General features: G+C 32.1%; 6 protein-coding genes and 3 non-coding genes across 16 annotated transcripts; 6 read left to right on the top strand and 3 right to left on the bottom strand.

Annotated features, from left to right (window-relative positions):
• Nucleotides 1-1,166: 1,166 nt before the first annotated feature.
• Trnal-uag lies at nucleotides 1,167-1,246 on the top strand. The gene has a single exon. It is a non-coding gene; the product is annotated as a tRNA-Leu (tRNA).
• Nucleotides 1,247-1,997: 751 nt separating this feature from the next.
• Trnal-uag lies at nucleotides 1,998-2,077 on the top strand. The gene has a single exon. It is a non-coding gene; the product is annotated as a tRNA-Leu (tRNA).
• A 45,167-nt stretch (nucleotides 2,078-47,244) lies between these two features.
• Nucleotides 47,245-47,328, top strand: Trnal-cag. Its single transcript has one exon. It is a non-coding gene; the product is annotated as a tRNA-Leu (tRNA).
• On the top strand, nucleotides 47,251-61,144 carry LOC124363547. Its single transcript, XM_046818797.1, has 5 exons — nucleotides 47,251-47,303; nucleotides 48,295-48,367; nucleotides 52,051-52,175; nucleotides 56,092-56,378; nucleotides 60,581-61,144. The coding sequence occupies exons 1-5, from the start codon at nucleotides 47,251-47,253 to the stop codon at nucleotides 60,583-60,585; spliced, it is 543 nt and encodes a 180-aa protein (XP_046674753.1). The 3' UTR covers nucleotides 60,586-61,144.
• A 3,895-nt stretch (nucleotides 61,145-65,039) lies between these two features.
• LOC124362492 (E3 ubiquitin-protein ligase RAD18-like) lies at nucleotides 65,040-82,340 on the bottom strand. 3 transcript variants are annotated; one of them, XM_046817047.1, is made up of 9 exons: nucleotides 82,295-82,340; nucleotides 79,448-79,543; nucleotides 77,970-78,048; nucleotides 77,030-77,654; nucleotides 76,298-76,441; nucleotides 73,752-73,869; nucleotides 73,132-73,192; nucleotides 71,118-71,657; nucleotides 65,040-66,313 (listed from the first exon to the last, which is right to left on the bottom strand). In XM_046817047.1, the coding sequence occupies exons 2-9, from the start codon at nucleotides 79,532-79,534 to the stop codon at nucleotides 66,081-66,083; spliced, it is 1,887 nt and encodes a 628-aa protein (XP_046673003.1). In that variant the 5' UTR covers nucleotides 79,535-79,543; nucleotides 82,295-82,340; the 3' UTR covers nucleotides 65,040-66,080. The 3 variants fall into 3 exon arrangements, with proteins under 3 accessions (XP_046673003.1, XP_046673001.1, XP_046673002.1); XM_046817045.1 differs by having other exon boundaries at nucleotides 82,166-82,301; XM_046817046.1 differs by lacking the exon at nucleotides 82,295-82,340 and adding an exon at nucleotides 82,204-82,291.
• A 3,916-nt stretch (nucleotides 82,341-86,256) lies between these two features.
• LOC124362490 lies at nucleotides 86,257-105,126 on the top strand. Of its 2 annotated transcripts, none has more exons than XM_046817041.1 (6): nucleotides 86,257-86,484; nucleotides 90,160-91,279; nucleotides 93,685-94,057; nucleotides 98,193-98,390; nucleotides 99,683-100,043; nucleotides 102,846-105,126. In XM_046817041.1, exons 2-6 carry the CDS (start codon nucleotides 90,291-90,293, stop codon nucleotides 103,136-103,138), a joined length of 2,214 nt encoding a protein of 737 aa, XP_046672997.1. In that variant the 5' UTR covers nucleotides 86,257-86,484; nucleotides 90,160-90,290; the 3' UTR covers nucleotides 103,139-105,126. The 2 variants fall into 2 exon arrangements, with proteins under 2 accessions (XP_046672997.1, XP_046672998.1); XM_046817042.1 differs by lacking the exon at nucleotides 86,257-86,484 and adding an exon at nucleotides 86,555-86,617.
• Nucleotides 105,127-105,294: 168 nt separating this feature from the next.
• LOC124362491 lies at nucleotides 105,295-108,107 on the bottom strand. Its single transcript, XM_046817043.1, has 2 exons — nucleotides 108,017-108,107; nucleotides 105,295-105,667 (listed from the first exon to the last, which is right to left on the bottom strand). Exons 1-2 carry the CDS (start codon nucleotides 108,035-108,037, stop codon nucleotides 105,380-105,382), a joined length of 309 nt encoding a protein of 102 aa, XP_046672999.1. The 5' UTR covers nucleotides 108,038-108,107; the 3' UTR covers nucleotides 105,295-105,379.
• Nucleotides 108,108-112,917: 4,810 nt separating this feature from the next.
• Nucleotides 112,918-119,504, bottom strand: LOC124362489. The gene is made up of 2 exons (XM_046817040.1): nucleotides 119,243-119,504; nucleotides 112,918-116,508 (listed from the first exon to the last, which is right to left on the bottom strand). Exons 1-2 carry the CDS (start codon nucleotides 119,261-119,263, stop codon nucleotides 113,086-113,088), a joined length of 3,444 nt encoding a protein of 1,147 aa, XP_046672996.1. The 5' UTR covers nucleotides 119,264-119,504; the 3' UTR covers nucleotides 112,918-113,085.
• A 10,642-nt stretch (nucleotides 119,505-130,146) lies between these two features.
• On the top strand, nucleotides 130,147-134,715 carry LOC124362488 (glycine-rich cell wall structural protein 1.8-like). Of its 5 annotated transcripts, none has more exons than XM_046817038.1 (3): nucleotides 130,147-130,297; nucleotides 133,923-134,196; nucleotides 134,251-134,715. In XM_046817038.1, exons 1-3 carry the CDS (start codon nucleotides 130,283-130,285, stop codon nucleotides 134,625-134,627), a joined length of 666 nt encoding a protein of 221 aa, XP_046672994.1. In that variant the 5' UTR covers nucleotides 130,147-130,282; the 3' UTR covers nucleotides 134,628-134,715. The 5 variants fall into 5 exon arrangements, with proteins under 5 accessions (XP_046672994.1, XP_046672992.1, XP_046672993.1 ...); XM_046817037.1 differs by lacking the exon at nucleotides 130,147-130,297 and adding an exon at nucleotides 131,015-131,056; XM_046817039.1 differs by lacking the exon at nucleotides 130,147-130,297 and adding an exon at nucleotides 131,015-131,056 and having other exon boundaries at nucleotides 133,923-134,214; nucleotides 134,281-134,715.
• The last annotated feature ends 9,464 nt before the right edge of the window (nucleotides 134,716-144,179 follow it).

The raw sequence follows: 144,179 nt of genomic DNA, 5'->3' as shown, positions 1-144,179 counted from the left end.
GCGCTAATGTCTTTTTAGGACCAAGTATAATGAGAGATTTCACAGCTTCTTATCCTAAACTAAACAAAAAGAACTATAAAATGACTAGAGGTAACTACGGTTATGTCTGATACCCCATATCAGATGAGACAGCTATAACACATTTAAAGGATTATTGGAATCTTATTAGAATCAATATATAAATGCAATATTCATGACTCCTAATAACGTTCCTTGAAATTCTGAACGTGAGTAGGTAGTGTGACATTTTGAAGCGGAGACATAATTGTAAGTAAATCTCCCATTCAGTCCTGCAAAATATTCCTTTTTTTCCTAATTGGAGTTCTGTGTTTTTTGGAAACAGTCCCAATCTATATTTTCCTATTAATAAATTTTCTCGGGTTTGATATAAACTTGAAAATTCTTCCACATATCCACTTTTGTATAAAGTTGCTCCAGTTTTAATAAAAATACGGATTGCAAGTTTTCTTGCCACAACCACAGTGTTGTTAGTAGATACGCAAGAATTTCCAATTCCAAAAACTTTGTGAATAAAATTATTACTATAACTTTAAGTCGTCTAACAGAAAATTTGTATATTTTATTTTATTTATATGTTATAGATTTCCATTAAAATCGGCATTACTAAAAGGTATTATCCCATATCTCAACGTCTACGTTCTCTACGTAACATAATTAAGGTATTTATAAAACGAGGCGGGGTCTCTTTCAGTATTTATGTAGTAAGCTGAAAACAATAAACATACGAGATTAAGTTATATTTAAAAACATATTAAAATCAAATAGGAAATATATATATATATGTGTGTGTGTGTGTGTGTGTGTGTGTGTGTGTGTGTGTGTGTGTGTGTGTGTGTGTGTGTGTGTGTGTGTTAAAAAATATATATATTATGAATTTTAAATATGTATTATCATATAATGTTTTAATAAGCTTCAATATATATGTATAATATATAATATATCATATTCATAAAATATGTACATACAAAAACACAAAAAATGTCAACGTAACAATTACACTCACCTGTTTACTTTGTCATACATCATCAATCCAATTAATATCACGTTAAAATCATTCATAATATTTAAAGTGCCTAAAATTAGGAGTAAGTATACTTAACTACCTCTTGTACCGTGTGGCAAGATATACTTTTCTCTAAGTATGAGGTAGCGTGGCCGAGCGGTCTAAGGCGCTGGTTTTAGGCACCAGTCCGAAAGGGCGTGGGTTCGAATCCCACCGCTGCCAGTATTTTTTGTAAAGTCAATATAATTTTGTTTAGATTAGTGAATCAAAATGTATTATTTCGGCATTCTATGACCATGTTATAACCTTCAACTGTAAATATTATTTGTTTTTGAGTTTGTTTTGCTACATGTTTCATTTGCGTCATTGAAAAACTTTTTTTGTTCTCCTACATTATCTAACCATCCAAATTGAATCCTTAAATTGATATAATAAACATGTTTAATCAAACTAATATTATGCTATTTTCTTGTATGATATTATAATTTTCTAAAATTACTAGTGATTTAAATAATTACTAGACGTAATGTTTCAGTAGTTGTATAGTTTATAAATTAACATTGGAAGAAGAGCGTATATTATTCATCAAACAAATTTTGGTGTTAAAATGCCTACAATTACGAGTAAGATTACAGTAATTACTATTAATTTTTAGTACATTTACAATTTATACATTTAAAAGAAGAGAGTATTAGTATTCATCAGTAAATTAATATCGTGATAAAATCATGTATGACATTAAAAATGCCTCAATTTATTATTAAGTTAGGTATTTACTAATAATTTTTCAGCAACATTCATAAACTAACTAACATTAGAAGAAGAAGAATGTATCAATATGCATAAATCAAATTAATATCATCCTAAAATCGTTTATGATAATGAAAAATGCCTAAAAATAAAATAATGAATAGTAAGTATACTTGACTACCTCTTGTACCGTGTGGCAAGATATACTTTTCTCTAAGTATGAGGTAGCGTGGCCGAGCGGTCTAAGGCGCTGGTTTTAGGCACCAGTCCGAAAGGGCGTGGGTTCGAATCCCACCGCTGCCAATTATTTTTGTACAGTTTAGAATATACTTTTCCTAGATTAACGAATCAAAATCTGTTATTTTGGCATTTTGCGATAGTTTTTAAATCTCCAAATATATGCTTTGCTTCAATTTTTTTATCACGTTTTTCATTTGGGTAGTTCAAAAAATTGTTTGTCTTTCTAAATTATCTAACTATACCAGTTACACCACAAAACAATATACTGGACTAGTCAACCCGTCTTTAAAATAAAAATAAAATATTCTTTTTTAAATTAACAAGTTATATAACCTGGTGTACATTATTTTAATTTATATAATTTTGGTATAAACGCAAAATGAACCCTCCATTATTATACTACCAATTTTATAGCTGGTCCAAAACAGTTTTATTACAAAAAAATACATATTGGATATAATACTGTATATGTTTAAAATTTTATCCCAGTAATACTTCTTCTTTTTAAATGTTCTGTTATTAACATCGAATCAAAATTCATGACTCACAACTGACGATATATTTGAGTTTTGCATCTTCTATATCAACTACATAAAAATGCTCCTTACGAAATAACTATTTTATATTTTAAGAAGATAGTAAATCCATAGCTTTTTATTATAACAATCATGGTAAATATCCGAAAAACCGTTATCTTCAATTTTACAACGAGTATTCAAAGTATGGGTTTGTTGAAAAAATGAAGTCTCTCAATAACGTATGGAAAAATTAAGATTTATTATAAAATCTCAAATCAGGCCTTTTTTAAACTACATTGCATTAATTCTACTTAAGCTGTGCTTTTTCAGACAAACTATTTAAAATATAAGGGATCTAAGGTTTGCAGTTGCTGTATCTATTCTGTGAAGAGTATCTAAGAGAATTTTTTTTAATAAGTGTCACATAAATTGGATAATGTTTAATTTAGCTGACAATATACAGATTTGGCTTCGAAATTTGGCTCTATCTTCCAACTGTTTGAAAAGTGGACGACATCTAGAACCTTTTTTGCTTGAAAGTACTGTTTTTAAAACCACCGAAGATACATCCGCTGTACCCCTCCCATGTAAGAAGATATAGAGGGCAGTTGGGTAAAATCTCCAATTATGAATTTTATCAAATAGCTTAACCCTAATATGCAAAGTTTCAATCTTTTGATACTCCATCAAAAGGATACATTTTTGGGGAAAATCATACACCAAAAAAGTCTTGGTCTCACCGCCAAAAACATATTAAGGAAGTTTGAATTCAGACACACCCTGAATAACTTATTTAAATGTCTCTTCAATAAACCAATATATAACGGTACAGGTATAACGATACAGTTACCGAACAGACTGCTCTTTTGACCATTTGTCCCAAATCAAACAGCTTGTCCTTAGACTCCTCCTTACACCAAAATAAAAGTCTATAAGTATATTTTCAAGTCTCTATGACCTTTCTATCAAGTGGTATCGCACATACGTGCATACGTACAGACGGGTGGATAACTATTCGATTTTAAGAAAGCCATGTCGTGTCCTTATTATTTGGACCTGTGTTTGTGTTAGATAAATGTGCAAGGATTATTAGTGTGTAAAAGTACTTGTAGAGCCAAAATGAATGAATTTTTAGGAATTATGGGTATTCGAAGTGTTAGAAACTCACTAAAAATAAATAACAATATCATCTCATTATTAAGAAGTGATAGCAATCATTAGTCAAACAACAAATATATTTGTGATTGTTCCAATCCGGTTGAAGATTTAATGTAAATTAGACAAAGTTAAAAGAAACAATAGAAAGAAAGCAAGTGTGTAGAGATGTCAGTTTATTTGATTTAAGTAACATATGATACGATCCACTTCAATTCCCCAACACTTGCACCTGGGTTTGTTACGTGCACGGACATCTCGAGATAAACGAATTACTTGGACATTTTCCTTTGAGTGGATAAGACACCACTACATATTACTCTAAATCAATATGTTTGATAGCTACACTATAATTTGTATCAGTTTAACACTTTGCCTCTTTGATTGTTTAAATTTACACATCCCTTCTTGGAGGATCATTCTTGGAAACACATATCCATTCATCAAGTGTTTTCCGTCGAACATCCTCCATTTCCGTAGTTCAGTTTTTGGAACAACAATTTCAAATTTTCCTTAAGACTTTTAATAAACTCTAGTATGAACATTGTTCCAAAGAATAAACGTCCTTGAAGATTACATGATTATGGGGCAGTTTTTCCGGCCAGTTACGACTTACCAAGAGCCGAACGGAAACAGCAAAAAAAAAGAATAAGGTGCATAATGAAACTATTGTACACTAGTGAAATTTTTTATATTATATTAATATCCAGAGTAGCTGTGCGTATAGTTAACCTTGACCAATCAATGAATTGGAGTTTTACCCACAGGATAATACTGCTGATATTTATATTGACATTGCAACCTCGTGTGTTGTTTTTAATACCATAGTGTAATTACTCACAGTAATATCAAGAGCAGCTGAGAACATAATTTGCTATTGTACATCAACGGAAGCGATAGCTATTCCCAACATATTAGTTTGACAAACACTGGCTTGTAGGCCGAAGTTTACATTAATATTGTCTGAAGATATCTTACTTGTGCCAATTTGAGGAAATATTTTACAAACACGTTTTGTGAATCGTCCAACATGCTTCCATAAACATGGGTAACGTCGGAAAATGTATGATTTTCATTAAATATGGTAACATTTATCCGGAGGACAACGCTATTCATTCTTATCTCACGAATCCTTTTTTCGTTTCAATATCATGAAAAGTCTCATTAGCAATGACTGAGTATATTGTTCATGCACGCTATTCAGAGAACACATTGGTTTTTGTTTTCATCAATAGACAATGAGCTCTTTATACTGCATTATTCATATTCGGATTTGACATTAAATACAACCATCTCTAGTGATTTCATTCATCCCTGCAACCGTTGGTGAGTGGTACATTTACATATTTAGCTAATCGTGAATTCGGTTTCTCCAAATACTATATTAAGGTGGTGCATGTGACGTAGAGCGTGGAAAATATTGTGTTGTGTTAATCTCGTAGCCCTTTAAGATAACTTTACTGAATAGAAAAGAAGTAGAAAAATTGTTATTGCTCTGTGTTTAAAGTCGTAGAGTGACACAACCTTTTCGTGAAACTAATTAAAAATGGCTGGAGATAAAAATGTAAAATTTGTACAGTATGAGCATTAGTTATAGCTTCAGGGAATTAAATATTTTTATTAATTTCTAGCTCAATGAAATTATATATTGTAATTAAATATAATTTGAAAAAGTGTTTAACTTATAGTTGTTTTTTATTTGTTTATTGTATTTTATAAGCAATTTTCTCTCCCTAAAGCTATAACATACAGTACAATTTTTTTCAGCCTGATTGCAAAGTTGGCTAAATTCCTATTTATTATGTTATTAACTCCACTTATAGGGTTATCTATATATATTAATGTAATGAAAATAACTAAAACCCTTTAAATTTAAAGGGTTTTAGTTATTTTCATTACATTAATCCTATTTATTAATATACTTATAATTATTGTACTGATACTTGTATACTTACTATTGTACTTACACCTACTTAATATTTATTTAAATTCCTGTTATTTCACGTAGAGTAGTTAAAAAAGTTGTTTTAATTTTTACGTATACGGGGAAGTTATCTTTAAAAGCTATGAATTTAACATAAATATTATCCAAACTCATAATCGAATACGCCACCTTAACCAAGTGACGGTTATAAACACTGAAGTACGATATCAGTGTTCAAACAGCACCACGAAGTCGTGAAAACATCGTAAGGTAACGATTAACTGTGCACGACGTGACACAAACGAGGCGGAATTGATTGTTAACGTAGAGTTATTGGAGTCAACACAATTAGAGCAGACTGAGACAAAATATCGTCACTGGAGCCCAGTTATCGGCCGACAATAATGCCGCGTTACGGTTGTCTGTGTCGCCCAATTTTACGCCAGGTTAAACAACAACCACAGGCAACTAACGCGGTCGCTTGCCTCGTCATTTATTTACCTGGCCCTACAACACGTCGTTCCCTGCACCGTTTACGATCATTTAGAAACAAATCTCTCGTAAGTTTGTGTTTCATTTACTGTAATTACCCGACCAATGCTCAACTGTGACTGCTCTAACCGTTTAAATCACTTTATAGATAAATTAGTATTTAACTCAGATAAAGCAGATTACTTTTGACTTCTAATATGCAATATTAATCCAAATTTAGTATACTTTTACATTTGAGTGTTTATTTGAGTGTGTATTGCTGATTTCATGATTTGAATGACTTAAATATAAATAATTGGACTTATAGTACCGCTAAAGGATTTGATAATGATTATGTACTCAAGTGACCCATAATTTGAGAATAAAATTGGTCCTTACTGTAACGTCATCAAAGTCAAATGTAGAACCACAAAATGAAATAAAATTATGTAAATACAAGACTAGGAGCTGGCGACCAGTTTGCATTGTATAAACACATAACCTGGCTTTTCTTGAATTCAACTTTCCCTTGTAAAATAAACCGTTTGCCAACTACCCTAGTTTTGCTGGATGCCAAAATGGGGTGGGGTATCAACGGCATTAAACAAATTAATGATTTATTATCTTAGAGAGACTGAAAATCTCCACTGGGTCTGGGCATGGTTTGTCGACACTAATTTGATATTGATTTATTTGTAGGAAGTTTAGTTTTAGGTGCATCAATTTAAGACAACATTTCAATTAATATTCTAAACCATTTCAATGCCCTTTTATTTCGATCACCACTAAAAATGGCTTAAAATGCTCTATTTTGGGAAGATACTCTACAGAGCGTGATGACATATTACATTAAGTGACATGGTCAGTAAATCACCTCCATAAAGGAACATTTCTCCATCGATTTCAAGAAACACCAGATTGTGTGCTTATACAATGAAAATAGGCTATCGGCTCCTGAGTACATATAAACAACACAATAATAATTTGCTATATTTTTCTTTAAATACACCTAGTTGCTTTCTTCCAATGTAACCAGTAATAGATTACAATAACGATTAATTGATAAATGGATTGTTTCCAATTTATATAAACTCTCAATCATGACAAATATGTTTAGTATTGCCATTTTAACTCATTTTTATGAGATTCAAAATATATTTGGAAATATTTGTAGTTGATATAGCAATGAGAACTTTTCTGTTCCGAGTGAATTACTCGTATACATTTTACATATCAGAACTCTACAAAGCTGCCTGATAGATTACAGTAATTAACATGGTCAGTAAATACAAAACGATGGCAAAAATTCAGTTATTTGTATAGGAAAAGTTAAGGCCATATTACCCTGTATTAAAATTAACGTGCAGAAGAAATAAATAAAATTAATAACAAATGTATTATAAATTCCATAATTTAATAAATTATTAGATTATACGAAATACAAAATTACACAATACTTTAAATATGAATTAGATAATGGAAATCAATGAAGCGTTTATATATTCTATACATAAATAAATAAAGCTCAAACACAAATGTTTTACTGAAATTTTTAATTTACACGCATAACTAATCTGCTTTTTTATTACTTATTCTCTCTAGTAATTTATAAAATGAATAATACATTTTCTACTACCTTTATACACACATTCATACTCCAGGGAAGTTATAGCATGACCGGTGGGATGCGCGTGAGGAGTGGAGGAGTTGAGCGCGTGGGGGCACAATCTAAAGTAGGGGAGTGAATACGGTGCTACTAACCCTACTGAGAGTTTTCGGCTCCCGGCCTCATAGTGGTGGCGGGAGCCGAAATTGTAGTGTTTGCCAACATTTCTAGACCCTTATGTTCTTACCACGGTGGTCTTTTATGATGAGCAATTTAGTATAGGAGACCTTGAGAATATTTGAACATTTCTAGACTCTTTTAAAGTTACGGCAACGGACTTTTATGATGGGGAATTCAATACAGGAAATCTTGGAAATATTGGTACCGGATGTACGTGATCTTAACAATGACTATGTTCTGCCGAAATTGTGTTCATAGCTCACCCTTCTTAATGAGTTCGCAGTAGAGATACCTGGTGGTAAGAAAGGGTTCTCATAAATTGGGGAAGGGTAGGAATTTATATTATTCTTGATCTCCAACGAAGACAACAGTACAGAATTGTAATTGTTACGCTTTGTTAGCCATTAAAATTCAATTTATCATATACTAACCGTGTAAGCTTTAGGATTTACGATAGTAGATACAATTATACACTACAAAATTTTCAACTGACATAGCCTAGCTGCTAAATTAAAAATTAATATAAAACTGGTTAAACTAATTTGTCAATATACACAGTAGAATAAGAAAAAAACTCAGTTTTATCTACCAACTTGTATCAAGTTAATTTAATGATGTATACTTAAAATAACAATAACGCCAACGATCCACACGCAATAGTTAACATAACAAAACCCCGTTGTCGATGAAAATTATTTATTGTTCTTCGAACTACACCCAAATCAAAATTGTCCAGATTACTTTTAGTATGTTTGCGTTTTCTTACTTTGTTGGGCGTACTAAAAGAATTGCCAATTGGACTTATTTTTTTCCTCCTTCAAAATTCGTCTCAGCGTACTTTCAGAAATTCCAGTTGCCTCTACGACACGCTGTTGAACTTTCTTCAAATTTATAAGTGTGTTGGTTTCTACTTCCCGTTTCATAAAATGGGAAGCACTTCTCTTGCTTGGCCGTGTATAACCTTTCTACCTCCAATTTTACTTTTTACATTATGATCCATCTCAAACTCTTTACATAAACGTAATGAGCACAACGCAATTAATTCACAAATTGTATTACAACTCGTGAATTGGCACAAGCGAATGTTTTTTGGGCTGGCACGTATAGAAGACTGGAGACCGAAGTTCACAAGGCTAAATACGGCAACAGACTGAGCCGCTCCACCCCCCACCACTTTAGTTCCGTCTTTGCCTACGGCGCATCTCGAAGTCACCGGTCATGCTATAAATTCTCTACTATACCTTTGCAAGCACCATTCAACAGAACCCCTCGACTTCACGTTTAAGATATAGGCCTACAGGGTATGACAAAGTCTTCCTAAAAATGTCAGGTGTGAATTTACACATCTTTGATGTTGAAAGGCCTCATGAAATAAAATTTAAAATTATTGGTCAATGATGTACTTTGTTTTACACCAATATTTTTTTAATATGTTTGAGAGAATTTACAATAGATGATAATAATGTCATCAGAATTTGTTTCTTTTAGTTACTCAGTCAGTTTTGTACAATATCCGAAAAGACGTGGATTGTTGTACATCACATGTGTCATTCACCAATGAGGAAGTTTTCACAATGCTGATGGTGTTAGAAGAATATATACAGAACTACACAGCTGATGTTGCGCTGTATGTTCAAAGTTACCCGGACCATGAATCTCATTTTCAAAAGGTTTTCCAAAGTCGTGTCCGTAAAACTGGAAATGTACCACCGGATGACAACAAAGGGAATGTCTCACTAGGCTTGTGATGGATGATATTAACCAGACGTTTTGGCTGTGGTTAAGCTTAATCCGCGTGACTCATCTAGAATAGTAGATACAGCTGCAAGAATTAGCCAACGATCAGTGCTCAGAATCCATAGGGACAATAAATTGCACCAATTCCGGATTTCATTAGAACTGCATAGAGATGACTACCTTCTAAAAATGAACTTTTGTTTGTAGGCCCGTGATAAAATGCACGAAGATGATTACCTTTTCGGAAGGTTTTATGGTACGTGGACGAAGCAACCTTCCGGATTAGTGGAGTAGATAACAACAAGAGGTTCTTGGCTTTTGAAAATCCCCGCTAGATGAGAGAGAGAGAGAGAGAGAGAGAGAGAGAGAGAGAGAGAGAGAGAGAGAGAGAGAGAGAGAGAGAGAGAATTTGATAATTTGTTTATTTCCCCTGCCATGGTTTAGACCAATAGTCCAATCCACCACCATGACAGGCATAAAATACACATTTACAACAAATACATGAGTTATGGCCCTTTTACATTAATATACATTTTTGTTTGTCTTATCATACTATTTACTTACTATTAACACTAATTTATATTTCGAAAAAGAAAACATCCGTTTTACACACAAAACAATACTACTATCATTATATTTTATTCTACATTTTATTACAAAATTTTATTACTAAAAACACAATTATATATATATATATATATATATATATATATATATATATATACACAAACATACATATATATTCTTTCTATATCATTATTCTGATTCACACTGATTTACAGCGACATGAATTACGGTTATAAGTTCTGAATTAAATTCCTCTCAATTTATATTCTACATTTGCATTACAACTACTGTATGTTGACATGTTAAATATGTCTGTACATACACATTTGTTTCTCTCTAAAAGTTACAAATACCTTTCTAATAGTTGACTTTTAACTCCTCTCAAAAAAGCCTTAGGGTTTTCTGTACTTTTAGTTTCAACATCAACAGCATTTAATAATCTAACTGACTGCACGTGAAAAGATTTACTATATGCCACGGTTCTGTGAATTGGAAACTACAAGGTTTCACTACCAAAACGTGTCTCTCTAAGGTGTACATTGTTCATAAACGTATACTTTTCATACAAATATTGAGGTTCTTTATATGTCAAGGCCTTAAAAGCCAAAGCAAGAATATTATACTCAATTCGTTCTTTAACCTTTAACCAACCTAAATCTCTAAAATACTGAGTAACATGATCGTCCAACCGTAAATTGAAAATAAATCTGATACACGCATTCTGTGCCCTTTGTAACTTTGCTATCAACTCACTATTCAAATCACAGAAGGCTACACTAGCATAGTCAAACAACGGTTGAACAAGAGTTGATATCAATAATTTCTTAATATTCACTGAAGGACTAAAGCACAATCCTCTAAATTGATGCAAACACTGAAAAACTCGCTTATGTATGTAGTTGACTTGCTCTGTCCAAGATAAAGTGTTATCAATTCTTAAACCTAAATTCTGAACCATACTTTGATACTCTAACACATTACCATCTATAATTACAGGTTCCACTAAATTAAAATCTACTGTATTTAACAACCTTCTACTTCCTAAGATAATTGGTTTGCATTTACTGATGTTTAAACTCAATCCATGATTGTGGCACCATTTAAAAAGTGTATCTAAATCTGCATTTATATAGTTAATTGAGTTATTTAAATCTTTTACATTAGTATGGATATATAATTGCAGATCATCCGCGTACAAAAGGACTTACTAAAAACAAGTGACTCACAAATTCTGTTTAAATACAAACTAAACAACAAAGCAGACAAAGTCGATCCCTGTGGTACCCCTAACGGATTATGCTTCCAATCCAACAATAATCCACTACCTGTTTTCACTCTTTGCATTCTATCCGTTAAATAAGAATAAAACGGCTAATAGCACTTTCGCTAAAACTATAAGATTTAAGAATAGACAGTAATAGCCTATGTTGAACACAATCAAAAGCACGTGTGAAATCTAGCAGTACCATTACAGTTAATTGGCGAGTGTCTATTGCACGCCTCACATCATCAGTTATACGAATTAGAGCCGTTTGTGTACTGAAGTTAGTCATATACCCTGATTGATACTTATATAAAATGTTATTATTATAACAAAGATACATATTTGTTGATAGGCTATTTTATCAGTTACTTTACCCAAAACACATAAAATATTTATCGCTCTATAGTTTTTGCACTCACTCGGGTTCGCAACTTTAGGGAGTGGTAATATCAAGGCCTTTTTCCATTGCTTAGGGTAAACACTATTTAACAGAGAAAAATTAACAATGTGATACAAAACACACTTTATATCATCAGAAATCAATAATAAAAACTTTAAATGAATTCCATCATCTCCCACTGCGTTAGACGAAATTTGTAAAATAACCTTATAAATTAAGTCACAGTTTACTTCCTTAAAACTAAAACGATCATTAAATCTATTAACAAAAACTAAATTTTCATAATACTCATATAATTCCTCATTAATATTATTATTAACACCACAGAAGAAAGAATTCAAGTCATTTAGAGGAACAACAGGATCAGATAGTTTTTTTGACTCTTTTCCCACTCCTTGATCTTTAACTACCTTCCACAGTGCTTTGTTAGACAAATCAGAGTTGAAATGTCTTTCAAAATATCTATTTCTTGAATCCCTGACTAATCTTTTTATTCTATTACGTAAACTTTTATATCTAACAAATACATCATGGTCTCTTATTCTAATATAACGTTTATACAATCTATCTCTTTGTTTCATTAGTTCTTTAATTTCGCCGTCAACCCATGGGCATGGGTTTTTCTTTGTATAAATTTGCCTCTCAGTAACATTATTATTAAACAACTCTAACAATTTACTACACATTATATCCACTTTATCATCCATCAATATTATCTCTATTATATACATCTTCCCAGCTAACAGAAGTACATTCGGTTTTGAGTTTAATTCTATCAACATGTTTAAAATCTCTAATAGTAATATATTCCTTATTCTTTCTTAATCTTAACCTTAAATCCAATTCTAAGTAAATCAAGTCATGATATGAAATTCCGGACACTGAGATTTGCCCATAACTTCTAACTCTAATAATATCCTTACATATAATTAAATCCAAGAGAGTGTCAGAATTAGGCAAGTGATAGGTTGGCTCCAATGGTAATAGACTTAAACCCAAATTATTAATGACATTTAAAAATTCTGTTTTATCATGAAACACTCTATTAGCACTTAAATCTATATTAAAGTCTCCTAAAATAACAACATTACTATACACGGGCAAGAGGTTAGATAGAACATTAAAGAACTCAACAATATGGCCCGCTTTCGGCGGTCTATAAACTATACACAAAAGCAATTTCCAGCCAGAACAAACTTCTACTATTAAAAATTCCGGTTTCTTACAGTATAAAGGAGGCGACTTTGCTAGGACTGAAAACTTTAGGCCTAACTTTAAATACACCGCTACACCGCCACCTTCCTTACCCTCTCTATCATGCCTAATCAGTGAATAGTCACTCAACTGAAAAGGAAGTGAAGAAATTTCGGGCTTCAAAAAAGTTTCCGTTACTGCAATAACATCATAGGAATTTTCCTGAAATATTCTTATAAAACATTCTCTATGGACTTTTATATTTTCAACATTTACATGAGCAATTTTCATAAATTTATTAGAGCTCTTTTCAATATTGTTATGTCTTTCCAATCTGCCAGATTCATTATTTGCTAACATTCAATAGTATACAAAAAAAAGATACAATACCCAAAACCCCTTGAAAAGTTAAACATTATATCAACATTTTCCATTTGAAAGTATACGATCAGCAACCATTTTATAAACAAATACAATAATACAATTACATAACGAACAAAAAACACACAAAGACAGATAACTCTCACATCGCTGGTACACAAATTTCACAGTAGTCTGTCGAGATCTTCATGATTGTTTATCAGCACTGCACGATCTCCCTGGTTCTTTCTCATGAAGATGCGCCCCTCGTCGACCCATATGTAGGTGTACTGCTTGTCTCGGCGCAGCTTGCGGGCATCGTTCAGAAGTTTACGTTTTTCCATAGTCAGGCTGTAGTTGACTTAAATGACTGAAGCTTCTCCACCCATAAAACCAAGGTCCCTTGAATTTAGGTTCCTTTTCTCCCTTCTTTTCGACATAAACTGCTTCATATCTCGTTTCCGGACAAACTTGACAAATATCCCACCTGGCTTCGTTTCATCGTTTCTTGACGTTTTATATCTATAACAATGATCAATTTGATTAGCATCAAAATCAAATCCTATCTTCTCTGCAACCTTTCCGATAATCTCCAGAACATTTTCATTTTTCTCTGATGGCACTCCATGAATCTCTAAAACTTTCTCTCGACCAGTTTGTTCAAGTTCATTCAACTTAGTAGTCAATTCTCTCACTGTCTTGCGCAAATTAACATTTTCCTGTGATATACCATCCATTTTGTCAACAACCGATTTTAATTGTTCTGCCACCTCTGTACTCTTTTTATTATTCTCGTCAATCCAGTCAGAGTACTTACTCAATGAATCAGAAAACTCCTTATTTGTTTGTTTGACTTCCTTCCGGAAGGCTATCATTTCCGATAATATATCAGCCAGCGTTACGTCACCCACACTCGCCACGGCCACCGCCTTATCTCCCTGACCGCTAGTCTTATCTGATGCCGTATCCCTGCTCATATCTTGTCTACACTGGAAACATTCCCAGATTGATTTCACTTTTAAATACTCGTCTTTATTGATAATTGGATTACTACACTTAAAGTGAAATACCTCCTGGCACTGAATACATACGGCTCTTGCCGCGTTAAAAGAAAACCCCTTCTCACATTTTTTACATTTCTTCTTATGTATAGATCCACTCCCATGTTCAGAGTCATATTCTGAATCACTCGTTTTAGGTCCTTTCTGTTTACTAAACATTTGGGCTAACGACTTATCACTTGTGGGAGTTAATGGTGTATTATCTCCCCTAGAACTTTTCTTTTGTGAACAAGATTCACACTTCCAAAGAACGTTACTGGCAACAATAAAGTCAAAATCGGGTTTCTGAATATTTGGTAAACACGACAAATGAAACCTTCCCGAACAGTCATAACAATTTAAATAGTCTGAACCAGGATGAATAGATTGCTGGCATTTAAAACAATTCATAATAATATAAAAATATTACCTTGAGACAAAACACAATTATCCAGTCCTGCACAATGCACCACTAAAACAGTCCAAACATAACCTCACTCACAGAGCGTAACCAACACGATGTTGCTCCTTCAAGCGCTAAGCCAAAACAGAGAGAGAGAGAGAGAGGGAGAGGAGAGAGAGAGAGAGGGAGAGGGAGAGAGAGAGGGAGAGAGAGGGAGAGAGAGGGAGAGAGAGGGAGGGAGAGGGAGAGAGAGGGAGAGATAGGGAGAGAGAGAGGGAGAGAAGGGAGAGAGAGGGAGAGAGGGAGAGAGAGAGGGGAGAGCGAGAGAGAGGGAGGGAGGGAGAGGAGAGGGAGGGAGGGAGTGAGAGAGAGAGAGAGATTTTACATGAAAAGAATTTGTATAAATCACCGTTCTGTGAATAGGAAAGAGCAAAGCTGTGCTTCCAAAACGAGTGTTTCTTTGATGAACATTATACATACTAAAGTAACGCTCAAACAGATAATCTGGTTTTTCATATTTCAATATCTTAAACAACATTGTTAACACAGAATATTCTAATCTTTCTCTAATTTTTAACCATCTTAAATTCCAATAATAAATAGTTACATGATCACCAAGTTTTTAGGTATATAAATATATCTTATACACGCATTTTGTGCTACCTGTAAATTTATTCATTAGTGAGTTATTTAAATCACAATATGCCGCTTGAGCGTAATCAACAAATGGGAACACTAATGTCTGAATCATTAGTTTCTTTACATATACTGATGGATTAAAACTAAGTCTTTTAAACTGGTATAAACATTGATAAACTTTCTTAACTATACTATCCCACCTGCTCGGCCCAAGATAAAGTGTTTGACATATTAAGACATAAATTTACAAACTATTTTCATATTTCAGTACTGTTCCTTCAATCACGATCGGTAATACATTTTCATAATCTATATTTGCTAAGGTTCGGAGGTTCCCAATATCATAGACTTACATTTTAAAGCATTCAAATTTAACCCATGACTTTTACACCAGCTAGAAATATTACATAAATCGGCGTTCATTGCATCAACAGCTTCATTTACCTTATTTATATTACAACTTATGTACAGCTGCATATCATTCAGCATAACACATAAAATTTGCTAAACATAATAATTTCATATATTCTATTTATATAAAGTGAGAAAAGTAAGGCAGACAATGTGATCCCTGGGGAACTCCTACAGGATTAATCTTCCAATTGGATAACATTCCACCACTAGTTTTTACTCGTTGATTTCTATTCAATAGATATGATCTGAACCATTGGACTACATTGTCACTAATATTATAAGACTCCAAAACTGCTAATAACAACTCATGATTTACACAGTCGTAAGCACGACTGAAATCTAGAAAGTGTTAAGACTACTATTTCCCTTTTATCCATTGACAACCTTATATTGTCCCGTAATCCTAATCAGAGCCGTCTGAGTACTATACATTGGTCTATATCCAGATTGGTATTTACATAAAATATTACACTCATTAACATATATAGATAATTGTTGATACACCAACTTATCCATTATTTTACCCAAAACACACAATATATTAATAGGTCTATAATCTTTAGTTTCTATAGGACTCTTAACTTTAGGTAACGGAAGAATTAATGCATTTTTCCATTGACTTGGATAGCTACTATATAACAAAGAAAAATTAAAAAACGTGTAACAACACATCTCGTATTTCATGAAAAATCAATCTAATAAACTTTATATGTATATCGTCATTACCCACAGCGTTAGATGATATATCCATAATTGCTTTTTAAACAGCTTCAACAGTTATTTGCGTGAAGTTAAAATTATTTGCTTCAAAACATCTCTTATTTTTATAATATTTAATCAAATCCCTGTCTATTTCATTATTTATTATGCCACAGAAATAATCATTGAGACAATCCAACTGAACAACCGGATCACCTAGCTGTTTCGATTGTTTACCAGCTCCCTGATCTCTAATGAGTTTCCACATATCTCGACTTGATCTCTCCTCACTTAAATAATTGTTAAAAATAATTTATTCCTCTCGTCCCTAATAATTCTCTTAACTCTATTTCTCATTAACCTATATTCTTCCCATATTTCTCTATTTTTGGATCTAACGTAACATTTATACAACTTATCTCTATTTACAATTAATTTTTTTATATCTTCATTGACCCACGGACATAAATTTCTTTTATTACTTACATTTTCTTAGATGAATATATTTTGTTATACAGACTTGACAATGTCTCTGACAAAACTTTTACCTTATCATCAATAGTATTACAGTATACAAATTATCCCATAATAACCCAACACACTCCTGTTTAAGTTCATCAACCTGGACATTTTTAAAATCTCTGACTACACTTATATTTTTATTTACATACATTTTAGTTTTTAAATTTATCTCTGTATAAATGAAATCATGATAAGAAAGCACAGATATAGAAATCTGCCCATAATTGTTCACTCTATTCAAATCGTTTGTAAACATGATATCTAGCCAAGTTTCAGATTCTGGTCTGTGGTATGTGAGGTTTAATGGTAATATAGACATATTCAAATTTTTAACAGTAATCCAATAAATACGTTTTTTCGAAAAAACACACGATCAGTACTTAAATTTATGTTAAAGTCTCCTATTACTAAGACAATATTTATACACTGGAAGTAAATTGGCTAAAACATCGAAAAATTCTGAAATATACCCTAGTTTAGGAGGTCGATATACTGCACACAACAATAACTTCCAATTACAATGCGATAGTTCTATGATTAAGAATTCAGGTTTCATACAATACATTGCCTGTGAAAATGCTATCACCCTATAACTGAAACACTTCCTCAAATAGACGGCTAAACCCCCTCCCTCCTTCCCCTCCCTGTCATGGCGTATCAATTCATAGTTATCCACAAGATGTGGAGTAGAAGGTATAATAATAGTAATGTTTGTTTTTAATTAACTTTTCTGTAGAGTTTTCAAAGAAGACAAACTGTGGAGAAGAGCTGACAGAGTGATGAAACACGACGCGGACTTCCACCAGTTGTAAGTTGCAGCTGTCGTTTCGAAGTTAAATAATTAATTAGTTTTCAAGTGTTATTATATATTAGCAATCCAAATATTTTCGTTTTTTTAAAACTTCCTTTTTAAGCGGTTTATATAATTACCAGATCATTCTATACAACAAAAAGAGGGTAGGTCGGAGGGAGGGAGGGAGGGAGTGAGTGAGTGAGTGAGAGAGAGAGAGAGAGAGAGAGAGAGAGAGAGAGAGAGGAGAGAGAGAGAGAGAGAGAGAACTACTTACTGAAGTACTGAGAGTATAAAACTAATTACTGAACCCTTAATACTTGGTGCGGTATTATAGGTAACCGAAATGTTGGCCCGTATTTTTTCGAAAGACACTTGGATGGAATATATACAACGACTTCCTCATCGATTACTTGCCTACTTTATTGTTGAATATTTCTGAACAAACTATCAAGAAGTGTAGTTTATGTACGATGGTGTTCCAGCCCATAGTTCTGAAAGAAGTGTGACAAACTCTGAATGAGAAATATCCTCAAAAATGGATTGGGAGAGGTGGACCAGTCAACTACCCATCCAGATTCGTGGATTTATCGTACATGGGCTACTACTTGTGGGGAAGATTAAGAGGCTTTGTTTATGCATCAAGGCCCACGACTCGAGAGGACATGATGCTAAGAATCAAGGCTACTAGAGAATGAATAAACGGAGGAAATGTCTTCAGGCTTGTAGAAAGCCGAGTAGAACTCTGATTGGATAATGCATCCAATCAGACATGAGTTGTGTTCGCACATCTGTAAACAAACGATTTATACCCCTCTACTTTTACATGTTTGGCGCTTCCGATTTGTGCAAGCGTATCTTTCAAGTGGTCGTGCTAGCTTATGCGTTGATGATTTTGTTGAAAAAGTATCGTTGGACTTGTTATAACTATTTAAAACTAGTTAGTATCTTGTAAAATTGTTATAATATATTTAAAACAGATGATGCGTATCAAAAAACAATATATATGCTGCTCCCAACTTATGCAAACGTGCATTTAAAATGGTCGTGTTCGCTTTTGCATTGACGGATTTAATTGAAACAAGTATCGTTGGAACTGTAATGAAATTATTAATATAAATAAATTATTAAATAGCATTTTGTTATTATTAAATAAAATAACACAATTACTTTTTCCTTATCTACTCAAATGTTTGTGCCAAATTTGGTTTCTTTGGCTTAACTAATTTTAGAGATATTAGATATTTTATAAAATACAAAACTGTGACTAGCGGCTAAACGAGACATTCCTAGATCTATATTTATGTGACTTGTTTTGTTTGAAATGATGATTACTATCGGCCACAGGTTTGTGACACCCTTTTTTGATCACCCTGTATATTTTGTGAAATATGCAAAATCAGCTATAGAAAAAAAAATACTAACTTCGGAGTAAATTATGGTACCATAAATATTTATATATACATAAATATACTTTTTAACATATTTTCTTGGTCGTGAGAAGAAGGAAAACTCACCAATGGCATCGAAAATATAATTCACTCGAATTAGACGTGCTCATACAAGTGTCAAACCTACGAAATTGCGTGCGAAACCGCGGGTAACTGCTAGTACATACATAATTACATAACATACATGCATAACATATTCTATAAACAGTAAAAATCTGGCTGTTATCACATGTATTTAGTGGGGGGGGAGATGTACCGAAGATTGGCAGATACCTAAGAGTATAATTTAACTAGCCACTGTAGTCAGTATGTTTGCTTGGTTGATTAGGGTTATGTATTTAATTTTACATTGTTACTATACTAGAGGCTCGGTAACCGATTCGTCGTTATACTAAGCAAAAAGTATTTTAATGTGTTTCACTTACATAAATAAACCGATATAGGTGAGCATAGAAGGTTCCGACAGAACGTATGAACAGAACTAATGACATTTCGCACAGATGGACAGACAAACGATGGACTGCGCTTTGACCTTTTATTAATAGCGTTAGACCTTTGTCAGAACACAATGACACCCTGAAGGTGCCCTAAGGGACCAAATCGATCGTTATCTCATAAGATTTGGTAATAAGATTACAAAACGATCATAAATCACCAATCTTGGACAACAACATTATTTCCAATTTCCTTAAGTATTGAAGGTGGGTGGATACATTTTAATTATACCGCTATGATTAACAGAAAGTTTTGCATAAGAAACATTTTTGTTGCGATTATTCTTCAGTCAGAGGTGTAAGTGAATGTACCGTGTTTGTTATGTCATTTCATGTATATATAGTTACAGTAGTTGAAGAGGTGCATTCTAAAACAGTCCTGAGGAGCTATTTTTATCAGAAATATTTTTTTTTATAAAAGTTATTTTGTTGTTTACATAAATCAAGAAACGCTTTGAAGTACATCACATCTTACCTTTAATGTGTTGTTATGGAGTATTTCGATTCTGAATCCGCTATAATATAATTCGATATTAAAGTAGCAATATTTTCAAGTCATATATTATATATGTATATATATAAAATAAAAGTAAATTTTTATTTATTGCTGTATAAAGTTTTAGTGTATCTAACATCAGTGTACAGCAATAAATTTAAATTTTTTTTACTATAAAATATTGTTGCAATAATGTTATGGTACAACTTTTTTCTTTCTTTTAGTTCCGAATAGCCGTTTGGCTTTCTCTTTTTTGTACGTAAAGTTTATCCCAAACGGGCCTTTGGGGATATTCTTAATTATTTCACACTTTATTTCATTTTCATTTTAAATCACTTATTTTATATATTTTTACCATTTAAAACGTGATATTTTTAATAGGTTTTAGGTGTTAATAAATCAAGTTTAGTTTTTTAAATACTATGTAATATTTGTAAAAGTATGTGTGTGAAATAAATTTTATTTTGAATTTTAATTTTAATTTCGAATATATTATACGAGATTTTGGTAATATTTAAATTTTGTTTAATCATATTTATTAATCTTTTTTATATAAAACTATGCCATATACGTTTTCTGAACACAAGTTTGTAATGCTAAATTGATTTTTAAATAGAAATATACTCGTAAATATAACCCATAGATCCCAAACTGAAAAGTGCTAAGAGAAAATATTCTGAAACTACAATCATAAATAGGTTTAAGGTTCATGTGAATGTCTCTTCTTTGTCATATATGACTAAATTATTCTGTTCCTTCTTCTCCATGTTGTCTGACAAAGCTTTTTGGTAAAACGTCTGGGTACTTTCACTAAGTATAACAGACTTAAAAAGATTCTTCACTTCCTGCCATTTCTTTTGGCTTATTGTTGGTCTCTGGCAAACTAAGGATATTTTAATATGACTTGTTCATTAAGTGAGCTGATTTAGTAACTTTGATAATAGATGAAGATCCAGTATCATCATATTGCACACTGATCATCAGTGTGTTGTTCAATGTGAGTTTTATTTTCAGAAGAGTACAAAAACATGTTTATTACTGATCTTAAAGAGAAGCTTTTTTCTTGTGACTTCCTTTGAAGTATCCATTAAGTCACACATTTCCCAATCAGTGCTCAAATCATTGCCTGTGGCACCAGCGAAAAATGCTGTTTGTTATCTCTTAGTCTCTGCTATAATAACGTTTTCTCTCCTTTAATAGCTGTTCAAATCGACTCAAGATTCGGTGATGGGACATATATTTTTTTCAGAAATTTTTTAAATTTAAAACCTTCCAAACTTTTGCTCGAGGTCAGTCAAAAAATTATTAATTGGGGACTGACGTTACTTCATTAGAGAGCCTCGACCGCTTTGAAGGTTGGAAGTGGTTTTTTTTCTATCAAATCAAAAGTAAAGTTATATACCCATAATTGTCTGTCATAAAATAGAAAGCGTTTTACGGTTTTCCACCAGTTCACTTACCTTTCTTGATCGTTTCCTAATTTTCACACCACTATCATCACTGACTGAACACCAAAAACTCATCGAGTTCATTTAAATCAATTTCAGCTCTCAGCAATTTTACATAAACAAGACGATCACCATAAATGTCATAAGCATTAACTAAGACATACCTAATCTCAAATTTGAAAACAAACTCAACAGGTGCTGTCTGATCAAGAATAGCTGATGTGTCACTGCATGCGCAACTCATGAGTGTTGGACTGACTTACTTAGACGGACATAGAAGAGAATAGATCTGACTTAGACAATTTTGGAAATACCATTAATTTCAATACACTTTTTCGGATAGACTAAGAAGCTTTTGGAATAAATCTGAAAGTCAAATATGCAAGCAGTCTTTGTCAGGCCAGTTAGCTGGAAAACAGAACAAACATGACTGAGGCCATTTTGGAATCCACTTCTTCAGTTATTTAAATAAAGTAATGGGCACAGTAGGATTTTATTTTGTTTTACTTACTTTCCTTTTATACTGTTTTAAAAAATGTGTTAAGCTTAAACTTATAAATAAAGTGTATTGTAGGAAAACTTATCCTTTGTCGGTTTGGAAGATTTTTTTCCGTAAATTATCTAAAATGAGGTATAAATACAGGTATTTAACATTTCTTCTTAACATTATAAAATTCACACCTTATACATGTATCTTTGATTGGAAGGATTTTGGTGTGTTAAATAGTTTTTTAGCTATCAGCTTAATAAAGGTGCATTCTGCATTTACAAATTTGAGGAGCTTTCCATTTATTACAAGTACCCATCAAAAAGTACTTTATTTTGGTAAAATCATATTACTTAATAAAAATCAAAATATTTTAACAATTATTATTATTATAAAAATGTATTATTGTTATTGTGAAATTGTTATTGGAGAATATCATATATTCTAAAAGGTTGTATTAACTCATATTTCATGATTCACATAAAACTATTGCTAACTCAAAATGCTAACTGACGAAACATGTAGAAGATGATTTCAGTGGTCAAACGAGAACTTATTAAAAATAGTTATTACAAGTAAAGCACCTGAAATAACTATTTCGACATGTTCTATACCGCCACTTTCTTTTATTCCAGAGAGATGGGAATAACATCCAGATTTACGTAACAGTTATTAACGCAACAGTTAATATCAGATCGATAACAGCTTTGACTGAGAAGTTGCGTGCACAGTTTGTAAATTCTAGGAGTTTTCAATCGCGTTAGCATATTACTTAACCCTCAACAGGTTGAGACCAAACTGTTATCGATATCAGTTATAACTAAGCAGTTGAGTAAATAAAAATGTTGAGCGTTGTGGGAGTTATCGTCATATAACAGGTTTAGGCCAAACTGCTATCGATAGTGGTTACCGCTAATCCGTTGAGTAAACAGCTTACAGTTGTAAGCGTTGTGGAAGTTATCGCTCAACGGGCAACGCTTATAATAGGGCCAGGCCAAACTATTATCGATAGTGGTTATAACTAAGCCGTTGAGTATAATTGTAAGCTTGTGGGAGTTATCACATAACGGCCAACGTTAAAAACAGGGTTAGACCAAACTGTTATCGTTAGTGGTCATAACTAAACCGTTGAGTAAACAGCTTATAGTTGTGAACTCTGTGGGAGTTATCGGCCATCCACATAACAGGGTTTGATAGACATTGAATTGTAGCGCTCTTTTGTTTACGTAGCATTTACAACATCCAATTTTCTGGATGAGCAGAGCAATGACATTTAAGTTTCATTTAAATATTTTTAAAAAGATCTGATTTAAAAATAGAAAGCAATACAAATAAAAAAACTACTCTATTTTATTCCATTTTTGCATATGTTATATTATTTTAATTGATATTTTCTGTTATAATCATTTACAGTCTTACTATAATACGAAAAAACATTAATTAATATACGGAATAAACTGTTTTAGCTCATTTGAAACTACATAATATATAATAACAAGAAATGTACTCGGTCTAGAAAAGTGGGATAATGCTAGAGGACATAAATATTTATTAATATTATTTATAAAACAAAAATATATTACTTGGGGGAAATTTTAAGCTTGTATTTTAATATGTTAATAAAACCTTTGATTATAAGAACATATGGAGGATTCTCATGTTAAAAGTGAAGTCAAAACTAAGTAGTCAGTATCGCTAATATCGGATCCTGTCCTGTGCCACGATAAAGAACGTTCACAAAACTTAGCTCTGAGATATCAAGATTAAGCACTACAGACAAAGGCTACATGAATATAACTAGTACGTATCTTGCATTAAACTATACTTATAACTATCCTACTTAATACTTACAAATTTCAAACTTCAGAGGGGTATCTTTGATAATTATTTTTATTAATAACATAAATCCAGGGCCGGATCCAGGGAGGGGCAGGGGGGGCATGTGGACCGGGCGCCGAGTTAGGGGGGGCGCCGCGCCGGGCGCCAAATGATGGGATGAGGCCACCATAAAAAAAACATTTACCATTTCTACTGTCAAGTGTCAATAGCACAATATAGTCTACGTACATACAATTTCTTACTTCAGTAAACTATATTTGCGCACAAACCAAAAGAACATAGGCCTAGTAAGAAATATCTTTAAAGCGGCAGGGTATTTTCATAACTAAGGCTGTGGGTTGGCAACATTGTCTACGGCTTGACTACGACTAGAAAGCGCAAGTGCAAGTCTCCCGCTCCCGCCCTGACTAGTGACTCGTGAGTGTTCCCGCTTGACGTGAGAATGAACTTTTGATGAGTTTTAGGTTAGATTTCATGTCGCAGTTGTATGAATATTCTACCTGTGACTAACATAGATCAACATGTCGACAAAACCATCAGGGTGTTTCCACAGAAAGAAAGCTAAAGCAAGACAACAAGAGGCCGCGAAATCGTCAACTTTAATGTCATCATGGTTGCAAAATATCAAGGATCAAGGTAACTAATTTTTGTTGTATTTTAATTTGTTAAGATTCATTTTGAGTACAAAACAGTTATAGGCTTATAGCGGCATAATAACAACAAACTTCAGTTTTAATGTTAAAAATAGTGGGTTATAGATCATTAATTGTAAATATAGTTTTAGTTTATAGATATTTTATAGATTCGTTGCCTGAATGAAAATCCTCTTCGTCCGTTCACATTCGTCGTCGGCCGACGCCCACCACACCTTGCGTAGCATAAACACATTTAAATATTCAGAACTAAATACATTAAAAAAACATATACATAAAATGCTTCTTTCACTTACTTTCTATGCTATTATTAACGATAGTTTTAATACGGTAACATACGTACTAAAATGTTAACAATACATTGATTGTAATAATATCCCCTTGGCCCTTACTACTAAAACAATTAATATATCGAATAGGCTGTAGGCTAGTACTGTAATAGTATCCCAATTAAGATAGCATGTTTTTTTAAGCATTATTGGCACTATTTAACAACATTATACTTTTGTAACGTTTTTAGTTAGGCCTACATGATTTATAAAACGTTACACAATGTAATAATTGTTTATGTTGTACATGTAACCTACTTAAAAAATTAAAATGTTTGGTCATGTGTGCATTTATGTCTGTTGCTTACAGACGAAGCCGAACCTGAAGCAACGAGAAATAAACCGTCTGTTCAAGAGGATGCGGTGGGGAGAAGAAAACGCTGGAGGGAGAAGATCTCATGGACGTTTGTGCAGAGGAAGAAGACAACAATGACTTTATTTGTGAAAAACCACATACTTCGCATGCTACTGATTTTTGGGCCTCTTTCTACGTCATTTCAAGAAGCCGTTTTCAGTTTCAGACTCAAAAGGGCCTAACCATGAAGAACAGGAGAGTGAATGTGAGTACAATTTTAATTTTAATGACCCTGGAACTTGGCCAACTCAGCTTAGTGACAAACAAAGATGTTACATCATACAAAGGAGATGTGAAAAACGATGATCATAATCCTGATTTGAGTAAAAAGCGGTAGGGAGGGCCGAAACCTTACAAACGATTGGTTTTACAACATTTTGAAAAATGGTTCAAAGGTCAAAAGATCTTATTTGGCTTACAGCGAGACAATGAATGCTTTGTACTGTGTTTCCATGCAGGCTTTTTCGTCATTTGAACACAGAACATGAATCAACAATTTCGTTTTTAGCAAGAAAGGAGGGATTCACAAATTGGAAAAAAACTCAGTGACAAATTGCCAGAACATGAAAACTCCCAGTACCATAAGAAAACCTTTGTTTCGTGGAAAGCATTAGAAACGTCACTTGGTAAAGGAGGGATCGACAAGGAGTTGCAGGATCAGATAAAAAAAGGAGGAATCCCACTGGAGAGAGAAGTACTACGCTGTATACTAGATGCTGTCTTATTTTTGGGCAAAACAGGGTAGTGCATTCAGAGGGACAAACAAAACTTGTAACTTTGCAGATCCAAATAGTGGAAAATTTCTCAACACTATAGATTTAATTTCCCACTATAATGAGGACCTTGCGTGAGCATATTGGTCGCCATAAGAAAGGGCAGCTCAGCTATTTTTCTCACACAGTACAAGATGAGTTTTCTTGATCTCATTGCAAATGCAATTAGAGAAGACATAATTCAGGACATAAAAAAAGCTAAATATTTTTCATTGATTTTCGACTGTACCCCTGATGTAAGTAAAAATGAACAAATGACTGAAGTCATTCGTTACATTAAATATATTGACGAAGGGCCAGAGGTATGTGAAAGCTTTTTAGATTTTTTTACTGTGAGTGAAAAAACAGGCGAGGGGCTTTTTGAAAGCATTGCTAAAAAGCTCAAAGAAGATGGTCTAGACTTGATGTTTTGCAGGGGCCAGTCGTATGATAACGGAGCAAACATGGCTGGGAAATACAAGGGTGTCCAGTCAAGGATTGTGCAAGAGAACAAACTTTCCTACTTTGTACCATGCTCAGCCCATTCCTTAAATTTAGTTGGGGTTCATTCAGCAGAGGCCTGTGTTGAAGCACAATCGTATTTTGGTATTATAAACAGCCTCTACAACTTCTCTCATGGCTCTACATCAAGGTGGGAAGTTTTAAAACAACATGTTCCCCTTTCGTTAAAATCAGAAAGTAAAACAAGATGGTCAGCAAGGATTGATTCTATGGAGGTTATTTATAAACATATGGACAAAGTGCTCTCTTCTCTTGAAGACTTAACTACCCATGAGTTCTCATCTCCTGAAACAAGAGCATAACATATGGGCATAACAGCAGAGTACAAGGAAACAAGAAAGAGAAAGAAAAAGAAAATGACAGGAGACACACATGAAGATGATGGGCCAAATTTTACTGAAGAAGAAGAAGAGCTTTTCAAAAGATCACTTTTTCAAATATGTGATAGAATTATTAGTGAGCTAACTAACAGATATGATGCGTTAAAAATCGTTGCTGATAAGTTTAATTTTTTGTGTGGGGATCAAATAAACAAAATGGATGTTAAAACTTTGAAAAGTAAAGCAAAAGAATTAGCTACAACATATGCCAGTGACTTAAATGAAGAAGAGCTTGTGAATTAAATAGAGAGTTTTAAATTTCATGCCTTAAATATGGAAGATGGATTGGAAGACGCAACAGCAGCATCTTTGCTCAAAATATTGCATAAGAGCAAGTTGAAAGAGGGTTATCCAAACATATATGTAGCTCTTAAAATCTTTCTAACGCTTCCAGTCTCTGTAGCATCTGGAGAGAGAAGTTTCAGCAAATTGAAGCTTATAAAAACCTATTTAAGAAATTCTATGAAACAGCAAAGACTAACTAATTTAAGCATTGTATCAATTGAACATGAAAGGGCTTCTTTGATTTATTTTGATCAGATAATTAACACATTTGCAGCAAAGAAGGCTCGAAAGATAAAGATTCTATAATTGTTAGTATTGTTTTTTTTCTAAAACAATTGTATTGTTTTGGATTCATGTAAAATTGTAAAATAGACATTTCTATTTCATTAAAATAACACTTTCTTATTCAACCTAAGTTTTATTTTATTTCAACCCCATATACAAAGCATATAGTAGTAAAACTTATGGTAAATAGTTTGGTATCGGGGGGGGCGCCAAAAGTCAAGCTTGCCCCCCCTAGAAGAAATTATAGATCCGGCCCTGCATAAATCTAAAATGTGTGTATTGCAACTTAATTATGTGTTTTTTTATACAAATTATTTTATTTTTATTATTTTAAATAATTATACTTACAGGAATAAACATACTTTTCTGAAAGAGATAAACATATTTTTATCTATTTATAGTTAACAATTAAACCCGTTTTCTTCTAATTTCTTTATACACTACTGACATTCATAGAAGTTTTACACATTTACAAGTTATACACACCTTACGTACACTGACATAACCACACATTTTATTTTGATATAACTAAATTTATAAACTTACATTACCAAATCACCATAACATAGTTATTTATGTTACTTTATGCTATCAACATATTTCAAATATCTCAATACAAATAGTATATAAACTTATATATGACTTTAACTCATTTTTATATTAAATTTTTTATCTGGAATAATAACGGTCCATGAAAAACGAGTTGAGTAAGGATACTTGCATGAAACGGGTTTAAAATAGCATTTTTGTTCTACAAAGTTATTAAGCAATCGGGTAAGTCAGAGGTAAATGTTAACGGCGGCACAGGCCAAGCAACATATCAAATTAAAGGTCTTTATTAAGGTACGAAAAGTTCAATATTAAACACGACAGGAAAAGGACTGTTTGTTAGTAAATAATGATTTTTTTTAAGTGAAAGTAAAGTAAAGTATGAAAAAAGTAAGTAGCAGGTTTCATAGCTATAGTAAAGCGGTTTATAATGTAAATGAGACATGAAAACGTTAAGATCATTTTTAATTTACTCTGTAATAATCTGTTATAATTTTTTGTGCGTACACGTTTTGAGTCAGATGTTTATCGTTAAATATGCGAACATGACCTGACCGCATATGTACGCATATTAAATATGCGAACCTGACCAGTGTCTTAAGAATTTATAAAATATTTTCTATTAGCAAAAACCTTTAATTTTGTGTTTTAAACTTTGTTCTGTCACCATTGTACTTGTTATTCACAGACAATATGAAAATAGTACAAAAACTGTTACAAACAATGTTTTGAAACTACAATAGGTTGCCAGTATGGTTACAGTCTACCTTTTGAGATCAGGGTAGTGGCATTGTGTTCAACTAATAAAAACCTTTTATTTTAAATTTTACTCGACCTGTGCTCTCATTAAAACTTTTCCTTTGACTTCTTGCGGGCCGTCCCCCTTGGAGCGTAGCGGGCTATTGAGTAGGCCAACGTGTTAAAATAGTTTTTTACGCACCCTAACAACATATAAAGAATGTTAACTCCAGTTTTAACATGTCCCAGGACTTGATTGACAACCTGTGTGTCTTATAATAAATCAATATTTTAATATTTTTAATATGGTGCATTCATTTCAAAATGAATAGTATTACTTCTTCTTAGAAATTGAGATGGAACTCTCTTAAAGTATTTATGCAGGCAGGAAAAACATTTTTTACTAAACCCTATGTAGGTATTTGAAGCAAAATTAAGGGGCATTTTATAATCAAGCCTACAGTACGCGATTTACGATACGACAGTGAATATTTTTTTATGTTTGTATGTTAAAGATAGATTGGGGGAATGCTATGTTATTTATTTATTAATACAGTATAACATTTAATTTTTTTAGGAAAACAATATTGTAAAACAACTCATTTCCCGAAGACATATTTCGTGTATATACTTTAAACTATTGTAAATCCTCTTGGATAGTTAAAATATGTTTTTTTTTTGTCTTGCGAAAAGTTGTCTTAAAGGGCTACTGTTGTGAAGATGTAAAAATCATCATCCAATTAAGAAAAATTGCCAGGGCATTAAATTAAGTACTTCTAAACACCTTTATCGTTTGATCTCATAAGGTCCTTTAGAGTCGCACCGACACGTCGTATAGTGTGGCAAAAACTCAAAATATGAAGTATGTCTGGAGCATTTTAAACCCCAATAACTTGGGATTATAAGATCTCTTGAAATAGTGTAAGAATACACCTGACGAAATCGGTCCACTCGCTAAAAAGTGTTTTAAAAGTTTAAAAATGGAATTGTGACACAATATAATATTTGACAAGATAGCTCATTAAATGGAAAAGAAATAGCTTTCTATAAACTTTACAAAATAAATATAATTTGATCGTCCAATGGATATCCCTTCTTAAATGCTAGTTTAAATTTTGTAACGTTAAGAGAATTTGATAACAAAGTGTTTGACATGTCACGTTTATTAATTTAATTAAAAGCACAGTAATTTATCTGAGCATTGCTTAACAAGCCATATAAAAATACAATTAATTTATTTTAAGATTTAGTAAATTGTCCATAATTCCATTTCAGTGACTGCTAACAATAAAATTGGTTAGGGAATTTACATGTGTAGAAATTGCGCTAAATGAAAATTGTTGTGATGTTAGATCAAAAAGATTTTTATACCCAATAAAGGCGTAAAAAGCTTAAAGCGTAAGGGTAAACGTACAAAACATTATTAATATAATAATAAAAATTTTCGATGAATGGATATTCAAATTTGCCTTTGGCGAGTTTATTACCATACATTATTTAAATTTTGTTTACTTAAACTTATGATTAAGTTTTATTGACACCTAAGGATGACGATATATTCCAATCCTTGAAACGTATTTTCTTATTTTTATAAGTTAAACATTGGATAATGACTAAGAACTTGACAGGATGATCTGTCCTATATTATTAATTAAGGAATTCCAACTTAAATGTTCGTTTGTAAAGTATTCTTTTATGGAATTTACAAATAAACTAAGTATATTAATTTTATTATTTTGCTTGGGTAGGACATTTTTTAATATCTATCCTGAGTAATATCGCCCTTGTCCAAGCAATGAAAGGCAATGAATAGTGGAGAGAATTTCGGCATAACTGATGTTTAGTCTGAAATTTCAGTTACTTTAAAATCCAACAGAACATTGAAATATTAACTTCAGGGTTTCATCTTTAAAATTAAATATAAAATCGATAAAGTGATTAAAATATATTTCAGTTACTATCACTTATCTCAAGATTGTTTGGAATGCCACTTAAAAAAATATGCTAACTGTGCCATTCATTGTTTTTAAAAATGAAATTGCGTTTGAAGTTGCGAGTAGCTTCTTTATTTTTATATAGAATAGTTTGTTACATTTAATAAGCTCTTTCAATTAATAATATGCGCTGGTCCTATTGCATTTATTATGGAAACTTTCATCAACCTTACGGTTGTATGGGGCGTAACCCTGAGGTCAGAGAGAATATCTCTTCCTTAGTGCGTCGAAATATATTTCATGTCTCTATCCTTCATATTTTTTGCTGAGTTGATTATTCAGTCATTCAGTCAGACAGGACACCTCCTATATGTAGGTCTAAATCTAAAATAAGACATTTATTTGACGTTTACAAAATTAAATTCGGATAGCACCAAATGTTCAAAAGGGAACAAAACTATGTTACAGATGTTTAATGATTCGTGACAATCAAACTGTACAAAAAATATCTCCAGTAACTATTAACACAAACATCAGCCACGGCTAGTGTGGTGAAAACCGTCACACATCTGCAACTAATCAGCTGCAAACACGCAGTGCATGTACAATGGCACACATATTCATCTCCCCCATGGTAAACAAAGCTTATACACTTTGCTGAGTCGATATTTCGCTGAATAAATATAAAAATTGGTGGTACAAAATTGGTATATAAATATGGTGTAATTCATTTTCAGTTATGACAGTTGAGTTGTTAAACGTAGACCTGTGAGCTAACTTGAATGTCCAATATCTGTTATCCCTGATTTGTACCAAATTTTATTTTTGCAGTACAAAAAGAATACAAAATTCTGATATTGTTTTAAAAATGATTCGTGATGGCCGGCTCAGAGGTCTATATAGTTGAAATCGAGAAGGTTAGCATCTCAGTAATAACGGAACTTCTAGCTGTCAGTTGTCTATATCTAACAATTTAACTCCATAAGTAAAAGTTAACGCTCGATAACTGTTATGGAATAACTGTTGAGTCTTTTCGGCCCACCAGTAGTTACGTCTAGGATAGAGTATATTCCAAGTTAGCGGATTTTAGGTAGTGGAAGCGTTCATGTAACTTTGATAGGCAAACCGATTACGACGTATTGACATATTCTTTTATCTATTGTAGTTTGAAATTATACATTTCTCGTATTCTTTATCTATGTGGAATTTAGCAGATTATTTTATTAAAACAAACTTAAATTTTAAGCCTCTCAGAGATTGAAATAGACCGCGTTGTGATCCGTCAGAAATCTCTGAAAGCCAAATATAATTAAATTTGGCCGCGAACAATGACACGGATGGACCAATGGAACGCATGAAATCCGAGGCTATGAACAAAAAGCACAGCGGACCGGTGCAGGGTAGGGACGTGGGCGGTATGGAACTGCAGTGGCATTGTCTGTAGGGCGACTGCTTGATGACGATAGGGCGTCCTTTGTCTGTACCACGGCGCCCCAATTGTCTACCTTTTATTAATCACGTTAGCTTCTTCCTTTGTAATAACCCATATTTTAGCATCTAAACTTTCATAATTACTCTAGAAATGGAATTTGACTTATAATGGATAATTCCAGCAGGAACTACCTAAGTTGAAATCCAATTCAGTTTGCATGAGTTATTCTAGAGATATCACCTCAACCTTTTCATTTACAGTTGGAACCTATTAAATTTATTTTTTATGTACTACTATTAAAGCTTTAAAACACTGATTTAGTACATTTAGGACTGACGTTAATTTCATCAGTCAGATTGGCACCTTTGTATTACGCAGTACTGTAGTGTACTTTGCATTATAAAATTAGTCCGTTTATTTCGTGACTTGCTTATTTATGAGTATTACAATAATACTGTCAGTTTCAAAATTAACATATAGAAATAGTATTCTATTTAAATCTTAAACATAGTTCAATTTATTGAATCAATTTAATTGAGTACTCTTTTTCGTAGTCGATTAAATCTTTAAATTGGGTTTTTATTTAGTTTAGATAATGTTTTTAATCTTGTGTGTGAAGTAAACGTATAAAATCTCTAATACGAGTTCTTTGTATTTCAAAAGAGGTTTCAAGCTCAATAAAATTGACTGTCAACAACAACCACACACTTTTCATAAAAAAACATATTTTTAACTCGGTACGTAACACCTACGTTAAAAAGACCAAATAAAAAAGAACGTTTAGTTCTTTTAGGTAACTCTATACTATTTAATAACAATCTGGGATTTTATACGATACTAGAAATCAGAAATAAGAAAGATAGCTAATTTTCCTAACATGTATGCGCAACAGAATCTTCTTTGGCCGTAGTGATATTATTTTATAACATCAAATAGTATCATAGATAAGTACTAACAATTACATAACACTGCAAAATACGTATTTAACACTGTCAGTAACATATACAGGACATATAACGGAACCTAGCGGGGAAGGAAATTATAGGCTGAGTGATAGCGAAGCCTCTTGCTCAAAAGACTGACCAAATTTCTATTCCGTCTGCAGGATAAACTGTTAGAGGTGTAGACCTCACTTTTTATATAAAACCCAATTTCCACTTAGACCAAATTTACGTCTGTGATTTTGCAAGCCCACCATGGGATTTGGCTAAACTAAGCTTATCCCTCAGGGGGTGGCAAAATGTATTTTCTGCCTGTCTGTTTCTTCTTAGGATATCTCCAGACCGAATTAGCCTAATTAGACTTGAACGTTTTCATGAAATTTTAGCTGTACCTGTTCCGATAAAAATGGGCTTAATTCTACCTCGTATTTCATGCTATTAATATTATTATTTGAGAACCTTGTAGTGTAACGTGGTTTGAATTACATACTATTAACAAAATCCGTAGAGCCTGTGTTTATAATCAGTTCGGGGTAAAACTTTGGTTAGATATAATCTTTAATTACAAACCGCTAACTGTAAATAACACTGTTAAAACAACGAGAGTTATTGAAGGTCTCCTGATTGGAAAACAAATTATGCTGTAAAAGAGACACACCATTTTCCAATAATTTTAAATTTATTTCACAAGGCCTTTCGACGCCCAAGATTGCCATCGTAAGGTGTGAATTTAAACAATTTAAACAGTATAAATATTTTACAAAATTAAAAAACAGTTAACAGTTGACTAAAACTTGTATCATAAAAAGTATTATACATATTAAAATTTATATATATATATAATATATATATATATATATATTATATATATACACACACATATATATATAAATTCATTTCATTACAATCTAGAAACTGCAAAGAAAATTTTTAGTTAACGTTGAAAATTGTTTTAAAATATCTGAACAATGATGGTAAAATTGCAGTTAGATCAGAACTCTTTCCAAATTGTTGTAGAATCATATTTTCCCTAAATTTATAATGAACAAAGATAGGCTAACATTAAACATAAAATTATTAAAGTTCTAAGAACAAAAGACGTTTTCTATTCAAAGCTGATAAAAGTTATATTTTAATCATTAAAAAATAAAGCAGATTACTATAGTCGAGAATACTTTCAGATGGCCCTTGTGTTAAAACCACTAAAAATCCTCTTAATAAATTTCAATGAATTTTCCACTACTTTAAAAGAATACCAAATTCTTTTGAACAAAGCATTATGCAGAAAAACAACAGTTTTCAAATCCATGTTTACCACGTTTATAATCTTTGCCAAAGATCCAAAAACCAGGAGATAAAATGAGGTAAATAATATGATGTATAACTCTCCCACTTACTTATGGTTAGTTAAACAATTTCAAAACTTTCCACAACCTTAGGTTTACTGGTAAAGATAGAAATCGGTTTATCAACATGACTAAATCTATTAAAATTACCAGTGAAGAATATTTAGTTTCATTTGAAGTTATTGCTTTGTATCTCAATGTTCCAGTTAAATGTACTTTAAAATATTATTAAGGAATGGTTAATATCAATCGACTAAGGAATACGTGATACTAACTTATCTATGAATGTCTCAATCCACATTTCAATTTATAAACCGGTTTTATAAACAGCACTGATGAAACCTTTATCATGTTTTATTGCAAACATCTTTCTAGTAAATTTGGAATTAAATGTGAAACAAAATATGACTTATTTCCTCAGAGTGAGAGTGTGGTTACGTTTAGTTTCATGATACTTTCGCTATATTTGATAAAAACCAAGATCTTCAAATTGTATTAAACCAATTAAATTCATTTTATCCAACTATTAAATTTACTTTTTGAAGTTAAAACAAATTCATCGTTACCATGTATTTATAGATGTATTAGTAAAACAACATCACACATCTAAAAACAATGATGTTTTGTTTCGCTAATGGCGAAATAAAACATAACATTTGCAGAAAACCCACCACTTGTTATTTCAGATTAATACCACACAATTCGAACCATCCCGCCTCCCAAAAAATAGTTGCTTTCCAAACCATGATTATCAGGTCATTTACAACAACTGAACAAATAATACACGAAAAGATCTGAACTATATAAAAAGTAGCTTTCAATGGATACTCAAATAAAAATTAATTTATAACTTATTAAAACAACAAAAGAAGACTTTATCTAAAATATCAAGTATTAATTTTTTTTTTTTTAATGAGAAAGAAGAAAAATATACGTGACACTCCAACAGATGTGTTCTATCTTATAAAGAAATAAAAGGTATTTAGAAACATTTTTGACATGAACATAACTTATTCCACAACAAGAAGATCTACTTAGAAATACAAAAGACGAAAAAAGTATAATTTATAAATTTAACTACAAATATTGTAATAAAATGAACACTGGTCAGACAAAAAATAGTCATAAAAATTTAATGAACAAGAAATATATATATATATACGGACAAATTCAAAAAATCAACCATTAGAATCCAGTCACATCTTTAAAAAATTAAAGTTATTAATATCTGAATATAAACAAAAATAACGAAGCGCGTTTTCTTTAAAATGTACCTAAATTCTTTTTGACCCAAACTGTATAAATATATTAATTTAAATATCTGTTATACTTCTAATGATACAAATTTGGGGGAGGGAGATTTGTTTTTAGCTGTGAATTGTTTTTAAAACGTAATAGTATTTATCCTGTTTCAAATTATTTGAATGTACACCTGACAATGGCATCTTGGATGTCGAAATCCCTCGTGAAAAAATTAAAATTATTGGAGAATTGTGTTTTTCTTTTACAAGAAAATGAGAGTTTTGTTTTTCAGTATATTTACATATAATATTCCATTCAGTATTACAATATGGTTTTCCGAGACATTTCTCGATAATATTAAATCTTTGTTTCTATGAGGTCTAAGATTAATTCACTCTGGTCCTCCTTTTGCGAATGTCTCAGCACAAGACTGCAGTGTTCAATAAATCTCTCCATATAATTGATTGCAGATTTGGAATACTCTTCTCGGCTCTCAGATCAGTGACAAGCGTCCGTAGTTTGTGATGACACTCGAAGATATTTTTAAAGAAGAATTTTTACCCGAAATTCTCCATTTTGATATTTTCGCTTATTTATTTTTTATTTAAGAACACCTTGGTATAACAAATGTTTGTAAATCTTTATAACCTAAAGGCCTAATGAGAAAAAATTAACAAATACCATTATTAATTTGACAATTACACAGGTAAGCTTTCAAAATGCCTTCTCAAAAACTTTAAGCGTTTATACTTTTACATAAACACATGATAACGGTGACATTTATTACATTTTAGTTATTCAATTTAATGACAAATTTTAAGATGCCAAGTTTAAGAAAATCGGTTGATAAATAAGGGAGATAATTCGCTTTTTAAAGTCCATGTGCTAAACAATATCACCTGTCATTATGTGACAGCACTGCGAGAGAGCAACAAACTGGCGATAGCGAAACACCACTTCTTCAATATTGGACTAAATTTTTCAGCAGCGGATATTGCTCTTTTAATTTAAAATAAATAATTATATTGCACTTTGTTCTACTACAAACATTTATGTTAAACTCGTTTACTTTTAAACTAAAAGTACTTAACTACAACAATGATTATAAACTGATTACTTATAGTTTTATAATAGTTGTTCTTTGTAACATGAAATTTAAAGTTGAGCGAAAATTAAATGTGTACGTGGAGTATGGCTTTTGATGACTCTGCGGACTCCGTAAAGACAGCTTCAATTTGTATTCTAGGTTGTTCACCCTCAAACCAAACGTCACTAGTTAAATGGAATAATTTATTGTTGTAAGCGGGAAGTGTTGAAAAAGTATCTCGATCTTCAGTTGAGGAAATGGAAGAATGACAATGCGTCATTGCTCTGCTCACAGATAAAGCATCATCATTGATAAAAACAGACTAGAATTATATAATTATTTAAAAAATACAGGTAAATTTGAAATAAAGTCACCTAGTCTGTTATCTATTTGAAAATTATCTAAACGGAAGAGTGAAAATGTTATCATTTCCATAAACCTAGACAAAAGTAATACACTGATATTACTGGTATTACTGATTTCTTTGTATCACTCAATTATGGCAAATGGCCAGAAAATCCGGTTTCCTTTACCTAGTTTTTCTTGAAAAACTATATAAATTTCCCCTAAGAAAGAAATCAATAGTGAAGTTTAGGTGGAGGTCGATATGGGAATTTGTAAAAATATTAAATGATTTTTTTCTCAGATAATATTTTTTAGCTTGACAAACGTATAGCCACCAGTCAGACACGCTAATAAATGTTAAATCAGCCTCGGCCACCATATATGGATCCTTAAAATGGAAACTTTTACCTTCTTTATCTAGATATCTGATTATGATATGACTATAGTTTTTCTTTCTGAAAATCGGTTTGTTGTATATCAAGCTATATTATGATCGGAAAAGTTATTGTTTCATATTTTTAACCCTTCCTATACCCCATATATTACGACCAGTACCAAAATTAGTGCTGCTGGCAATCAATTTCCTTCTTTGAAAACATCACCTATCGATTTAAAGAAAAACCAGGTTATATTTATTCAGTATAATTTGGTCCTCTGATCCTAGACTAGAAGATGTTGTTTATGTCTTATTACCAGACATAACGATATTGAACGAACACATATGTGATTTCCTGTAGGTCCCAGAACAAGTAGCAAGAGGTACTCTACAGTAATCCGTATGTTATCAGTTGTAGATAACGACGTAGTTAAAAGTAAAAAATAAAAAGATTTGAGTCTTCATAATATTTGCGTGTTCATTATACGGTGAGTTCATATAACAAGAGTTTTGAATTTTACGATATACTTAAGAAAGTATTCTTACCTAACTCTGAATGTTCAAATTTTATTTTTTCATACGTTCCAGTGGTACGGTTTCTTTATATCCAACAGTAAAAATCTTTGATTGCCATCTTCCTAGGGTTCCAATGACTCGTGTCTTTTCATTAAGATCTTTAAAATTATATAAAATATAATATACTAATTAATTATAATTGCTTAATTTGACCATAAATAAAAAGTTGCATTGCATGTTTTTCCTATTTGTCTATGACCAAAATTTTAAAAACTGTATTAAAGTACTCCGGCCCCTGAATAAGAGAACCAGATATGTGTCTCAAACATTACAAAATTAAGAGAATTGAGCAAATATACTTGTTAGCATCCACCCTAAACTCCAATAACAGTGATATTTAAAATGAACAAGGATCCTTTATTGAGCGATAAAAATTCGAAAGTATATTGGCAAAACAGGGTAGTAAACAATTAGTTATTCATCGGAGTAAAATGACCGCGACTGCTTGTATTGAACGCAATAAAAATATATTTATTTCCATCGGTGTAATATGGTTTGGTGTTTTTATAGAAAGCTGCATATCGGCCAATTTCATGGCAAGTTGAACACATACATTCGTCTGATTGTGCGACCATACAATACTCTCCGTTACAAACGCTCTTATCAGATCTAAACCGTTTTCACCGACTGATACACTGATAATTCACACAGAATAACACGATAGATATCTATTTCGTAAATGATTCACTGTAAATATCAGCTTTACTTTTTCTATTATATTAAGTAATTCTGTAGTAATTCTGATACAACTCATTCATTCACCAGTAGACATAATAAATTATATTAATGTTATAATTTTGCTACTGAAAAAGCTTTTATCTAAGAACTAAAAAAGACCACTAATATGCTATAACGGTAATTAATGTTGATTAACTAAAATATTGTTACTTTTTTACTCTGTTATATTTGAAAATAATTGTTAAGAATAATTTTTACTAGTTATATTTTACAATTAGTTTCAAAATGCATGACAATGTCATTCTAATTTAAACTGACTATTCATAAGGGTGCTATCATGATAATACTTGCCGATTTAATAATATAAATAATAAATTGTGACAACGTATTAATACGTAACATGCCCCATTTTTATGTGGCTGAGATGAAGTATTGCTGTTACTTCCGATATAGGTGAGAATAACTGGTAGACTCACGACTAGGCGACTCGGCCACATATCTATCTACACGAGTTTTTCCAACATTGTGTCAAATAATCTTTACAACGGATAACCTACATCACCACTGCATGATTCACATTTTACAGCACTCTAAAAAAATTCAATGAGTTTGATAATACCCCTTGTTATATGTATATTTCTTGGCTTTCGATTAATTTAATACGTTTATTACTATCACTGGCAGTTAATATGTTATGACACCGTCACCACGAGGGAGTGTGTGTGTGTGTGTGTGTGTGTGTGTGTGTGTGTGTGTGTGTGTGTGTGTGTGTGTGTGTGTGTGTGTGTGTGTGTGTGTGTGTGTGTGTGTGTTTGATGCTATCACTCACTACCAGGTGAGATAGTAGTGTGTGGAGATACGGTTATTACCAAGAGTCCTATAGCCAAAAGTATTAGTCCATTTCCTGCGCAAAAGAATTGCTAGGATGATAGTGATCCATAGTAACACCATTAGTTATTCACTTAAAAAATGTAACACAACATTTTATTTAAATGTATCTATTTTGTAGAAATTCAGTTTGAAACGCAGTTGTATAATACTCTTTTGATCTATATTGTATAAAATTTAGTTAAAATATTTGTTATTGTGGTAAACTTATACAGTCTGCTTGCGATATGTTACAAACAAAAAGTTGAACAATACTAACACTGAACAATATAAATTTAAATATAATTTTAGATCAATTGGATTTCGGTACCGTTGATTTACTCATCCAAAATGTTAATGTGTTTATCATTCCTATTTGAATATTTAAAATATTTTTATTCTGTTTAGCCTTATCTTCACTAATCACACAAGTTAGTTATACGGCCTACACTAACATTGTTATAAAATGTCAACTTAATTAAATTTGGCCGCGAACAATGACACGGATGGACCAATGGAACGCATGAAATCCGAGGCTATGAACAAAAAGCACAGCGGACCGGGGCAGGGTAGGGACGTGGGCGGTATGGAACTGCAGGTGGCATTGTCTGTAGGGCGACTGCTTGATGACGATAGGGCGTCCTTTGTCTGTACCACGGCGCCCCAATTGTCTACCTTGTATTAATCACGTTAGCTTCTTCCTTTGTAATAATCCATATTTTGGCTTCGCCTCATGCTTTACAAACTGAATTTCAATTCATTATTGAACGCAGTATCCATCCATAACATGCTATCGGTGTTCGTTTGCTTTAGTATTTTTCGATTTTAAAAATATTTTTAATCGCAGTTAGTGCTATAAGGTATCTTTACTAAGGAAAGGAAAACTAGGTCAAAAATGTTATTCCATTACAAATTCTAGGAAGTTAAATTAGTAGTAGTACGTAATCATGGCACAGAAAAGTATTTCATGAAATATTAGTTCAATATATGATATTTTATAGTATGTGTATGAAATATGACTAAAGGGGGTGACGTTACTTTTATTTATACAAATTTAAAATTTCATTGAGTGCCATTTTATCATAAAACGTGGAGGCTAATTTTCTAAAATTACGTTTCATTAAAATACTTTTCCTTAAGTTATAAATAAGTAAAAACCGTATCATTCTTCAGGGAAGTTATTTTACAACGAATTAACACCTAAAAGTAGCACACGAAATAAAGACAATTGCACTACCTTTAATCGCATATACGTTCCGGTTTGTTGGAATAAAATCAATGATACTTTAAAAAAGGCGTATTTTACCTATATGAATATTACAACTATAAGAAAGAGGTGAATATAGGGGATTAATTCTCTACTTTAAAATATGATGATTCATTGTTCATTAGATTAACCTAGTAAACTTATTTTGAAGGGAGTACATTGTTCTAGTACTGTATACATTGGGAAGGAGGGCAGAACGCAAAGAATTCTTCATGTGAAAGTGAAATATACAGCGTGTCCCACGAATAACCTGACAAACTTCTCAGTTCCTCTAATCAAAAAAAAACGGAAAAAATTGGCATATTTTGTCTGATATTTCCGAAATGGGTGTTCTTACAGGTCCGGGACGTATTTTATTCAATTTTTCACTTCATTTAACATAAAATCCAATAAATTTAACAACTATATATACGCCATAAAAACATCAGTTTCGCTTTATTTCCATCCTTTCCTAGAAAATCGGGCAAAATATTGTGCTAGCCATAGCTCGCTTACAATACTTACATAGCTCGCGTTCTGGACATATGTTTATATGAAATGTTTTTATTATTTTGATGAGAGGAAACCACCTGAGAAGTTTGTCGGGTTATTCGTGGGACACCCTGTATATTTTTGTACTTGATTAAATTAGACTTCCAGCATCTTAACATTTTTATATTTTATTTTATTTAGTTTACATTATATTCGTTTAAGGTATGGTAACCGATCAGATCAGATTTAAGTCATCTATTGTCTGTCATGATGCAATTTATATTTTTCACTATTTAACGATAGTATGAACAATTGGGATGGGCATTCGTTACAGACACTACTCAGAGAATAGTTTAGCAGTGAAATTGTTAACTTCATGTATTATACTCTTAGCTAGACAGTAGTTAAAACTGTTGGAAATAACAACTTATAACACGTTTAAGAGTAATAAGATTTCGGACATTTGCATCTTTATATCTTACAAAAAAGTATAAGTTTGTAAAAATGTATATACTTTTTTGTAACATATAACGATATAAAATGTCCGAAATCCTATTATCCTTTCAATCCTTCCATCGCCAACAACGAACTTTAAACGCGTTTTAAAACTGTAAAGACTAAATTCATTAAGATTCCGCTGTACATCATTTTATGGAATTCATAGTTCTGGAGTACGAAGTGCCTTGTATCGTTTTAATTAAAAAACATCTTGATTCCTCATAGAGAATCTAGCTCAATTCTACTATTTGACGATGTCTGTTGAATCTAAAGTGTAGGGCGCGTTAGAGTGAGACGGTAGGCTTCTTACAGACTATTCAGTATGTTTTGTAGGGTGAGGTACTGGGGTTAGTGCGAGCAGGTGGTGTATTAACACTTTCATGGGACAGAGAGTTAGTGAGGATATAATAATGTGGTGAGTTAGAACACGTATGTGTGTTCTAAAGGTTTTATTTGCTTTAACTCTACCGCCTTCCCCATTATTGATTATGAAAAACTATGAAAATAAATTAACCTGTGACAGCCTAGTGTATGCATATGAACTCAGGGCTAAGTTGAGTATACTCCAACAGAGCGTTCAATTCTCACTTTATTATCTGGGCTGATATGGGTTAAGAACCGTCCATATATAACAAAGGGGGATACGGTTACACAGAGAACGAGTAGTGATGTCCTGTATATTCTTTTTACTATCTATGGTCTAGTGATCCTTAATAACGTCCATTTAATATTTCATTTATCAAGGAATCTATGGGACCTTCAATTTAACCTTACGTTCGGTTGATGTCCCATAGCCTTCTGGTTATGTCCAGACTTATTCGCAACAACACAAAATGTAGCCAGGGTTAAACCTTTAACATTACCTCTCTCAAATACCTGACCTCCAAATAGTCTGATTAGAGCACTACGTTAGGAATGGACGGATTACAGCACTGCCTCACGAATAGCCGAATTACAACACTACACTGAGAATGAACGAATTACAGCACTACGTTAGGAATAGACGAATTACAACACTGCCTCACGAATAGCCGAATTACAACACTACACTGAGAATGAACGAATTACAGCACTACGTTAGGAATGGACGGATTACAACACTACCTCACGAATAGCCGAATTACAGTACTACACTACGAATGGACGGATTACAGCACTACCTCACGTATAGCCGAACTACAGCACTACGTTAGGAATGGAAGCATTACAGCACTACCTCACGAATATCTGCAATACAGCACTATGCTACGAATGGCCTGATTGTAGCAAAACGTCATGAATAGTCGGATTACATGAGGACAATACTGAGATTCCAGCACTGAGTTACTAATGGCGGCCTAATTGATCTACTAATTACCAAATTATTGTAGATATTATAAGCCTAATTAGCTTGATATCTGAATTATTGCACTAGATAATTATTACCCTCCAATGTTTAATGTACTATAAAAAGCTTGCCGACACTAACGATGCGTCACGACGCGATGAAGGTTAAATTTTCCTGTGGTAGTAATTCTGTATGGTAGATAACTAACGACCTGTGCTATTAACATCCGGGTGGTAAGAAGAATGTTTGTAGTGAATTGTGTGCTTGTAAAGGTTGCCATCTCTTGAAATAATTCGCAGTCATTTTACAACCAACACTTTCCCAATTATTTAAGTTGTTTTCAGCAAAAGGTCTAACCGTCATGCACGATCGCATTGTAGCCTATTTATTCGTGTCAACGTGTCAAGTGTAGTGCGGTTGGGCCTTATATCTCACATGCTCAAAAATCTATCTCTATACTGCTTGGAATCAAATGGTAGACTGGTTAGTTAAAAAGGAATCTGTAATCTAGATATCAGTGTCCATCCCACTATGCCTCTCCACCTCCTATGTAAGTGTTTCGTCGTTTCGTGGATGTTACTTGATTTTCAAGAACATCGTGGAAGAAATCGTAGCTCTGTTTATATAATCCAGGTGGGACCCGGATTGCCAAAGATCGAGATTATCAAAGGCTGTAGAACAGTCTATTATTCATTATCACATCATACCCTCAAATTGGACATTTTAAAACGAATATGGATAAATAATGTTTGTAATTAGTGAACGAGAAGTAGTCTGTTAGCGAGGAAAGATTGTTCTTGGCAAGACTGGTTAATTAATAGTCCAGATGATGGATTGAAGGGCTATGACACTGGTCCCAGTTTGCGACCGCCGAGTTTAATTCTAACCCGTCACTAGCACCCTGCAACAGACAATAAATAACTGTTACAGTATTATTACAATTGATTACAGCCCGCGCAACGTGGCTACGTAAAGCACGCTGCTATGATTATGAATGTGGTCAAAATCACGACCAACACAACAGCCATAATCCTATTCGTCCTACAATATACACGAAACAGTTATTCCACATCATTCAATTTCATGCCGAATTTAACAAGTACAAAACTAGCGCGAACATACGAGAACAATCAGTCTCTGTGACAAACTCGGTAACGTTTTATCGGCTGATAAACTGCTAATTGGTACCAAATAAATGCGAACGATATCTCGTCGCTGCACTGTAATCATTCTTATCTGTTTACGGCCGGCTCGCTTTGATATTTCGGTCTATACCGTAGATCGGTGTCTATACAACACCGTGTTTGTTGGACGTGCTGATTGTCATTGAGCGACTATATACCCTACACCTTATTGGAAAATATCTCCAATTTAAAGTTTTATTATAAATCATGGTAAACTTCTGCCGTATAAACTACACTTACGGTATCTAAAACGTACTCCAAAATGTAATTCAAAACTAATTTAATGCTTTATTGTTACTTTTCTCTATTGATTCTGGAAGTCCGTTTATTATCTCGACATTTCATGTAAAATTTACGTTTATTGTGCGTTACTCTGTTTTAAATAAATTTAAATTTATCATTAACTGACAAAATAACAGGTTTCCAGAAATTAGCCATTGTTAATGTTGCAAAAATACGAGTACCATACTACGTTTTCATAATTGGAATCTATCCTCTACAACAGGTATTAAAAAATCCTTAAGGTATGAAATGAAATATGCCTTTAAGAGGAGGAGTTAGGGCTGTAAAACCCTCTCTGCCACTCAACCTCATGTCATATACAGTAAATTTACAATAAATGAATATAGAAACATGTAAACTGCTAACTTATACTTATACTTTATAATAAAATGTAAACCAAAATTGCTTAATTCATTATCTTGAAAATATAATTCGTAATGAAAGGTAAAGAAAATAAACTAACAATGTAAAAGAGAAAATAGAAATAAAATAACACGTTCAACCGCTCAAAACACACTGTCTGACCTCACACACACCACAAGCATCACCACTCACCACCCGTCACCCTCACAGACCAACCAGTAGCAGCAAGTCCCTGGCCCTCGCCTCGAAACATGCACGTCCTTCATTCAATACTTCTAATATTACGAGGTAAGGTATAAGGTCAAGCATACACTAAAACTAAAACAATGTAGTAAAATCAGGTGTATGCTTGACTTTTAAAACGTACAACTGTTTCAGTTGTCTATTACTCCTAGTCGCCACAGTTTACAAGATGTTTTATTTTTTTGTAAGCTTAACATTATACATTAAGGTTTTATTCACCTGGTGTAGTTTTTTAACTTGTTTCTATAACCTATTTCTTTACTATTACAAATTAAAAATCACACGGAATTCCTTCTTAATATGTTCGTAAATTCTAGATAGTTTACAAATTATTAAACTACAAACAATTTACAAAAATTAAAAATTAACCTTTCGAACACAAAATGTACAAGGATGTTCATGAATGTAGAGCCAATACTGTGTAACGCCTTCAATTAGTTGTTGGCGACAAAATACTGTTGTGAAAGAAAATTGCAGTTACTGAAATGCAGGCGTTCGTATTGCAAAATCTCTTATTTCATAGGAATTTAACCCTTTCTGTTCCATTAGTTATAATTATTCACTATTTTATTTAAATTTTGTCATTATAGATGTTAAATATAGCAAATGATAACTGCAGCAGTACTACATTCCAGATGAATGTAATTTAAATAATCCGAATGCGATTTGAATAAAAAAAATGATAACATTGTACTTCAAAATCATAATAGTTGATTACAACTCAACTGGAATATGAAAGATTTTAATCTTTTTAAATGCTCTTATAATTTTATTTTTATTCAACTTCTAACTTTTGTTTCAAAGTAATGGGAGTGCACGCGCTTCCAACTTCGGCGAGTCATTTAATGGCATTGAAATAAAATATCTCGTCTTGGTATTATCACAGACTAAAGATATTTCTATAGAAATATCAACACATACTCAACTCTTCCATGAACATGAGTCATATCATGTATAATTATAATATAATATTCTTCTAATTGCATAGTCTCTCCTGAAAGGATATTTATTATCCATAAACGCAGCCAGCCGTAGATCGTATGGCTTATGCTGACAAAGGCAAAAATCTTCGACAATAGACTTAGACTGATTCGTTTTCAAATTAAATTAACTGAAATATTGAATGCTTGAGTGTACGGAGTGATGTCTTATTCTTGTATTGTCTTGCGTTTAAAACAGAGAGAGAGTCGTGTTGTCACCCTACCGAACTAATTAGTTTTGCATTCTAAATTACAGAATTCATTCTACAGACACAAGAGCAGATACAGAGACACCCAAAAATCAATCCCTGAGGAACACCGTGAGATATCTCAATTTCGTTTTCGATATCTCAAGAACGCTCGAAATCTCCACGTGCTTATGTAGATCTGAGCCAAGTGTACTGGAGACCCTGAACACCACATTTATCTAACTGGTGCAACAATGTTTCCAATAAGCTTTGGATAGATCGAGAAATATGCTAGCACATGTTCTTGCCCCTCCAATCCATCGACAATATTCTCAAAAGATTGTAAAGCTGCGTCATTTGGGTTTTTTCTAAGTTAATATCGTTTTGGATTCAGTATTTCGTTATTTTTTCAGAAATGTTTGGAGCCTTACATAGAACACTTTTATAAATGTTTGCTAAACGCAGGAAGATTGAGATTGGACGATAGTTGCTTATGAGACACAGAACGCAATTTTCACAAACATTGTATGAGTTGATCGTAATTGAATTGATCAGATGACGCCAATGAGCAATAGGCAACGAGCCGGTAACGCGGCGGACACCAGATAGTCAATCTGATGCAACAGTAATCTAAACAGAATTGTGATTACATACACAGTCAGGATGGCCGAGTGGTCTAAGGCGCTGCGTTCAGGTCGCAGTCCACTTCTGTGGGCGTGGGTTCGAATCCCACTTCTGACAGTATACTTTTTGCACGCTGTAACACATTATATAAAATGTTCAATTTAAAGGAATGATTATTTGTGTGTGCTTATATGCATTATATACTTACTAAAGAAACTTATTTAATATTTCACATTCATTATATTTTAACAAATTATTGTTAACAATAAAAGTTCAATTGTTAATTACATTAACATTGATTCAAATTATAATTGATTCAAACATTACATTTAAAAATAGCTTTTTTATTTTGTAAAATATCTTTTACATGAGGTTCTTCTCGAAATGTTTGCTAGTACATTTCGTTTATTGTATGAAAATTGTTTTACATGTACTGGAACTTCTTCCATAAAATCCCATGCACTTACTTGTAAAAATCATTTAAGTGAAACAAATATGGTACTGTTAATTTAGTTCAGTAAATTTTTAAAATTTCTTTCTTGAGTAACATAAATAGAATTTCATTACTATCCAAGTATAATAAACTGTTTATTTTTAAAACAATTTTATTTGAAATCTGTTATAACTGTAAATAGTATTGTACATAAATATAATTTGAATTCTTTTATACAAAGTCTTAAAACTACTCCAACATGAAATTTGATTTCTAGGACAGAAATGAACTATTCTGAGCACCTTTAACAAGAAGAATCTTTGCTTCCTCTCCTCCCTTCTTCCAGCTGTCTTTCTATGTAACACAGTCTCACTTCCAATTCCCCTTTAATTAAAACTAAGTGTCCCTTATACAAAGTTACTTTTAACTTTTTGAGCGTTCTCCTTTCCAATTCCAAAGTCAATAAATTATATAATTTTGTAATTTATTACTAATAATAATTTGTTATGTATTCTCATTCATGTGTTTATTGATTTACACTAAGTGCCAAAATAATCACATACAATAATACATTATTTCTTGATAATACATTATCAAGAAATTTAATAATAAGACCAATGTTTTTGGTTTTTGCAATTAATCTCTTACAGGGCAGGATTTAGAAATCCCCCTATGCCCCTAGGCTTCATCTGCGGTGCAAGCCCTGGGCTCGTGGTTTGCTGGGTATGGAATATTTGAAATTGAAAATTTGAAAAATAGGTGTAAAATAGTGATTTTAAGAGAATGTGCACTAAATATTCTGTATTATCGGGCCTTAAAATATTAATGCTTCGTCAGTTATAACATAATGTTTGTACCCATATGGATAACGTAATTTAAGACATTAGAAAATTTTAATATTCTTTATTTATAATTCAGTTTATTTTAGGTAAATATAAAGCCATAAAAGTAAATATAACTTTAACACTTTAATGTACATTAGTAAGTCAACAAGAAAGTACAAGTCTACATTAAGTACTTATAAATAAATCTTTAGCCATAAATGAAATGTACTGTAAATCATGTTCACTTCAGTCACTCCTGCTGATTAGTTTCCGTCTAAGCTTCTCCGCAATGAAGCCGTTTATGATGTCCTATTGGTTGACTTGCCACAGATTGTCGTATTCTATACTAAGCAAAATATTTAGTCTGTCTTCTGACATTGGTTTGGAGTCTGTTCTTGATCAGCTTCTTCTTCAGCTTGGAGAATTATCTTTCTGCAGAGCAATTACTCACCATCAAAGAAAGGTACACTCTTAACGTTTCTTAACATTCTTCAATTTTTCGTCTAGATCTTCTTTGTAGCTGTCTACTAAGTTTTGCTTGCTGCTAACACCTCATCATTAGAGAACATATCCAATTTGTTAAAGAATCCAGACTTTGTATTACTAAATACGTATGCTAGAAGTCTTTTTGTTAATGCACCTACAAGTTCATCTATGACTATAATGAAGCTTTGGGTCTGGAATATATCAGATGGGGTTAGGTCAACTGGTCATGTGGCTATGTTCACATTGATTCTAGGGGTTTGTAAAGATTCACTAGTTTTGTTTACTTGACCCAAAATACTGTCCCAAAACGGCATACAGTCCTGTCTCCAACTTGTTCATTTTTCTAACTAAACCCACAGCACCCACTCTTGATATCCCTGAATCCTCTATGTCTTTTGAAATTTTCACCAGTGCCTACTTTATTACTTGATATTCTCACAAAAGAGCTTTGGTAGCATCAGTTTGACATGACCATTGTGTTCTTGTTATCCTTTTTGGTACAAAAATGCCTTTTTGAGTTCCTGTTAGTTTCAAGCACTTTTTTATAGTCTGGTATCTGTTGGGTTAGTAAAATATACAAAAGTCAACACACCTTCTACGATAATAAAACATGACTAGTGACATTATTTTGTAATTTTAATTAAGATGCAGGCCCCAAGACAAGTCCCTGTGCTTAAATCCGGCTCTGATCTCTTAGATAATAGAACTCCCTGACTCTACACCTCACTCCTGTGGATAAAGAGGAGTATTTCACTACCTAACTGAATCCCACCCCTTCATATTTAATCATTTTTGTGTCTGCATTAAAGAAGTTATGCTATATGAGATGCTAATATTTGTAAAAACTATAAAGTGCATAACAGCATAAATATTCGAATTCAGCATCATGAATAATCTATGATTAGAAGTTTTCTACTCTGGACTGGTCATTTGACTTGATTTTCAGGTTTAGACAACTTGAAAAGATACTATGGAAAGTTACTTTGCCTGCCTCAACTACTTGTCCACTTCTACGGAGCTTGCCTCATTTTTTTAGCACATGAAACATAATATTTATTAATGTCCATAGTTCAAGCTGGCACTATAAGAAAGTTCCTATTACAGATAATGTCACATTTCGAAAACTCATTTCTAACCTATCTAGATAAATATAAAGTTATAACTCAACACCAGTACTGTTATTGGATTTATAAACACCATATTAAGATACATAAGACGTCTTTCTTGAACAGCATACTATGCAAGCCCATAGCCAGTGGGTTTAGGGTTTGAAATGGCTCCAAAAAGCATGATAATAATGTTGGGACTTCAAACTGTCATATATATTTATAATGATTAATTTGATAAATCCATATTCAGAGATATATTTCTTGTGTATATTTCTGAATCATTAACCTTTCTTTCAAATCTATTTACCTCATATTTAAATAAGTAAACTTGCAATATACAAAACCAATATTTTTTATTTCTTCTTCAAAATAGCATATATTAGTAACATTTTTAAAATTAGATTTCAAATCGAACCTAAAGTCATTTGGTATTTTAAAGTATTAATGCAATATTGAGGATTTCAGTTTTACAGGGAAAATGTATCTATCATGTATTTAAGGAAAATGCATAGTTGGTCAAATATTTCTCATGCTTTTTCTCTGTTAAAGTATTTTTGAACAGTTACTATTTTCAAACCGGTATAAAAATGTTAGAATTTTCAAAATAATTATATTTTGGCAAAATTAATAATGATTAATATTACAGATACTTTGTTTATAAAGCTTTTGAAGAAAACATAAAACATTTTTGATAGAATCTAAAGTTTATATGTCATACCATCAAATTTACAAAATTTTGCGAGATTATCCAAAGGAGGTAATGACTGACAATTGCACTGCAGATGTTGGACTGCAACAGTTAAAGCACAAGATCCCTGGCTGTGGAAGACTTACTAATTACATTCCTGGGGAGAGGAAGGGTGATTTACAATTTCACAGGAAATTACACTCCTTGATTGTTTTCAACCTTTTAACTACAACCCTAACTGAGCCAACAGAAATTTCGTAAATTCTGTTTATTACAAATAACATTTATAACAAATATACCCTATGCCCTTTTTAGTCACATTTTAAATATGATTTTAATTTTTTGTACAAAATAAATAAACACTTTTTGAGTGTCAAATTTTTCAAGATTAAAAATGAATTATGTAAATCTTGTTTGAAGAATATTGCATGTTAATAATATCATCATCTACTTTGGTTTTTATTCCCACACTTTTCAAAAATCCTTTACTTGTATCAATGTCACAGTTAAACATTTTAATCGGTCCTAATACAATTTTTGGGGCACTCAGTTTTTTATGTAACATAAACATATATCTAAAGTTATATTTATGTTTTGGCACTCTTTACATTTTTTTTTAATGAGTTTGAAAGCTGCATTTGTTGTTAAATGAATAAAATACATTTTTGTTGGGACTTTTTGTAGAAGTACTCAATCAACAAATGTTTACAGTAACTTCTTTTTTGAAACATTCAAAATATTTGTTATTAGCGGTTCATTTCTAGAAATATATACCTGACTTTTCAAAACCAGATTTTCTACTCAACTATATAATTAAACTGACACTTTGTAGAATGTTGCGCATAAAATAATTCTGATAAGTGCTAATATTTTTACAACAGTAAATCCAAATATATTTTTTCTCATTGTTTTGTAACATATCATTTAGGTTGTCATGTGACTTTATCTCCTGTAAACCACTTTTTCTTGGAGATGCAGTCATCAAAAGCAATGGATGCGTTCCTTGCACAATGAAATATACCTACAAAGAATTGTGCAAAATTTGAGGGTCTACCACTCCTGAGATTTGGGAAAGTAAATTTGTTTGTTAGTTCACCTTACCTATCACATCATAGTACACAAGGATAAAGCTTTATGTTTAATCATATCCATTTGTTATGGATAAATGATATCGTTGAGTCCTGTCCATAATATATAAATTGATAGGACCCCAAACTCAAATCCTGTATACACCTCTGCTCACACTCATGCACTCAGGTGAGACTCAAATTGTTTTTAAGAACTGTAGATATTTGACAGCATTTCCATCAGATTACGAAACAGGATTACAGACTACAGTACACAGTTGTAAGGCTGCCGAGCTTGTGGGGTTTGACAGTAGAAGAGAGGTACACTCACCTCTACCACCACTGTCAACATTTAGGGTGAGCAAAGTTTCCTTACTTGTTTGAGAAATTTAATAATACAACTTTACTTTTAATTTATAGAAATTTGTTTTTAGAACCATTAAATTTATTTTTATCCAGCCACAAAAATTATTAAACATCTTAAATTACATTCAATTCCACATACAATCTATGTACACTATCTGAACAGTGTTAGAAGTAAAATGTTATTGATCAGTTCCAATAAAATCTTCTAACTACACTAATTTATTGCAAAACATAAGTTTACCAACTTCAAAAGCACAGCCTGGAGAAACATGATAACTAGTTAATCATAATTAACACAAAACTAAAACATTAAGTATTAAACTTTAATATGACTTATTGCTAAACAAAATTGTTAAATAAATATATGAATAAGAAGAATTATTACAAATGCATAAACCATTTTAAAAGTCAAACATACTGTAAACCCTTTTGGTCCCAGGACTAAAATAAAAAATTTATTTTAAATAGCCAGTATATTTTTTATGTATACAAAAAGTACCATACAATAACACTCACATTAGTTAATATGGCAGAGGTTGAGAAAATCAAAACAAGTTTTGTTTTTTTGTTTTAAACGACTTCTTTTATGAATATAAAGATATAGTATAAGAATAACAATTTCAAAAGACTTTTTTACAGGATTTATTTTTATCATAATTGTTTGAAAATGTTTATCCATGATAACTACATTTCATTATTTTTCCCTTCATCTTTTAGTAATTATGTATTTTATATCAGAAAATTAAGTTGAGATTTTGTATATTACTTATCCTTTTATTTTGAATAGAACGGACGTGATAACACATTTTTGTTATTGAGTTATGATGGTAATTGTTTTAAAGTTAACATAATCATGACATTGTGGCCATAATAACTGTATTTAATTATTTTCTCCATTTTTTATTTGCTTTCCACAGCACAAAAATAACTGAATCCATGTGTTACTCTTACATTTTTATTTATATGAAATTTACATTGGAAGTTGAACAGTTGATAAAATGTATCAAAACATATTAAATTAGAAGTGAATCTGGATTTGTGTTAGTTATAGTAATTTCATAATTATTGAACATATTTCCTTTTTTCTTACATAAATCATAATATTGCCTATATAGTATGGCCTAATCTCCATCAGAATCCTATATCAAAACTCTGTGTTTCTACCAATGTATATTAGGGCGTGTTTTAGGGTATTAGGCGTTCACATTGATTGAAAATTGAATTGAAGAACCCATATTGATTTTGTTTGCAGAAAAATGATTAAGTTTAACTGTAATATCTGGAAATTAAGAGATATTTTTTCATGTGAATACCTTGGAATAGCATATTATTCTGGGCTTTTTGAGTCACATTTTAGCTATGGCCTTTGTAAGGATATTCCTCTTTAGTCAGTGATATTTTATTGATAAAAAAAGTTATTTGCATAACGTGCTGAGCTGGCCCTGTGAAGCATTGTCATCCCTTGTTTATTACACTTAAAGTGTTAACTATGGTGAACTTACATATTGTTAAGAGATTGATGTACATAAAAAACAACTTAGATTAAGTTATCATCAGAGAAAATATACATAGTTAAAATACACATGGGAAAAACAAAATTGATATCCTAATGGATGGATCAACAAAGACTGCCAAATCACACAAACTGCATGGTATATGCTTTTTCAATAAATTACAATTTATAAATTTTAATTGTAATTTTAAATTTAAATTAATTTAATTTATTAAATTATTAATTTTTCAATAAATTAGTCTGCTAGACTGTGCTTACAATATATTTATGACTATAGTCTATAGCTGGTTGCTTAAAACTCCATTTTACACTATTAACCCATTGGCTTATACATATTTTTACTATCAGCTCAACTGGAGTTATCCTATTAAAAATGCTAAAAATGTAAGTTTTGTTATATGTTTATAAAATATTTATTTTTCAAATTATTTGGTTATATTTTATATCTTTTTAGATTAACATGAAATGGGCTTTAATAATAAATAGATATTGATATATTTGGTCATAATTTAAAAATAATAATGCTGTACAAACTAAAAAAATTTTTGGAATTTTTTAATTAAACATTTTTTTTTACTCAAATAATATAAAATAAAATACCCCATTGTTGCTTTTATTTTTTTTGAAATGTATTTCTCTACCTAGCAATACTAAAATATGTGTATATATATGCATAGTTTGTAAGAATAAATGTTTTTTCTAAATACTGAAAATTCCAAGAATATTGATTTTTTTCTCTTGTAGTACACTAATATTCTTATAGTAACTTATTATTCATTTAAATTTCAATTAATTTTAGTATTGCAGTTTTTCTTATGTGTTACAACAATATTAGTCTAATTTATACTAACATTTGGTTGAAAAAGGAGTTTAAAAAAAATTATTTAGATGGCGCTGTACTTGTCACGGAACGGTTCCGTGATATAAATTTTGAGCCCAGGCTAGCTGTCACGGGACCGTTCCGTGATACAAGTCCAATGGGTTAATGAATTCTTTGGTTGTGGGATTAATGTTGGTTTTAATTGGCAAAGGTAGTTTTATATATTTTAATTTTTATATTTATGGATGAAACCTATTTCATTATGTGTCATTAACAGATAGTAAATTTCTCAGGTGTTGGGGTAGTTAATTGGTAAATAGGATGAAAATTAGTGGTTCTAATACAGAGCCTTGTGGCACACCTCTTTGCACAGGAAGAATTTTTGATGCGATTGTCTTTGTGATGGTATTTGATAAATGGTTTAGCTCAACTGTCTGTTTGCTGCCCTTTAAGTAGCTCTCAAACCATTCATTAGCTATTCCTCTGATCCCAAGTGATTCTAATTTCTTCAGAATTATGTGGCTGATGCAGTAAAATGTTTCGTTTAAGTCAAGAAACAAAGCAGTGGTCATTTTTTCTCTGTAATGCTGTCTCACTAACTCAATTAGTTTGATAAATACTGAGGTAGTTGATTAGTATATTGTAAACCCATTTTGGTTTTCATTTAACATGTGCTGAGCACAGTGTCCAGGTGTCTTTGGAGTATTATTCTTTCAGTTTCATTTACAGTAGCATTAACGCATGCTATGCAACTGTATTATTGTTTATGCAATAAAGGATATTATTATTATTATTATTATTACTATTATTATTAACTTAGTTTTGAAAATGTTGGAATCAGTGAAATGGTCTATAAATTGTTTATATCATGTTTACACCTGCTTTTAAATTTAGGAAATACTTTAAACATTTTTAGTTTTGAGGGGAACTCTCTTTCTTCAACAGGCTTGTTAAATGACAACCAATGGCGAGGCTAATTTATCAGCGACTTTTAATATTTTGGAGGAAATTTCATAAATTCCAACAGAATATTTTTATTTTACTTTTTGGATTGTATCTTTAACTTCTTTGATACTAGTTTTGGTTATTATATCTATTAATGCCATGTCAAGTGGTTCAACAAATTGTATGTGATTGGTGTTGTATGTGAAGTAACTGAATAAATACCATAGTCCCTGGTAGCTGATTGGGTAGCATCTTATCTAATCATTCTAGGTAATCGGGTTCAAATCCTGATTTGGACAAATAATTTTTTCACATCAATAATAATTGCATAAGGCTGTCCTGAAATAATTTAGTAAACGGTTATTGCTTAGAATATTCACAAAATATTCATTTATCACATAAGTTTTTTAATAGTAGCAGACTTTAAACATGGAAACTATCCTGTTTGTATCTCTTTTGTCTACTTACAATACAATTTTTTTTAAATTGAAGTATCTGTAAGCAGCTAGACGCGATTTTAAACACTTTTCTACATTTATATTTAGGTCAAGACATCACTTTAATAACTAAAGACCAATATCAATTCAAAATTTATTCAATTAATGATGTTATACTACTATTGTTTACAGAGGGTGTATAATGAAGAAACGTACTAAAGCCCCAACAACGTCCTCCACCTCAACTAAAGCTGTGAAGAAACAACCAGAGGACAAGCCCAAGAACACTCCTGTATTTGATGATGAGGAGGAGAACTCCGGTTTCAGTAACTGGCTGAGGACTGGGCAAGGTGTGGAGTTCATGAAGGTCTTTGTCATCCTCAACTCTATTGGAGTGTTTTTAACCCTGGGCTGGCCTTCTATATCAAAGTCATACTACATTGTTCGATCTTTCTTTTATGATGATGAAGAACTAACATGTAAGTCATTATGATCCTCTTACCCCTGACATTGTCGAATAAACTAATTTACAATCCTATATAGGTGAGAGAAATGGGAAGGTAATATCATTTATGAGAAAATACCACTTCTGATGCATTCAGAATAAAAATAGATTTCATGTGCGACTATCATCTCAAGATGTATGAATGAAGATAGTTGTAAAAGATAAAATTAATAGTAGGCATAGATATATGCATAGTTATTTTCAAAGATTTACAAACACCACCACCAATTGAAACCTTACAATTTTTAAACAGTTATAAGCATTCAGGCGGTTTCTAAAAATATGTACTCTTGTCATAAGGAAATCATAAATTTATTATTACATAAATGTAGTAGATAAGATCTACAATAAACAGGTGACTCGCCAATATAATTTAAAATATACTTATCCTAAAAAACATTACAAACATAATTAATAATTTATTGATAAATAATCAATATTATTCACACAAACAGTGATCCAGTATGTATATTATTAAACAGTATGTATAAACATTAAATTCTAATGGTACAGGTAAAGGTTATAATTTTATTCATATTAAAGTTAAATAAAGCTAGATATAACTATTCTTATCCTAAAATAAAATAATTTACAAGACATAAAACACATTTAAAAATAATAAGTGATAAAATAAAATATGCATTAAAAAGTTTGGAAATGGTTGGGGGGAAGGTAATTTATTTAATGAAGGTTTCATTCATTTAGAAAATCATTTTCTGAATAATATTCTTTCACTATTAAGATATTTTTTTATTTTATAAAGAACTTTTCTGGAGGCAAAGAGGATAGAGATATTGGAATTTTATTATAAAATTTTAGTCATTTGTAATAAGGGGACAATTCAAATAATTTAGTTCTACGGATTAGGTATGTAAGTCTGTCTCTCTTTCTCATATTTTAATCATTATCTTTTGTGGTGATATTGTTAGGTAAGTATTTATTGGTAAGTATTAAGACCTCATATATATATATATATATATATATATATATAAAGTTATGGAACCAGAGATATCAGTAAAAGTATACGAATCAAAGAAATTCATATAAATTTCATTTTTGATCTATACTATTCATTAGACAAGACATTTTGAACAAATGCAAAAGGCTTCGAACTCACACTTTTTATTGATTAATGATCGCTAAAGACTTTGTCTTAAGACGTACTCGTAAGTGCCATGTTTATACTGTTTATTTTGAATCAAAGATTAGGGCAGTTATCGTGTTCACAAGCTCATGTTGTATTGCATAGGTCTATACATCTTATATAATATTATAAATGTGAAATTCAGTTTATTTGTTTGTTCCACTTTCAGACGTAAACTAATCAATTGATTGTACTGGAATTTTGTATGGACATTCTTTGCCTGGTTAAGATATAGGCTTATGCTTATTTAAAAGTCCCTCTGGGCTACACCCACCTGGTTTCTAAAGTTGCGAAAAATCCCATCTTGATCTCTAAAATTGCAAACATTATTAATTAAAATAGCATGTTAAATTTAATCAACTGTTCTGTATAAACACTACTTTATATTAACACAACCATACTTATATATATATATATATATATATATATATATATATAATAAATAAAACTAAAAAAACATCGGTATTTATTGTGTTATAAATTTATAACATAATTTGCTAATTAAAAAAGTCAGTAAAAAACACATTGGATAGTAGAGTGAAACGCCGCCAACCGCATCAGAATACGACGATCCAGTCAGAAATGGCAGCGCATAATGTACTTCACAATGTGTACCTAAAACAACCCGCCATTTCTGATTGGATAAACCTTTTGAGATGCAGTTTGCGGCATTCAACTCTACTAAGTGAGCTCTTTCAAATGAGGTATCACTCGACCCATGCTTCAATTTAAGATTTCCATGTTTTCCTCTGTGGGCCGTCCCCCCATGGTTGGCATGTCATGGTAATAGCAAAGAAAAATAGTTTACATAGCCATATGACACTGTGCAAAGTTTATACATGTTATCTCCTATGGTTTTTAAAATATTAAGCCGTGCCCATACTTTTCAAACACCCTGTATATATACATCATTTTACATATTAATTGTCCACTGGTTTTGTTCTTGATGAACCAAACAGTGATAATCAAAATGCCCAATTATAGGAAGGTCTGATGGTTATAAGAAGTTTTCCAATAGGATTTTTCCAAGTTTTCAATTACACCAAGTTCAGGTAGAATAATATCCTACAGTTTCGTTTTAAAAGGTTTCAATGATTCATGAGACAAATAACTTGAACCAATAAAGCTAAGAGGGGTTGACATAAAACATTCAGAGAAATGTTTCTAGGGGAATGTGTGTGCAACAAACTTTTAAACTCGATTACATGAGTTGAACTTGAATGAAAGACAAGCAAGATACAAGTAGGTACACTACTTGTAAGGATGCCAACCTATCCATTATCACTAGTATTTTATCCATTAGTAGTATTTTATCCTTTATCATGATTAGTGCATCATTGACAATAGATATTGTTTATTTCTGAATGATGAATATCTCAGTCAATAATTTAATATGTTTGTAGTAATAGATAGTCAATGTACTTACTATTCTTAAACATAATAGACAAAGGTCAATCTTATCTATCTAATCCTTAACTCTAATCAGGTAGGTAGAAATTTCTGAAAACTGTAACTCTTTTTCAAGCAGGAAAGTTTTTTTTTCTTAAGAATCCTAGGTTTTTATTGCACTTTTTTATTTTCGGCAGAACATTATTATAAAAAAGTGATCTTGTGAAAATTTTCACATTCAGAGAATGTTAGGCTTTTCCTGAGATTACATAAGTCACCATGTTCCTTGTTGGATATCTGTGACATTCCCAAACTAATGGAAGATCCTCCAAGTTATTAATAGTCCACATTTTTACCCTGAAGATGAAAAATGAGGGCAAAGTAAGGGTATTGAGAGGGGAAACCCCCCTGCACGGATGTAATGGAGGTAGCCCTTTGATAATTCGGACAGCTTTTTTTGTACCAAAAATACTTTGGAGACATGTTGAGACCCAGCTTAAAACTAAATCTTGTATGACAGAGGGAAAACACCCATAATAGACCATGATTAAACATAACAATCTCAAAAGGCTATAACATTCTTATTGAGTTATAAAACCCTTCCTAAACAAGGCAATTATTAAATTTGACATTGCATTTTGAATATTGTATTTAAGTTATATATATTGATTTAGTGAAAAATATATCTGATATTGTCCACACGCTTTGTGTTGCAAAAGATATGAAAAATTGTTAAAGCAATTAAAAAAGACCAAATACAAATAATTGCTTCATAATAATCCATATTATTTTCATTGGTGTTGTGGTCAATAACATTTTGATCAACACTTTCCTGAAAGACTAGTTGTTCTGTTCTGAAAGCTTCTCCTCCTATAAAACCACCAAACTACAAAAAATAATTAATTACCTATTACCTTAAATGACTTCATTTTAAACCAACAAAAAATATGTTGGATATCATGATTCGTTAATTGTTTATTCATAAATTTTATGTTTAAACATAAAATATATTATAGAAGTAAGTAGATCTCACAGGCACATAGATTACAGTGGATAATATTTTTTTAAATCTTCAATTCGCAATTTATTTGGAAGTGCCAATGGCCGAACGATCTAGATATCGGACTTAAGATCTGAATTAGAGATAGCACAGATTCAAATCCTGTCTTTGACAATTCACCTTTTATCAGTACCATCGACCTTGTACTGTACTGACTCTCTCCCTTATTCTGTTTGACAAGATCCTCGCATAAGCTTGTGGCCCATGAGGACGAGCACACTAAGGCTATAAAGGGGATTGGTCTCTCCTTCTATAAAATAACTAACAAAGACACAAAAATTTACAACTAATGACCCCAAAATAAAACTCAAATCTTGATCTCTAACAATGAAACTAAAGTCAATGTTTGATCACTTGGAACCAAATAATTTCAAATACACTAATATCAAAATAATTCTAATCAATATGAATTTCTAAATTTAATATTATTCCTTTTTTTAAATGATCAATAACGTTTTTTCAATAAGTTTTCTGATTTGTTACTAGTTTCAACAATAGTTCAATATTTCATGTCATAAAATACTTAAAACTACGGTTTTGATATATTTTAATGCATACATTCATTTGTTTTCTTATTTTTCAGATTGAAGTTTGAATCTTAACGATGGCTTTGAGTGGAGTGATACAGGGATTCCTGATTTTAGTGGTTGTCCTCATGTACAGTGCCAGTGTATGGAAGTCTATGGATGCTTATTTTAGAGATGAATTTAAGAAACATCTCGCCCAAGAAAACGAAAGGATTCGCAAATTAAGGCAAGACAGAAATTTGATGATAGATGAAAAATCAAAATTTGAACACGAAATCCAAGATAATCCTGTAGATATTACGAAGATTGAAGAAACTTTAATAGGTCAAGAGGACCATGAAGGGTGTAAAAGAGAGGAAATGCCATCAAACAAGTATAGGAACCAAGAAGAGGGTGATGAATGTTTGGATAGTGGTGATGTTTGCCCATTTACCCCACCCACTGATGTGTTTAATGAGGGGGGTTAAATGTGGAACAAAATAATGACATTTCAGTGGATTTCTAGAATATGATCATTATTTTATCCTTATATCAATAATGCTTACATGGTAATAATAGTGTAAATTGGTGATTATATATAATTATTGTATATCCTTCCTAATTATATATAATAATTAATATTTTTCTTATTCACACTCCTGTTTTATTGTTCAAAATTAGAGGATCCAGGTGTAATTATTTACTGACATATAGGCAGCAAACTGAGGTTTTTTATTGCTTTAATCATAAGTAATTAGAGAACGTACAATTATATTTTAGATTGTATATACACAAGGCAAAGAGGCTGTTGACTACACCTTACAGTGCATGCTTATCACTCTTTACAGTGATTTCATGACATCAAGGCATGATTTACATGTAATTTTAACACTAATTATTTAATATGAGATGACTATTATGGTCCTATAGGTATTTCTTATTATTTACCATAGGTAGATCTAGTTCAGATTCTCAGAGAGGGCCATCAGAGTTTTAAATTATCATTATAACTAGTGTAACACATAAGTATACACGTCCCGTTACAACAAAAAAATAGAAAGTTGAAATTTTCTTATATTCACAGTTGAGTGTATATGATTTTTTATGGTTATGATCAGGGCCTTACTCAGCTTTGGCAAGCCCCGGAAAAGAAATTCTATCAGGCCTCATCATGTCCCACCACCGCACCATCCGTGGACACAGTCCCTTCAAATAGACGTGTAGCAAGGCCCGTCCTGATCCCCTTGAGGGCCCGGGCCCCTGTAAAATTGTTCCGACACAATCGGTCTGAGTACATGCCTGGTTATGATACAAAATTATGTTTTTTTTTTTTCACAAAGACGTCTTTTTAAAAATCTCTGCTGGTTCCACCACTGTGTGGAATGATGTTATTGGTATAGATGTAATTTTGAGTAATATGTACTTTAGAGAGGATAGTGCGGTGGCATTTCCTGTGATGTATGATTCATCATTCCTCTCCCATACCATCACATCATCTGCTACACCAGTCAATGCATATGCGTAAAGTACACTTTTCATTACAAAAACGATATGCCTCAACGTTGTTGCTTTTTTGTCTAAAATGCTTTGTAAATACTTTATTTCAGTGTAATAAAAAAAATTACTACACATCTCCATGTACCATAATCGTATTTAATAGAAGATGTATGCCCATAAGACATATGTTTATTAATATAATGTAATTGCCAATCTTTTGTCATTTTTTTCTCACAAGGTTTGAAGTTACAATAATCACATTTTTACCGCATTTTGTCCACTTTGTTAGTGGTTTTATAATTTGTTGTTAAAAAATAAATGTTATATGAATTTAAAAGAAAAAAAATCTCTTTAATGCCAAATTATTTTTATTTTTCATCTAACTACAAAAATTCTAGTACAGGTTCAGAAGCTAGGACTACATTATACGTAGTAAAAATTTGGTTCAGTTTGATCCAGGAAATTTGTAGAAAAATGGGAATACTAAAGGAAAAAAACGTTTTTCAAAAATCATAAAACAAAATCCAGGCCAACTGAAAATCAAAGCTTAATTAACTCTTCAAAACATCCCTGCTTCATAATCTATTCTTTTCTCCTTTTCTCCATCTAACAACTTCTGTCTTGCCAATCTTGATCTTTTCCTTGACTGCTTTGCCTCCACTTCATATATTTTATCAGCTGTTCATTGTCACGGTCAATTTCGCAGTTTGCAAACAGATTTTCCCAATTTTGACTCCGAAATCTTTCAACACTTTTTATTTACTCTTATTCCCTTCATTTAAACAATTAAGGAAATAAAGAAAAATAAATTATTAGAATAACAAAATAACTAACAGAAACCAATAAAATTACTCACTACCTTATAATAAATATTAACAAAAGTGGTGTCATTCCATATTAAAAAATAAATAAAACATGGAAATCACCCTGGCTCTTTAAAAATCACACAACTTGCCCTCGAGAGTTAAAAAATTATTTGACTCGAAATATCAAGAGGGCTAATAAGATATGTACACTAAAGAACTAAATGTTGATAAATTTTCAGATACCATTTATCCGAAAAAATTAAAAAAAGAACAGATTTTAATGACATTAGTGACAGAGAGTGCTATTGAAACTAATTATATACTATAATTATAGACTACTAATTAAGGTCTTACTTATGGTCACCCTTCATGCTACTTAGTAGTACCAAGTCCTTAATAGTTGAAACTCTCACATGATGGGCATAGCCTTCTGTACTCATGGTGTAAGTACCATACATGTACAAAGTAAACCGTCATAAGTACTTTTACTATTAGACTGAGGATATATAAATAAAACAAACCATGCAAGTATATTTCTTTTTATAAAAATTCATTAAAAAAGTAAGTATGTACAAAAATACACTAACAATAATAGGGTAACAATAACATCATTTGCAACAACAATATAAAATGTGTCACACCTTAATATAAAATTAAGTGGTATTTAACATGGAAAGTACAGTTTTACTTACAAAGTATAGTCTCATCATAAATAGACTTTTTTAACTATGATAAAATATAGGTCATTACTAATGTTTGCATGAAATATTATCCAAGTTTTTATTTTATTTCCTAAAAAGATTTTCTTTTCGGAATTGATTTCAGCCTGAATGAAGAAAGAAGTATTTTTATTATTTTGAAGAAAGAAAGAATTATAATTTAAATTAATGAAATTACATTATAAAACTACTAGCAGTGACCCGTGGCTTCACACGCAATTTCACAGGTTTTGCACCTGTATGAGCACTTCTGGTTCGAGTGTATTATATTTCTGACGCCAATGTTGAGGTTGCTTTCTTCCCACGGAAAAGTGTATATTTATGGTCATTCTAATTTACTCCGATCCTGGTAATTTTATTGCCTCTCTTCTGATCAAGAAAATATACATACATACATAGCTCTGAGAAGCCTAGTTTTTTTGAAAAGACAACTTAGATACGTTTCATAACAGTCTTTTTAGTAAAGGTTAAACTACATTGTCTCTTATATCTGCATTGCTAGCAGTTACCCCGTTGCTTTGCACGCAATTTAGTAGGCATTGCACATTTATGACCACAACCACAGCTGGTTCGAGTGAATTATGTTTCCGACGCCAATGTTGAGTTTGCCTTGTTGCCACAATCAAGAAAATATGTCAAAAAGGTATGTCAACAATTACGGCCATTGCAATTTACCTATTTCTTAGTATATTTTGTTCCATAGTTGATTTTGTTTTTTATCTGATAAAGAAAATATATAACACAGATCAGAGAGCCTACTTCTGTCAAAAGAGAACTAAGAAGTCTTTTATATACGTCTTTAAATTTGTAGTAAAAGTTTTTAAATACTTTTAGAACATTTAGTGCTGGAATTGGTACTTTAGTTCAAAAGAACAGTCTAGTGAAATTCCATTTAGCATAGTTCTTATCGACTACTTCAAAGGGAGTCTCCGGGGTCAAATTCTGACTCTTATGTTTTAGCTCATTTTCTAAGATAGATTAGTACTTACCTAATCGCTGAAAGATGTTTAAAATTATAGTTACTTATTAGAAAATGTAATCATTCTAAATGTAAACAAATTGAAAATAATAAACAATGTTTACACAGAACAGTTGATTAAATTTGACAGGCTCATTCAATTAATATTACATAACTTCAGAGACAAAGATGGGGTTTAACACTACTTTAAAGACAAATGGGGCTTAGCCAGGAGGGATTTTTCAAATAATCTATCAAATCAATTTCAAAATACGCCTATATTCATCCCAGGAACAGTAAGAATGTCCATGTAAAATTTCAGTACAATCGGTTCAGTAGTATAATTGTTAAAACAAAACAAACAAACAAAGGCACTTTTACATTTAAATATTATTAGAATTCTCTGGTTTTGTTACAAAAAGGTTAAAAATAAAATAAGAGAGTATTATTTATTTTATAAAATATACTAAATAAATTATGTTTACAATAAATAAATAAAGCAACACAATCTTTTACATTACAATTATTGTATAATTTGGTCACAAAACCATAAAAAATCCTTAAGTGCCTAACACCAACACAACATTAGAATAAGCGATATTAAATAATATATATTAATTTAACTTTTAGAGGCTATTATGATTTATGCATAAATATTACTTGTCATAAAACTGGTTAATGACTTGATGTTGAAAATAATGTATTTATTATACTTTTATAAAAACAATGTTGTACTCTACAAGAACAATGGGCAATATCCTGTGCCAAATAACAATCCCATCAATTACACTTTTATAAATTGCTAACTGAAATAAGTTAATTGTTTAATATTTTACAAATTGAAAAAGGATAGAGGTTGATTTATTACAAAAAATTATTATTAGTTAATCTAGTCACTATGAGTGATGTGTCTTTTTAGTACTAAATCTTGCTAATTTTCTACTAATTCCAAAATTTCTTTTCTTAATATACTATGAACAATCATCTAATAAATAAGCTAGGAGCCAATTCCCAATGTTTTAGTTACTAGATTTAAGTATGAATCTGTTTTATTATCTTTAGTAATACCAATTTCCTTCTTATTCTTATTTGCAAAACAATTGCTTACACTCACTCAATACAGTATAGCAATTTAAATTTTCAATTTTGACACTGTCCATACATTGACACATAATAAATATTTAACTCGCTGTTAGAGCTTTTAAATTTCCATCCTTCGAAAGTCTTAATATATGGTGGTTTAAAAGAAACTATAAATAAACTTTTAAATAGCTAAACTTACATCCTTTAAGGCCTATAGTACACATTTGGCATGTAATGCTTAATTGTACTTTTTTAAGACATAACATGTCTAATCACAGCTGTGGACACTTAATTATTCTATATTCTTAACAACTTTCATTTATTTAATAAAACACTGATTACACTGACTCTACAATCAGAGAGGCAAACAAGATGTAATTTGCTATGTAAAAATATGTAGTTTGAGTTTTTATTAGATCTGTTTATTATAAAAATGTTATAAAAGTATAAATAGTTCCAGATTTTGAAGAAAGTGTTCAGTTACTACATTGATTACAAGAAGATTGTGTTCATTTTATTTACTTATACGCCGTCTTGTGCGTCGGGGGCTTGGGGTTTGATTAGAGTCACCCAGGACAGGACTTTTGAGTTTCCGTTTTGATTTCCTCTTAGGTACAAACACTTCATCACTATAATTTTCATTCTGATCTTCAGTATCAACAACAAAATCTGGATCTTCTAGTTGACTGTTGCCATTGAGAACATTTTCAGTAGCTGGTCCTAAGGTGCTTTCAAGGAAATCTTCATCTGGAAAAAAGTTATAATGATAAAAAATATTTCCAACAGTCCAAACATAAAACTTCAAATATAGAATACATACAACTTAATATATTAACATAAAAATATAATCAACTATTATAAAAATACAACAGTTAACAAACAAACAAAAACAGTCACCAAAACTATTATGAATTCATTTGAATTAAAATCAAAAATGTATTACTTAATGAAATAAATTTTAAATTTATTATTAAGAAAATAAATTTAAAATTTATTTTAATTTTTTTATAGAAGAGTAATGATCTATATTCAATTAATTAATTTTGTTTTAGCTACAATACCATGTTCAAAGTAACAATTTACAATTTAAAATCACAAATTAATTCTCAAATTTTTCTATTAAGATCTAATATAAATATTCATATGAATTATTCTCTAAAATATAAAGCTGAAGCTACAAATTAAAGTATAATTTGTAATTTTCTTTTTGTTTCTTGACTTTAAGAAAACTTCAATACATTGAAATCTCATTAAAAGTCAAATTACATCAAATCTTAGCTTTAAATTACATGTACTTTCACTTTTAAGCTCTAGACGCCCCAGCACATCACAATTAGTGGTAGACAGGACTTTATAGTCCTAACTCGCCTCTAATAAAGTCATTTTTCATTTCATTTCACATCAACAACCGATAAAAACATGAAAAAAGTTAAAGAAATGGTTATGAACAATTGCCATATAACAATCAAAGAAGTCGCTGATGATGTTGGCATATCAATTGGCTCATGCCTTGTAATTCTTACAATGTTTTGGGCATGAAACGTGTGGCAGCAAAATTTGTTCCAAAATTGTTGTTTTGAATAAAAACAGCGGTGAATGGAAGTTGCTCAGAAGTCACTAAATGAAGTCAACGACGATGCAGAATTACTGAAACGTGTTATAACAAGTGACAAAACATGGATTTACGGATGTAATGTCGAGACTAAGAAGCACAATCATCCCAGTGGAGGTACAATCAACCAAGATCGAAAAAGGTTCGACAAGTGCAGTTGAACGTGAAGGGTATGCTTACTGTGATCTTCGACTTTAATGGCGTAGTGCATCATGAACTCCTGCTACAAGACCAAACTGTCAAAAAGTAGTACTATCTGCAAGTTCAATGCTGTTTGTGTGAAACAATTAGAAAAAAGTATTTTGAGGATTTCTCCAAGCCACTTTGGTCAACTCTGTTATTTCATTTTTGATACCGGTTCTAGACTTGGATAATTCAGTTATGGGATTGTTTTTCGATTTGACCAAGGCCTTCGATATGGTTAATCACAATATTTTGCCAAAATATCCCACCTACTTGGCATAAGAGGTGTATCGTACTCTTAGATTTCATCTTACCTACGTGGGGGGACACAATCAGTTCAGCTTCTTTTTTTGGACAGCCATAGCTGTCAAAGATCAGCCTCATTAAAATCAGGTAAGGTTATAAGAGGAATCCCGCAGGGTTTAGTACTAGGACCAATCCTGTTCCTCTTGTTTGTGAATGACCTCCCAAACTGCATTACTGGTGTTAATGCCAGAATTTGTCTTTTTGCAGACGATACATCCCTTACAGTAATAGCCCAAATCGCTTGGGCAAAAATACCTGTGGTTTCAGCATAACCAGCTCACAGTAAATGACAAGAAAACTCAAATGATTAATTTTTCTATCAGGAGTTCTCAGGATTTGGAGCATTTTACAGTCCGTTTGGGGGATGAAGAGATTTCATCTGGTAACTCGCTAAAGTTTCTTGGCATTCAGATTAACAATAAATTAAGCTTCCATGATCACATTGAGCTTATCTGTAAGAAACTATGCTCAAGGATTTTTGTTATAAGAAACCTATTAAAGTTTGCTGATACCAGAGTGACCTCGGCTGCTTACTATTGGCTGATCTACCCCTTTCTTACATATGTGGTAGTTGTTTGGGGATGTGAAAGTGTAGGCACATAATTCGTTTGCAAACTCCAGAAAATGTCGTTGAGAGAGGTTTTTAGGAAACCTTGTAGAACTTCATATAGGTCGCTTTTTAGGGAGGCCAAACTTCTAACATTCCCATCGATTTATGTCTTGAACTGCATGCCATTCGTTCAAAAAACCTCCACCCTTTCAAATCACATAATCCCCAACATCGCCACAATCTACGTCACTCCAATATAATTACCATTCCTGCCTATAGAACAAGTTATTTGAAGGACATTTATTAGTCAGCAGTATTAAACTCTCTATAATGCTCTCTCAGACTCTATAAAAATTAAACTAAGTCTTTTTTTTGAGAGGGAGGTCAAGCGGCATTTGGTACAGCGGGCTTATTACAGTGTCAGGGACTTTGTTCAGTGCTCTGATCAGACTAGTTTAATCTCAGATGAAAGGCCACCTGTATAAGCTTTATTTTATTTTAGCATTAACAAAAACTGTAGTGATATAGTCTGACTTTGTTTTTTTATTTAATTTATTTAAGTTATTTCGGATCACCTAATGTACCTAATTAACTATTACATAGAATTTTTGACGCTATTTTGCAGTGTTATTCTGTCTTTCAATAAAGTTTTGATTGGAAGAAGTGCTGGCACAAGTGCATCATATCTAATGGAAACTATTTTGAAGGTGACAACATTAATGTAAACGAATAAATAACTTTTTTTCTAAAAATTAATATTCCGGTTAGTTTGGGAACATACCTCGTATGTAGCAATAGCGGATCAAAGCAAACCTCAATTATTATAACATTGAATTAATTATTTATTAAAATTAAGCAAGCCTTGATATCAGGTATTTATTTATCTTGCAGGTTTTGCCATAGTTTAAACACTATCCCTCTTCAAAATAAAAATCAAACTTTGTATGCTGAAGCTTAACCCCTGTAGAGCTACAAAAGAATGAATCCTAACCACATATTGCCACAGCCACATATTATGTTTTTGTTCACTCATACTATATTATTAGTCCAACAAATTTTTGTAATTCGAACAGAATAATGGAATGTTCTATTTAGCAAGAGACTTGTTGAGTCTACTTTATAAAACTGGTAAGAAATTATTAAAAAGGCTTGAAATTCAATGGGAAATGTGACCATGTTAAGGCTGGCTGTAATAGTTTGCAGCAGTATATAACACCTGTAAAAATCTAGATTACAGCAGCTATAGGTAAAAACCTAAATGGTTAACTATGGTTAAAAGCTTTAAAAAAAATTAATTTGTAAAATAAGTCCAAATTATTTTTTTCATGTTATTATGAAATAAATTGTGACAATTTGATTGAATATTACATTATGGACTTCCATAATTTTAGCAGTACTTTTTCTTTGAATGAAACCACCAGTGAAGCATCAAGTGCAGAAAGAGTCATACCACAACTTAACTAACGATTCACTGCTTTTTGAAATTATTGATATAAGTGAAACAAACCCATTACTTAACGTATTAAGAAAATGTATAATATTTCTAAGATTAATTTTTATCATGGGTAAAATGAGAAGCAATATTTTAAAAATAAGATTCCAAAACACGACTTCAAAATAGTCTTTGAGCAATGGAAAGACACTTATATCAGAAAGGAACTACTCTGAAACTGTGTCTTAAATCTGTAAGGCAAACCCTTCTTTTTATATAACACCCAACCGAATACTTTTTTTAAATGCCTTGTAAATAAACTTTGTTAATAATTTTAGTTTATCTATGAATTGTTTAAAAGTGAGTTTATACATTAACTGAAGATAATCCGTTGTGATTTAAGAATCTTTTTTGTTGTTTAAAGAAAAGGATTTTATTGTAATGGAAATGAAAATCCATTATGTATAACAAATTTACATATGAAGTTTAAATTCTAGTTGATATGACAATTCTCTGAGTTACAACTGTAATCTGTTATATAATTAGTAATTTCATGTAACTAGTGTTTTTAATTCATGATATATGCAGGGTGTAAAAAGTTTCGCACGTACTTGAAAATTCTTGAATGATTACAGTGGAAGCGATACAACTTGGTACTCATTACTGCACCTATAAATCTATTTTTTCAAGTAACTAGCATTTTTTTTTCATATCAGGGAATGGTGTGCAAGGAGTCAGAAGGAAATCTTAAATGAGAGCATAGGTCTAGTAGTATATCAAATTAAAGGTCTTTGTTAGTAGAGTACAATGCTGCAAATCCAACCTGAAAAGGTTTTAAAAAAAATTATGCTGGTTTAAAATTTGAAATTGGTTCAAGTTATGAAAGTTAAACTTAGTAAATGAATACTGTACTTAAGAAATAGTTTTTAACGTACTTAGTGACTCTTCACATCCAATGGAGTATGGTATAGAAGGAGTTCGGCAATAAAATTTAACGTAAGCATAGCTCACAGTGTCCAAAGCCCAAACTAAAAATAGGAAATTTCTGTCATATTAACTGATACTACGGTCTCTTCTGAACAACCCTCTTTTAATTATGTACATCTTGAGCTATGCTTATGTTAAATGTTTTGCCGAACTACTTGTAGAAAATATGAAATAAGACTTTCAAGACCGTCTATACTAAATAGAAGTATGATACAAATCCAAACATTAAACCGTATAAAAAGTTCAAAAGATTATAGTAATCCTTACAAAATAAGGTGAGAGTGATGCACTATTGTGATGTAGCAGGTGTGGTTGTAGCAGTGTGTGGTTTTGTTCTCATATTGAGCCTTGCTTCTGAGCCACAAAAACAACTGCTTTGAGAAATCTTAACACTGAGTGTTACATGCATTATACGACAACTTCAATGAGTTACTATTCAGAAAATGTAGTCAATACAAAAAAATTATAACTTAGCACTTACCAATATTTTTATCCACAAGTAAACTAATACTATCCTCACTATCACTGTGAGTGGTGATAATGCAGCTGGGAGATCTCTTCGGTGGACTGGAGAAACTGTTTTCATCTGCCAATGGTGAATCACTCACTGGCCGTGGGCTATTACTTTCTAAATCGCCATTTGTCACTTTATTCAGTTCAGCAGTTCTACCTCTTGTGTTGTTTGGTGAATTGTAGTTTTGAACAGATGCAGGAGTGTTGCCATTACAAAGCGTTTTTTTATCTGAGACCCGACCTCCAAGTATGGGTGATTGTGAGCCGTTGGAGTCGGAGTCACTTAAATTCACGTGTTCCCAGACAGCGCTAGAGGTACTGGGTGCATCGTGGGACCTTGCTGATGGAAAATTTGATACTGATACTTTATTCTGATCCCTGTAGATGTCATCATCTTCATCATCACTCAATATAACATTAGAAGCTCTTGCCGTTGGCTTTATATTTTTTCCTTCTCTCTCTTTCATGGCTTCAATGAGTTTTTTGAAACTATCTTTGTTATCTCGTACTGAAACAAAAAAATAAACATAACTGTGGTATAAAAGTAAAACAAGGCTTTAACCTCGACAAAAATTATATCTAAGTGTTCCCAATGGACTAAACTATCCCAAAAAGGTATTGAAATTTTGGATAAACTTCATCAATTCATTTCAGCAACTTAAAAAGTATTGGTGTCGTTAGTACTAAGCTTCAAGAAGGGTAAAAAACTACCTATATTCCAAGTATCATACCGAAGGGAACTTTCTATTCCGAAGAATTAAACTTACATAATCAAAAAGACCATCTCTTTGTAACCATGTCGCTTTTTATTACAAGTCTATCCGATTTCTGTAAATGTAAAATAAATTGGTTGCCCTACGACTGAATGTGCTTTTCTATACAATGGCAAGTGAATCAAATATTTTTGTTTTTATAAACAAAATCTGTTGGATATGTATTTTTAGCCCAAGACTAATATATTTTAAAACTAGAAGAAATTAAGTTTTGATTTAGCAGTCTGTTAATTTTATTTGCTACCGTTGGGCTTGGATCCAGATGATGAAATGCAAAATTTGTGTGTTGTTACTGTAATCATAAACTGTAGCCCAGGCTGAAATGCTGATTGAACAAATACATAGTGTGTTACACAAAGACTGTAATTGTGTACACAACAAAAATTACTTGCTGATTTCTATCTTTGCAATTTATTTATTTCAATTATATTTTATAGTAAAACGTGACCATTAGAATCATAGGTATTGTATTGTGGTTTGTTATATACAAACAATATTACTTTGAATTACCCTTTATTCTGGTAAGAATTAACATTTACAAAATTTATATATCAAATGCAAAGCTTAGATCCTATGCTATTTGAAAACATTTAATGTTTAAAATATTTTTTACAAATATACTAACACAAATAAAAAAGTGTTTAATAAACATTTTATTTTTTGAATTTAGCATTTTATGTACTTTCCTGTTTTTAACTAAGATCTATAAGTTTGAATTTTCGTTACAGAACACCTATTTGGTATTATTGTGATATAACTCTTGTTGGATCTTTATGTAAAGCAATATTTTATATTTACCTATAAAAAAGCCATTGTATTTTTGGTCAATTAACTGCTTTTCTTTTTTATGTTATTATAATATGTACAAGTTACATATTTTTATAATGTTTAATATTTTCTTTTTGGATAGTAAATTTTAATTTTGGCCATTTAGATTTTGTTTTAATTGGTACAGGATTAGGGAACTCAATATTAATTTATGGTGTTGAAAAAGCATGCAAATTAGCCAAAATGGATCTGCCAATATAGAAAATTGAAGGGTTAAAGAACAATCTTCTATCGATTCCAAGATACACAAGAGAGCACATAAGAGTCTATGGATCTGTTGTTGCAACTTTTAACTTCTGAATCCAAGATTAAATATATATGACTAAATCTTTAAATGTCAATATTAAATTGGTCATTTAGTATTTTGGTAATATAACTTACTGTACTTCTTGTTTTCTTCTTCTATAATCTTAGGATCAGTTTTTTTGTTTACCACCAGCCTCTGAAAGCATAGTAAATAGTCTAAATTAATGTTTACAATTCTCTTCACCAAATACAGACAGAAAATGGGTGTAGCCCATGAAGCTAAATGCAGCATTTATAAATAGCGACTCCCACTCTGTTATAGGCCTACACATCATTGGAAAAAGATAAATATAACTGCTAATTTAACAGCTTATTTAAATTTGTATTTTTTATAGATACCCAATGTGTTTGTTACACTTACTATTGCATTTAAACATTTAGGGGAGATCCAATTTTGGATGATAGTAATGTTTAGCATTCCATGCACTTTTAAAATTATATATTAAAAATTCTGTTAAAAATTGTAATTTCAATAGAGACATTAAAATCACATTTTTATCTTTTAGTATATTTCTACAAATTATAGATTAATCTTGTAAAATACATAAATTTTAACAATGCTTTTTCCTAGGCTAAATATCTTACATTGAGCAAAACAGTTGACGTTTTGAAATGTCTAGTACTTAAAATTCAGCTCAACATTAAACAATAACCTTTAAAACTAATCTGTTTAAGTAATTAACAATAAAACTAACATTTGCTTGTTGAATTGAATTAGGAGCTTGTTTCTCTTCTCTCTCAACCTGCCGCACAATCTCCGATACAGGTCTAGGGTTATCCTTATCACACTCTGAGTTGAACAGTAGAATATACCTGAAACATATTATAACAAATTACTTGATGTTTCCTAAATAAAAACATTGTTTAAAAAAACTATAAAAGTAGTTAAAGAATATGAAAAACTGCTTGTTTTTCAGTATGTGTAAAATTTATAAATATTAATATTAATTCATCAAATATCAAGCGAAATTCGGTTTTTATTTTGTAATAGGATTAAAAGACTCAAGATTAACAGTGACTTTAAAAAAAACTCCTAAAATCCAAAAAGAAGCAAACATTTCAAATTTAGGAACAAAGTAATTGTAAATATTACTGGAATCTCTAAGTAGTGTATAGATTAGTGTAATTCAGATTATATTAATTTATTAACAATTATGATACAGACCTCCTCTGCAAATTAGAAAATACCCCATTTAAAATAAAATTATGTAAGAAATACATGTTGGATACAACATGGTAAAAAATGACTTTAATATGAGTGTCGTTTGGAAAATAACCTCCATTTGCTCAATGTTTTGGGATGTCGAAGGGGTAGAGCGACCACTGTTTTGTTAATGTGCACGTCAGGTTGATGGCATCCAGCTGTCAAACAGTAAAGATCGTCTGAGCACTAGCTGGTATTCCGTAGCTTTTTAAAATGTCTTCTATCATAAAAAAATCTCATGATGTATGAGAGTCTTCTTGTCATATGGTTTTTCACAGCCAAGCAGTATTCAGTTGCAGCAATTCATAAAGGATGTTGCACTGTGTGTGGCCCAGAAGTAATATTGCAAGTTGTTCAGGAATGGGTTATATTTTTAGAAAATAGCACAACTGACGTTCATGATGAAGAGAAAATTAACAGGCTCTCTGTGGTCACCGAATAACTTATCAAGGAAATCAATGGATGACAAATCAATGGTTCACTATCTCAGAGAATCAGGTATCTCAGAGAATCATGATGAATTTCCACAAATTTCCATAACTGTTTTATACAAGATAGTGACAGAAAGGTTATGCTATCGACGAGTCTATGCTTGATGGTCCCAAACATTCTGTCAGAATATCACAAAACTCAATGATTGGCCTCTGGTCTTGACTTTCTCAAAAGCTATGAGCAAGAAGAACAATTATTCTGTAACAGATCAATATTACACAATCCAAATTTTGAATAATCACAGCAAATCGGTAGGTGGATACAGTAAAAACTCAGGTAATATAGTCTTGTCATTGACTGTCAAACCGAATCACCTGTGAAGGTTAAAATAATGAATAGAGAAAAGATAAATTAACTTTATATTGGAATAAATTCAAATTATTAAATTGTAACAATTACAAAAGAAATTCATATTTTATAAACATTATTAACCAAATTTTGAAACAAAAGTGTTGTGGTTTGGGTCTGAGACTATACTGAGAATGATCCATTACCGTCAACTACCAATCACCAATCTTATTCTATTTCTTTCCATGGCATTGATGGGACTGGGAGCTATTATGATACTGTGATTATACAGCAACGATTTAATTTGTTTTAAAATTTATCTCTCAGTGATCTAAAAGTGAAATAATGTACAATTATTCAAATGTATAATAAAACATTGTCTTGTGGTGACTAGTTATTCGAGGAAATTGTAAAACCAAAAAACTGATGAACTCAATAACCACATGTTGCTGTTGAGCTCTACAAATAAATTTGTATAAAAGTGAAATGACTCTTGATATTCCCAAAGTGTACATCAGTGGTGAGTAGAGTAGGTAAATTATTTGAATCTTATTGACATTTTATACCTTTCGGATGTTATAGGTGCGAATACAGACTGGGGTGTTTAAATTTAGTGAAAAGTGACACTTACAACATGACTCTGTAATCAATCCCACATACAACATGACCTATTATATTCAGATTACTGACATCGGGCTTACACAAGGCAACGAGGGGCAGTTAATGCAATTACAATCCCGATCTAATGTCACAAACATTGTGGGCCTAGAGCTATATGCATCCATTCTATATTGACTTAAATGTTATCTACAACAAAAGGGATCTGACAACGTGGGACACAATATTTAAATTTGACCTACATATATGACACTACACCGAACTTTTACAAAAACGTGGCGCGCAGTCTATATTCATTGACCTACAATAAATGGCGCACACAACACCTTGTATAATTTCTCAACAGAATTTTTGTTCTTTCCAGGAAAAGAGAGCAGCTACCTTTCCTTCTTGTTTAGCAACTTTCCTTTTGTTATACTACACTTACTGCACATTCAAACTTCATAGTTAGGCATATTTCACTTCTCTCACAATTAACTCATATTTATTCTTTCATCTATTAACACTAAAAACATATACTTATTGCGTTTAAAAGTGCAGATAGCTAATATATATATTTTGTTGGAACCCAAATGAAATATTTTTGCAAACAAATTACTCAACAAAAGAAAACAAAATATTAACATAAATATATCCTACCTCTGAATCCTGGAAATGAGGGCTTTCTTTTCCCCTTGACTGTTCAAACCATAGTCTTTCAATTTTTTTCTCAAATCTTTTTCTGGCATAAGTGACCAAACCATTTTTGGCAAAGGATTTCTCTTCTGTCTTGCTTTCACAGGGCTAAAAAGAATGACCAGTTTTACAAAACTGTATAAAAAATGCAGTATATATGTATATACCGTATAAATATACTGTTTATTCAATGTTTATTGAAATTAAATTAGGCTATTGCCACTTATACAAATTTAATGAATGTAAGTAGAAGTCATTTAACAGATATTTGGTCTTCCGATCATATATTAGTTTGGTTATTTAAACACATATGTGACAGAAACGGCCAAATACAAAATAATTTAATCGTAAAAAGTGAGGGCTCTGTGGTGTAATGGTTGTACATTCAAGTGCAGTGATCCATAGTGAGAGATCCATATGAACATTTAATCTCAAACAATCTACTTATCCTAAGATAATAGTATTAAGTCTTTATGAAGAAATTAAAACTATCTTTTAAGTAATGGTTGTTAAATCAGAATATTGTTTTCAATTATGTTGACCATAAAGATGACTTATGCCTTTTCATTTTTTTTTTTTAATCTTAGTTACTATTTCAATAAGATATATAATGTGGAATATATATAATAATCCACTGAGCAAAGGAAAAAATGCATAGCTTAAAATCCATGATTAAAATACTTGTGACAAATTTACCTTTTGACAGGAGGTTTATCAACATTGGCTAGACAGTTGTCAAGGTGAGTATTGATGTTCCTCTCAGGTATATTCACGGCACAAACTGGACAAGGAACTGTGGAAACATCCACATTCTTGGGCTGAGAATCTACCTTGGGTTGGAGAAACATCGGAGGTACTGTGGTGATTCTTTGAAATTCGTCTTCATTTAAAAGTTCTAAACTATTTGATGCCTTTCTCTCTGGACCTTGTGCAGTGCTTGTTCCAAGGAGATCTTCTAATCGTTTTGAAATCTCAGATTTCTTAGAACTACTGTCAAGTGAGGGAGACTTAAATGTTAATTTTCCTTTAGTGGATGACTTTCCAGGTTTTTGGATATTTCTTTTAGGTGTTTCCTCTTGGTGAACTGTTTTCTGTGATGACGCACTCAAAGATGTTGCAGGTGACTGAAGTTTTTCGTTGCAATTAAAGTGAACTGCTGCTATCCTCAAATGTTTTACCAGTCTATCTTTAATACTAAGGAACAGCTCTGCAACTCTATCTAAAATCCTGTTGTTTCTTAAATTTGTTTCATATGTCTCCTCAAAGCATGTTGGACATGCTGTTTTATAAAGCAATGATCTTCTGATACATATAGAGCAGTCTGAAAAAACAAATACAAACTTGAACGTCATAACTAAAAGATTACTTTTGGTTTGTTTTTGCACAGCAGATGTAATTTTAAATATTTTAAAAACTATAAATGGTGAATAAACTTTCAATTCCTAATTATATAAATGCTGTATAAAATGTAGAATACACAAAATAGCATCACTTTTGTAAAGACATTGGAATAATTAATAAAACTTAATGTTATTTTATTGCTTCAGAATACTATCATGCCAAAAACTTTACTTTCTTTGTCAAAGTATGCAATAAGGAAGCAAATAATAGTAAACCATGTACATATTCTACTTACAACTGTGGGCACACGGAGTCACCATACAAGTTTTGATGTAATCATAACAGATACCACATCGTAATAAGTCATCAATGAGCTAAAACAGATTTAAAAGGTTATTTTTAGTATATAAATATTATCTTACTTATGAAAACATTACAAATAATCTACTTGATCTCATTTTTTCGTTTTCGTTGGCTTCACTAGATTTAAAATAGTTTTACTGATACTAAGCATCATTTTATTAAACAAAAGTTTTCCTCCTGAACCTTCTCCTGGTAGAATTACGTGTTTCTGGTGCTACTGGGGTGAATTGATTCGACTCTCCTGTTGCGTTTTTATCATTATAACAATTCTAATTGAAAAACGTTACATGTACATCATTGTAAAGACTACTAAATTATCTGTAATATAGTGACATTTAAAGTAACTAAATTTAAACAAAAACGTATTCGTACAAAAAAAGAAATGTTTGTTTGTATTCTCATATAAAAATTAGTTTTCATGCCTCGTGTACATATAAATATGAAGAACAACACAATTTAAAGTCAGTAAAACAGTAGTTGCAGAAAATTATATAAATAGTTCTAATAAATCTTTAAGATTGCAGCACAAATATTGTGATGAAAAATGACTAAATTGCTGTCAATGAAGAGATAAATATAACATGTATTACTACTACATAGCATATCTAAGCATAATCATATACATTGAATGAAGAAAACAGTACTATCAATAGATATTTCCATTAGTAATTCCAAAAGTAGCCAAGTGATGGTAGCACAAAGCAGAGAGCAATGAGAAAGCAGTTGGTAGCAATCAGAGGAGATTGAACTTACACCTGTAGAGGTGATTTGAGGCAATCACCCGGGAGAATGTTACACTACAAAATTTCATAAAAACTGTTATAGTAATACTTTTACAAGATCCCTGGATATCTACCTAAAATAAAGAGAAGACACAGTTGAAGCCATTCTACTAAACATTTTAGCAGAGAAATTCAGAATTGTTTTGATTGTAGAGTTACAGTTTTTAAAAAAATGTTTGATCGTGGCAGTTATTATAACAATTATTGTTAAATGTCATACTAAAGAATAGGCCACACAATCAAGCAAAAAAGTATCAATCAAAATCTGATGGAAATTTACTAAAATTTCCTTTTTTTAATAAAGATAATCTGAAAAAACTTTCATTGTTTCTTGATTGATACTGAAAGTATATAACCTCCCAGACTCGTTTATCCGAATTTACCCCTTGCATAAAAAAGTCTAAAGAAAGAGTGTTCTTATCTTTCCTAGCCTGTTGAAAGAACAAACCTCTTTTTTTCTAACCTAATTAAGTACATTTTGTACAGGACGTAGGCTACAATTTGAAAAGTACATCCAAGTAAATTTATGCATTAAAAATGTTATCATATTTGTACAGAATTTACTTAATCAAAGTAAAAGTAAATTATGACCAGACTTATATAATTGTAATTATCATATTCAACTAACCTTTAGTTCAGGAAATTCTTTTGGCCATGAAATTTCCGATCCAACTATCAAATTTTTGTCTATTGTTCCATTTAGTATTTTCTCCATTATTCAAATCTGTAAACAATCAAATTAAAGATAATTTAATATGTTATTAATTTGTAACACAATTTAGAGTAGAGATGTTAACCATGCTGTCAATACTAGAAACTAAAAGCCATTGCTAGAAGTGATTACAAAAAGTAGAGTTAAAAATTATTGTGTTCTAATACCATTGTATTAAAATAAAACTCAATAAATCACTGTCACTATACGTAGTTGTTACATCAGACAATCAGAAACAAATGTAGTTACTAATTGTTCAATAGAATAAATTAATAAGTCTAACTTAGTTACAGTACTATTCTGTTCTATAAAAATTATAAAGTTACTAATGACTTCATAGTTTATGACAAATTTTGCATAAAGTATCCTATGATTGGTTTATTTTTAAATATGATAATTTTAATACAAAATACAGGTTGACCAAGAAATACCTCCCACATTTTACAAGCAAATAAAACAAAAAAATATTAACAGTTAAAAAAAAACTGTTTTGAAAACAGTTTTTTATTTACCACAGTTTGAAAATAATGTCTGCTAAGTAATGTCCAGTATTGACAATACACTATTGAAAATATTCTCTAAGAGTTGTTATCACACAATGTGTCGTGTCATGGAATAGCTGCTATCTTCTCTTGAATAGCTGTCTTCAGGTCTTCAAGACCATGTCCTATAAACCTATCCTTATATTTTAAGTAGCTCCACAAGAAAAAATGGTACTTTGGGATTATACCGACCACACCAGTATGAAGAACACAAAAATAGAAATTTATAGAAACAAACATGATAGAACGAAAAAACAACTCTTCAATTACAAAATTACAAACTTACAAGCATTTCCAGGTATTGTGATCGGTATTGTTGTCGCTGTTATCTTATCTTTCTCGAGAATCCTGATTACGGCAGGCCGCGCGGCATCACGTGATTTGCACGGTACATCATTGCCTTTCCATTACAATTCAATTTATATTTCTGATTAGCCCCTCTAGAATTTGATATTTTACTGATAGGTACTATCTCGAGGGATGTTTTTCTTTCGTCGACATCAGCGCGGGGCAGCACCGAAGGTGCTGCCGAAGCCCGCGCTGATGGCCGGAGGCACTCGCATTTTGGGTGGCGGAATGTGATCAAGAATAAAAACAAGTTTTGAGTGTTTTTTTAATAAAAAGTTTAGTTTGGTAAATGTTTGTTTTTGTTGAATTTTTGTGTTTGGAGAAATGTAGAGGTAAAACACGGAAGTACAACAAAGCGATGCACCAGCTGAACGGGCGGCGAGACTCTGCAATCACGTTATCTACTAGACGCTCGACTTTGACCTCTGTCTGAGGATGGGGAGGTGTTTGCGATAAGACAATTCCTGTTTTATATTGACGAAATATTGTTCTACGCTAATCTAGTAATCAGTAGAAACGAAATGTGAAATAACGATTCATGTCTGGGTGTGGTCGGTATAATCCCAAAGTACCGAAAAAATAATTAGGTGCAAGATCTGGGGAACATGACAGCAAATAAACACTACCACAGAACAAGAAGTTTTTCAAGTAAAAGGGCTCTTAGCACTTCAATTGATATGTGAGCAGTGCGAGATGTAGAACTGTCTTGCTGAAATCACAAATCAAGATTGTTTACTCCCTATTTTTGGAGTTGAGACCTTAAAAAGTTTTCAAACATAGTAACATAACGTTGGGAGCCCAACAGCCATAACATATTTCCCGGCTGAACGTTGTGGGACTCAAAATAGTTTGCCTCACAGCCCCTTTTTCAAGAGTACAAGCACTTTTAAGTCACCCAGATGATTTTATTCAACACTGAACCTGTTTAATTTAATATCACTTCACTGAGGCATTTGTGAAGTTACTTGATGATGGAATCATTGATTTCTGAAAGATCAAGGATTTGATCAAAGAATAAAATTAATATTGGAAAATGTGTATTCATTTACTAATGACATTAAATTAAACTTTTTCCAATGCTCCAAGATTCTTCACTGAATCTGTTATTCGAAAATTCTCAATCCACTGTAAGAAAGTCTTTTGATAAGAAATTCATTTATTCCATGGAATTTCAAACCGTACATGAAACACTATTTGTACTAATATCATAGAAAGAACTGTTTTCTTAAAAAACGCTTCTACTGCAAAAGTGTAATGAGCCCCTGTTAAACCATAGTAGTGAATAAACACAGCTGGATATTAATGAAGAAAACCCCCTCTCTTTTTTCTCATCTAATGATGACACTACAGCCAGACAATTTTCCTTTGGTCTTTCCTCATTTTATTTCTTTAACAGCTATCCTTAACACTTTTTAACTAGCCTACTTTCCAATCAAAAAATCAACAAATTGTGTGGTGGGATTGTAAACATTTATCACATTATGATTAACATCTTGCATACGAAGCAATGGTATGTTCAAATAAATTCTTGAAAAACACGGTGGTTCTAAAATACTTTCTAGTAAATTGGGTTTGTGTTCCACTTCTAGAGTTAAACTTGATATTATAGTACACAATGTAACTGGCGACTTGCAGCCTGCAAATTTTCTATTCACGAGTTACAAAAGTGATCTTCATCCTTCTTTTCCTTAGAACTAATAAAATTATCACTATCTAGGAAATAGGACATAACTAATAAACTTACAACTTCACAACATTGCTTACATACAATACAATTAATACGTGTAAATGTATAAATAACTGATTTGTTCACTGAATTTACTTTTATGACCTAACCTAGAACATTAACATTACTGATGTTACTGTTACTTACTAGTGACTACTGACAGTACAGCACTTCCCGCCAATGCGCAAAGAAGATAAGATTCTAAAATATTTTCGCGTTTTCCTCCCTGCATTACGTATAACCTTTGATTAAATTAATGTAAAAGCTAACGTACAGCCAAAGGGTACAAGTTTAATAGAACTTTAATAGTCTACAAAAAATAATAATTCATATAATTTAAAATCTGTTGCTATATAAAACGTTTTGGTTGCGAGCTGTTTAGCGAAAAGGATAAGAACATTGATAATAAATGTATTACCGAAAAGTAGTTAACTACCCTTCTAAACAAGGATTCATAATTTAGGTCCGAGGTCAGTTTATGGCCATTGAGATCAATCCCAAATTCTGGCATCAATTGCCTTTTGACTCGTTACACTTGGACGTGTTCTCATTTACCTCAGCAGATGTGTAATCGAGCAACTTTGCATAAAGAAAGATAAAGAAATGTTTTTATGCAAACCTAAGATTAGTAGTGGATATTTAAGGGAGTGATTTATTTGCTATCTATTTTTTCGCAATTAGACATACAAGTTTAAGACATTTGATTCATTAGAAACAATTTCTTACATAGCAAGATACTTCAAACCAATCAAAGGATAATTACTTATTACTGAGAGAAACCCCCATATCTCAAAACAAACTTTACTGGTCTTGATTCACCGGTTTCAGAAAATTGAGACGGCCAAATGTGACATCTTAGAAAGTACTTACATTTACCTTACACGTTTGAGTATCAGTTACATTGCATTAAGAAGTGAAATTCCGAAGTGTGTACATTAGTACAGACCTACGCATAATCTCGCACACCCACATACATACATACATACACACATACATAAAATATCCATGGGGATATGGCTATAAAAAGCCCTATTTGTATCTGATTAGAAATTAAGGTTCCTCAAAATGTTTGCTGTATTGGAGTGAGAGATGGCATAGACCACAACCCCATCAGTTGTGGTCGGTGGTTTTTATGCAGGAGGAAATTGTGAGGTGATCTGAATCATCTGACCGCCAAACAATACTGTATAAATTATGCTGGTTCGCTGGGAAATAAAGAAAACTGGGATATACACAATATCGAGAACTCTCAATAATTTCAATATAGCTTGTTTATGTTTGCCCAAGTCGTATACATATAAACTCCAAGGTTGTGCCTCTTAAAGTTTTCTTATCTAACGTAATTAATTGCTCATGAGATAAAATTCAAATAAACATAGTTCACATTTTGGATTTAAAACTGAACTGCGTTTTTATCTCACACTACATTATAATCACAGCCTGCAAAATGGCAAGATTTAACTTTATTAAACCAGAGATTCCAGATTCTTAATCATTAATACAAATCTATACTTTTTCTCTTTTCTAATACTGGAAGAGACTACGTTGATAGCAAGAACGGTAAGTTATTGATCCATCAAAAGAGGCTCCTAGGTAATGTTCAACTTGAGCCATCGAGCAGTTTGTGAAAGTTTAACATTCGTTACAATGTCCTTTATATGAAATATTGTACATACTTTGCCTACTCGTATCAATAATATGAATAGTTTTCAAAATCAGAGACTTGGCTTCGTTTCAGAGTGCAATGCTATATATTATATCAGGCAATTCAAAGTTTCCACAATATGTTTTTATATTGACAACTTAACAGCATATACATAAGCCGGCCATCGTGTATCATTCTTTTGTTAATGTCGTTGGTAAATACTTTCGAAGAACCTCCCATCCAATAGAACCACTACATTACTTGTAAAGACTTTACAGTACTAAAATAATATACAATGTCATATGACAGTATTAATGCCGATTAAATGCATTATGCCCAAAGCACAAACTTCGGCAGACATTTTATACTGTACTTCCTTATATATTTTTGTCAGCACCTTTGAACTATTTTCATATGACTAATTACCAGAGTTCTAAATATCCCATTTTTACATTCGTTCCAATTTCATTCCAGAATGTAAAGCCATTTTCTTTTATCAGGAATAATTTTGTATGAAGATTTCTATAACTTGAATGGTAATTTTATGCTATCGACCACTTTAACTTAGTTCAGAATATATGAGTTAAAATAATATTTCCCCCTTCTTGTTGGTAAAATCGTTTTTCGGTCCAATAATAATTTTAATTTTTACTTGAAATTAGCAGAGTACATAGTCTCCAATATAGAGTGAGAATACACTAGAACAAATAACAACGATCGATCTTTGACTGACAACTTGAACAACAAAATAATGCTGAGTTGACTAAAGTCCAATATTTAGTTATACTAACTCTTTCCTTACATTCGAGTACATATTACTTACAATACTCTCTACCTTTATTTTTTAACGTTGTGGAGTGAGTTGTTTTATTTCAAGAAATATAATATTATTATTTAAGCAAGCATCATAGCAGTCAATTAATAAACTATGCTATACGTATGTTACAGAAATATTGCTGAATATATTGCAACCAATAATTCATTATAGCCTATGCTAATGCGGTTTTTGTGATGCATTTTATTTGTTTCATATACGAAAATTGGAAGAGCTTCTGACGGTTTCGATTAGTTTGTTAAAGCTTTCCGTCATTCTGTACAATTTTTAGTTTTAATGTAGGTATTATACAATTGCTTCAACATATCTCTTGTTGTAAATCCTTCTAATACACCAGCAATTCAGGTTTTATCGTTAATTTAGATAAAAAACCTACTGGTTGTTTATTTACTCACTCAGTTAGTGTGTGGTGAGCTTGGTAGTGTGTGTCGATTGGTTGCCCGGTTACGAAGGGCATATGTGCGGTTGTCTTTTGTCTGCAGTAGCTGTGCTTAGTTTGATATTTTATGAGCAAGGAAACTCGTAGTGTCATTTTTCGGCGAGTTCACCGGTATTTTCAAGGTCTTCAAAGCGTCAATGAGCTCATTCTTCACCCAACATACTCAACCTAAGAATGGATAAGATAGAAGATTTTTCATCCCACCAACTAATGGTACGTATTTGGAGTATATGGTTGTCGCGACAAGCCAGCCACCTTTCGTGACGTAGTAATGGTGGTGGTGGAGAACACAGCCTGCCGGCCCGGAGTTTACGTTGTCCCCGACCAGGTACGGTTAACTCACTTATGGTAATCGGATGAAACCCTTCTATGCGTTTATAATAAAAATTTTCTGAAGATTTAATGATCCAGGCCGGAGCCAAGATTTATATTTTATTTTCCGGTCATGGAAAATGGAGTGAGTGACGGGTTAAAAAACTCGTTTTTTTTATAAAAACTTATTTTTCACTGTAGATTGAAATTTATTTTACTGAATATGATTAAAATATGTACTGGGAGATCGATTGCGCATATAGGGGGAAGAATGGCGGTTTCAGGTTAAAACCTTCAATGTCTTAACCATTCCATTATCTTTGCTTGTACATATCCTGCCCCCTAGTTTTGGTGACGAACGAACTTCGTCCTTCAAGATAATACCGACTAACATGTAAAAAGATGCAGAGGATCGAACGAAGCTCTGGCCATAAGTGCGTGCTACGGCACCCCTGCTGAGGATGAACATAAATAACTTTCGAAATAGTATCAGAACTGTGTCTGACCAAATTTCAGTGTCAGATCATGAATTATTAAGACATTGAGAATTATTGCAATACTTAAAATTTAAATTGAAGGGTTGTTTATACAGATAGAGAACAGTAAAAATATGTTCCCGTCAGAAACAAAAAACTATTATTTATTTTAAAATTGTTCATAAAATCCAACAAAACAGAATGTTCTAAATTTGTATTTGTAAAAGAGTAGTACATATAAATTCAGTATTAATGTAAATAATAATGTAAGTACAACACGATACAGATTATAAGTCAAGTTAACCGTAAAAATTATTTGTTCACTCAGTGGTGTTCTGCTTTCTTGTTGGTAGATTGGCGACGCTTGCTTCATTGGTTATAAATTTTCTAGTCCGTATTTCACTACAAGTCCAATGAATGTTGAATGTATGGCGTTGTGCATTTATCGCTTAGTGGTTGTGAGTTAAAAGACGTCAAAGCTTGTGCAGATTCGAATCGAATAAAAATATAAGTTCTGCTGAACAAGACGTATCAGTAGCTTTTGTAAATTTAAATTTTGCCTCAGATATGGATGGCACTATATCGGGAGGTATACTACATGGCTAGAGTCAATCGCGTAACAGTAGGAAGGTATGTATTATACCTAATGAAATTCTATTCAAAACACATTATGTGATACTACTCGTATATCATTAGATCATTTGGGAAGATGTCTTTTATCACTTAAACACTTATTAAACTCGACCGTTGGTGTTGAAACAGAGTAAAAATTTTTTTAATTCGATTTTAAAAGTGTACACTTATTTATTATTTATTGTTAACATAATATATATACAAATGCTAGCCTATGTACAGGCATTGTAGTTCTTCATTGAAGTTGCAAACTGGCTTAATTTAATTTTAATTAGCGTTTTCGACCAACAAAATATGAACTGGAATGCAAAATTACAGTATTATACTGTTTTATTTTTGGTACACTTTAGTTGTTATCAATGCAATGGCTGGAGATAATAAATAAGTTAATATTTTCATATATAGGCCTTATTTTATAATGTTGGTTTTTGATAATATAACTTGTCTACAAGTATTTTACAATCCTAACTCTGTAACATGGCGTTTTTATTAGCTTGATTTCGAAATGTATCCACCATTTCACAGTTTTATTGTTTGAATTATTCTAGAATAAGGTATGCCTGAACTGTGAAACAACCCTACAATTAATTCAGAGGCAACCACTTTTATTGTTTGGTACTTAACCCTAATGTCATCTGAAATACATAGTTTCAAATAATAGGCCCATGCACAACCATATTTTTATTGAAAATTTGTATATTTGGTTTTAATTTTGTAGCCACCTTTAAATATTTAAGGGCTGCAATATAATAAGTGGCCACCATGACAATTGAATCATTGATAATTCTGATTTAACTACTGAACAATGAAAAACCCAAATTACATTACAGATATTTCAAATTATAATATCATTCAGCTAAGTTTTTATATCTGAAAAACTATAATTTAATGATTAAGAAAGTAAACACTGTCTAATCTAATTTAATTAATGCAACATAGCAGTGTAAGTTAAAACTTAATATTTTCTATTTTGAAGTGTGTCTGAACCTTGTACCTCATTGCCATTGTACTTTATTTGAATTAATTTTAAACAATGTTTTTATTTAACTTAATTCATTACAGAAGCTGGGAATAATAGTTATGAATAACTATAAATATGATTAGTAGTTAAGTAAAAACAACATTTTTCTAATGGCTATTTAATTTTTGGGATGATGCCTTGTGAAACTTAAGGTTTAATCACAGGTGACGCTACAAACATTTCTTTTAACTACAATGTTTTTGTATCCGATAGTTTATGTATTTCTAATCGATAATTTGGTTAATTGATTAGATTATTGTGGTGTATTGATTTATATTACAGCAACTTTTAAGTTTTTTTAACCCTCTTGATCCCAGCAATTTCTTTCAAAATATATCCAGTGATTTATTGCAATGTATCTTCTAAACTCCCATTACCATTTTGCATGTTTCACAGACTGTTGTAAACATTTGTTTATCTGGGATAAATAGGTTTGGCCAATACAGGGTTTTATTCTAAAGAAAAAAATCATTGTGACATTGAAGGGCAGGAATAATTTTCCAATTGATCATTATTTGATATTTACGGCCATTAGTGCTGTCTCAAGTTGCATCTCACTGGTTGGCCTAGCGCATAGTACAATGATCCTGTGGTGTCCGTACTGAGTGGTGTGGTCACTGGGAGCTGTTTTCACTTACCCTCATTAACACTAACTCATTAGTAAAATCTATTAATATTTGTTTTCATATATGTGCACAACATAATTATATACGCTACATATATTTAAAACAATATATTTTTAAAAATATGGGTTGAGGTCTACAGCAAAAGCACAAACATAACTGATCACAAAACTTACCAACACATCAACGACAATATGATACAGAATCAATTATCTAGCATGAGTGACTAGGCCACACTGATTTATTGTGCTCCATTGGGCCTGGCTATTATGTGTTCGCAACCAGGTGGGCCTGCTGCGCTGAGTGTTATCAGCTCATAGCTGACGTTTGCTCTGTGAGACGCATTTATTAGCAATTTCAAAGATATTTGAGTTATAAAATTACTATAGACCAACTTATCAGCAAAAATAAAATCAACAATAAATTTGTCTTTTAGACGATAGCTTATAAATAATTATTTTTATCATTACAGACATTAAATATTATTAGTAGATCTCAGAACTACAAGGATTTAAATTGATTACTATGATTTTAAAGTATTAATTAGAAATTCTTATTTGTGTAAATTATTACGTAAGCATCACAAGTATATATATAAAACAAGTGGATAATATATAAAACTCCAAAATACTGTACTTTTTGTAAAGAATAAGAAAATATGGGCTATAGGGTCCATTTATTTGTGCATTGTTGTCTGGAATTTTGTATTAGCAATGTCTACTTCTTACACATAATCACACATTTTGAGAAATACGATTCCAAACATTACATTCATGGGGAATGATATATGCATCTACAAGCCATGATTATAGATCCTCATGTCCCCTTGATTTTGCTAATCCACAACAATTCCTCATAGCTTACCTATCATCTTTGTGATGTCTTCAGTTATATCAATTACTTTTATAAAAACAAACACACCTTTTGTGCGCCTGTGAGCAGTGACTCAATATTGTTTGCCACTTAGTTTAAGTATTGAGGGGTTAAATTCCAGAAGATTTTTTAAAATCATGAAGATCTGGAAAATTGATTAAGTTGTTATATTCCTGGCAATATACTTATTTAAGAGATATACTACAAAGAGTGGTTTATAACAGAATATTTGAGACCAGGACATTGATTATATATCTACTGATTTATGAAGGCTGTGCAATTGTGCATATATTATATTAGCAACTTAGTTTCTGAGACAACCACAATAATTATTACATAATTATTGGATAGTGGATAATTTATCCACTAAGGCTGTTTCTTGTGGTTCAACAGATTCAAAATTTTTCCTCTCATCCACTGGAATATTTTTAGTCTTGTTTCTACCACATTGACTAAAAATAAATTGAAATGAGCAGCAACTTTTTCAGGATTTTGTGATCATTGCCCATGTATGTCTAGTTTAATGTCTTCTGCATAGCAACTGGTTTTTTTACGGACATTGTTAACTAGTTTCCACATGGCATGTGGCTTGTTGTCAGCTCTTTTTATGTAGTCACCGAAGGCCTGTAACCGCAATAGTTTCAAGCTTTGATCAGGATTTTTTTTTCATCTGCTGCATCTTGTTTGATGTTGGGTTCCCCTGTTGTTTTGTACTGGTGTTTTAGTCTTAGAATGTTTTCCTTAGCCACAAGAGTCAAGTCTTTAATTGGTTTTTAGCTTTCTAGGGAGGGCTGGATCTAAATGTAATTTCAATGTCATACAAATATGTTGTAGGCTTCTTCAATGGTTTCAACTTGTTCAATGTGTTGTTGAAGTAAGAGATTAATTTTGTAGAGGTTTTCTGGCTTAAAGTTGTGGTTTATACTACCATCACCCTTAATAATAAAGAGTTTAAGTTTACTATTCTATTATGAATATGTAGACTTGAGCTGTGTTCTGATAATCCCAAATGATACACCAATCCTAATTACTTTGAGTCTCTCTGGTCCTTATGTTAAAGTAGAATAAATTTGTTCTTCTTAAAAATACTAGGTAAAATATAAATGTTTGAGAAATGTATTATTTAATGGTGTTTATTTAAAGTGACATTTTTAGGTAACTCTGCTGAACCTATATAATAGAAAAGAAAGAAAAGAAAATTGTAAACCATTCAATTAAAACAAATTAAGATTAAAATTTGTATTATCAATATAGCTACAAAAACAAAGTTAACTAAGGATAAAATCATGCCAAAACCAAAAATAGCCATCCGAGAAAAGAAAGAAGATTACAAAACTTCTAATTTTAATATATTAAACAGCACAAGTAAAGTTATAACTGAACCAGTGCCAGGAAATATGTACATAGCTTTGGAAGATGGTAGATTAGTTCCAATAAAATCCAGCCAAATCACACAAATTGTTTCTTCACCAGGGAAATTAATCAACCAAAATTTACAAGAGGTTTCTACTTCTGGTGATGAAATTAAATTAAAAGATCTTCCTATAAAAATAGCTAAATCTATATCAATATCTCCGGAGCTCACAAAGGAAGCTATGGTAGTACAAACGGCACAGAGAACATTATATGAAAATAAACCTCAGACAAGCAAAATTGTTGTAAAAAGAAAATCTGACAATGTGTCTGATATTCACCCAAATAAAAAAATTAATGATGCTGAACCTGAACTTTCACAGAAAGAAATAGAAAATTATGATATTAAAGCAGTCACAGACCACATTGATGTGTATGATCTCAGTGATAATGAAGATGAAGAACTAAATGATCTTTTTACAGATAACAACTCTCTTACAGAAAGTGGAGAAGACGAGTACACAACGCCTGAGTATTTGTATGATGAACCACTAGATGATGGAAATGGTGAAGATAATACATTTCTTTCAGATTTAGAGTATTATGATGATAATGATAGTAATGTCCTTCATGAAGAAGCAAATAGCAATGTACATGATTCCAGACTTGCAAGTTTAGGTAAGCAAGGTTCTGATGAAGAAATCAATGAAGATAAGAAAGTTAGCTGTGAAAATCCATCCAAGCTAACCATTGCTAAACCAACTGTTATATTGGTAAATACTCCCAAAGCTACTAGACCTGATGGAATATTGAAACATCGTTCTGATGCTCAATCCTCTTTGACGTTGAAAATTGGTCCCAAAACATCTTTAAATAGCATACAAAAATCAGTTTCCACTCCACAGTGCTCATCTACAAGAAAGTAAGTATTAATAATATAAAACATTAGAAAAGTATAAAAATAAGAATCTAAAAAAACCTAATAACTTAATAAAATTAAAAAAAAAAAACACAATAAAAACTTGCTGGCTATTTGGGAAATTTAGGCAATTTTATAACCAGACACAAATAGAAACTGCTGAAGATAAAAATGAGATGTTTTATCAAAATGCATACAGGATTGAGATATTTTAAAATAATTCATGACTAAAAAACTGTTAAATTGTTCTGAAAGGTAATGGCAATGGGAAAGTTGTAGTTTAAAGAAATAAGAATAGTCATTTGACATTTTAACATACATCTGTGGGATTTGACTGAGCATCATCACTCAGTAAGCTTGCATAATTTCTCTTCTGTTGGGGGCTGTAAAAATTAAGGTTAACTGTCTGTAAAGTATACCAAAATGCTAAAGAACTGTTTTTACACTTTATTTTGCTTTTAATTCTCTGTAAATTGTAGAAATCTTTTTCAAAACACCTAATGGTATCCTTTTTTTATCTTTATACTTTAAAATTATAAATTGAAATCACTTTTTTCCCTTTTCAAAATTAAATAAATTTAAAAATATTTAACCCTTTGAGTGCCACAGCATATTTCCCAAGACATACGCATAAATTGCCGGAGCATTGCCTTCTGTTTTGCAAGCGTGTGGGGAAAAAACTATATTAAAAAAACTATTCAACCGATTTGAATAATTTTTTTTGGTTTGTGTGTTATAAAACAAGGTATTTTTTCCATATAATATTATAATTTTATTTTTATTTACACAAAAAGAATATAGGTTATAACAAAAAACTAAAAAATGAAAAAAAATAAATTTCAAGTTTGAACTAAAATTTTATTTATACAATATTTTTTTTAATTTTTTTTAGCTATACCATATGAAAGAGCATGAAAAACTGAACAAAAATCATGCATAATGTGGTGTGTTACAGTAATATTTAACCAGATACTGCAATATATACAAAATACAACAAAAAGCAATTTTTGTTCAAGTTTGTCAAAAGTTTAGAAACAATATTATAACTACCCTATTTCACTCAATGAAGTAAGACGACTGTAAAATACTAATTATATAAAAAGTATATAAAAATATACACAGGCCTACAATATAACCTTACTTCTATAACCTTACTTCACCTAAAATCAATAGTTTGATTGGAACTTGCGTTTTAGTTCATCACCAATCCAACAATAAAATATATGTCACTAAACACGGAAAAAGAAGTTTGTAAATGCATTGTAAGTTTTACTGAACACAATTGCAGAATAGTAATAACAACAGTTTTCAGCATAAACACACGAAACCAGCACAATGTAAACACACAATGAACGAAACTGTGTAGTTAATGGCAACAAGTAGCAGCTGACCAACTATTGCGTCATCTGTTTTTTTCTGATGACAAATAACTACAAGGGGGCGGTGAACAATAAAAATCAATCACAATTGATAGTTCGAAACTTGTAGATTGCCTTGAAATAAGTTATTTGTCAAAACAAAAATGAATTATATGTGATATTAATTAAATAAAAATCGTCTACTGGGTAGATGCCGGCAATTTATGCACATTTCACAACATCTACTATGTAGACGCTGCGGCACTGGCACTCAAAGGGTTAATCATCCGTAAAATTTAGAAATTAGCCTTTCAAAGAAATAACTGGTAAGGCAATTACTCGTCTTCCACCTTAAGTACAGGAAGTGTGAAAGCGACAGTGACTGTATTATATTTGTGTACTATGGGTCGCAGATGGACTGAAAAATTATTAAGCACAAGTCATGTTTCATTATATGTCAACTGTTATAGTTAATATGTAAAAACTAAACAAAACAATGATACATGGTTTGACTACTAGCATACATCCAGGTTAACCCAAGTTAAAATGTAAATTCAATTTTTGTTGCAATCCCCAAAACCCCTCTGGATATATGTATATACCCAATACTTTAATAAAACAGATAAATTTGTGTTATACCCTTTTAAACATTTTCATAAGTGACAAGGGATTGCAGAAAATAATGACCAAAAATCTTTCTTTACCAACTTGAAACCATTAAAAATAAGGCAAAACTGCATTTATAGTTATTGACACACCAACTGGGATTATATAATTAAAAACAACAAAAAGAACAAAAATCCAGGTTCCAGTTGTAATGTGGAACTTGAAATATAAATAGATAAAGGCAAACAATTAGTTATATTAAAAATAAGACAATGTTATATCTCAACTTCTTTGAAAATGTTGATTTTACAATCCATTTAAAATAGTGTACCATGTACGAGTAGATAACAAATATTCTTACACATAAAAGAAAAGGAAGAAAATTATGGATACATATTTAACTAACATGTTTTGTATATTTGAAAAACTTTTAAAATATTTCAGGTTTGCAGGAACAACAAAGAGTACAAAAACAGCATTTTCAAAAATTCCAAGAATTAACGAAAGATTTCCTGACCTCCCGATCCCAACAAATATAAACCAGTATGGAGACTGCCTAAAGACAAAGCTGGGAAGATATCACTATGGGCTGACACTAAATGATCCTCCTACACAGTTTTTCCAAGGTGTGTTAAAAGGTGCATCTGGTCAAACGCTGGCAGCCATGTTTGGGGACAGCCATCTCATTTCAAGATTCGATGGGATTCCTCTGGAGGATCTGAGCCATTTGGCAATAGACACAACTTTTAGAGTGATTCCTGATTCTACAATTGGAGTGAATCATGTGATGACAATCAGTTTGCTCTTTAACAATCAGGTGAAGAATTAGTTTTATTATTTTAACACTTTGGCGATGGTGCCCTTAGCTGCTATTGCAACATATATTTACTCCAAGACCGATATTTTTCATGCATCATCCCTGGGATAGCAGCTCTGGACACATCTGCTTCTGTGGACTGAGAGTTTTATGTTTTGAAATTAAAATAAGATATAAAAGATGATTTATGAAGATATGCAGAAACTGTGAAAGTTACATGTAAAAATAATGAAAAAAAGTTTATATAAACATGAGTCCGGAAATGCTTCGTTAGCGAGTTACAGCTAGCGAAAGATTTCACCTGGATTTCAGCTCACCATGTAAAGCAAGATCTTCCTGAAATTCTGGTAAGGTAGATTAAGGGGCAAATTCATACGTTTCTTATTTTTCTTTTGAGAAATTGAATAAAACCAGTCTCAGAATCGTAAGTTGAGTAGCTTTTTAAGAAAACCAGTGTCAAATGCAAAAAATTAATGAAAAACACATTTTTTCATCTTTGAGCAACAATAACTTTGCTATTTCACCCAATTATATAAACTTTTTTCGTTATTTTTACATGTAGAATGAGCTGTCACAGTTTCTGATTATCTTCGTGAATCACCCTGCATTATTATTATAAATGAGAACTGTACAGTTAACTCTTCAAGTGGTAACTAACCAATGTCAAAGTCCTGGCCAATCTTCAAACATTTTACTTTTCTTCCTAAATTTTACTTTTAAAATGTAAAAATATATGTATTTAATTTTATTAACACGTTCATGAGGCCGACCATTCTATGGTTTCAGCAGTTCTACAAACCGTCAAAAACAACCGATCAAGCCCTCCTGGGAAAATTCACCACCCTTGCCCAAACTACCAAAGATGGATTGCCCTTTGCTGTTGCAGGACAATCAAAGAGCAGGTGTTCAACAGTTTTCTCCTGCTCGTCACAGATTCTACAGAGTAGATCCTCCTGAAGGATATCAACTCTGTGAAGATGCTTCCACAGGTGACCATGTCCCGTAATAAGACTCATAACTAGAGAAAACACTGATTTACAAAGTGAGATAAGGTCAGACGCCACCCTAGAGTAAGGCGACTGTAGAGTCATTTTGCTCATTCTCATGCCCGGATGCAACATCTACCTTCACTCATGTTCAGCATGAACCCATTTTGAGACAAGCCCAAAGGATTCACACCTTGGAATACCGCAGAACGGTTGAGGACCTGTCATAATTTACGCTGAGCTCCGGTTGGCCAGGGTATGAGCTCTTTCATTTCCAGGGATCCCCTCATGACCAGAAACCCAACAAACAGCACATTGTTGATTCTGGCAAGGGAAGAAATAACTTGATAGCAATCCCAAACAAGTTTTGAGTTAAACACACAAGAGTCCAACGCCCTTAGTACTGTCTGGCTATCTGTGAAAATGCTAATCCTCTTACTTTTATATCGCAGACGAAAATTCTCACAAGCACATTTCATAATGGCTGCGACTCCACCTGAAAAAATGTAGCATAAGGACCCATAGGGACCATCAGCTCCCATGGTCTTTTACCCCCACAATTCCAGTGCCTGCGCCGTTTTTTGTTTTAGAACCATGTGTAAACCATTCAAGCTCCGCTGGTAACAGATGTTTCTTCCCTCTGATCAATCCTTCTTAGAAGGTATAACAATCCTAAAGGGTTTGTGAAAGTGAAATTTTTGTGGTATCTGATCAGTGATCATGTGCAGAGCGTTCCCCTGAATCAAGATGCTAATTCTGCAGTGCCCACTGCAGCAGCTCAAGGCTGACCAAAGTCCCACCTGCTGAAGACAGTATCCAGGGGAGCGAGGTTGAGGCAACAGATTAGAGCTGCACCTGGCGCACTTGGAAAAGCCCCAGTGATAGAAAGACAAACCATTCTTAGGATGCCACTCAGACCAGCGCCCGCCAACTTGGCATCCGTTTTTTTTTTTTTTGCCACCAGACAAGAGCCCCAAACATTAATGCAGGTCTGAACACAGAGACACACTTGGTCCTCTTCTATTTTTTTGCAATTTAAAGGAGTTGCAGGGTGTGATACAGTGTCACTACACTGACGATACCAACATCACAATTTCAGGTAACAGTCTAGAGAAAATTAAGTTAAAAGAATTTTCAGACACTAAAAATTTACTACTAAATCCAAATAAATCAAATTTTATTTCATTCTGTACAAAACAAACTAGATCAAAATTAAAGCCAAATACTTATCTAGAAAATTCAAAACTGAATGAAGTAGAAAACTAAAAATTTCTGGGACTAATACTGGACCAACACTAAGTTGGGATAAACATGTAGACCATCTAGTAAATAAAATGTCATCTGGTCTTTACGCTCTACACAAATGTCAAGGGTATGAAATATTGAAACCTTAAAAACTATTTATTTAGTATTAATCAATTCACATATGTCTTATGGTATAAGCATGTATGGACCTCTAACAAAAGAAAATCTAGACCGAATCCTTTACCAACAAAAATAGCAATCAGAATAATGTTAAATTTGGAACGCAGTAAATCTCTCAAACAGCATTTTTTCAAAATTAAGAATTCTTACCGTATATGGTCTATATATTTTTCAAATTATCATGGTTGTGAAATAAAATGAAGATGGTATACCTAAATTAGGAGCAAATCATGATTATAACACTCACCATAGAAATTATCCATCAATTCCTAAACATAACTTAAAACGTTTTAATAAAAAGCCCACAACTGCAGGATCTAAATTCTTGTTATTTATTCCAAAAGAGTTTCTAAAAATATCACAAATTTTCATATTTAAAAAAAAGTTCAAATCATTTTTAATCTAAAAATCAGGATACTCATTTAAAAGAATGTTTTGAGATAACTTAGTTCATCTTACAATTTAGTTGTTAATAAAACATATTATAAATAGTAGCCAAACTATAAAGTCAGTGTTGTCATTTAAATAATATTTTGAGGTAAACTTCTTTATTTAATGATTTAATGTAGTTACTAAATAGACATATTGTAATGTAATAGTAACACTATTCTGTATTTATACTGAATGTGTACATTGTGTAAATCGTGAATAAAGTTAATTTCAATTGAATTAAACATAAAGCCAATACAAAACTCTCGGCTTAAGCCTCCAAGACATACCCAGCAGAGATCATTTCTGGTTAGTTTATACCTTCCAATTGGATCTATCACTGGGCACAGCTAAAACTGATGTTTCACTTAAATCTGGGCCACTCTACGGATGTCCAGGAGCGGAACCTCACTAACCGCAAATGTCGAGATTCTGGGGTGCAAGGGTAATTTGATAGGTCTAGTCTACTGCGGGAGATGACTATTGGAGTTGATGCGGCATACTTTACTTTTAATAATCATGTAATAAAAATCAGCTTTCTTTTATTAAATGTGTAGTGTAGTGAAAAATACTAAATAATTAATTAAACAAATGAATCTTAATTTAAGAAAAAATATTGTGCAAATTTAATTATTTAATATAAACCTTAAGACTCGTGAATATTGAATTTTATCCCTGTTTTTTCTTTATTACCATTATAATTCTTAAAATGAAGTAATACCAAATTACCTAATCGGTTGCACATAGAAAGGAAATTTACCTAAGCCATTTAGTCATAAAAAATGGATAGAGAGACATACTAAAATAATTTTAGCAGTATTATAAAAAATTATAATACAATACTATTACTGGTATAATGTAAAGAACATTAAAGCACAAGTGAGTTTGATTGTAAATTATAGATTATTTTATATGTTGATTTTGAGTTATATTAGAACATTATCATTTTATCCATTTATGATATAGAAGTATGCTACATATCTATAGAATATGTTCTGTTGTTTTTGTAAACTACCAGTAAAATCCTAAATCACAATCTATTTATTATATATAAATATAATTAATAATTTATAATTATATTATAAATATTTAAAACATTTGTAATTTTCAATATGAGGATCATAACACGTTTTAGAGCATTAGTTTTTTTAGTGTTCATTAGTTTAATGATTAGATTTGAATTACTACAATGTGAGTTACTATAAACCTCTAATATTATTTTTTAAATGGAGTATACTAAAAACAAAAATTGCTGCACATCAATTCAGTAACGCTATGGTTTGTATATATTCCAGACATATCCATTGTGGTACGCTATCACTTCCTGTTCGTCCACAGAACTTTACAAAAGAATCCTGATAGAGTTCCAGCAACATGCATTGGACTGGCCTTTCAAGTCTATTCTGCTCAATGATGATCCAATGTTATGTAAAGCCATACTTGCTGTCTTCCCAGATATTGAGCTATATGGATCGTGGTACTTTTACTGTTATGTAAGTGTTTTGCTATATTTATTTTTATCATTTAATATTTTTATTAACATTCTGTCATAGGTGGAAAGTGTGTGATAAGTTCTTATGTGTGGTTCTAATTTATAGTGCAACACACAAAGAAACTGTTTTGTAGATTTTTTACAATAAGTAACAATTGAATTAATACATGTTTTTAAGCCAGTTAATAGTGACTTCATGGATAAATTCTGTACATAGAATAAATTGTTTAGTACATATAAGACTAAAATTTATGTTTTCTCTAAAATCTTTGAATCATTACAGATTGTACTCACAGTGAATATGTAAAAGAAAACGTTAGATGCTTATTCTTTTATTTATTTTTTTGTATACTACCATTGAATATCAATCAATAAGGACTAATTAAACAGTTTTTTTTTATTTCTCAATTTTACCAAATTATCTTTTCAGTCAAAGATAATGTTCAAATTTCAATGTATTTTTTCCATTATTTTCTTTTTCTTTGGGGATTTCAAAACTGTATGCAACTTAGCATATGCTTACATTAAAGATTTTTAATAAACTCCTCCTAAGGTGGAACTTAGTCACCTCGAGGTGATGAAGAGATTTAACAAAGTACTTTTTTGATTTGAATGTTGATGTGCAAAGTTTTATGTTTATAAAACAAGCATTTGTCAGTGGAGATTCAAAATATTGTACTGCATGGTATATCTAAACAAAGTTCCTTATTTGAAGTCTATTATTGATGATGGATGATTTGAAAGGATGACAGGTTTTCAGAAATTCCCCATTGTTACACAATTAGAATTCAACATTTAGAGCATTGGAATATCCTCTTCTTCTTGTTGCAAAAATGTAAGATATAAGGTTAAGCACATACAACAATTAAAAATGTGTCAATAGTGATAAAATAACCCAAGTCAAAATTTACAACAGAAAAATTATGTCAAAAAACTCAAGCGTATACCAAATGGTCCAGTGAATTAGAATAAGTACCAACCATTACACAAAATAGGGTCACTGAACAACACACACTCCACATATTGAAAGATGAGAGACTGACTCTAGTAAGTTCATTGACATATATTAATTAGTTTTTATTTTTGTATATGCTTAGCCTTATGCTTTTGTATATTTCTTTCCATCTGAAGAAGGAGATAGATTTGAATCCTCGAAACAGTGTTCTAGTTTGTACTTTATAAGCAATGACATTACAAAAAACATGTAGTTTAATATAAGCAAATTTGTCTTTGAAATGAATAATTTATTTTTATGTATAAAAGTAAATAATTTTGTATTAAATAATTTTGCAGAGCATTTGGAAAGAAATAATAATAAATAACCTGACAGAGAGATGTAAGCAAGACACAAACCTCATGACTGCTGTCAAACTCCTCATGGTGGTTCCGTACTTGCCTCCACTAAAGGACACGCCATCCTCTATCACCATGTTTGAGGGGTTTCAAGTGGTGAAGGATTTCGCTCGAGAGAACAAGTTACCAAAGGAGTTCTTCAGAGTAATGGACTATGTTGCTGCGTTTTGGTTCAATATTGTGAAAACCAATAACTTCACAACTTATGGAAAACATACATGCGCCCTTAATTTTGTCGAAATCACCCAACTTGCCTTGTTAGCGTATATGAAGCCAAAGGGAAATGTGTGGAATTTAACACGTAAGTATTGTTTTGGAATTCCAAATAAAAAAACCTGTCAAATACCAAGTTAAACCCTACAGAGCCTAATAATACCAGGCGAGTTTTTCCAATTGATTACCGTTTAAATTAAAATTAAACAATACATTTTTTAGCAATTTTATTTTTACATATTACTACTAGTTTTCTACATATTTGGCACCAATATTAAGAAACATATCGAGGTTGTGTAAATCAAACTTTTTACACCATTGTCATTGAAGTAATGACTGCAAAACTATCGTTTTGGCATTACTAGGTGGTATCAGAAAGTTCAAAGACTATCTAACATTTTTTTTATGCAACTGTACAGGCCAGTGCGCCAGCCGCAATTGCCACTGAGTCATTGTGCCGAGTTTGTTGTGAGTGGTTAGTGGTTTCAACCGATTTGTTTTCAAATTGATTTACCAAAGTACTGAAGTTAAGTACTTAAAAAAATTTAATTTCCACCTCTTTTGGTGATTTTTTTATCAGCGTAGTGAATCAGTTTTCAATGCTGATCAGTGTGCTAGGTGTAAACTAGATATAACAGACTAGAGAATAGAAGTATAAGAGGGTCGCCATGGGTCATTTTGAATATGTTCAAAGTGATATTTGAAAATTTACACTCATTGGTTACACTCATGTAGCTCCTTAAGATAAGAAACAAGCCACATGTTAGGCAATCCCAGATTCCACATTTTTGGAATTTGTGCATCAGTGTTTTATGAAAAACACAGACAAAAGCTGTAGGCACGTTGAGGTTCTTGAGCACTTGTTTTCACCTTTCCAAGCCATCAAAACATTACTCAAGAGGTTATTTACAATTTCCATTGTGGATATTTTTCCTGAAGCCAAATTGTCCATGATTTAGAATTTCATTGTTTTCTCTAAAACATACCACAGTATTCCTTGTAGACCATCTTTCATTGGATTTGAAGTGTCACTAAGTACCTTAAAAACTATATTTTAAGTCCAGTATTTATTTACTAAGTTTGACTTTCACAACTTGAGCTAAGACAAGAATATTAAACCATCAAGAACAGGACCTACATTATAAATGTTTCAAACTTTAAACCAGCATAATTTTTTAAAGAAAACCTTTTGAGGTCGGCTTTGCGGCATTGTAGTCTAGTACTAAAGACCTTTAATTTTATGTACTACTTTATCTATACTCTCATTCAAGAATTCCTTCTGACTCTTTGCAGGCTATCCCTCTGACATTAAAAAAATGGTAGTTACTTTGAAAAGTAAATTTATAGGTGAAGTAATGATGTACCAAGTTTTATTGCTTTACATGTAATCGTTCGGGAATTATCAGACCTGTGTTGGAATTTTTTACACTGTATATTGAACAATATGATTTCACTCTTAGATTTACATGTCATAATAAAATAAAGTGATATATTACTGTTTTATCACATCAAAACCGCACTAAACAATAAACAGCCTGAACTGACTCAGAGCATGCATAGGGTTGTGCAACAACGTACAAAATGGTTGCTTTTGAAACGGCCGTATCATCATCACTGCTGACCGATAACGATTTAAAAGTTAGTAAAACAATATTACAGATAAATAACATTTAGTTGCATAAGATACCATTACAGCATTCAATCACATTTTTTCTTTGTTTGGTTTAAATAACATTAATAAAAAAAGTTTGATACCAAATCTACAATTAAAATAATATTCAACTGCTTTGAACTGCAGAAACTTTGTGTTTGTTTGTAGTTATACAAATAAAGACATACACAAATATGTCACATTAAAACTATAACTCCATATGGAAGTTTTCAAAGTTACTGAATTTCGTCAATGCAAGGGTCAATTGCTGTAAATCCTGACTATTAAAAATTCTGGTAGCTATATGATCAATCAATAAATTACAGAGAGACCGGCTGCAGTTTGGACACAAACTAAAACTCTGGCTTCAAGACCATCCATTTTACACGATAAATGAATTTTTAAACAGAACTTTCTAACCTGATGTAACAAAATAAAATGTGATGATTGTACTGTTCTCTAAGAATATGTTCAATAAAGAATTTACTACTATCAACCATTATCACGACATAACTACCATATGTCTGCTCTCATACTTGATTTAAATGTAGTGAATTCATATGAGATAAAATGATTCGTCTTTATTCTTACATCCATGGTTCAGTGTGTGTGCGTGTGTATGTGATTTACCTAACGTTTAACATGTATTTTCATTTTACACTGGACTTTTCTTTAAATTTAGAAGTGTTTTACATATGTGTATCAGAACATAATTTTTAAAACTCTTTTACATTTGGTTTAATAGGATAAAAACATTATTTCTATTTTTCCTATGCACTTTACAAAATGTCTTTTCAGAATCTAAATATCTCATTTCTCTGTTAGAATTTTTTATTTAAACATATAATGTAATACGAGTATATTACTTTTGCTATATATGTTTTATGCTAATAAATTGTTATGAAACTCTTATAGGCTTGACAGAATAACAGAATTTTTGACATTTGCCATCATTATTTGTCACAAAAATAGAATACTACATTTCAAGGATGAAATCCAGTCTCTACATTGGGTGCCAACAATTTTTAAGAAAATGGGAGAATACCAATCAACAATATGTCTTCTGTCTCCATATATTAATGTACATATAACATCAGTTTGGTATTAATCAATTAATATTAAGAGCCATTTTTACATGGCAGTTGTTAGTTATAAATTTAAAATTTAAGGTGTGATTTTAAAACTTTTAAGATTAACTTAAAAGTAATCCTAACTTTTATTTTAATCCTTTTGTTTCAGAATCCTTTCAGTGCGTTGCCAAAATGACCAGTGCAGAATTTGACAGATATCTGAATGGCAAACCACCTGTGTTAAAGAAGAATCGAGGAAGAAGATTCAATGTGCGGATTCGCCAGAATATGAAGAGGCTACAGACAGGCAATTACAATGTGAAGAAATTTCTTGAGATGTCCATCATATACTGTGAGGAAATGCTGGACATTTTTCTTCACCCCTTATATCCGACCTCTTTGTATGATAAATCTAACTATATACACACAGAAGGGTGGAAAATCAAAATTATTGATAGCTAAACTTTCAAACTGATAATGAAAAGTCAGTAAATTGCTAGTGCTACAGACCACGCTTGACCGCCAAACGTTTCAATGTCGTATGGTACAAAGACTGCTACAACAAAAATGGCCGCTTTTATATGCTCACTTATATTATATTTGGATGTCCATCATATTTTGTGAAATTCACTCCTGTTTTGTAGGTTCTCCTTGTAAAGTTTATAAAAAATATTAATAATAACTAATGTATAAAGTGTTATTTTTTATTTACATTAACTATGCTTTTAGACTGTGTATAAAATTAAAAAAATATGTTCTTTCTTGAGAAAAAATAAATTATAACAACAAAAATAGCTTGCAAAAAAGTAGCCACGTATTTTAGAAGTAATATATTTACATTTTTGTGGACGTATAAATATATGCAGCTAAGAGTTTATATATATAAAAGGGTGCGGCAGAAAGAACTCCCCGATTTTAAAGCTGCGCTGCTTTGAGCGGGAATGGTGTAGAGTGGTGGGGGTAGTGTTTTTCATCTGCTGTGTACGTGCTATTGTCAGTGCCAGCTATGGCTTGGTCAGGTATCTATCATGCTTTCGTCGTCGATGAGTTTATTAAAAATGGTGGTTCACCGATAGCTACACAGTGATAAAAAAGCGATTTACACGTGGACTCGAAAATTTAGAGAAACAATTTTTGCGTTAAAAAGAAAATCTCCTGGCCATCTCATACTGCAACCGGACCCGAAAATGTCACTTCGGTAAGAAAATCAATTTAGCAGTCACGACGGCACTCAGCATAAAAACACGCGACAGCCGTGATCCTACACTTGTTGGATCTTATAAATATAGGTCAAGAAATGTCTTCTTTACCCACTAGCCACCAATATGTATTTTTTATAAAAATATCTTAAAAACTAGGAAGCTAAAGATACTAAATTTGGCACATAAATACAAAAGTTAAGAGAAAAGTTAAAAAAAAAACAGAGTTATTTTCTTTAATATTAACAACATGGTGTCTTTAAACAAATTTTGAAAGTCAAATAACAAAAAATCCAGCATAGTTATAAAAATGTACCAGGCAGCAACTATTTGAACAATTTAATTACAATTCTAACGGTACTTATTCCAACGAAATCCGTCAAGAAATAATCGAGTACGACTACTTTATAGGTACGCTTGCTCAAGTCGGGAGTAGCAAACATTTTGTCTTTTGATAGGCATCAATCGTTTTACATAAGTAATACAAATTTTACAAGATATGAACTATTTTTCAACATATCAATTCTAATGGTACTATTTTCAATGAAATCCGACAACGCTTAAGCAAGCACGGCTACTTTAAAGATACACATGCACAAGCCGGGAGGTACACAAATATGTCAGATGGGAGGTATCAGTTGTTTGTTGCTGCTGTATACAAATTATTATATACATATGAATAAATATATATATATATATATATATATATATTACTTTTTATACTATTTAAACAAACAAGTTTATGTTTCAGATGAGAGTAAATTTAGACCTATATATGATATTCATCTCAAATTATTATTTAGATGAATATTAATTCATCTAAGTAATATGCATAAATTATTTAGATTAATATTATTAATTTAAAATATTCATCTTTTCATACACAATATAAAATATTCCTTCAGTTCAGTATACATAGTCTTAAAATAATAAAACAATATTTTAGCTTAAATCTTTTTTTATTTGGGTATGAAAAGATTTTAGACATGTCTTATTATTTTAAAATTTAGTAAATATTGCAGACGGATTGTTTTTTAAATTACAGTTTAAGATATAAATCAGTTGTGGGTAAAAAATGTACCGTTACATAATTAAAAGTTTACATGATCCTACATTTACTAAATCTTAGCCACTGTACTAAATGTAATAAAGATGAGAACAAGTTGTGTATAAATGTGTTCATAATTGTATAATAAGAAATCTGTATACTTTGTATATATTCGATTTTGTATTAAAACATAATTCTGTACAGTTATGTGTTTGATAATGATCTTTCCTATCCTGGTTTTTAGTTAAATTTCACATTTTTAATACTGTATGTAGATAGTAAAAAATGGCTAAAGATGAAACACTAAGATATTGAGTGCCTAAAAATTAAAAGTCTGAGCAGTATTTCTTGTTATTTTCAGCATTAAATAATTTAATACTACTATACTACCATATTTTATTTGGTACAACTAAGGATTTTTAATCTGCGACAGCCAGTTTAAACTCATCAATTCACTTAGTCGGACATGAACTGATTTTCTTCATGATGACGGACTCGAGGTATTCTCTCGTTATGTTCTCCCTGTCGTCCGAATAGGTTTCTTTCCTGAAGATATTGTCCATTGTTTCTTCCCTGCGATTCTGGTAAGGTATAAATCACAGAGTGCTCACCATCAGGTGTATTCTCATGTACACCAGACAGACCAAACCTACCCCCTCCATAACTGCGCAACACTCTTTTCTGTAACTTAGACTCATGATGATGCCAACCACAGGTCATTGCCATTAGAAGAGCTAATATAATCTGGAAAACAGAAAACAATTTAAATGTTACATTTTCTTACTACATACATTCAGTTAGGATGAAAATATGCATAAACCTGTTCATTTTTAAATTCTGTATCATATTAAAAGCCAACTAAACTAAGGTGCATTAGGTTTTTAATTAGGTTGAAACAAATTTATAGTAATAGTCTTTTAACCACCACACTTGAGATATATTGCACAATTGCCATGTTCAAGTTACCTCATTATCAAATTATCATCTGTTTTCATGATGAGAGCTAGTATAGGCTATTATGTTACTTTCTTTTTTTTGTATGTGGCCCTATTTAGATTGGAAACAACCTTGTGGATATTATTCATACTAATTGAATATCATGTGTATTATATTGTGTGTGAGTTTGAAAGGGTTGTTTCTGCTTGTTGGTTTACAAAAACTTATAAGGTATTTTTTTGTTGATAATTAAGTAAACAAGATATGAGTACAGCAAACTACAGATTGTCATGTAACAGTGTTGTTTGTTGATATTAGATCCAAATTTCAAGTTTATGGCTCATTTAAAGGAATAAAGAAATTTTACATCCCCCAAGCATACAGAAGAGAAATTTTGCCAGCTCAGTGAGTGATAGGCTTCAATGACTTTCAGCCAACTCCCATAGATGGACATGCACCATCATCGAATTTATTTCTGTTTATGTAGAAATGAAGGTCCATGCAAAGTTTAAAGTCTACAGATGAAATCTGACATGCATCATGATCATTAAACTCGCCAAAGGCATGTGTAAGTACTATTCCTATTCTATTTGGTTGGAACCACTCATAAACCATGGCATTTACTGTGTTCGCAAGAACATTTAATATTATACAACCCTATGTACAAGAGGCATATTCGAAAGTAAGAGTCGTCAGTTACATTATGTTGCCAAGTCTGAATACAGTTTCACAGCTCCATCAATATATGAATCCACTGCAATTGTTGATTAGACTCATTAGTCATTTGCCAGCTGATGAATGCAGATTGCAATGTCCATGACAATTGTTTCCTCACTAATGAATAGATGGAGATTATTTGTCTTTCTCATTTTTACTTATGATGATGAGATGTGGTATTATAAAAACAGTCAGTATATTGACTCATTCAAGTTCACTAAACCAAAAAAGCAATCTCCATAATCAAAACAAAAATTGATGATCTTAAGTTCAATAACTTACGAGAAAAGTTCTCTTGGCTAGAGATTTTAATTAAACCACAGGGTGATTGGGATGACATGTTTGGCTTATTACTTATTGGGACAGCAAGGCAAACTCAGCTGTCGCGTCGTAAATATAATTAATTCAAACCAGAAACTCTCTTACCCACGCAAAACCTAAATTCACTACAAGTTATCTTTTCATTCAAATTTTTGATATTATTGTGCTTCCTTTTAGAAACATTCATTAGTTACTAATCTGTTTTGAACATGATCTAAAAATTTAACCTTAAAAACTGAAACCTTTAAGTTTGACATTTAAAAAAGATACAAATTACATTTATTAAATGCATCTAAGGCACAATTTTATAATTTTTGTGTGTTTGTTAAATCAATTGTGTGTTAGGGGGAATACAAAATATTTTGGAATAAAATGTGTTTTGTGTGTGATTTAATTTAACGTTTATATTCTGTGAGATGAAATGTATAAAAGACTTTATTTTTAATGTGTCCTTTCTGCCATGATCATACCTTCGAGTACAACACATATAGTAAGTATAATATACACATACATACAAAAGCACAAGCTTAGATTCATCCATATTATCAAAAGTTAAACTTTTTCATGGCAATCATAGTTGTCTAAAATCATTATTTCATATACATATTTTGTATCAGTCGAAAGTTCTTACACTTTTCATGAGCCATTTGTGGATTTGAAATAGATGTGACTATAGAGCTCTGCTCCACTAGCTTCCAACTTCTAATGTTAATCTTATGAGAGTATTTTTTTCAGTTAAAACACCTGATCACTAAAACACTAGGTGTTGCTCAGGTAGTTCTTTTAAATCCCCTGACCAATTTAATAGCAGCTGATTTATTTATGGTGGTTTTTCCACTAGTAAAATATTAAAAAATAATATCTTTTCTCACAAAATCATTATGCCTGTTATTTGAGACAACAATAGGCAATAGCTGGAACAAAGTAAACATGTGCTCTGGTTGTCAGATTATCATAAGGTTCAAACTCTTGTGACACAAATATATTAGTTGGTATTTTAGTTTACTTTTACTTTAATTTGTATGTATACCCTACTTACTAATTACTTACTTATTTGTTCTTATACCCATATATCATTTTTATACTTGTATTATAGAAAGAAATAGAACCAGTACTTACCATGTAAACATAATTCACCATATTTAGTATAGAATTGACCTTTGAATGTGTCTCAAGGTCATTAGTCCACAAAGTGCAAACCTTGTAATCAATTATTAGCTACAACAATAATGTGTGTATTTTATTTGTAATATTTCTATTTACAAATTATATTCTATTTCACTTTGAGTTTTCATCCCTATTAGGTTTACCAATACTGTACTGCATCATAACAAAAGTTTAAAAAAATAATAAAATACTGTAAAATTATGCAAATTTTGTTAATAATCTATTTTAGATAATACAGATACTTGCTTTTTCTCATGTATAAGTTCTGTTTTTTCCTGATAATATAATGAAATTAAAAGTAACAGTTAGGATGATACTGTTTGAAATATAACATTTGCAATTCATTGGTGTATTAAAACGTTTCTGAGTGTAATATTTACTCGTTTACTTTAGATTAGTATCCAAGGCCTATCTTATTGGTTCTGAAGTAATAGAAACAAGATTGATTATGAAAAATATCATAAGAAACATGGCAGTCAACTCAAATAGTGGAAGTTTGTCACATTGGAGTTCATTGGACAATGAAACTACAGAAAACTTAAAAGTTCTCATTTTCACCTAACAAGACACCTCTATTAACTACTAAACTTGACCAATAAAGACTGGATTAATGCTTGCAGCATAAATCTCTATGAATATGTAGATAAATAAAAATGCATTTTATTACAAGCATTTGTCAGTACAACTGATTTCTAGAACAGCTCATGTCATCTTTCACTATTTACATCACAGACAAATACAAATAAAAGTTATAAGAAATAGTTGTTAAGTTTTCATTTAGTTTATACGTTATAACTTTTATGTGTATTTTCTGTAGTTTCATTGTCCAATGAACTCCAATGTGACAAACTTCCACTATTTGAGTTGACTGCCATGTTTCTTATGATATTTTTCATAATCAATCTTGTTTCTATTACTTCAGAATCAATGAGATAGGCCTTGGATACTAATCTAAAGTAAACAAGTAAATATTACACTCAGAAACCTTTTAATACACCAATGAATTGCAAATGTTATATTTCAAACAGTATCATCCTAACTGTTACTTTTAATTTCATTACATTATTAGGAAAAAACAGAACTTATACACGAGAAAAAGCAAGTATATCTGTATTATCTAAAATAGATTATTAACAAAATTTGCATAATTTTACAGTATTGTATTATTTTTGACGTGACAACGTCTTAAATTAGGTTGCGGCTCGGAGTCACTCATGAAAAAGTGTAACGCCCGGTAACGTTACGATGCCCGTCCAGTGGGTCCGCCGCACGGGATCCGCACGGGATAAAGCAGATAACTGTGGGTCCGCCGCACGGGATAAAGCAGATAACTATGTTTATTCGTGAAAATGTGGAGTGCTTAGATTCGTCATTTACAACAACTACAACAATAAAGGTAAATAATTGTACACTGATATTTCATTATCGTAAACTATGATTGATTGATTAATTGTTAGATTGACACAAAAGTTGAGAAACTGAGTTTATAGGTTATGTCATACTATTGACAAATGTTGATAGTGTTAAGTAAATTATTAGTTTAAATCACTCTGCAATAAATCGTAATTCAGTCGATTGAGAAGAAACAGCGCGTATTGCTAGTGAAACATTTAAAATAACAAATTATAACCTCTAACCTGTCATAACAGTGCGACCAAACAAACGAACTAAACCGACCAATCACCACGCGCGGAGTTAGAATTTAACTGTGTTTAGCAAGAATTTCAAATTCCAATTTTAGTAAATGTTTTATTCAACTTTACCATTTACAATAACAAATTTTAATTAATTTCAAATTCTGTACAATGTTTTAGTAAACAAAATATATTTCTATAGTTAAAATTTGTGCAATTCTTATTTTCATTCAATTCCTTGTTCCTATTGTGCAATTTAATAATATTCATATCAATAAATATTCTACCGAGAAAAAGACGTTGTCACGTAAAATATTCGCCCGTAAAACCGACTTTACAGGCAACCATAATTTTTTTTAAACTTTTGTTATGATGCAGTACAGTATTGGTAAACCTAATAGGGATGAAAACTCAAAGTGAAATAGAATATAATTTGTAAATAGAAATATTATGTAAATAGAAACTGCTATGCGGATTGTGCTGAAATTTGGAACAGGTATAGCTTTTGGTCTGAATTAACAGTTAGAGTGCTTTTTACCACCCATAACACATCATTTCACCAAATAAAGTCAAATTCAAATTGAAAAATTAGTTTGTTTACATTCAATGTTATGATAAGAACGAAACGTAGTAACGTTTCGTAATTCTAATTAAACTGGCTCTAAACAGCTGTTGACAGCTATAATTCGACAAACTTTCTGAAACATCTGTTTACATTTAAATTTTATCAATAATAAGTAAACAGTGCTTGATCGGTAGTGTAATGCAGATAGTAAATAAAACATTTATTTATAATTTTATGGCCTACATTGGACCACTTTAGTCACTTTATATTTTCTAGTCTTTCTTCTTTTTCCACCCAATATTTCTTCATCCTTTCCGAGCGTAATTTCCTTTCCTCCTCCGGAACCACTCTTCCTATTCGTTGTTTGTTTCTTTTCAGCTGTAGTGTAGCGTATTTGTCATTCAATATCTTCAATGTGTTTGTCTTGTGTTTTAAATCCTCTACTGTAATTTGTAACTCTCTCATATCTTCTTTTAATTCTGTGATCCATTTAATGTCACTTTTACTATACCACAGTTTTTCCACTATTTTCCTGCTAATTCTATTTTCAGGTGTTCTTAACAAATGCCCCAGGAATGATATTCGTTTCTTTTTAATTATACTTGTAATGGGTTCTATATTTTTGTAGACTGTTTCATTGGAAGCTAGTCTCCAAACTCCGTCTACTTGATAGTTTTTGTTTAAGCAAGTTCTGACTATTCTTCTCTCCATCTTAAGAACCTTATCTATTGCAATAGTATTTGTTGTTTTAAATATTGTTTCACTTGCGTATGTAATTTGTGGCAGAGCAACTGTTTTGTAGTGTCTTAATTTTGTATTTATTGAAAGACATTTTTTATTATACGTATTCTTAGTAGCATGTTTAATCTTAGTTAGTTTGTCTATTTTACTTTGCCAAGATGGTTTTTCATTCAGGTTATAAGTGATTACTTCTCCTAAGTATTTAAATTTCTGCACAATTTTTATATTGTGGTTGTCCAAATAAAACATTAATATATAAATTTTTCTCCAGATTGCGCCAGTGACGAATTAAAATCATCTAATGCATTAAATACTGTTATAAAACTAACCATGTTATGAACAAAGTTATGAATGTTTTCACATAAGTTACTTTAAACTGGTGGGCTTCCTTGACATTATATTACATTTTAACGATGGCTTAAGGAAAAACAGAGAAATGAATACTAACATACCTTAAGGATTCATTCTTTCCCTGGCAAAAAACAAGTGTAACGCAAAACTTTAATAACGATTATTTTGGAATGTTGCATAACCTTAATAAGGATTTCCCCCTTATACCGGAAGTATATAAGAAGTAGGTAGGACTTCCCCCTAGGTCGTAATAGGCTTTTCAGTCCTAGCAAACTCAACTATGCCAACACGATTTTGACCAAAATAGATTTCCGAGAACTATATAATCAAACATATATAATATTTTAAATGAGGCAATATGGCAAGCTAACCTGTGACATAGTAGGTAAGTGAATTTAAACGGTCTTAAATAGGCACTTTTTAAACAAAGTAGGCATCTCGGTCCTATGTAAGTATATATATTTTTTTCTTTGTCAGAACAACAAGGCAAACTCTACTATGGTACTGGAAATATCTTAAACCTTAAATATATGACAAGGACTGGAAATATACGCTTTTTGACCAAAGTAAGTTTCCGAGACCTGTGTGATCCGAGATTTGTGTTTTCTTAAATGGGGTTACAAGGCAGATTCAGCTGTGACATTATGTATATTTAATTAGAACCAGAAATGCTCCTACACGTGCCAAACATGATATAATAATTAAGTTAAACTCTGATACTATTTACCATGAACTTAATAATATCTACCTGATGTATGCCTACTTACATTTTAAAATGTTTGTAGGACTCCCATCATATTACATCATAATTGCTTTTTATAAGGACTTTGGTTCCAAAACTTGCGTGCGAAGCCGTGGGTAGCAGCTAGTATATAATGTATATATATATATATATATATATATATAAAACTTTAAACTCTACTTTATACAACTTTCATAAGATCTTACATGAGAGTTTACAACTTTCATTAAGGATCCTCAGATTCCTACTTTACTCCACACCCTCTGTCTCCAAATAATTTTCTATGTACACCATTGTCTTTTGTCTACTGCTGGAAAAGACATTGTAAGCAGCAGTACTATATTTAATATTTATGCTTTTGTACATGATATGGTTTATAATTCCACATTAGTTACATTATACGGTATAGCCCTTATTCTCCCAGTGTCTGGATACCTGCATATCTGGAGGCAGGTTTATCATATTTCTGTTATTGGGTGTGGAAAATTTAACACATGTTACAACAATACCACACTTACACATGGCTTTAATGCTTATACTCAGTTAAAGAAATGTAAGTAATGCTTATACTCAGATGTTCTTTTCAGTTAAAGAAACATCTGGATTTGGGATTTTCAGGATTTTACTATGTAGAAGTGTAAGAATTAACCACGATGGATAATACAACATAACTAGGTAGTGACCTACTTACTAGTTGTGGTTTTTGAATAATATTAATTACTAAATTTGATCGTTCTAAATAAAGTTCTTGTCTAGGAATGAAAAGAAATACAATTGTTTTAAATGAGAGTTGTGGTTTAAAAAAGACACATTATTTAGAAAAGTAAAAATATATATTAAATTATTACATTATCTAATCACTTCTCGTACATGTTTCAGTCATGTGCCTACCAGCTTCTGTTCACAATTAAATCCTTGAAGAAGGTTTAAAACTGTAAGGGATCCAAGCTGGAGCCACATCTAGTAGTTCAGTCTGTAATCTTATCAATTACTTAAAGCCTTGGAGTTGGTATTGCTCTTGGTCTTCTCCTTGGCATCCACCTTCTTGAAGTAAGTCAAGCATGCTTCCTTGTTGGTGACCTGATCCATAATCTCCAGGGTGTTGTCCAACTTGCTGTACAGTCCAAGATCTTCTCTGTCCTCCTGAATATTCCTGGCTCCTACTTCCTCCACTAAATCCACTGCTTCTTCGATACCCAAATGTTCCAAAACCACCAGATCCAGCCTGATGGTATTCAGATCTTTGCATAGTTTGAAAACTTTGTGGTACACTTCCACTACTTCCAATGGGTGATAAGAGCCTACCTAAAGTCCCATCACTTCCAGAGTCAGACTGGTGGTATTCTGACCTGTGTACTACAACATTTCCTCCTTGATTTTCTAGTCCACCCATTCTAACTGGAGAAAACACTTCACTATTTCTCTGAAAACCTGAAGTACCAATACCTCCAGAACCGTCCTGCCTAATCTCAGATGTATGTATAACAACTCTCCTACCCTGTGTTCCTTGGCCTCCTTGGTCACTTGAGATTGGAGTCAAGAGTCTGCTCAAAGACCCAATATCTGCAGATCCTGTTTGTTGAAATTCTGATCTATGTGTTGAAAATTGATTCACATTACTTGAAGGTACATCAAATTTGATGGGAGAAAACATACTACTACTTCTTTGGTAACCTAAACCTCCGGTACTTCCATCTCCACCTTGTTGAAATCCTGATGATTGCACTACAATTTTGTTTCCTCGGCTTTGTTCAAAACTTTGAACAGGAGATCCACTACTGCCTTGGTAACCTAAAGAACCAACATCTCCAGAACTCTGTCTATATTTTGACTCATGCACTACCACTTTGCTTCCTTCCGCTCCTTGAATTCCTGATCTTACAATATCAACAGGAGATAGAATCCTTTGATAACCTATATTTCCAATATTTCCAGATCCTTCTTGCTTAATCTCTGACTTTTGAATTACAACTCTACTTCCCTGTATTCCATGACTTGCAAGATCATTAATATCAATAGGAAATTCGGGTTTATCTGTTCCTGAAGTCCTTAAGTTTGAAGATCCTCTCTGTCTGTATTCTGTATTTTGTACAATTACTTTGCTTTCTCGTATTCCCTGATTTCTTGGTCTATTGTATTCAGTAGAGGGTAAAACTTCTCCATCAGTTCCTAAACTTCCAAAGCCTGACTGATGATATTGTGATGTATGTACAGTTAAATCATCTCCTGATGGTGAGGCTGGATTTATAATCCTTAAGTTACTACTTCCTTGATCACCAATTGTTTCAACGTCTCCATATTCTGTTTGATGGAATTCAGACTTCTTAATTACAGATTTGCTTCCTTGCTTTCTTCTTTGGCTTCTATTTTTTCCAGGAGTTGTTACTACACTGCTGCTTTGGTAACCTGATATTCTAGGCTCTTCAGGCTGTACTTGTTGTTCTGTCATTGAGGTTACTTCATGCAGTATAGTTTGCTGTCTTTCGTGATCGCCACCTCCTACTTGTCCCAACCTGCTACTCTCTATTGGATATTTGAACTGATTGTTTTCTTGCTGTCCGACTAATTCCAATCTCTCAGATCTTCTCTCTTCTTGCTGTACCTGATGTACTTCTGTTTTATGTAATCCATGTTCCTGCTGCCCCTGTTCAAGAACCCCATGAAGAGATACAAGCTTTCCACTTTTCATGCCAGTGTCAACACTTCCGGGCACAGATTGGTAATGCTCTGTCCTACGTATAACTAACTTTCCTTCTTGTGGCTGCTCAATACTTCTACTAATTGTGGTGCTGCCATCATTGGTAACTGATCTGAAAGAATTAGATCCATTCTGCAGTTGCTCTATTAGACGATCTACTAATCTGTTACCCTGTTGTCGAACATATTCAAGATCATCACTTGTGTTTTTTTTATGAACTATTGTACCAAGATTTAAAGGGATACTTTTTCTTTGACCCAATACTTCATGTTCTATTTTGACACTTTTGTTAAAGAAACTGAGTGGTTCATAATTTCTTACTGATTCATACTTTGGGCTTGACTGATAATGTTCAACTCTGTGTACAACTACTTTACTTCCACGATTCTGCTGGTTCCTTTCATCAGGTGTGTCTGGATTGGAATCAAACACTGTTTTTAAAAGACTGTCTCTTTCAAAATTTTCAGATCCTGACTGACGATCTATAGTTTGGTGTAACAATGGTTTCATTTCGGAAGTTGAATAGTGCAATTCATGAGTACTGTAAGATTTAGGTTTTGTATTTTTTTGGCCTTCTAAAATCTCTAATGTTCCAGATTCTTCATGCTGGCCATCCAAATTATACTCTGTTGTACTGGTTTGTGTTTGTTTATCTCCTCTTCCAGTTATTAGACGGGGCTCAATCTCACTGTTATCATGATATGCTCCTTCAAAGCTAATTGGTTGTTCTTGCTTATGGTGTTTTTCCTGATGTACAACTAATGTACTGTGTTGTAATGTCTTGATTGACTTCTCGTTTTCTACCTGGGGATACTTCAGTAAATTCCTATCTTTTTCATCACCTGATCTATAACTCTCATCTTCAGTCTGATGTTTTTCAATCTGGAGTACAGTCAGTTTCTTTTCATTTCCTCTCAGATTCCTACGATTATTATCTTCAGTACGGGATTCAAATATGCTACTTTCATGATGACCTGTAGAGTCAAAGACTTCAGGACCTGACAAATCAGGTCGTGCTGCTGATCTGATTTCTTGTACAATCTGTTTATCTCCGCCACTAAGTAGAAAACCTGAAGATCCTGTATTTCCAGTTTCTATTTGATGATGTTCTTCTTGGTGCAATACTAATTTGCTTCCATGTGCAGCCAGGTCTTCCTGTTCATTGCTTCCATAGGGCGATTTGAAGATATTGTCTTCCCGATGACTAGCTGACTCAAAAACTTCAGGTCCAATCTGATAATTTTTGGTGGGACCTAGTATCAATTTAGCTCCTTTAACTTGTACTCTTTGCTCACTGCTTCCACGATGAGACTTAAAACCTCCTTGATAAACAACAGGTCCAAAACCACTCATTACAAGTTTGCTTCCCTGTACTTCTTGATGTCCAAAGCCAGCACTGCTTGATATAGGAGAAGCAACTATTTCTTCATTGTGATTAGATGACCAGCTGCCTCCCTCTCCAGACATTAAATGTTCACTTGGAAATGTTAAGCCTCCTCCACTTCCGTCGAATGAACTGCCAGAAAATTGATGACTTCCCTTGGGCTGACCTTCTCCTCGTATGGAATGTTGGTAGCTACCAGAACGCTGCTCAACTATTCCCGACCCACCGTGGCCATGTTGAACTCGTTTATGCTGATAGCTTCCCTTGCGTTCCTCACTCCATGGTTGGGGGTGACAGCAAGTCAATGCAGCCACGGTCAGCAATACAAACTGAAACAGTACATAAGTTTTCATAAATTAGTGTTTCAAATCCAAATTTAATGTTAATAATAAAAATATTTTTATTTCGTTTTTTAAAACCTAATTCTACTTTAAAAGACAAGAATATTTATGAGTGTAATTTTATACTATAAATTATAACAACTACCAAATTTAAGTACTACAAAAACAAATCAACTTTCTTTTTTTAGTTAAACGTTGAATAAAAAACATGTAACATATAAAGGTAAGTTATTCAATAAATTGTTGTTGTTGTTTAGTTATGTTGTGCTATTATTTAGTTTGAGGTCAACTTTCAAACTCTGATATCTGTACTTCTTGATCCGAGAGCAGACATTTAGGTTTAGCTTAGGTCTTGATTTGTGATTTAAACTAAACTATTTTGTTCAATATTTTGTCAATGTTATGATTAAATTTTGTTTTAGTTAAACACATTTCATATAAATTGTATTCTTTGTGAACAACTGTAATGATGCCTGTATAAACTTTCTGGTAATTGGTGGTAGTGTGGTGTTTCCTAAACTTTATACACTCTGGTCTGATCTCTGCCATCCTTTTATTAGTTCAGAAATACTATTAAATAACGATTTTAGGCCCTAATACTTCAAAAATTTTCTGGAGGAGGGCCCGTTACTAATGTAAGGGATTTTCCATACCCCCGACTTTTCGGTGTTCCAGACACCCCCGGAGATTTTCTATGATAATCTTGGCATAGACTAATCAAGTTACAGCCCATTTTAATTTTCTGCCTTAGAATGATTTACGTCTGAATGATAAAGTCAAGAAGTAGTGAAGTGGCACCAAACATTCATACTTGTTAACCTGTTACTACATTTCTGTAGCTTGTGTACAATTGAAATTGTCTCTTGTAATTACAATGTAATTCTACAAGAAGTCAGAAAATTAAGTTTTTCAATCCCCTCTGATCAAAAGTTAATTTTATAGGAAACCTCAGAACAATATTTTGCTTCAAATAATCTTGTTGGTGACAACTGCTGTATTTTATATTCATGTTCTGGATAAGTTTCTGAACATTACAAAAATATACCAAAATGTGATTATATTTTCCAAAAGTTTACTATGCAATCAAACACATTTTAGTTGGTTGGCCAAATTTAGTTTGCATTTTTTGTTAGGTGATTCATCAGATGAATGGTGGGAAAGAATTAATAGCTATGATTCCATATCATCATTTGTAGAAAATATTATGTTTGTAAATCACATTCTTGCATTAAATTATGTTATCTATTTATCTATAACTATTTATTATCTGTTATCGCCAGACAACAAAATTATGTGATACCATATGTATTTGTTTTGTAATATGTTTATTCAATATTAATCAAAGTGAAAAACAAACTTAAAACTCTTACAAGAGAATTGAGGTTTTGGGGTTTTTATAATTAAAATTTGTGGGATCTTTAAAAACTATAGTTATCTCCAGATACATAAATAATACACGTCTTATTACGTACTCCATTAAAATTTGCTTTAAACCATGATATATTATAATATATTAAGCATACTTTTAAACTTCTGGACTAAGGTAACCAAAACATTTGACTAAATAAAATTAAAAGCATTTTCAGATTGGAAGGAAACTGTCCTTAATGTGTATTCTATTTAATGTTTTTAACTCATTTCAATTTTGCCAAATATATTAATTCGGCACTGCATACTTCTAAATTTAATATTTTCTTTTGAGTATAATAATTCTTTGTAACAAAATCCAAAAGTGAATTATGTTGTTCCTATCTACAAAGTCTACACTCATGCCAGTTTTAGTAAAATCCATTTTAAGTTATTTTCAAGATGGGTTTTATGAAATTATATTTTTATTATTATTTTAATAAAACAATATAATATATTGGAAATACATTAAACCATCTTACTTCATCTCCCCAAATAATGTTAAATACAAATAAGGACAATGTTTAATTTTCTCAATATTTTGATGTACACTTGTGTTCAAAATGTTATTTATCTAGGACAATGGAAATTGTCTGATATGTAATAGATCTTTTGGTCAATTTATGTCTTACAAGACTAGTGGTTAGATTTGAAAGAATCCTTTTCTTTTTCCTTGAGTAGAGGCATAAAACAAGTGTTATGCATTTTGTTAATTTTCTCATACTCTAATACTCTTGATTTTTATGTTTATGTGATGAAGACGTGCTGGTTAATTATTTTGACACTTAGTAATATGATTTTATACAGTATGCATAGAAACTGGAAAATGAATAACTTTTACTATGTGCTCGCTAAAGTAATTATGGTTCTATAATTAGTTGATTAACACTAATTAAGTTGTTACTGTGGGGGTATCACTGAAATCTTTTTTGTTTTACACTGGAGCTGAACACTGTTATAACGAAATTTCAAAATACAGCTCTCTAAAATAAATGCTTTTAGAAAAGAAAACCCAAACAAGTTATTATAGTGTTCAGGTATACTCTCCACTAGAAGCCTAAAAGAACCATCAATGTATAGCATATACATTGTAAAAACAATACATTATTTATTGGAAATTTTCTTTCTTAAATGTAATTATTGTTACAAAATTTGGAGTGATGTATGTAAATAGTTTAGAAAATAATCAGTTTTGCTGAGCAAAGGAATGCCTTTTCTCTATTTATTACAACGTGGTAAAATATAGCTATATTCAACAAAACTAAGTGAGTAGTTAATTATATAAATTCTTAGATAATGTAGTGAAGTTACTTACTGTTTTACTGCAATGGATCATGGTTGCAATGAAACTGTACCACAAGTCGGCTGGTATGAGCTTATAGTCAACAAAAGACCTTGCTCTCAATATTTCTCTTGATAAATTTTGTTTCTTAGGAAAATGTCAAGGGTAGCTAATGTTGAATTAAATATTTTTAAGTATACTTGACACAATTTTAATTGCACATACTTAGAAAACATTGTTAAGGTCAAGTATGTTTATATCATTATCAATGCAAGAGTCAGTGTTTGATGATTACAATATCATACAATGGAAAACTCTCAGATGATTTAGGTTACACATTCCAGTGGCCTGTCTCTTAAGAAAGTCTTGAACTTCAGTGAAACCTTTTTTAAGAAATGTGCCAGAGTTTGTAAATCATTGCTTCTCTGTATGGTGGTTTTTCTTAAAATGACAGTGTTGATTAAATGGGAAGATTCCATAGTACAGCCACCATGAAGAAATTTATATTGGCACTATATCAGGCATATCACCTTGGAAGAAAGGAAACCCACCTCTGCTCAAGCCTATTTCTGCCAAAACAGAGATGAGAAGAGACTATCACACATTCATACTTGCTAAAGCCATTGTTGTATGGGACATTGAGGGAACCTCTGCCACCATCCTTTGCAGTAAGCTAGACCTGTCGATCAAGTTACCCCTATCAAAAATAGTGTTCTATACTTGTAATATATCAGAATGACAAATGTCCAACATTATGTTGTGCTTTCAAATCACCCATTTTCAATAATCAGTTTTAATCAGGGAAGAATTATCAATTTACTCGAACATCTTGCAATTACAGTTATCATTATATGTCACTCTTTCTTGGATTTATCAATATATACGTGACAACATCGGTTTTTGCTGTCCCCAGTGAAGGTTCTGCTGGCTGAGTTCTCATTAATAAATTTGTACAGCCTCAAAACTTGACAATGAGTCTCCATAATTATATCACAAATCTAAATTTTACCCACATCAGTTACCCTTTAGCATGATGATTTATTATTGGGTTGAAGATTCAGCAATACATCTGTGGAACACAATTTGTTAGGAATGCATTATTATAAAGCAATAATTTCTTTACCTAAAGAGTAAAAAGTCCAATAATTTTCAGATACAATTTTGAATTTAGTACTTTTTTTAAGAGTGTAGAGTGTTGCTGATTATTTGGTCTTTTCCACATCCTCCCTAGTATTATTTACATTTTATGTGATTCTCTTATAACTATTGAACATGTAGTTATGGAATAGGTAAATATTTGTTCATAAATAAAAAGGTAGACTTAATTTTAATTCAGTTTAGCAACAAGACATTAAATGCATAAGTTTGTTACTGTACATTTTCCTTAGCAAATAATAACCTAACATTTCTAAAAAGTCTAGCATTAAACTTACTGGCTGTTCAATAAAATATTAGATTTGTATTTTACTCGTCTTTCTTTTCTTGTCTGATCCTGTTTCTATGTGCTGGTAAACCTCAATACTCTAAATGTTACTTGTTAGCAAGTAAAAGTAAGTGGCTTTCGCTGTAATAATCAATTCATTGACTTTATTTTTTTATTTAAGGAGTTGGGAATGTAACTAAAAAAATAACTATCTGAAGACTACACACATCTTGTATCTGACTATTCCTTCAAGAAAACAATTTATATTGTACAACATTGTCTAAATAATACTTTTAAGCAGTTTAAAAACTATATGACCATTCTGCGCTTGTATTAAATGGAAGTTGATTATCTGTTTTTTCTCTATAGAAAGTATATGCAGTAAATATTAAGTAAATTTTTTACTTAAGGTCCAATTTATACTAACATTCACTTCCCTAGTGGCCATCTCTAATTTAGATAATGCCTCAGGGGGAGAGAGGGAGTTTTCGGCAGCGCTGTATAACTATAAAACCTTAACAATCAACTACTTAAATTCGTTCACAAAATTCGGCTGTTTCCTCCCCAAATATTTTAAAGTTGGTATTATATCTCCTCCCCCATAAGAAAGCAAACGGAACAAAGTCAGAAGCCTCCATATAAATGCGTCCTTAAATGGTAAAGCAATTTGTTGAAATCATTTGTTAAAAACGTTTTGACCAAGTAGCAGTTTTTCACGTTTGAACCAAGCGTTGACAGTAATGATAACATTTTGTGAAGCTTTGTGGGTAAACATTGTCTTTATCATAAATCCAAATATGCAAGATGCAAGTTAATAAAAAAACATGACTAAGCAGTCCGCCGGACTGGTGCGACAAACAATCAGATTCCAAATCATCTATCAATAAATGTGTACTACAGTTGAGTTGAGTGTAATATTACAGTGAGTGCCAACCCGAGCGGATGTGTGTAATATAATATGTCTTGTTATGTTATGATTGCCTTTGCAAAGTAAATAAAGTAAAACTATTTTAAATTACAAAAATGCTCATCCCGAGAAGAAACCGTAACATTTTAAAATTATAGAGTTAAAAAAAACTAATTTTGTATCAATAAACCATGTTTTATTTCAGAGTTTGAAATTGTCTTTTTATATTACAATTTTAGGATAATACTATTATAAGGAGAGGAAGTTTTGGTGGCAATGTTTCATAGTTGGTGTACCATTAAAAAATTAAAAATTTTTTTTAACCTGAGAGAAAAAGACGGTTTATACCCCCGCTTAGTCCTAAAAAGGACCATTGCGCCTCCTTTACTTATATTTCTGTTCTCAGAATCTGAGACTTTTACAGAAGCCGATCAGATTTGAGGGCTCCTATTCTCTTATGTCCTTGGAGCTGAGGAGATATTCTCCCAGGAATCTTTTCTGAATCTTTGATATGGCAGGATAATTTAACCAAATATGTTCCGCTGATTCCTCCTCTTCTCCGCAGAGTCTACATTCGTCAGTCTGGCTAAGGCTCACTCTCATAAGATGTTTCCTTAGGGAGCCATTATGTTACCATTACAAGACTGCTACCATTAGGGGGAGGCGAGTGTGAAAAGTCTGATTTTAGTGTTATGCAATTAAGTGCATTGAATTCTGAAAATTTAATTATTTGTTTTTACTAAAACTCTTTGCGACAGATAACATAACAACCTAATATACTGAATAGCATACTTAAAATGTATTTTTCTTTAGATTTTTACATTAATTTAAGGAACATAGGGGTGATATTAAGTTTGTTGTATTCTCATTATTAAATTTATTCATAATTGATTTTTAATGAACATACATTTGTACATTAAACTATGTTATTATTTTAAGAATAAAAAAGTATTTTTTTATATGTTGCTGCCATATTGTAATTGAGTGTTTTAATCTAGATTATATTATATCAAGTTAAATAAACACAAAAGGTTTACTATTTTGAAGCATTTGGTTGGAGTTTAACTACTATGCAATGATGAATGTCTTACTGGTGAGATCCTAGTCATGTGGTACTTTTACACTTTCAATTGCCTTAGTATTTACACTTTATGTGTAATCAATTAAGCAAAATATTAGTTTAAACCCTTTGCTCGTACATTTTCCTAATCAGTTCTATTTCTTTTCAAATTTCAATTGAAACAACTCCAAATAATATTCTTCCCAATAGTTCACCAGTATTTAAATACACTGGAAATAAAAGTCAACCGTCCACACCTAATATTTTCCAATAGTTTCAGTAATACAGGAGATAGCTACACATATGCCTTAGTGTATTATATATAATATAGTCTAAAGACTGATTTAACATTTAAAGGAGAAACATGATGATTTAAACTTGTCTTGCCTGTATATGGGGTATTAAATCACTTAAAACACCTGGATTTTTTATAAGCAAACTTACAAAAATAAAGCAGTTAATATTTTACAGCCAAACTAATCCAGATAAGTTTACATAATATAGTTAAATTCCCAATTTTTCTTAAAAGTATTAGTAAAAACGACAATGTAATCAAACATTCTTCCAAACTCTGTTGTTGAATATTAATGGGGACAAACAAACGCTGATATATAATTTAAGGCCAAGGTTAGATAACGAATTTTAAATGAATTTTTACTGATAATTGTGCCAAGGTTCACAAACAGTTCTCTGAATTCTTTTACTTTGAGTAAATTCAATCCAACTTTGTTTTATATCTATCTCATTTATTAACAAATTTAAATCTTGTAAATGCAACTGTAATAAATAAAGTGTTCTGTTCTCTGTATGTGAATAGTAAGCATGTTTTATTTTGGTACCTATAACATTTAGCTGCTTAATACCTTCACTGCAGCTCTATACACGGAGTGAGACCAACTGCCCTCAATGTGCTTCTGCACCCTAAGTCATCTGTAGCAGTCAACATGTTAATGTCTGATACAGGTGTTCACTTAGTTTCTTCCTAAGTGTTGCTAGCAGTCTATATTACTCCAAGTAAAATTAAAAGGACCTATTATAAATTTTAGATAAACACCTGAATTTAGAATCTAAGTAAACTAGAAACTAGATTTGAGCTTGTGTCATAACGGTCAGCAAATTCCCATTCTTGGCGAAGCAACCTCACCAGGAAACCCAGCAGGGATCACTTCCGGCTGGTTTATACCTACCAGTTGAACCCACCACTGGGCACAGCAAAAACCGATGTGCCACTTCAATCTGGGCAACCTTATGGATGTCCAGTAGCGGCACATCACTAACCGCAAATGTTGAGATTCTGGGGTTCATGGGCAATTCGATAGGTCTAGTCTACTGTGGAGGATGGCTGTTGGAGTTGGTGGGGTTTGTTCCCTTACCTCAGAGGCTCAGTTAACCTCAACAAGGGTGTGCCACCCCCTGCCTACTTTGACTGGAGAGGCTGGTTCACAGCTGGCCTCCCCTTCTTCCGGAGGGACATGACTTTGAGATGTAGTGCCCTAATTCTTCCTCATGGATCTTGATAGGAGGCGGCTCCTACTCCCTAACCTTACCCATCCTGAATATCCTATCACTCCGGAAGCAGCGCAAAGGTCCTTACAGGACTAAGTGCAATTTATAAGCTTCTTGTCCTAAGAGAACAAAAAAAAAAAAAAAACCTCACCAGGAAGCAACTTTGAATTATTCTTTTTAGAATTTATTTGAGCCTTCTTAATAAAATTCCAATTCTAAAACATCAAAATAAACTACGTATTTTCTAAAATAATGTAATTTGGTATTCCTTTTCCAATCATAGTTTCTTGGTATTTTATCATGAAACATACAAAAGTTGCAAGAGCTATATTTGCATATGATGATATATCATACTACAATTAATTATTATTATAGTATAATATGTTCACTGTACAATCTCTTGAAGTTATTAGAGATTAGAGTATTAGTGCAGATTTTTTTGGACACAAAAAAGATCTATACAATATTATTGATTTTTGGACTATGCATGTTAAATATTCAACTGTAACGTAAAACATTTCTAAGCATTAAACAAATATTAGTTTCTTAGATCAGCTCTTAAACACCTTATAGAGTCCTTGTTATTGGTTTGGAATCAATAATTTCTCACAATATTTTGCTCTAAACTTGAAAATATACAATTTTATTCTTACCCTGCAGTTGGTCTATAAACTAATTATATAAAAGGTAAATACATTTCTGAAGTGACACTTTGTAGTTCAATCCTACAGGCACCCTAGTTCTACAAGTCATGGGGCTTTGTTTAAAACTAACCAGTTCTGTTGACTGATCTTAGTTACTAATCACAGAGAGAGATGTATAAGTTTAGATTGTATTGGGTACTATCAAAATGCCAAATATCTGTGATGTACTACAGAACCTTCCAAATTTGATTGTGTTACTTTTTACCCACGACTGCTTTTCTTAATACTTTGGTGAGGCACTTTTCCATGTTTGTATCTTTCAGTACTCTGTACTGGGAAGAGACCCATCTTCTGACCCACTGAAAACTTGGAAGACTACATGGAACACTAAAAGTGCTCTGGTTGTTCTGAAATATAAATTAACTCTGACATTTAAAGTCATTCATTGTTATAATCACAAATGTTATTAAAAAATTTAATACGACTGACTTCAAATAGGGTATGTGGGATATGTCATCTTGACTGAAAATTCTCCAATATTATTATTGTAGAAAAGAGGATACGGGTGACATGTGAATGAGAAGAGTCCTTGCCTGGTGTTTCTGTCTTTATCATACAATATTCGTTGGTCTTCCGATGTGAAGTAATATAATGTTGCAGAAGCTGTATATTGTTTACTATCAGTGTACTAATTTTATGATTCTAGTTAACTGAGATGTATGTTTAATAAATGCAATTAATTAATTCAAAAAATTTTGTTCACATTTTAAATGCCTTAATTATTATTACTCCTCCTTCCTATCAATGTCAGTGGTACACTGTGCGCTATGTGGTTCTCCAGATTTGTGGACACCCCTGTAAGTATAATAGTTAGCACCAACATCAACCCAAGAGGTGAGGAGCTCCTGTAGTTTTTGTACTCGAATGACTTAGTTCTAGAAAATAGGGGATCTAATCCCCCCCATTTATTACTACAGCGAGATAAGAAATTCTGGATATAACTTTATCTAAAGACTCAAAAACATAAACATAGAAAGGTGGCGTGTTACACAGAAAGCCTCATTTTCGGACCTCTTCACATTAGGTCCAAAATAGAGGAGGGAGTTGAGGTGAAAGTGACCCCACAGGGTTCCTAAATCCACCAACTGGAGGGGATACCGAGTGACCCTAGCCAAAGAGTTGGAGGAAATAGAACCCTACCAGAAAAATAAACTTTAATTAGAAAGGTCAGCTCAACTAGTTGAACATGCTATCATAAAAACCTATGAGAAAAACTGCCACCTCTGACAAAACAGGCCAAATAAAGATATGCCTTGGTGGACTAGGAGGTTATAAACACTTAAAAACAAAGCCTGAAAATGATTAAAATGGGGAAAAAAAGACAGACGACTGGCTATATACCCTAAACAAAAATATAAGAAGAAACATTTTTGCAAAAACATCAATAGCCTACCAGAGATTGCCAGGCTTGATAAAACTCTCCAAACAGATCACTCTAACCCTCTGAGGTCCCTAGTAAAGGTCAATGGAGGCCTTAATGTAAACAAAAAGGAAACTTTAGAGCTGCTTTCGGATACGCACTTTCCAGGTGGTCTTTTGACTCGAAATGAGTATCCTTTTTCCCTTGTCTGGGAGAGATCTGGTCAGGAGGTAGCTAAATCCAGACAGTAGTTAAAAAGAATCTACACCTGAAAGAATCAAATGGGCAATAAGATCCTTTAAGCCATTTAAATCTCCTGGGGCAGATAGAGTTTTTCCAGCCTTTCTCAAAAAGGGTTGGGTATCTTATTAAATACGCTGATTAATTTGTTTAGAAGCAGCTAAATCCTAGGATTTATTCCACGGAACTGCAGGACGGCACTTGCGGTGTTTGTGCGGAAAAAGACAGGGCTCCGACTCAACCCAACTCGTACAGACCCATAAGCCTAATATCTTTCATGGTAAAAACGATGGAAAAGTGATAAATAGACATATTAGGGATGAAACCTTACAGGAACTGGAAGTGGTGGAGGACACCTTCAAAGAAAAGGAAGCCCTAGTCAGCGTATTTATGGATCTTGAAGGAGCTTTCGACCGAGTAGCATATCGTGGAGGCGGCTCTGGAACGGTTTGAAGTTCCCCCAAATGCTGTCAAGTGGATAGTAGCCCTCCTAAAATGCAGACAAGTTAAAGCAAAGTTCGGTGACGAATCTGTCATTATCACGGCCCGAAAAGGCTGCCCCAGGGAGGAGCTCTGTCTCCCCTATTGTGGGCGATGGTGGATGATGACCTAATAGAAGAAGAAAAGAGGGGAATAAGTCTACTATATTATGCTGACGACCTGGTGCTTATGGTCAAAGGTAAAAACAAAAGCACGCTGGAACGCCTCACTCAAGAAGAAATAAATTTCATAAGCAACTGGTTTCATGGGGAAGGCCTTCGGATTAACCCGTTAAGAAGAAATATGATAACCTTTACCAGGAAAAGAAAGTTCCAGCTAGTACATGTCCTGGAGGAATCAGGATGAAACATTCTAACGAAGTCAAGTATTTGGGTGTAGTCCTGGATAAGAGGTCGTCTTGGAACCCTCATATTGAGAACATATAATGTCCAAAGCGACAAAAACCTTGGAGGCCTATAAAAGACTCTTTGGATTGAAATGGAGATTGAAACCCAAAATGATTTCTGGATATATGGCACCATTATAAAACCAATGGTCACATATGCTGCATTAGTGTGGTGGCCGAATGAAGAACAAAAACAGCTGCCAAGAGGCTACAGAGTTTTAAAAATATAGCTTGCGTAAGCATCACAGGAACAATGAGCTCCTAACCAACCCTGGCACTTGAAGCGGTCTTAGGATACACTCCTCTGGGGCAGGAGGTGATGAAGACAGCCACTCTAAGTACAATGAAGCTTCTGACTACAAAATTGATAAAGACTACATCCTCAGAAGGTCATATGAAAATAACTCAGGAATTTCCTGAGGCTGAAATGCTAACCAACGTATCAGAAGCAATGGTTAATAAATACTCTTTTGAAAAACCAACTTCATAAATCCTAATAACAGTTCTCCAATGACTTCATAAAAAAATTACAAATGTTTCTGCTCATAATCTGTATAGTAATAAACATTTGTATAAGATATAATTAACATGCACTTTCCTGGCCAATAACAACTCCTTTAGCGGAACGCTCATTTTAAACTCTTCTGAGACCTATCTAAGAAACACAATGAAAGAAGAGAGATTGAGTGTTCTTGCCGTTATGAAAATCGTAGTTTGTAAGTGGATGAAGAGTGAAAAAATGGATGAATTAGTAGAAGTTTTTGCTAACAAAAAGAAAAGAAGGCTACATCTTAATTAAATGAGCTACGTATATATTTTTAACTCATTGTACTAAAATGTAAATAGTACGTGAATAAAATATTATTTTTATGTAATTTTAAATATCTCTATCTTGATCCTTCACATTAATTTACCATAAAATCTGTTTTCATGAAAATCAATACTTATGATCTTAGTACATAATAATACACACACATTTAATAAATATATGTGCTATATTTTATTCCTTTAGATGGACAGCCTTAATACTTGTTTGTAAATAATTTTGTAACTAATGTAAAAAGTTTAGTTTTTGTGATGTTATAATAGATTATTTATATTAGAATTTTAATAAAATACGTATGGTTGGATCTGATAGTTCTTAATTAAAAAAATTTTTACCCCTCCAAAGTGTTAATATGCTTTGCGCGACTCCCTCCCTCCTCCACAACGTTGGTCACGGTACGTCTGTGGTACATACACAACTTTTGAGAAATTAATTATGGTGGATCAGGATCCTGGGGAAAAAATATGACAATATCCTTATGACAATATTTCGACATAATCTTTGGGTTTTACATTGTTGAATCTAAAAATTGTATGATAACAAAAACGTGTGGTTTGCGCGTTGATTATACAAATTAGAACCAAGTAATGGTTGTATAATGGACCGGCTGTAAACCAAAACTAAACTGGAAAGTTACAATATTTGGCAGCTATACAAGAAAATCGAATTATATGACTTGATCGCGCGTACTAACAGTAGTAGAGGTTCTTCCCCAAGAAACGTGGAAAATTGCCATTTATTGTTTTTGCTATCAATTAGTAGACCCTAGCCCATGGACTGTGTAGACTCGGTATTTATCAGCTCAGATGTTTTGGCTGAGCAAATGAACGCTGATTTTTCTACAGCATAGACTAAGTGTTAGCGAAGTCCATCAGTCGAGGGGGTGGAACAATTTCAAATTGTATCTGACTATCTATCTGTCAGTCTGTCCCAAGCGACCAAAGAATACCTGTCCGCTCGGTAGCTCGAAGACGAACTCGCCTATAGATTTGAAATTGTGCATGAAGTTACATTTCTATATAGGCAACACTGAGTTCGATTATGGTGCATGTCGCTCTATGGGATTTGACTGAGCGTAACCGAATATTTTTACATTGGTCTTACGGGTAACCATGATGAGAACGAGAAAATAGCAGAATAAATATATCTTTTAACAAACTGAGTGCAATCATATGAGATTTTAACAAGTACATACGAGTAAAACATACAAACATATGTAAGCTAACTAAACCAACACATACGATATCTCGTGGTGACTTGGTGTGAAGACTTTTATTACTTAAACACTGTTATGTAACCTAACCTTACAAAAAAAAAAAAAAAATGGAATGTACCAATTGGAAAAATATCTCGGAAAGACTTCATCTGTAGACTTGAAATTTTGCATGAAACTTCATTTCAACATTCACAAGAGTTGGTTCTATTTTGGCCATATTGTTGGCGTGTTTAACCATGGCATTTGGCTGAGCGTCGCTGAAGCACTCAATAAACTGACACAATTTCACTTTTGTCTGCCGAGGGGATGTTACAATTTCTTTACTGTATGTTTGTCTAGTCAGATTTTCCCAGAACATCTCGAGAATGAAATCAACTTGAAATTTTGCATGAAATCTCAGCGAAACCTGTTACTCGACACGTGGTATGGCGTACATATTTTGTTTTGTTTTATAGGTGACGTATAAAACAAAATAAATAGCATCGAATTGAAATCTACCTCACTCAATCGTAAGTTATTTCATTAGAGATTATTAAAAAAAAAAAAAAAAAAAAAAAAAAAAAAAAAAAAAAAAAAAAAAAAAAAAAAAAAAAAAAAAAAAATACTGTGACTGTGCTATGTGATGGTAATATTACTGTAGAGAAGTTATTAAATTCCCAGATACTTTAGTAAGTAGATGGGTTTTTTCTCTGAGTCGTCTGTATTGTTCTTTGATACAATAGGCAATTTTTTAGTGCTTAAATACTGCCGGGGGTTTTAACACAACAACATTTCTAAGTAACTGATTGATAACACTTACTAGATATTTTTATGGGTTTTCAGTGTGTTAGATTTCTAAATGCCATTGATAATTTATCGGTTCCAAGGAGTTGATTGCGAGGTCAGTGATTCTTCTATTTAAAAGTCCGCCTCTGTTGTTTTCTAAACAGTTCTGCTCTTGCAATCATGAAGTACACAACAGTAAGTAGTTGTAGTATTTTATTTCTAATTACATTCAAAAGTAATTTTAAACAATCATGTAATCACATCAGTAACAGACAATAATATATAAAAGTAAATATTTTAATTTCAAGCAATTACCGACTTAGATTGTTTTTTATATATATATATTTAAATATCACTTGCAAATTTATAGTATATGAATTTAGACAAAAAATATACTTTTCACTCAAAACTTAATTTTTGCCATAAACGTATTGGTACAAAACTTTAGATCCTATTACTGGAACTGGTAAATAACGATATGTAGGGTAGTTCTACATTTTTAAATAGTCCAGGTATCCTAAATATCGATATGTTCTTTATTACTTATATTTTTACACAAATCTTACAAATATTTTACTCTTATACAATATGTGCGATGTAATTCAGTGCACATAACTATATAATTATTTAGTTCCGGTAATAATGATGAATTACTAGAACACATAATAATTAATTTTTCTACATTAGCAAAGATAAATGTGAAATCGTGTGATATATTTTAAGATCATGTAAAGGGAACAGTTAGTGAAAATACTGTGCTATTTATCTCCACTAAAACATCTTAAGACGTTCAAAGAGAGGTTAGAAACATCACGTAAAGTGATAACGGATGAGGAGTTCATAAAGGCCATTCTAATCTCAGACAAGCTCAGAGGTCCACAGAGAGGTTGGGGAAATGTTACGAAATGAAGTGTTGAATGTTTGAATATGGCACTATTATTCCGTGTTTTTGTAGTTAGTACAAAATAATGTATTATGCATTGGATAGCTTTATACTATATTAGCTTAATATATTACAGTAATTTATAATTTATATAATATTGTAATTTCTACACAAGTATAACATATGTTAACTAAATCAATATTTCAGTTTAATTAACTAAGTAGGTTTACATGGGTTGATTTAATATGCCATAAACATTGTTATACGTTTTAGTAGAATAATTTATAAAAAAAACCTGGATAATTTAAATAGTTAGCTCCCGAATTATATTTGTCATTGACTATTCAAGATTAAAATTTAAATTATACTACCAGTAGTGAAGAAGGCGGCTCTGATTCCTCTCTGTTATATCTTCCCGAAATTAAGTTAATAATGTAAATAATGTGTGTAGTATGCAAAAGACTTAATATGAAGGATTCCACTGGGGGTTTTCAGTGACTATTAACTTAGATAATAATTATAGCAGTTATGAAAACACCAAAACCAACTATAAACTCTTTGGAAAACTTGAATGACATGTCTATCATGTCTATTCGACATCGAGGTTGTCATTGGACGGGACACTGTGGATCAAGCTCTTTCTGCTCGAAGTGTAGAAACACATAAAGACCGCAGTAATTATAATTGCAAAAAATATTAGATTTTATTTCCTCACAGAAAAATGTACATACGCATATTATTTTATATACGCTATCACTCGTCGCTGGTGAAATTTATTTCTGCTTCTCTGTCCGCACGATATCTCGAACAAAAACTTACCTATAGTCTTGAAATTTTGGATGAATCTCTTCATGTGTATGGGCAGCACTGAGTGCGATGATGGTACATGTCCTCCGTGAGATATAACAGACCTTAAGCGAATATTTTTAATTGGTCTTCCAAGTAATAGGGTTGGCAATGAGAATACATCACATAAAATAAATTTGAAAACAAGCTGAGGACAATTATATAACACATTAACACTTGTAGATTATGCATACAGTAAGAAGAAAATATAATAGAATTAAAGTCCATTTTATAGATTGGTGACAGTATCTGATTTCAGCGCACTCGTGCGTTAAAGTAATCTCCATAAAATACCGGAACATTTATTATTTAAACGATGCTATGAAACCTAACTAAATAAACAAAAGTTTGAATGTACCATTTAGTAAAATATCTCATTTCATCTGTAAACTTTAAATTATACATGAGAGTTCATTTTTACATAAACAAGCATAGGTTCTGGGGTGGCTATATGGTTGCCATGGAATTTGGCTGATCGTCACTGAAGCACCCAGTAAACTGAAACAATTTCACTTTTGTCTGCCGAGGTAATGTAACAATTTTTGTACTGTATGAACTTTTGCTTATAACCTCAGTGAAACCTGTTGCAACACAGTCGCCACTTTGAGTGGCGTACCCCTACCTTGCTGTATAAAATTGACTGAGCGTTAGCGAAACCAATCACTCACAGGGATTGAAAAATTGCATTGCAGTCTATATGTATGTTTGTAAAATCTCGCATAATATCTTGCAAATAAACTGACTTATAGACAAGAAATTATGTATGAAACTTCATTTCTATAAGGGCAACACCTAGTAATATTAAATGCATGTCACTCCATGGGATTTGGCTCAGCATTAGCGAATATCCTTACATTGTTCTTGTGTTTAACTATGATGGACGCGAGAAAATGTCAGATAAATAAGTTCTTAAACTATCTGAGGACAATCGTATGACTGTTTAACGTATGACACTGTAACGATGTGGCTTATTCATAAAGTTAACAATAATACAGTGGAAAGTTAAAGATAAAATGTCGGTGACAAGATTTGATTCCAGAGCACACTTACGTTGTAGTACCGGTACCCTCCCCACCTGCCAGGTGACGTAATCATTTACTTCCTATATTATATCTGCCCGTCTCTTTGTCCGGAGATTTCGAAAATGAAATGACTTGAAACTTTGCATGCATTCTCAGCGAAGGCTGTTACGCGACACTTGCAGGAGCGATGAACTCCTATCTCCCATAGTTAATATAAAAATATAAACATATGGTTATACAAATTTTTAGTATAAATATAGAATAGGTAATATAACTGTTCATTGTTTTCATTAAATCTCAGATTTCGTCATTTAACAGTGACGGTAGATTACATACAGCAATTTAGATTGTATAATATACATGTACCAAATGCAACGAATATTATTATTTAAATGAAGTATTCATAAGAGATTTTACATTTATTTTAAATAAACATTCTCTTACTAAAGTTTGCTATAATATACTATACCATCCATAAACAAAATGTTATCCCTAATAATTTTAAGTTATTCAAAGTTTATTATTAATTAAATTTCAATCGTAAAATATTTGATTCAAGGTGGTTATTATGCTGCCAATGAATGTATAAATAAATTTCATGGGCCTAAATAACTAACTTACAACAAAACAAATTCAGCTTTTGGGATTATAGTAACACAATCACATTACTCACGGAAAAAAAATTATTGATGGCGTTCTTATTTTATGTATTACGGCATATGATGATTGTATGATGTTAGTATTTTATAACCAAACTTAATGTCAATAAAGTATTGTTATTGAACTCAAGAAGAAAGATTATTGTTACCGGTACTTTATTATATATTCATTATATTGTACTTCATTACTAATTATCTCGTAGTTTTCGTTGGAGAAGTTTTTCACTGATATCAAATAGGAGACGAAACTGATGGTAAGAAACAATAGTTTATAGGCTGAATATAATTGCACATTGAATTCATTTATTAACTCAAGTAGATATTTCGGAAGTCTTGCAAAATATAATTTAAAGAAGAATGGTCTGCAAAGCCCTAAAGGACCAACTAACAAGATTTGAATTGTGTTTCAGGCCATACTAGCTTTGTTGATAGGGTTGACCTGCGGCCAGCCCACCCAAGAGCGATCTAGGCGTAGCTACGACCACGGGGTTGGACACACTCATGGCAGCAGCGCGCTGGGGCATCAGGTGGGTCATGGTGCATATGAAAACACCGTCAGCCACGTTCGTTCGGAACACGGTGGAGGCTATGGATCTGCAGTTCATCATGGAGGAGGTTACGGTTCAGGCTACGAGTCAGGAGTCCATCATGGAGGCCTAGGCAGTGGACTAGGCGGTGGTTTAGGTACTGGTTTAGGCGTAGGCACTGGGCTGGTTAGTGGAGTAGGTGGCGGTGTAGGTACCGGACTGGTGAGAGGAGTTGGTGTAGGCAGTGGTCTGGTTCATGGAGTCGGAAGCGGAGTGGGAACCCATGGGGTAGGAAGTAGCGGATTGGTCCATGGAGTCGGAGGACGCGGACTAGGGGGAGGATTAGGTTCAGTGAGCCATGGACACGGTGCTGGATATGGCTCCAGTGGTGCTGAACGTGGAGTCTACGAGCAAACTGTCACCCATGTCCGTTCTGACCATGCTGGAGGCTATGGATCTGAAGCTCTCCATGGAGGTAGTGGATATGGGCAAGGCGTACAACATGGAGGCGGAGTGGGAACAGTGGGTCTAGGTCATGGACATCATCATGGTCATCATCACGGCGGATACCAAACTCACGGATATTAAACAAAACCAACATTGTATTTGAATGTAAATAACGTAACTAAGCATGTATGTTGAATTTCGTTAAATAAATTTAATTACAAGTGGTGTACCTAATATGTTTAAATTAAAACCTTCTAGTACCTTTATAAAACAAGTTTTCTCATAAAAATATTTAGTGTCAACATTAATGTAAAGCAATAACTATTAATAATTTGTTTTTAAGTGTCATGATAAATAAACAGTCATCATTTGTCTCAGGTAAAAAAAGGCACAGATGTAATAGAGATGGATTTACAAACATTGTATAATTTTTTCGCCATTTCTATGCAAGCTGCGGATCTACAGTACAATCCATACAGCGTCTTATAAACTAGCTTTGATTATGGAACAGTTTATGAGAACATATTGCATCCAGTATTAAAATCTATTATCACTTGTACTTTTGAGGCTTTTCGCTATCTACAAACGAAATAAAGTAGAGACTTTAAATAATTTAACAAATTATTAAATGTATTATGTTGAGTCAACTATGACAATAATGAAGACGCAATCGCCCTGAAGAAGAGGCGAGATTGCAGATCTCGAAACGTAGTATTACTGATTTTTTTTTGTATCACTAAACTATGACAAATGTTCGGAAGAAATCCTGTTTCCTTCCATCGTAAAAAACAAACTTTATACACAGAATTTTAACATTGGATGTACAATCTGCGGATCCACAATCGATACAGCGTCATATAAACCAGCTTTCATCATGGAACAGTTTATGAGAACATTTCGCCATTTACTAGGCAAGCTGCGGATCCACAATCCATGCAGCGTCATATAAACCAGCTGTGATTATGGAACAGTTTATGAGAACATATTGCATCCAATATTAAAATCTATTATCACTTGTACCTTTGAGGCTTTGTGCTATCTACAAAGGAAACAAAATAGACAGAGATTTCACATAATTTAACAAATTATTAAATGTATTATGTTGAGTCAACTATGAAAATAATGAAACGCCAATCGATCTGAAGAAGAGACGAGATAACAGATCTCGAAACATAGTGTTACTGGTTTTTGTATCACTGAACTATGGCAAATGTAAAAAAAATCCCATTTCCTTCACAATCCTTCCATCGTCTAAAACAAACTTCAGACAGAATTGTAACATTGGAAGGGTTATCTCCTGTGCAATTAGTGCAATCAAAGGTTATGCCTAATCGATACTATGACGTCTTCGTGCATTAATGTATTTAATGATAATTAGAGCTTTCTCTGTGGAACCCAAGAAAAGGATTTTGAGCTGCTTTAAACTTCTTTATAAGTTACTAGCAGTGACGTAATAAACAGTCTAGAGATAATCGATAGTCACTCAAAGCTATTCCAATCTCCTGATCCAATTTAGATTTAAGTTTAAAGAACAGAGGTTTGGGATCCAGAACTCGTAAAGTGAAACATTTTTTATAAGATTAGTATTTCCCTCCCACATTCCATGATAATTTATTTAAGTTCTTCGATGGCTTCAGTAAGAATAAGAGTTATCCTTTTTATCCCCCTCGTATTTACAGTTCCACAATTGATTTATGCTGTTGCACTAACCAAAACAATCTTCTCATATGTTGGTTTCGGAATCTAACTTAGGTTAAAGTTTGATGATTAAGTGGTTTTGATATTTTTACCGATCACTATTTATTTAGGTATTAGGGGTACTGTATATGCTTCAAGTATTAGGGCAATGTTATCTCTATTTACTTTTCAATAACTACAGTAAAAAGGCAATTACACAATGTTAAAGGAACTAAACAGATTAGATTACGTTATGTGCAAACATTCACAGCTTTATACAATAAGGTAGTTGTTATAACAGCGTATAGGGCCTAAATAGCATTTCTATTGTATTAGATGGATTATTGATCATTGGCGCAATCTGAATTTAAAATTAAATAACTTCGTATTTGCAATCTGCATTACACTACTGATTAATCACTTTACAATAATTCAATATTTACTAAAATTTAAATGTAAACATATGTTTCTGCCTCTTTGATGAACTTCAGCTGAAAGTGTTAACAGCTTTTAAGTACCAGTTCAATTTATATTACGTGTCGTAGTGCAATCTGCCGGATCCAATGTAAAACACTTCAATAGCATAACATTCGAATGTAAACAAACTAATTTTTCAATTTGAATTCGACTTTATTTGGTGAAATGAATGTGTTATGGGCGGTAAAAAGCACTCTAAGTGTTAATTCAGAGCAAAAGCTATACCTGTTCCAAATTTCAGCACAATCCGTATAGCAGATTCAGCGTGATTCGAGGACAAACCTCCAAACATCTAAACATACAAACATCCAAATATCCAAACATTCGAACTTTCGCATTTATAATATTAGTGGGATGAGTACGTATTTATAATAAAGAGAGATGCAGCTTTCATTTGAAAACCTCTAGGTACAGGCTCCATGTACCCCGTTCGTGTATGATTTATACCACACCACTGGCTCTGCTGTAGTCAACAATCCATTTACTCTCATCTTGCTGATTTTTCATTCTAATTATGAGATAATCTCAAATTGTGCAAGTGAGATATCGTATCATATGATTGGTCCAACAAAGGATACAAAGAGATATAAAAGTTTAGTGATTGACATATGAGTTCAAATGTCAACCATTTAAGATTACGTTCAGTCTATTGTGATTATTTCATCAAATGGCATTAAATATTTCTAATAAGACAAAATTATGTAATAAAAAGAAAATATCTTAACGAACCACAGAAAGTTATTCAAGAAGATATTACACTCTACATACCAGTAATCAATCACTTACTGTACAGACAAAACAGATGTTGCAAATGTTTCACTTACATCTAAACTTTACGGAAATGTTTGATAATTTATGAAAAATTACTTCTTTTGAATGCTATTTCCATTTAATAATGTCACGTTATTTCAAAAAACAGATTTATTGACAATTCAACGATTACAAAAATTATCAGTAGTAGATTATATAAGTAAAAATAAAGTAAATGCTTATAAAAATAAAGAAGTGTTTTATAAGAAAGAATATTTATCTAAAAAATAAAGAAGAAATTTCTCGTCTAGCCGCTAGCCGCCATTTTGTATAACAATATTATCTTCAAATCTAGTAAAGCTAAAGAAAGCGAATTTGGAACATAATTTAGAATATAGAAGAGGAACATTTTTTAAAATTGTTAATTGTACTATTTTATTTAATATTTACAAATGGCAAATATATTATAATAATATATTATATTTGGCATATGTTACAAATTTTTAAAGTCAACCGAAAAAAAAACAGTATAGTTATAAAATATTTACTACAAACCAACTATTTGAACAATTTCACTACAATTTTAATGAATTATTTGTTTCAACGAAAAACAGAATAAATATTGAGCCAATTTAAAGAATTAAGTTATTATTTAAAATTCCTATCTGTTTTGATTGATCGCTACAAGTAAAATAACAGAAAAAAATAAATATTTTAAAATAATTATACAGAGGTATTGTTTAGTTTTGCTTAATTAGCTCGATTTAATTAGCCAGTATCAAATCACCACTTTCCAATGTGTCAGCGTCCACGATGTTTCGGTCGCAATGAACCCAAGCTGACTACACTTTATTTATCCATATTTACCGTCTATACTATATGTAGCACAGACTAACTTGTGTTTGGTAGGTTTTTCAGAATAAGTCAGCTCTAAATGATTTAATATAAATTAGTACACAATTTTTGTGGCACTACTAAATATAGTGATCATTAAATCCTGCCCTCCGTATTATTTTTTATCCAATTCAGTTAAAAAAAAACAAAATATGGGAAAAACCTTCTAAATGAAGAATGCCTATATTTTGGTTTATTAAATTGTTTGGCATCCTTCTAATGAAAATAGTAGTAATTATTGTGAATAGCAACCCTTTGTGACACACTCACACACACGCACTCACACAACTTAATATACTACACACTACTTATATCTTATATATATATATATATATATATATATATCTTATATATATATATATATCTTATATACGGTATATATATATAAATATATCTAAATATATATATGGAAAGGTCGTATATTAATTATGAATATAAATAAGGTATAATTTTATGAAGAAACATAAAATACATTCTTATACACAATTATTCTCGTTGTTTTTTTGTTAAAAAATAAAAGGCAATTTCTAAACACAAACAATCATAATCGTAATTAAAAATAAAAAATGGTCGGCTTTGGAAACAATTTTTGCTCTTGATTTTACATGTTTTGTCCTTTTAACTGAATTGAATTGAATTGAATTGAATTGAATTGAATTTATTTCATGTTCTTTAGGCCTTGTGAGCAATGGACAACAGTCATCTTACAATTAATCAGTCAGCATAATATTATATACTAGAGTAACTTATAAACTAAAACACCAACAATGTTGAGTCAACAAGAAAACAAATAATCAACAAGTCAATAACAAAAAATATAAAAAATCTATAAAATTGATAACAAGATAAAATCCTAAAATATAAAATTTAACAAGACAAAATCAACAAGATAGAATCAACGAGATAAAATTTAGTAGATAAATAAAAATGTGGACTTTCTTAAGTTAAAAACTACAATCTACATTTTTACAAGTCAGGTACTCATTGATTGAATAGAAAGGGTTTTTTACAAGCCAAATGAAAATAACCTGTTTGAAATTTCTTTAAGGTCTACAGAATTTGCCATACGACCGAGTTTATTAAAAAAGGTAATGGATAAATAACCAAAGTTCTTTTGAGTTTTGCTTAATCTACAGTAATCTTTGTCTAGTAAATGCCTATTTCTAGTATTGTGAGAGTGCACATCACTCCTATGGACAAGATCATTTGAATTCTTCTTAACATAAACAATGACAGGTGTATATATAAAGATTTATTACTGTAAGAATGGATTCTTGTATAAATAAAGGTCTACAACTAGCACTTCTGTCTGAGTTTGTTAAAATCCTAATTGCTTTCTTTTGTATTAGAAGAACTCTATCAATTCCAACTCCGTTTCCCCAAAAAAGTAAAGCCGTATAAGAGTATGCTGTTAAAAAAGGCAAAATAAGAGTTTTTTAAGTATTCTTTAGGTACAAAGTGTTTTAGCTGTCTTAACAAAAATACAACTCTAGATAATCTAGAACAAACTTGGCTAATGTGATCTGACCATGTTAGTTTACTATCTAAGACAATTCCCAACAGTTTGACATTAGGTAAAAAAGTGCACTGATCGGGTTGTAGTGCAAATAATATTTGTTGTGTCTTACATTCATTCAGAGCAAGTTCATTTAGCCTGAAACCATGTCTTAGCCTCGAGGCAAGCCTCGTCAATAAACTTACATAAAGTTAATGGTATTTTTGTCAGAAAAGCTAAACAGAGTAGAATCATCAGCATACAGAATGGCGTTGGCCTTAACATTACAAGGGAGATCATTAATAACAATTAAGAATAACAAGGGTCCGAGTACCGATCCCTGCGGCACGCCAAACTCGACCGAGCGATAGGCAGAAAGAACACCACCAACACAAACTCTCTGCCCACGCTCAGCCAGGTATGATTTTAAAAGCGCCAATTCAGGTTGTTTTATGCCATAAAAAGATAATTTAGAGAGAGCAGGATTTCTCTCGGGACACAATCAAAAGCCCTGGTAAGATCGAAAAAGAGTCGCCAAGGTGGCAGCTTTAGATTCAAAACCATCGAAAATCGATCTCACCAAAGCTCCGACCGCATCCATCCAAAGTACTTCTTCCTGCTCGAAAGCCGAATTGAGAGTTTTGAAAAAGGTTGAAACATTCAAAGTATTTACCGAGTTGATCATTCATGATGAATTCCAAAATTTTTGAAAAACGGGTACCACAGAGATCGGTCTATAGGAACCGGGTAAATCTTTGGGACCCTTCTTATAGATAGGCACAGTTTTTAGATGTTTTTAAAGATTTTGGGAAAACACCAATACACAGGCACTGATTTATACACCAGGTGAGAGGCAATATGATAGAGAAACAGATTCTCTTTAAAAGAACACTAGACAGGCCATAGATATCTTTACTATTTGAAGATTTCATATCTTTCACCACTTGCAAAACCTCATCACAAGACACTGGCTTCCATTTAAAGGTGTTAGGAGTACGTGGAGCTTGACCCAGGAGAGATCCTCAGCAGACACGTTACTGGGAGATATGCTTTGTCGTACTTCTTTCACTGTCTCAACGAAGAAGTCGGGAGAAAGCCTCCGGCGAAATATCTGGACTGGATGGAGGGGTAGGGCTCCTTACTGCAGCAATAATGGACCATGCAGTTTTACAAGGATTAGGACGCAGAGCTGATTAACCTCTCATTTGCTTTAAGCTTTGCCTTCTTCAGTTCATTTTTATACTTGTTTCTTTCAACCGACGTAGGCCCTTCGTGAAGGTTCAGACTTGGTATGACAGTAAACTGTATAAATTGCCATTAGATGTTTCTTAAGATCCCTTAAATGGTCGGTATAAACCAGTTGAGTTTAACGCTTTTCAACTTAGAGTTGCTAACGATTTTAAGATTTTTTGTTTTAACAGGGCAACATAGATCAAAAATTGTTAAAAAATCTGTCCAAAAAAATGTCAAATAATATTGTTTCCTTGTTATTTACTGCAAGGAATGGTTGGCCAATCAATCAATGTCAGATGAGAGATTAAGTTTTACAATATTGCTAGGAGCTAAACATCTCACCTCGATTTGCTTCTCCTGACAATTCTTCTTAGTCTGGGGTTCAGGAACGAAAGAAATTTTCAATCATGTTGTGGTCGGACAGACACTCATTTAAGACCTTAACTTGAAAGTAATTATCATCCCGATTAGTCACAATATTGTCTAGGCAAGCATTGCCTCTTGTGGGAGTATTTATAGTCAATTTACAGTCCACTGATCTTAGAATGTCTTTCAAACCACGAACATTGGAAGAGTTTACATTCAAAAAATCAATATTGAAATCACCACAACATATAATAAAACAATTTAAACTTAATCAGGTGGTCAAACAATCGTTCAAAGAGACTCATAAAAGTGTCCATATTCCCCCCAGGAGGTCTATAGAGTGCAAGTAAGATAATTTTATACTCCGTTAGATATATAACATATATAACAAGTAAGATAATTTTATAAACGTCCTACCTATTTGAAAACAAATTACAAGGAGGATTATAAGCTTGTTTCACTGCAATGTCATAAGCTTTGACATCTTGGGCTTTCGCCGGTACCCTGTTTTGTTCGTTTCAATAATAATTTCCTTTCAAAATTTAGCATATGGATATTCAAAAATCAATATCTTAAGATATTTTTTGTGGATCCAGTTAAATCTTGATTGGTAAAACTTCTTTATAAGAACTTATAAATAATCTTATATAAGTTATAAGGATTGATCACCATGACACCATCGAATGGTATGTATGTCATCTTAAAGTCATATGATAATTAATACATTTTAGTAAACTGATTATTATATTCTTAATTGTTCTCAATAACTAGTACGAGTATTGTACTAATTGGTTAGATGCCACGAGAGGGTTCACTCTAACTGGTTTATATCTACAGATTTACGATTACAATTAACTGTATTTAGCTCACTGAATCATTTATACGTAAACTGAATACAGCTGGAACCGATACATCCATTTACAACTGCGCAACCAGTGAAGTTCAGGAACGGCACATGACTAACCGCAAATCTTGATGTAATGGTATAGGGATAAATTAATGAAGTTCTAGTTAACTTGAGAGTATTATTGATTAGGGTTTCCTTGTGAAAGGTTGTTTTAAAAGTTTTCGCAAGCTCAAAACGCAAAGGAGAACATTCTTCTAGCGATTTGAGCGATAGTTGCTGAAACAGAGACTCTTCTTCCGTGATGGCATGACTGACTCACACTCATGGTTTTTACAAAGAGATCTCGGCAGGAGATTTAATCCCTCTTCCTATATTCTGTTATTCTGAATATTTTGTCATTCTGGAACCGCACACAAGTCCTAATATGATTAAGTGCATTGAGAGGTTTCCTTCGCTTCTTGCCATAAGTGGAAAATAAGGAATATGTCTATATGATGGTCTTTGCAACCGTGAAAATATATATTTCAAGAAATACAACTTCCTCTAAATATTAAATATTAAGGCGTAACCAGCAGGGATCACTTCTGGCTGGTTTATATCTTCCAGTTGAATCTACCACTAGGCACAGCAAAAACCGACGTGTCACTCAAATCTGGGCAATCTTAATATGGATACCCAGGAGCGGCACCTCACTAACCGCAAATGTCGAGATTCTAGGGTGCAAGGGTAATTCAATAGGTCTAGTCTACTGCGGGAAATGGCTGTTGGAGTTGGTGGAGTTCGTTAACTAAGTACCTACGTTACCAGAGCTGGCCTCTCCTCTTTCGGGAGAACATGAATTTAAAACTGGTGCCCTAAATTCTTCATTATGGATCTCGATAGGAGGCTGTCCCTACCCCCAACCTTATCCATCCTGAATATCCTTTCACTCCGGAAGCAGCGCAAAGGTCCTTATAGGAGGTGCAATTTATAAGCTCGGTACAAGATTTTGATTGTACTATCAAAAACTGTCATTTTTCTTTTTTAGTAACAATTTCGTCGGTTTCAAAAGTTCAAATTTTGAAGGAGCCTTAGCAATTCCTCAGATTTTATTATTTACTAAGCTTGAGAAAACGGGTTTGACAAACGAAAAGTAAACTAATTACGCGTATAAGTACCAAAATGTTGGAAAATAAATCAACACTGTAATACACAAAATATTACAAATTGACGATAATTTATTAAGTCCTGTTTTTAACTCAAACATGATTAGTACTTTGAATAATTTAAAAGCCCACTAATTTTAAAGAGTATTAGTTAAAATATGGAGCATATAGGTTATTGCAGAATGGCCTAAGCCCAACCTTGTGACTTACAGAAAACAAGCTGAGCAAGCCTATTATTTCTAAATTATAGCTGGTAAATCAGTGTAACGAGCCAGTTATTTTTATTACAATAAGTACATTTTGTTAGAAAACTGTGCTTATTGCAATAAATACGGTTACGAGAATTTGTTTTCGAATTTTCGAAACTTATGCTTACTAATTTTAAAGTGAAAAAGGAAGTATATGACACTAGTCGGATTACCTGACATATACCAGTGACGATATTCTCAGCCCCCAATCGTCAGAGGTTAATTAATAATGCTCTAGCAAATATGAAAACAGGCTTGAAGGTTTGAACATCTCTGCATTATCTCTTACCGTTACCATAACAAGGAAGGCAATACTGAGACAGACAAGCTCTTTAACGGTATTATACTAATGCAGGCGATCTCTGCAAGCTGTTACCAGGCCGAACATGTTAGTGTTTCCCTCACATAAATTCTTGTGGCTGAGGGTACAAAAAGAATAAATTTGTATGTTTATATTTGAATAGAATGTTAAACATTTAAAAAGAAAATGCAAAATGCATAATAACATAAGGTGAGAAAACTTTTATAGTATGTTTATGATACAAATGTCTCTAAGTATGC

This window comes from Homalodisca vitripennis, chromosome 5, assembly GCF_021130785.1.
Source record: "Homalodisca vitripennis isolate AUS2020 chromosome 5, UT_GWSS_2.1, whole genome shotgun sequence".
Taxonomy (NCBI): domain Eukaryota; kingdom Metazoa; phylum Arthropoda; class Insecta; order Hemiptera; family Cicadellidae; genus Homalodisca; species Homalodisca vitripennis.
Note: the sequence above shows the minus strand (reverse complement) of the source record. Positions and strands in the feature narration are given on the sequence as shown.

What these genes read in the sequence shown, in the direction of transcription:
- LOC124363547 (XM_046818797.1), top strand. Translation starts at nt 47,251, where the DNA reads ATGGCCGAGTGGTCTAAGGCGCTGCGTTCAGGTCGCAGTCCACTTCTG. An exon ending in CGCAGTCCACTTCTGTGGGC is followed by an intron (nt 47,304 to 48,294) that starts GTGGGTTCGAAT and finishes AATCTCTTACAG; the next exon opens with GGCAGGATTTAGAAATCCCC. An exon ending in CACCACTGTCAACATTTAGG is followed by an intron (nt 52,176 to 56,091) that starts GTGAGCAAAGTT and finishes TATTGTTTACAG; the next exon opens with AGGGTGTATAATGAAGAAAC.
- LOC124362492 (XM_046817047.1), bottom strand. Translation starts at nt 79,534, where the DNA reads ATGGAGAAAATACTAAATGGAACAATAGACAAAAATTTGATAGTTGGA. An exon ending in AAGAATTTCCTGAACTAAAG is followed by an intron (nt 78,049 to 79,447) that starts GTTAGTTGAATA and finishes AATCTGTTTTAG; the next exon opens with CTCATTGATGACTTATTACG. An exon ending in ACTTGTGGATAAAAATATTG is followed by an intron (nt 66,314 to 71,117) that starts GTAAGTGCTAAG and finishes ACTTTTTTCCAG; the next exon opens with ATGAAGATTTCCTTGAAAGC.
- LOC124362490 (XM_046817041.1), top strand. Translation starts at nt 90,291, where the DNA reads ATGCCAAAACCAAAAATAGCCATCCGAGAAAAGAAAGAAGATTACAAA. An exon ending in CAGTGCTCATCTACAAGAAA is followed by an intron (nt 91,280 to 93,684) that starts GTAAGTATTAAT and finishes AAAATATTTCAG; the next exon opens with GTTTGCAGGAACAACAAAGA. An exon ending in CGTGGTACTTTTACTGTTAT is followed by an intron (nt 98,391 to 99,682) that starts GTAAGTGTTTTG and finishes ATAATTTTGCAG; the next exon opens with AGCATTTGGAAAGAAATAAT.
- LOC124362491 (XM_046817043.1), bottom strand. Translation starts at nt 108,037, where the DNA reads ATGGTGAATTATGTTTACATG. An exon ending in TGGTGAATTATGTTTACATG is followed by an intron (nt 105,668 to 108,016) that starts GTAAGTACTGGT and finishes TCTGTTTTCCAG; the next exon opens with ATTATATTAGCTCTTCTAAT.
- LOC124362489 (XM_046817040.1), bottom strand. Translation starts at nt 119,263, where the DNA reads ATGATCCATTGCAGTAAAACA. An exon ending in TGATCCATTGCAGTAAAACA is followed by an intron (nt 116,509 to 119,242) that starts GTAAGTAACTTC and finishes GTACTGTTTCAG; the next exon opens with TTTGTATTGCTGACCGTGGC.
- LOC124362488 (XM_046817035.1), top strand. Translation starts at nt 131,030, where the DNA reads ATGGCACTATTATTCCGTGTTTTTGTA. An exon ending in TATTATTCCGTGTTTTTGTA is followed by an intron (nt 131,057 to 133,922) that starts GTTAGTACAAAA and finishes ATTGTGTTTCAG; the next exon opens with GCCATACTAGCTTTGTTGAT.